General features: G+C 46.6%; 1 protein-coding gene across 3 annotated transcripts; it reads left to right on the forward strand.

The window, feature by feature from the left end:
- Window positions 1-18854: 18854 nt before the first annotated feature.
- Window positions 18855-106521, forward strand: Igsf3 (immunoglobulin superfamily member 3). Of its 3 annotated transcripts, none has more exons than XM_046458272.2 (12): window positions 18855-18989; window positions 19641-20296; window positions 66005-66382; window positions 68903-69313; window positions 74145-74534; window positions 75958-76017; window positions 78398-78799; window positions 81922-82326; window positions 92846-93256; window positions 96215-96622; window positions 101010-101507; window positions 103354-106521. In XM_046458272.2, exons 2-12 carry the CDS (start codon window positions 20254-20256, stop codon window positions 103602-103604), a joined length of 3657 nt encoding a protein of 1218 aa, XP_046314228.1. In that variant the 5' UTR covers window positions 18855-18989; window positions 19641-20253; the 3' UTR covers window positions 103605-106521. The 3 variants fall into 3 exon arrangements, with proteins under 3 accessions (XP_046314228.1, XP_046314229.1, XP_046314230.1); XM_046458273.2 differs by having other exon boundaries at window positions 75961-76017; XM_046458274.2 differs by lacking the exon at window positions 75958-76017.
- Window positions 106522-143515: the final 36994 nt, after the last annotated feature.

The raw sequence follows: 143515 nt of genomic DNA on the forward strand, positions 1-143515 counted from the left end.
CTTGGAGACGGGATCGGTATTTACGGGGAATTATTCATGGGCACTTTGTGGCCCTCAGACAGAATGCGCATCTGTTGGGTTGATTAGCTGTGCACACCTACTGTCTGTCCCTGGGAACAGCACTGAACTTAATGAAACTGCTCCGTGTCTTAAAAGGACTGTCACCAGCCATTTGGGGGAAGTGACCAGAACTCATACAATCAGAGTTTCACTGATAGCATCTCCCTTCTGTCTAGCCATCTCTGCTCTGCCTATTAAAGAGGAGAGGCAGGGAGTACGCTGGGTCTCCAGTTGTAGAGGTTCCCCTGTCTCTTTCTCTAGGAGACCAACCTGGGTTCAGAGAACAAGGAGGGCCTTGAGTCAAGCACTTGGTATCAAGAGCCACCTAGGACACTTACTAAACTGAGTGTCATGTGGCCAAATCATTTTGTTTCTGGGGTCTTAATTCTCTCACGTGTATTGTGAGGACATTGAGAGTATCATCTGGGATGCATTTGGCTGCAGGTAACAGAACCCAGCTCACAGTTCTATAAGAAGGAGGAAATAAATAGTCTTTCTCATGACAGTGAGTAGGGTGGCTGGAGGCTCATCTTCTGCTTCAGTGTGATTCTCTTCTCAGTTAGTTCCTTTTATCCCCATTCCCCCACACCAGGGCTTCCTTCTCCACTGCAGTGCCTACTGCACAACTTTGGAAGAGTTTTGCCTTGGTCTCCTCACCTGCATCTGGGCTCCTCACCTACGAAGACTCCTGCTTCTAGCCCAGTGGCTGGTATATGGTGGGTAAATGGGTGGGTGAGTGAGTGAATGATTCTAAGCAGGCTCCCTTCTTAGACAATGACAAGGAAATTGGGGGGGAAACAGAAGCTAAGGTAATATGTGTGAAAATGCTGTGTAAGCTGTAAGATATAATTACTTTTACTATTACAAATCTTCATGCCACAGAAGGAGCCTCTTGTTTGTTTGTTTGCTTTGGTACTAGGGATTGAACCCAGATCTCTGTGCATGCTAGTTTGAGACAGGGTCTTTCTTTGTTTCTTTTTTTAATTGTCAATGGATCTTTATTTTATTTATGTATATGTGGTGCTGAGAATCAAACCCAGGGCCTCACACATACTAGGTAAGCACTCTATCACTGAGCCACAACCCAGCCCAAGACAGGGTCTTGTTAAGTTACCCAGGTTGGCCTCAAACTTGCAACCTCCTACCTCAACCTACTGAGTAACTGAGATTACAGGTGAGGGCCACTGTACCCAGCTCAAGAGCAGCCTCTGCATCCTGGGTGAACTCTAAAGCACACCACCTTGGAAGTGGGATTTTTTTTTTTAAAGAAAATGGAAGAAAGAGAATTTCCCAAGGAAAAGTAAATGACTTTTGCCCCTTAAAAAAAATTAATACCCACAATGTAGTTATTAAATTACAAAAATCAAAACATATCTTTACAAAGGAGAAACATCACACACACACACACACTCCTTAACCAAAACATTGAGCCTAGCATCATAAGCATGAGGGAAAGAACTTACTGGGCCTTCTGATATGGTTAGCCTCACTACACAGTATCACCTGTTTTGTTTTTTGATCCTCCTGCCTCAGCCTCCTGGGTAGCTGGGACTTTGGCTGTGTGCTACCAATCCCCTGTTTTGTATTTTATGGTGTTTTATTTGTGTGTTTTGGTGCTGGGGATGGAAGGCAGGGCACCACGCCGGTTAAGCATGCTCTCTACCACTGAGCCCCACCCCCAGCCCACCTGTGTAGTATTCACCCCTCAAACATTTAGCTGTACTTAATCACAAGGAAGCAATAGGCAAAATGAAGTTGTAGGACACTCAACAAGGCGGCTAGTAAATTCTTAAAAATGCCAGTGTTATTAGCGCGAGATAAATAAAGGGGCAGGACAACTCTTCTGGATTAAAAGAGACTAAGAAGATACAGCAAAAAAAAAAAAAAAAAATCATAGTGAGCCGGGCGTGGTGGCGCAGGCCTGTAATCCCAGTGGCTCAGAAGGCTGAGACAGGAGGATGGCGAGTTCAAAGCCAGCCTCAACAAAAGCGAGGCACTAAGCAATGCAGTGAGACCCTGTCTCTAAATAAGTACAAAGTATGGCTGGGGATGTGGCTCAGCTGTCTTTAGGCTTCTACCTGGGCTAACCAGGGGGACAAGGGCACTGTCCCAGAGTTCCCATATTTATAAGGACGCATCATTCTTTCAAAAGATTCACTGGGGCTCCTGTTGTCCTATTCAGTTTCCTTCCTTCCCCCTCCACTCCTCCATCCTCCTCCGTTTCTCCCTCTTTTCCTCCTTCGGCTCCTTCTCCTCTCTTCCCTCTTTCCTGCCCTCTCCTATCTTCCTACCAGTGATCGCAAATGCCCTGAGCATTTGCCCTGAAGCTCTGCATACCCTGGTTAAGACCTCCTTTGAGCAAAAGCAGAGAGGCCACTTCCTGGCCCTCATCTCTAGTAACCTACACACCACAAACACACCTGAAGCATGAATGAGAAAGGACAGACTAAAACGCATCCTTAGTTGATCAAGTCCACATTCCAGGCAGCATTTGGGGTAAGGTCTTGATGCGGGTGGGGGGGGGGCTCTGTCATGGAAGGCTTGGTCTGGCCCTGTCTCATAAACTGCAGATCAGGCCAAGTCCAGAATGCTGGACCATCTGGCAGAATTTCCAGACGGCAAGTCCTTCCGGCTTTCAGTCCCTGAGGCCCAAAGCGGGCAGCCATTGGCAAGGGGCCCTTTGCCCTGTGGAGCGCCAGTCCTGGCTATGCTCATCTCCGGATTCTCAGGCCTCTGTGGTATTTGGCCATCTTTGTGAAGTCATTCCTCAGCTTTCTAACTCGCTCCTTGCACCCCACACAGGGCCAGACGGCTCTGTAGGCCAAATGGGTAACAAGGTCATGGTACACAGAAACCTTCTGGCACCTCACCCCACCCCACCGGCTGCTGTCTGAAATCTAGAACGGTTAGGCCTGACATCCGTTAGGCACAGCAGGCAAAGAGCCACAGGCCCACCACACTTTGCACCACACAAATGTTTTCACTTCTAATGTCAGAAGGAAAATAATGGTCTTTTAATGTTGAAGATCACGTTCTCCCTTACAACCAATCATAAAGTATGATTTTTAATATTTTTAATGGACAAAGCCCAGGTCATCCCACTCCGTGCCCTCAAACACACACAAAGTGTCTAGCGTGGGAGGTCATCGAGCAGCCCTGGGGACAGTATGCTGGCTTCACTCCCCAGCCCTCCTTCCCAAACCGAGAGTACTAGAAGGGTAGTCCAAGAAACAAAGGCAGCCCTCAGGACCTTCGTGCATGTCCCCTTGGTTTGACTGTGACACCTTCCTCAGTTTCTCTCCCTGCCACAGCTCTATGGCTCATGTTTTCAAGAATCTGCGGCAAAAATGAGAGAAATGAGGTCTGTGTGATGTGTTTTTCATAAAGCTACATGCAGACCAATTATTTTTCCTGAAATTATGTCCACCTTATTTTTTAAATTTTTTTCTCCCTTTTTTGGCATTGTTAAAATAAAAATCACAGGGGCTGGGGTTGTGGCTCAGTGATAGAGCACTCGCTTAGCACGTGAAAGGCCCTGGGTTCGATTCTCAGCACCACATAAAAAACAAATAAATAAAATAAAGGTATTGTGTTTATCTACGACTAAAAACATTTAAAAAACAAATGAATAAAAATCACAGGAAGACATTGTTTTTGCAGTAAGCTTTTGCACCAGGCCCCAACAGACCAGGCTAAAGATAAAAATGGAGTTACTTATACTACAGTTTTACTTCACCAAACCCAAACTAAGCCATTTATCTGAACTTCTCAGAAATCAGGAGAGATGATAGCCAAATTTCCTACATGGGCCAGTTCACTCAGCATGATAATGAAGTTTTCTCTACTTTAATCCTTACCAGAAAAAAGAAACCTGAAGTTAACCAATCAGTAATTTTACTATGGTTCTGTCTCCCTGGCCCTGCCTTACAAGGAGAATAACTTTGAAATGACCAATCTGCTTTTTTCCTTTGTTTTTGCTTTCATGGGTCTTTCTCTATAAAACCAACCTCCTGCACTCTTCCTGCTATTGGAGCACACTCTGTATTATGTGAAGGGTCACCTGATTCTAGAATCACCAATAAAATCAATTATGGTTTTTAAATGTCTTGTAATTTTGTCTTTTGATCATTCTAAAATGTCATTTTTTTTCTATAAAATCATGATAACAGCAGATGACCATCATCTGAATAAATGTTATTTCAGAAAATATAAAAGTTGATAACTCTTTGTTGGTCCTGATACCTACCCTACCTTCCACCCACCCCCAATTCCAAAGTCAGCTTCCTGGTCTATGAAGTCCCACACTCTGAGAAGTGCTGGCTTAGGCAACCTGAGTTCTTCTTCAAGATTTAACCTCTCACCAGATTGTAATCCCCGTGACTTGGAGGCCAAGGAAGGAGGATCAAAAGTTGAAGACCAGCCTCAGCAACTCAGCAAGACCCTGTCTCAAAATTAAAAATAAAAAGGGCTAGGAATATGACTCAGTGGTTAATTGCTCCTGGGTTTAGTTCCCAGTACAAAAAAAAAAAAAAAAAAGACTTCTCCTGACTCATCTGCACCGAGGCTCTCTAACCCCGGCTCTAAGTTCTTCAGGCCCCTTTCTCTTTTCACCATTTTGCAGCACCCACTTCCTATGGTCCTGTGACCCTCCTCTCCCCTAGACATCTTCTGGAAGTCAGTACTGAGTCTTATTTCTTTGTGTCTCCTCTGTTTGGCATAGTGCCTGGCACCCAGTAACTGCTCAATCAATCTCTGTTGAATGAATAAATATATTAATTCCCAGAAAAAATTAAGTTAATGGATAGAATTTCTCAGCTTTTACTTTTTTTTCCTCTCTACATTTTTATTAAATCTTTGGCACCTGTTATTGCTTGTCCACTGCCCAGTGCTAGCAGATGACAGAAAGAATTAGCAAGTAGCAAATGAATATTAATGGAACCAGACATAGCCGACGGTGCTTAGTTTGACAGATTGTTTTTTCTATGGACAGGTGTTTGGGCTTATGGTTGTGGTTTTATACTGTGTGTTAGTGTCTGTAAATTTAATTAAATTTAACATTTTTAAGCAACTTAAGCTTAAAGGCGCTAAATATGTAATTTTGTGCTAATTCATAGGCTGTATTTTAGACTTAAATCTATCAATATTTCATGGTGTTCTGCAAAGGCTACCATGACTGATTGGAGGAGGCCCGGGGTATGAAATGTTTGAGCCCAGAGAATAAAGAACCGCTGCCCTAGTGCACATTTAGGCTCCTGGGAGAGATTTTAATTGGAATAGGGGGCTCTCTGCCTAAAAGGGGAAGCCCAAAAGAAGCCAGTGGAATGCAGAGAAAAGGCTTGGAGAAGTTTGTGCAATGCCATGCATACCCACCCCCCATCTTTTCCTCTCTTGTTGATGCTTTCCATTGTTTGGGTCCAAGAATCTTCTTCTCTCTGGTTCATTTTGTACTGAGGATTGAACTCAGGGGCACTTGACCACTGAGCCACACCCCAGCCCTATTTTGTATTTTATTTAGAGACAGGGTCTCACTGAGTTGTTCAGCACCTCGCTTTTGCTGAGGCTGCCTTTGAACTCACCATCCTCCTGCCTCAGCTTTCTGAGCCTCTGGGATTACAGGCGTGTGCCACTGGCCTGGCTCTCTTGTTCATTCTTACTGAGGCTTTAAGTGTATCTTTATTAGATATCTGTGTACAGTGAGGGTGTGGTAAATGTCAAAAACAATTAGTTATTATTGGATAAAAGAGAAATGCTTTCCGTTTCCCTGCTAAACATGAGTCTTCCCACACTCAGCTTACTTTTATTACCTGCCTATTAAAACAATCTCCAGGGGTCACCACTTCCCATGAAGCAACCCCTGATTTCTTGAGCTAGTCTCCATCCTGACCCAATGTCCCTCTCCAGCAGTGTTTCTACTGCTCGTCTGCACACCGGCTGTGAGCCTGCCAAATTGAACTGACCACCTGATCTTCCAAACCAGTCCCCTTTCCCAGTCTCTAAGGTTCTTATTAATATTCCCTGTTTTCTGGATCTTGCTTCTTTGATAGAGATTGTCCAATTTCCCCAAATGGATGTCATCACTATTTTCTTTGACCTCCTATATTGCTTTCAAGGCACTTAACAAATTCTGCTTTCTAGAATAGCTATTTCTGTATTTTATTATCCCCAGTCCACAATACAGGCACACATACATTTGTTGTAAGATGCTCGCTGTAAGGGAGTTTTATTCATCTGTGTCTAATACTGTGTCTGGCATGTTGTTCTCATTTTATCTATATTGCACTGAACAGAATTTGTGTCCTCAATAATGCTAAGCTGAATTCTGTATTTATTTTGCTGATGTTTTGTGTGTCATAATTCTTCCAATTGCAAATCTCAGAAGAATCAACACAAAAGAGCATAGTCAGTGAGGAAAAGATACGACGATATGTCATCTACTGAGAAGTCTGAGGGTAGAGAGGCTTCCAGGGTTCAATATGCGGTAAGTAAGGTCATTTAAAATCTGCCTTCTTCAGCTTGTAGGTCAGCCATGGTCCCGGTCATACTGTGGGTACTACAGCCCAGTTTCTGTGTACTCATAAATATTGGGGATCAAAGAAAAGAAGCCAGTTCCTTTGTGATTCTCTTTTTATCATAAAAGAAAATCTTTACTAAGAGGCTACCAGTGGATCTCCTCTCATGCATCATTAGTTAGAATTGCAGCACATACCTGCGCCTAAAATGATCACCGGCAAAGGAAATTGAACTCTTTTGGCTGGTGCATATATTCAAGATTGGCCCCCTGGATCAGAGAAAAGACTTAAATTCCCTAAGGGCTTGATCATCACATATCTAAACCACATGGGGTTCTGTGTCCAAAAGGAAGTAAGAAGTGGCTTTGTTTAGACATGATAGTACCAGTCACAATCAATCTATATTATGGATGTCATCACTCTCTTCTTTGACCTCCTATATTGCTTTCAAGGTCTTGAGCTCTTGGACACTAATGATTGGGATGGGAAACTTTGCCTCTTACAGAGATGTAATATCAATGGATACTATTCATTTCTCAGCCAGAATTTCTCTTCTCCTCAGCTTCCCAATATACCTTCACGCATCCTCAAGCTTAGCCAGTGACCTTGCTGAGAAAATACAAGCAAAGTAATTCCATATTTCTCTACCTACGTCTACCTGTTAACGTAGGTCGGCAGGCATATGGCACCTTTCCTTCCACGTCCCATGTGATATACGGGAAGTCCCATCCCACCCATCTCCTCAAGCACCTCATCCAACAGATCTCCTGTCTCCTGATTCTACTTTCTCCTGTTGTACTCTTTGGTCCTTTTATCATGCTTGCAGATTCTTCCTTCTTTTCAAATGTTATGACACCCCTGAACTCCACCTTTATACCTCTCTACTTCTGCTCACTCCCTTGGTGTTTTTTTTTTTTTAATCAACCTCATGCTTTAATCATCCTCTATATGCTGATGACTCCCAACATGTGTCTTTTGAGCCCAGACATCGTCCTTTGATTGGAAACTCAGACATCCAACCGCCTGCTTGACATGCTAATTTGAATGCCCTCAAAGGCATCTCAAACTGAGCATGATCGTACCAGTTACCTATTGCCACAAAATGAAGCTTAGTGGTAATTTAGGCTGGGTTCAGTTGGATGGATCTTTTGCCTTTGCTTGGGGCCACCAATTCATCTGAAGTCCTCCAAAGCTTTACTAGGACTCAATGGTTTAAGACACTCTCACCTACATGTCTGGTCATTAGCTGAGGCTATTGACCAGGTCACTTTGGTTGTTCTCCATATGGCATTCCAGCAGGGTCACTTGGGTCTCTTTAATAACTAAGGGGGCATTCTAAGAAAGCAAGCCTCACTGTATAAGCCCCAGTCAGGATTCATTGGGGGATTTAAGGTAATAATCTCTCAAAATGTCCAAAATAGAATTACACTGTCTCATAACATCTACCAACCTTCACCCTACCCCCAAATCTGCTCCACCCACAGTCTTTCTCACCTCAGTATATTTTCAGCCTAAAACCTCCAAGACATTCTCGAACTCCCCTCTTGTTTCCACTCTTCCTATTAAATCCATCATCAAACTCTGTCAGCTCTTCCTTAAAAAAACATATCCTGAATCCAATATGTCTCACCACCTCCTTTTCTACCACTTGGTCCAGCCACCACCATCTTTCACCGAGATGATTGCATCGAACTTTAACTGGTTTCCCTTTTTCCACTTAGGACCCCCACACTCTACATCAACACAGCAGCCCGAACCAGCATTAAAACATTAGTCAGAGTCTATCACTCTTCTCCTTAAAACTCGCCCAAGTTTTTAATGGCCAACAGGTTCCCACATGACTGCACTCCTGCTACCACCCTCCCCTCTAGCACGCAGATTAGCTTTTTGACCTCATTTCCTACTGTTCTCTCTCTCTCACTGAGCTCCGGCCATACCTGGGCTGAGCTTCTGGATATTTCTTAGTTATAACTGGTACACTCTTGGCTCAGGAGGCACTTCTGAGCAATGTCTGCTTGCTTGGCTCCCTCACCTCCTTCAGGTCTACAGAAAAAGGTCACATTCACAGGGAGTCTCTGTGGCTCTTCTTTTAAGAAAATCTGACATTAAAGAAATTATAGCCTTGCCAGAAAAAAAAAAAAAAGTCCCTCTTTCCTGGGCTCATCCTTATTCCCTTCTTGACTTTATTTATTTTTCATAACATTTTTCACTGTCTGATGTACTATATACATTGTATTTTCTTTGCTATATATTTTTACTTCTTTGTTTATTTTCTTTTTCCTCACCCCTCTAACATGTTAACTTCATGAAAGCAAGATTCTTTTTGCCTCCTTTTCACACTCAGCACCTAGGACAGAGCATGGCACTTAGTAGGTGTCTAATCATATTTTTAAATGATAAAATTCTCCGAACACTTACTACATGCTATGTATTTCACCCAGTGTATTATCCCTGTAGCCACCTGGCGAACCTTTTGCAAAAAGCACTACAATATCTGAAGCAGATGCTATGGTTTCCACTTACAGATGAGGAAACATTTACAGATGAGATTGACAAAATGATCTGAGGTTGCATAACCAGTATTGGGAAAAGAAAATGATACTTCAAAGACTGACCTTTTAACGGGTCAAAAGGCCTTAGATCTGCCTCAGAATTTAGGTTCTTCTAATCTTGTTTTGTTCCCTCCTTTCCCCCCAAGGCAGGGACTCTCTTTGAAACTCTCTTGTATGACTGGGGAAAGCTGTTTCCAAACAGGAGAGATTAAAAACCCAGAGAACACCTGGTATGGTGGCTCTCACCTGTAATCCCAATGACTCTGGAGGCTGAGGCAGGAGAATCAAGAGTTCAAAGCCAGCCTCAGCAACTAAGTGAGACCCTGTCTCTAAATTATACATAAATATATATGTATAAATATAAATATATATGTAAACGAGGGACAGTGGATACAGCTCCATTGTTAAATGCCCCTGGGTTTGATCTCCAGTACCAAATAAATAAATACAATAAAAATTAAAACACAGAGAAAGAAGAGACTAAAAGTCTCCCACCCAGACACCTGCCTGGACAGACTTTTCATCTATTCTTCTGAGGGCAGCTGAGAGAGATTACTTAAGAGACTTTATCTATCTAATAAGGCAACCTCTCCTCTGCATTCTCTGAAGTTACTTAAGCCTCAACCATCTGGCTCTCAGGGAGACACCTACTTGGTGTAGTGACTCTCAAAAATACTTGGTATGCTTTTTTTTTTTTTGCACATGGTATTAAATTTGTATATATTTTTCTCCTATTAATCTGCCAATTGTTGATCAATTTCAGCAAAACTTTAAAGGCCAAAAAGCAGTCTTCTTTTGCCCCTTCGCCAGTGAAAGAGGAAGTATGATATTTGAGTTTTGAACCACAGAGCCAAATTTTTCATTTGCCTTCTTTATGTTCTTTTGCGTTCCAGTGGTGAGGCTGGAACTCACAGCCAAGCTCATGGCCCTCCAATAAGCCTACTGTAGGGTGTGACTTCTCACCACCCTGCTGTGGCTCTTTTACTGATGCCAATCAGTAGTTATGGAAGAACAGGAGGAGAAAGAGAAAAAGACTTGGAAGAAAAAAGATGGAGCAGGTGCTAGAAGCGAGGGTGTCAGGAACCACCCAGGTTCTGGTCTACAGTGGCCGACAGCACCACACACCAGCCAGCGCCCAGGGAAGGAGGGCTGTGTGCTCGGCCCCATGTCCCCCAGCCTACAGTGCTCCTCTCACACCCTGGTATTATGTCTACTCCCTTTTTCTCTCATGGTAAAGACCAGACTCCCGAGCTAAAAAGAGGCCTGTTAATAAGCAGCAGTTGTTGAACTTTGGGAACAATCTACCCAGTCCCGCTCCACTCCCAGGGGGCTTTGCTTGTATCCTTCCCCACAACTGGCCTCAGGCAAGATCAGGCTTCACTCAGACCTGGGGTGGGGCTCAGAAACAGCTGTGAACCATCCCCCACCACTCCACAGGCTAAATGGCTCTGTGGTGGGTGAGAATGAAAGGGGAGACATCTGGAGGCCAGGCGCAGGCTGGGGGAGAACCATCCCACTGCACAAGTCGGCCATTGTTGCCACGGAGGTTACTCTGGTCCTCTCACTGATACACACATACACACTTAAAGGAAAAAAAAAACCAAACACACACACAAACAGTTTTTGAACAGGTTTCGACCATCTAGGCAGATGGCTGTGGTCTGGAGACAAACACCAACTTCTGCATTTGGGTTTTCACATGACAAAGAAGCTCACAAAAGAAAGGAGCTTTGTTCTATCCCTGGATTCTCTGGGCAATTAAATGCTTAATATCTGCCAGGAGGTTCCTGCTGTTTAAGTAGAAATACTTCATATACATTTCATAGACACGTGTGGTTACCTAAGGTTCTCCTTCTTTCTTGGGTATGTCTGACTGTATGCTGGCGATTTGACTTTGAAATCATTCAAGGCTCAGGCTCACCTGAAAGGATGGCCATTTACTTCTGCCAGGTATCTGGCTCTTCTCCCAACATGGAACGACTTTGACCCCAGGTCTAGGTTCAAGATCTCTATCCGGGTGGCTGAGTCAGGTGGCAAGTCTGAGGAAGGATTGACTTACTTCCGATTCTCACTTATCCTAAGGACAGAGCTCCTGGGCGTCACCTTCTTCCTGAGCTTCCACGTTTGTCACCTTTGCCTTATGAGGACAACAAAAATTTGCAAATTTCCTCAATTTGCAGATTTTTGTTCTACATGCACCAATGAAGGCCACAGTGGCTTTGAGTCAGGGTCCTCTTCTTCTCCTATTAGCTTTTGCCTGCTAATTTCTTATCGCTTTAGTAATTTCTTTTTCATTTTACTACTTTATAAACAACATTTAAGTCTTGTCCAAGTATTTGAGTTGAGCTCAGAAGGAACATCAACCCAATCTCCTGGTGTGATATTATCAAAGCTGGGACTCTTTCTTCCTCTAGATCTTCCATGACTTTACCCTCCATTCATCTCTCTATGCGAATATCATTCCTTTTTCTTTTCTTTTGCACTGTTAGGAATTGAACCCAGGGATTTACATAGGCGCTAGGCAAGTACTCTAATACTGAGATACATTTCCAGATTCAAATATACTATTTTCAAGCCTTTCTTGACCAGCCCATTGAAAATAACCACCTCCATCTCTGAATCCTCTGATTCTTCATAGCACTGAGCACTTCCTGATATTTAATCATATGTTTATTTGATTACTTGTGTGTTGTCTGTGTCCCCACCAAGATTCTATTTATCATTCATTCAACAAATATTTATTGAGTATGTGCTATATGCTAGGCATTAATCTAGGCATTGAGCACACACGGAAAAACCAGATTCCAGATCACTGTGTGCTTACACACTCCTGCAGAAGTCAGAAAATAAACTGAAAACCAAATATAGAATGTAATCCCATAAGGACAGAAAACTTGCCTGCATTCTTTACCACCCCAGGGCATGTAAGAGCACCTTAAGGTAACTGAATATTTGTTTGTTTTTTTTAAAAAAAAGGACAAAATTTTTGTTCCACTGTTATTTTTCAGTATTATTGAATCCCTGGTATTTCAACGATATTGTTGGCTTACTGCTTTTTTCCTCTTAAATAGATAGCATTTCAGGTGCATTAAGGGTTAAACACACTTGCATGTCAGTCTGGAAATACAATCAGCATTTATTATACTACTGTTATGGGAAAATATGTTCTGAGTTCCAAATAATTAACTTCCAAGTGAACTTTTAGAAACCATCAGCCAGGCTCGTATGTATTTGGGTGAGATTTGCCAATGTCTTTGCACTCTTTTATGGGAGAGGCAACATGCCAGGTAGATCAGGCCAGACAGCCCTGGTGATCAGTGGGGTAACAGATGTCTTAGAAAAAGCACCTCATCCAGAGGGCTCTGTTCTGCTTTAAGCTCATGTTTTTGGGGAATCTTAGAATCTCAGATCCACAGTGACACACCTCTCCCTGTGTAAGGACAGACACTCTGTGATTAAACCAACATTTTTTTTTCCCCCCAGCAGAGGGCCCAAGACAAATTCTTAAAGAGTCCTCCACCTGGACCCCAGCATGGTTGAAAGTGGCAGCCAGCCTGGGCACACAGCCCAGATGCCCTGGCACATTGAGAGGGAGAAAAATTGGGGGTCAGCCAATTTAACACAGAGAAGTCACTCCAATGTGACAAGCATCATGGCATCCAGCCTCCCCACAAGAATTTTTTCAATTCTTTAGCAAAGGGAGGAATCCCGTAGAAGGAAGAACTCAGGCCATGAGCCAGAGCTGGGTATAAGAAGAAGCAGACCAAGTCTGTTCAATTAAAAACAAAACAAAAAAAAATGTTCTAAGATTTTTGGAAAAGAGAATTGGAGAGCAAATATTCAAGGTTTGGAACGGGGGAAGAATGGGGAGCCTCTTGATTACTGCCTGGACTAATTTCAGAATGAATATTGATTTAATAAAAAGGTGAACTTTTTGGATTCTTTTGATCCCATTATGTAGTTGAGGACTTCTCGATCAAAATCAGAAATGGACTGGAACAAAGGGGATGTGATCCTGAACTTGTGAAGATCTTTTCTTGGTCAGTTTTTTTGTTGCTATAACATAATATACAAGTCTGGGTGATTTACACAGAAAAGAGTTCTATTTAGCTCACAGTTCTAGAGGTTTAAGAACACGGTGCTGGTATCTGCTCAGCTTCAGGGCAGGGACTCATGGCTGTTATCAACTCATGATGGAAAGGTGGAAGGGAAGCAAAGGTATATGGAAGAGCATGTGAGGGTGAGAAAGAGCCAGAACAGGAAGCTGAACTCACTTTTTAAAAGTCTGCTGTCACCCTAACTAACCTACTCTTTTAAGATCTACATTGACTTCTTCATGACGGTTGAGGCCTCATGACTTAATAACCTATTATAGGTTCTACCACCTCTCAACACTGTTACCTTGAAAAACCAAATTTCAACATAAGTTTTGGTGGGGACAAACCATAGCAGATACGTCATAAAATTTAAGAATCCTTGAAAGTCATCTGGCTCCAGTTTTCAAACAAACTGTTCAGTAACAAAATCTGGGCAGGCCTGGGAATCTGAATTTTAGAGTGCTTCTGCTATAACTCATGCAGAGCAAGAGGAGGATCTTGTGACGAGTTAAAGAACCTCATTTTACAGAAGAAACGTGCATCAAGAGAAGTCAAAACACAGCATAAGCAGTGAAGCCTGGATTGGAAGCTGAAACTTCTGGTTACTGGTTCCTTGCTCCCTGTACCATGTGAAGTACACAGTACACAAGTAGTGAAGAGAATAACTAATGAGTACTGAGAACTACGTACCAGGCATTTTGCTACATGCTTTCCATATATAAAACCATTTAATCCCTGTGAATTTCGGGTTTTTCTTGTCTTTGTTGGTGTTATTGTTGTTGCTGCTGCTGTGACTAAAATACATGACAAGAACAACGTAGAGGAGGAAAAGTTTATTTTGGCTCAGGATTTCAGAGGTTCAGCCCATGGTGAGCTGACTCCATTGCTTTGGGTCCCAGGTGAGGTAGAACATCATGGAGGAAGGACCCGACTGAGGTGTGATGCTCTGCTCCGGGCAGCAAGGAAACAGAGGGGGTGGGTGGGGAGGAGACAGGGTGACAAAACATCACCCCCAGGGGCAAACTTTCAGTGAATTGTCTCCTCTAGCCACACCCCACTTCCTAAGGTTACCTCTTAGTAGATTATCCATTCAAATCATTAATCCATCAAGTGGATTAATCCACCGATTAGGTTACAGCTATCATAATCTAATAATTTCACCCCTGAACATCCCCACAACACAGGAGTTTTGGGGGGACAACTCATATCTAAACCATAACAATCTCTTTGAGGCCAGGAGCTACTGTCACCCCCTTTTACAAATGAGGAACAAGATCTGAGCTGGGCAGCTTGGGTGGGGGGGGCGTTGCTGAGGCAGGAAGATTGAGAATTCAAAGGCAGACTCGTAATTTAGCGACCCAGTGAGACCTTGTCCCTAAATAAAATACAGACAGAGCTGGGGATGTGGCTCAGTGTTTAAGTGCCCCTAGGTTCAATCCCCAGTACCCACCCCCCTAAAAAAAAGTACATATCTGGGACACAAACCCAGGTATTCTCCTTCAGACCCATTGTCCTCTGTTGGTCAAGAAAAGAATGAGCAGAGCTGTGGGGTTCTGTGGAGAAAGGAGAACCTTAGCTGAATAGAATCTTATTTTCCCCTCTGGATAAACCAGTCATCAGCACTCCACCAGGGTAAATCCAGGCCCTTCTCTGACACTAGATGGCACATCTCAAGTTCTGAGCACCCACGTCCGGGAAAGCCTTTAGGGGCTACCCATGCACCACTTTGGTCTTGAGATGTAATAGTCTTCTTTCTCTATTTCTAAAGCCCCGTGGTATCCTGTAGAAGCTCTTCCTAGTCTTTGGCTCTGGGGATTCTCCCCTGGAGGAGGGTAAGCAGCAGGAAGGAGGCTGGCGATGAGGACTGATGAGTGGCTCACTTTAGCTCTGCCTTGGCTGTTCTGTGGTGGGCAGGGGGAGGATCTGCTGCTCTTCACTTGGCATTTTCAGAGTGCATTAAGGGCAATTAACATAATTAACACTGGTTGCTTGTGAGCACAGAGCTAGTGCCTGGCTACCTTTAGACAAAATTTCTTGCCCCCGACTTGACTTTGGGTGACGTAAGACAACTTGGCTAACACCCTTTTTTTCCTTCCAAATATAACTTTAGGTTGTTTTGGTTTATAGATAAACCTTTTGATGAAAGCATCCATGGGTCTAGAGATTTGAAACTGATGGTACCATTTGTCCCTCTCTTAGTCAAAAAGCAAATTTTGTGTTGGGACTTAAACCCTATTTTCTAAAATTAGGAAACCTTAAAGGAAGTCTGGATTTCTCAATTTTCTCGAAAAGTAGGGAAATCAGGCACCAGGGACTTTTCCTCCCAGCAGCGGTGCTGGTCTGGAGCCGGCAGCCTTCCTCGAGCTGTGCTCTCAGTCCACAGGACCCCACTGCTTCCTGTCACTGTGCCTCAGCCTGGATTCTGCAGGCTTCTGGGTTTGACTCTAGTGCAGAAGATCAAGAAGTCTTCTTCAATGTCTAAAAGATCCACTTGATTCCAGGCCAATTCAGGAGAGGTTTCAAAATTCAAATGTAAAATGTTCCAAAGCAAACTGCTCATGTTCAGCTGGGGCCCCAGACAGATTTGCTGACTGGGGACTTGTGTGCCCTCCTCTCCTTTGATGTCTCTCCTTCCCTTAGGATTCTTTCCAATTTGATTCTCTGCTTGCTGATGATTCCTGAAGGGGCCAGCATCATGCCCCTGTTTATCCCTCCTTCCCCGAATTGCTTCTATGTCTGGAGGGCAGAGGCATTCTTTTAATTGGACTTTTCTCTCCCTATCCAGCAGTTAGCACTGTTCTTTGCATCTTGTCAATGCTCCATAAACGTGGAAATTAGAAAGAATGCTACAGTGCGAACCAACCAGAACATATCTGCTGGGGTCATGGGAACCAAGGATTTGAAAGACCATTCAGAAGGATTCAAGGCTTCTAGGAGGAGAGTAGAAAGGAAATAATTAAGAACTGAGAAAGGTTTATTGAGTGCAGGGGTTCAAGAATGGAGCCTCAGGCAGAGGCCCCAGGAAGCATAGTCTTGGAGAACGGTTTGGGCAGCTTTGAGGGTCAGAGAGCTCCCGAGTAGATTGAACTGGGCCTTCTAGAAGATTCTTTGAATCCTATCTTTCTCCATATTTAATTCTTCAGAGAATTTCATTGGATTGACTTTGGAAATGCTTCCAGACTCTACCCACGTTTCATCACTAGCACCTCCAGTGCTCTTGACCAAGTCATGATTGCCTCTCACCTGTGTGCCTGCCAGAGGCTGGGACTCAGCATCCCTCCTCCACACCCACTCCTGACTCTCCACTCTTGTCCAGCAGCCGGGATGAACCAAAACTCTCCTTAGACTTTAAGGCCCTACATGATTTGGCCTCTGTGGTCACAACTCCTCTTGTTTTTCATGCTATTTCAGACCTAGTAGCATAACTATTATTTTCAGAATACTTGCATTTGCTGTTTGCTAAACTTGGGATACCCTTCCTTCAGAAATTTCCAAGGCTTCCTCTTCCTTCTAATCAGGGCTTTGCTCAAATGTCACCCTTTCTGAGAGGTCTTCCCAGAACACCCACCTGAAGCAGAATCTCTCTCCTTATCCCCCTCTCCCCCCCCCCCACTATTCTCTTACTTGACTTTTCTTTAGGACATATGTCGAATTGTGTTATACATTTGTTTCATTGTCTGTTTCACACTACAGTATAAACTGCATGAAGGCAGAGACTTTTCTTGATACACAGTAGATGCTCAATAAGTAAATAAAGGCGTCTAGCAAAAAACGAGAACAGAGAGATGCCAGAGTCACAGTTTTCTTGGGGAAAAGAGATAATATTAACACAAGAGGAGATTTTTAATACTTTACATATGTGGTAAATATTCAATTCAATTCAATTGAAGTGTTTATAATGCAATTACACACACAGATCAAATATCAAGAGTTATTTGGGATAAATGATAATTAAAGGGCAGATCCTGCCTGCAAGGAATTTACAGCCAAGGGAGAGAAGAGAGAACATAGGACTCTCCAGTTATCTTTGAATTCCCCATAGCATGGTCTTCATTGTCCTGCATACTGGGGGTATCACACTATTTTTTTTTGGTATAAATGAATTATCAGTATATCCTTCCATTAAATTCTTTTACTGTCATATAGTCTGGTAGGATGAAACTCACTTTACAAATCCATAACCGTTTTTGAGTTTTTAACTTCACCCACTACCCACCACTGATTACTTCTTTGGCACTGTCACCTGGCTGCTTCTTGGGCATTTCACATACAATATATCCAACCTTTTCCTCTGTCTCCTGATCTCCACTGAAGCTGGAATAGTTGTTTCTGCCCATTCCTCACATTCTCTTGCATGCTATGGGGCCTACCTCCTGGCACCAGGGGACCTACCGATTCCTCTTTTTCTGTTGCTGCTTCTGTGATCTTGGTCATCATCATGTTTTTCTAGATTTTCAGCAATGCCACCCCACCCCTGTGCCAACCTCTGGTAAAACTCCTTTTCCATCCACTCTCCAAGGTGAGGACAGATGGTCTTTCTAAAATTTTAATCTGATAACCACACTCCCTACTTAAGAACTCCAGGGTCTTCCTGATGGCCCCAGGCTAAGGGCCAGACCCCTTAACACATCATACAAAGCCCCCTAGCTTCTGGCATCTAAGAATTGGTTCTTCCAATTGTTTCTCACAGTCTAGTCTGGGCCCCACAGAGACTTCTGGTTCTCTAATGTGGCTACTCTCACCTTCCTCCTTTCTCTTCTTCTGGACCCTCCTTCTTCAGTTTCTACCTAGTTTTCCTATGACCAGTACTTGGCTCCTTATCCCCCATAATGGGTTGTGGGGGATGTGCTTCCTGGACACTGTTCTTGTCATGCCTGTTTTATTGCCTGTAGCCCCACTAGACGGCAAGCTCCAAGAGGAACCTTGTCCTGTTCTTCCGTAATGTTGAATGAATGAAAAAGCACTTGCTTGGATAAGGTGATCAGCCATCAAAGATTAATAGTTTATATTTACTGAGTGGCTATGATGTATGGGACACTGTTCTAAGTGCTTTCTAAGTATGACCTAGCCATCTCACATAACTAAATGGGTTTCTCTCCCCATATAACAGAGGGGGAAACTGAGGCACAGAGAGATTTTTTTTTTAGATGACCTGGTTAAGGTCCCCAATTAGGTAGTGGAGAAACCAGGCTGTTTTCGGAGTCCAGATGGCATCAGAGAGTGAAGCCACAGTATGGGGGTACCTTACATGAACAGATTCAAGTCCCCCAGGAAGGGCTTTGTTTTTGTTTCCCAGGGAGGGGACGCGCTCTGGTGCCGCCCTCTTCACGCCCCTGAGTCCTTCGCTGGGCTTTGGGAAGGGCCTGTGCATCTCGCCAGCGGGCAGGGGTCTGCGTGGGAACCGCTGATGAACTTTCGGGGCCGCTCGGTCCACTCGCAGCTCTCCCCAGGTCCTCCGGTGCCTCCCCCCACCACCTCGCGCCGGGCGAGTCCCCCAGGCCCCAGCCGCCCGCGGGTCTCCGGGCGGGGAAGGGGCGGGTCCGGGGCGGGGCCGCTCACCGAGGCCGCCGCCCTCGCCCGGCGCGGCCACTCCGGGTGCCGCGGGCCGGGCTGGAGCGGGAGGGCGGGGCCTCGGGAGGGGCCGGAGCGCGGCGGCTGGTGCGGTGGCAGGCGGAGAGGAGGAAGCGGCGCGTCCCCCGAGGCGTGCGCCGGCCGACCCACCGACAGACGACAGACAGACCGACGCGTGGAGGGAGAGGCCGGGCGGCCAGGTCAGGCTCCGGCGGGGTGGCGGGCGGCGCCGGGGCGGGGGCGGGGAGGGGGCGCCCGGAGCCGGGCGGAGGGAGGCGCGGAGGCTGGCGGCGCGCTCGGGGTCGGCCCGGGCCCGAGCCCCTTCCCCGGGCTGGCTGGCCGCGCAGGGAGCGCGCTTCGGCCGCGGAAAGTGGAGCCGCCGGCTCCCTTCTTCCCCGGTCTCTTTTCTTTCCCAATCAGCGAAAAATAACCCCCCGCCAAGGTACAACAATAGCGGGGCCACCTGGGACGGTCGGTCGGTCGGGGCGGGGGCCGGCGTGGAGCCCGGGAGCCGTGGTCCCTCCTCGGAGCCCCGGACCGATTTGCCCCGGTGGTGGGTGGGGCTACCCGCGGCGCCGGACTCGGTAGGAGGCGACGGGAAACCTCAGGAGTGAAGCCCGGGGTGAAAGTGTTTCAGGAACAGTCAATCGGGCTTTCTACCCTGGCTCTGTCTTGGGGAGGGAAACTGAGGCGGAGGGAAAGGTAGCGACAGGCCCAAGGTCAGAAATGCAAAGATGGGTCGTCCTCGACGAGGGACGGGACCCAGGTGTCCGGAGCAGCCCAGCGCTTGGCCCCTGTGGGTTTTGCAGCGGTTGCATTTGCTTTTAATGAATCTGTTCTGTTTGTTCTAGAGATCTGGTCTTGTGGGACCGCTTCGGGGCTTCCGGATGCCCTCTTGCTTCGTGTGCCCTGGGCAGGTGTGGGGCAGGTGACGGCTCCGTCACCACCATGGATGGAGAGGGACTTTTTGATGAGGAAATCCAAACTGTCGATACAAGCCAGGCTGATATGGCTGTCCAAGGTCTCCCTTTTGGGGAATCCGAATGAGGGAGATCACAGACACCTTCACTGCGAAGCCAAGGACATTCCTGTATAATCAGTGGATGAAAGGATTTTCTCAGACTCTCCTTCTCGCTTTTTATTGAGGATTAATCCACCACCATCTACGGTTCCAGTGGAAATGACGTGGCACACAATGTGGCAGAAGCCTAGAGCTCCCTCCGTATTGCTCTGGACCCTTCCTTTAGCATAAGGGAGTTTTCACACTTGCCACTCCCCCCACCCCTCACCCCCCAGCGCCCTTCTTCTGATTGCCATCCTCAACCGGCGGTCATTCTCCGAGTTAAGTTCTATTTCCAAAACTGTTCTCTGGAGCTATAAGTGGATTGCCAGAAATGAGAGATTAGGTGCTGGGAGAAGAGGAAGCGCCCTGTGTTGTGACCTCTCACTGCTGCGGCTGCCGACATGAAGTGCTTTCTCCCGGTGCTGAGCTGTCTGGCTATGCTGGGTAAGTGGCTGTGCTTATCAGTGCAATCGATGTGAAAGTTTAACCTGCTCTTGATTCCTGTAATTCCTGTGTTTCTTTCCCATCCACTCTCGACTTCAGGCTACACCAGGAAGGAGTTGGTGTGTCACAGATTGAAGGAGAGACCTAGAGGCCCATTTCTGATCCTGGAGGAGTGGTGGCATATTGTGTTTGTGTTTAAGCAGGAACATTTTTGCTGATCTTCAAGTGTCTGTCCTGGGCCTTGGGGTGAGGTCTCTCATCTGCACATCCATGGTGTAGGGCTGCATGTGGATTGTGACTAGCTTCCTGGAGTAGGACGGTCATGGATGCTGCGGTGTGTTTTCACGTTTGTGTTGGTCTGCATTCGTTCCTAATTGGAAGTGGCAATGTAATTTCTACTCTGTCGGGAAAGTCTATTTGGTGATAATGATTTTTTTTATTTTTTTTTTGGAGGGGAAGTGAGTGGGATGGGGTTGAAAGGATGTTTTTCCTACCTAAGTGGTCTGTAGGCTAAGTGTTTGAGGATGTTAGTCCTGTGTCTCCTCACCAAGGAATCTCAGCATGGGCTCCGAAGAAGAGGAGAGATTGGAGAAGTGGAAACTGCCTGGTAAGGGGTGTGCTAGGTTTAGTTTTTGTTCCCTCAGAGAAGGTCTGAATGTTTCGAGTGGGAGGAATACACTGTGGTCCCAAGTGGTGAGCCTCTGATCCACCCCCAGGGAGAGCACACCCCCACCAACACTTGTTCATGCTTTTCATGCTACCCTGCAAGACTTAAGTTTGGTGTCTTACAACGTATGTTGGGTTTAGAGTGAACTCACTAGCCAGGAGCTGGTGCATTCTCTCCCTATCTCCTCAAACCTCAACCTTGGACACACCCCTTGCCCTTTATGTATGGTTCTCTTCTCTGCATTTAAAGGGTATCTATCACTGCTGCCTGTGGTGTTTGCCTTTCTAAATCTAGGTATTTTGCACTTACGTAATTTATTCGCAATCTTTTGGCACTGGAATTTGCTTTCCTGCATTGCCCACACCTTTCTGAGAGTTAACAGGTGTGTGGAAGGAGAATGGACTTTGGAATTAGAGCACCTCAGCTCCAGGCACAGTCTCACCGTGATTGACATCTGAGTCTCAATAAAACATCCTAGGGCTGCCGTGGCAAGTCAAGAACATGAGATAGTCTAAACATCTTGACTGCCTTGAGTAGTCTGAAAACTCCTAACGATAAACATGTTCCATCGGTGACTCTCAAAGTTGGGTCCATGTTGATATCATTGAGGGAACTTTAAAAAAATCTTGAGGCAACCGCTCCAGACCCTGGAAGCAGATTCTGTGGGTTGGGGGCCAGGCATTAGTCTTTGGGCTCTCCCAGCTAGTCCCACGCGTGGCTCAGTGAGGGAGCCAGTGTGCGAGTTCAGTAGAGCCAGCCCGACTGCTCGGTGCACACGCGTATCCCAGCCTGGCAGCTCATGCAGTCCTTGGCTGCCCATCTGTGAGTCAGGATGCCGTCTCTGCGCCTCCTCTCTGCAAGGAGAGGCAAGGAGGCAGGTAGCCCTCCATTTGCCAGCCTCTGAGTGCCGCGTTTGTGTGTGTTCTCCTGTATGTGTCATTCACTTAGTATCTGGATCTGAATCAGCAGTTAGTGATTCATGTGGATTCGAAAGGACACAAACAAGGAAAGCCCTTTGAGAGTTCTTGGGTGTGGAGTGGGGTGTGTGGCTGGAGTGGGAAAGAGGACTAAGTGGAAGGGTGGGACCCCAGGGCAGGAGAAGGAACCACCAATGGGAACAAGGAAATGTGACATTTGTGCCTTTTGTTTCTTTTGGCTGCTCAAGAAAATGTAAGGCAGCCTGCTGCTCTCCCTGCTGTTCGCTCTCTGGGCCGCTGTGCAGTGGAGCTGGGTCCTTGGCACTGGGTGGGTGCAGTCATTTCCCCTCCACCCCCGCCCTCCTGTGCCAAGAGGTGCCGTGGAGGAAAATGAGCATCAAGGTTTTAACGGGGAACAATGACAGAAGGCCAGACGTGGGTGAGAGGGGGGGACGTTTGGAACTGTGGACACACTTGGTAATCTCTGCTTGATTTTGAGCCTTACCCGTGGCACCTGTCACTCCTTAATACCCGATAACCGTCGGCAAGGCAGGGGAGAAGGCCTGGCTCCGACTTCACCTGGGAGAAGGGGAAGGTGTTTGGGGAGGGAACACAAAGCCTTCTTGGGCTTTTATTTCCTGCTTGCAGTCTGGAGCAGTTTGATTCATGCGTCAGCATTCTTGCCGTGTAATGTGAATTAACACGTAACGTGAACTAATGTATGGTGTGAATTTAAAACAGCCAAGAATCCCAAGGTGCTGAGCCCATGTGGAATCAAATTTTGTTCGCAAAAAGTTGGGTAAGGCCGAGTGCTCTTCAGTGTGAGACGTATGGGTGCCAGTCTCCAGGAAACAGCAATTTGAGTTTAGGAATCCTGTGATCCTATGTGTAGGGGTACACAGGGTAAAATCTCCTGAGATGTTTGTGACTCTCGCTCGGCATCAGTAGCCCTGTGCTTTTCTGCTCTTTTCTTTTGCCAGTATCGAGGATTTGGGTCAGGCTCATCTTCTACTGCCTGTTGGGATACTGGTCCTGTTCATGTCTTTGTCCCATTGAAGCTACTTGGCTGAGGCTTGTCCTCTGAATGCTGTATCTTGTTGCCTGCCGTTGCAGCCCTGGGTGACCCACCTACCTTGGAATCATTGGCTGCTGCCACAATCCTTGTTTCAGTTCCAAAACCACCTTCAACCTGGGCAAGCCAGGGGGACAGTAACATCTCCACTACTGAAAGGAGGTGGAGCCAGAGGGGCAGAAGACGGGAGTGGTAGTAAGGGCTGGTTTGAGTACGAAGAAGAGGGAATGAGGAGGGAGGAAGAGGGTGATTGGTGCTCTATCAGTGCCTGGGAGCAGCCTACGTGGGTGACAGTGACAGGGAAAAATGACAACAGTGTGGGAGAAGAGAATAGGATTTGTATCTGCACGAACAGGAAGAGAATAATCAGGAGAGATGAATGTAAGCTTTAGACACAGAAATTTTGATTTTGCGTACCATGAAGAGTCCCACCTCCCAGACCAGTGCTGATGGAGTTGCAAACAAGTTGAAATGACTTTGAAAGTGTTAGCCACGACAAATGAAGGGGATGGGCTGTCTTTGGATCAACACAGGAGAACCTGTAGATGACGAGTGATCACTTACATTTTCCTCCAGGAGAAACAAGTTCTTCTGCAGAGTTTGGGAAGCCTCTTGTTTCAAAAGGATGGGAGTAAGAGATCACTTACTTCCCAGTTAGTTAGGGGGAAGGCCAGAGGGTGCTTCCAAAACAGACTGAAAGAAACTTTGATCTACTGATGGGTCTGGGCTGAGAGGCAGGACTGTGGAGATCAAAATAGAAGAGGAGGAGGAGGCAGAGGAGAGAAGGGAGGTAGTTTGGGCATTCAAGGAGAGGTTCTCAAGGAAGGGATGAGGATGGTGATTTGTGGGCAAACAAACACCACTGTCCTAACACTGTCCCGGAGGTAGTACACTTTGCCTTTCTAAGGATCATCTGATGAAATGCCAAAGAAGGGAATTCTTGTCAGGAGGACTCAACTGGCTAGGGTGCTTTTTGTGTTAGTCAGCTTTCTGTTACTAGAACCGAATACCTGCCACAATTAACTTATAGAAGAAAGGTTTACTTGGCTTACAGTTTTTGAGGTTCTACTCCGTGACTGATTGGCCATGTTGCTTTTGAGCTTGTGACAAGACAGCACATCATGGCAGAAGGGTGAGGTAGAAAAAAAAAAAATACATGCACTTCAGTTCCAGAAAATGGAGGAAGAGGAAGGGGACTGGTTCCACTATCTCTTCTTTCCTTCTAGTTCCACCTCTTAAAAGTTCCGTCACCTCTCAATACCACCACCTGGAGACAAAGCCTATAACACATGGGTTTTGGAAGACATCTAAGATCCAAACTGTAGCATCTTTTCGGCTGTGAGCATCATGGAATCACCTGTAGGCACTCAGGACTGTTAAGATGCTCCATTTTTCATTGCAGCAAGATGACTGTTGCAGCAATGCTGCTAACAGCAGTAAACCAGCTCTCTTCACTCTGGCCTATACTGTGAACCAAGCCCTCAAAACAACCCTGCAAGATAGATACCTTGTATTATCATTTTTTTTTTTCATAGGTGGGCATATTGAAGTCCAGGGGGATTCAGTTACTTGCCTAAGATGTATTACTGATCAGGTTGATGTAGGGCTTCATAGTGTTAGGGACCCAGACTCTTCTGACTCGCCCCCTGTGCATGCCCCCTACTCTCACGATCACCTCAGAGTCCAAGATGGCCATTCAAGCCCCAGCCATCAGGAATGAGGAAAGGGTTGGTGAAGGGCAAGTGCTGTTGAGTTAAGGACACTTCCTGGAAGTTCTGCACACCACTTTTGCTTATGTTCCTCTTGGCTAGAATCTGGTCATGTGGTCAGACTTAGCTGTAAGGGAGTGTGGAAAGTATTGTCCTAAGTGGGATCTGTCAAAAACTCGAGGACCTGTTGCTTTAAGGAAAGGAGAAAATAGATTTGGGGGTCAATTACTAATCTCTGCCACAGCCACAACCTTAGAAGTGATAGAGTGGAATTTTGAAGCCAGGACTGTTTGGTGTCAAATCCTTTGTTCTGTCATTTAACAAGCAGCCTCATCTTTGAGAACAAGGTCTGGCCTCAGCCTCTAAGAAACCCAGTGGGAGAAACATAAGCTCAGTTGACCACGAGTTGTTACCTAAAAGCAACATAAATAGGCATATATTAAACACTACCTGTGCAATGTTAGCAGTGAGTACTATAATGTTATGGGATGCTTGTGTGTTGGCCACTGTGCTGTTTTACATAGTATGGCTTTCTGTATGACAGCTCACGGACCATCTCTGTCATGTTTAGTTCATCACTGTAGCCTTAGAAACTTGGCCTTGGGGCTGGGATTGTGGCTTAGTGGTAGAGTGCTCGCCTAGCATATGCATGGCCCTGGGTTCAATCCTCAGCACCACATAAAGAAATTAAATAAAGATTGTGTCCAACTATAACTAAAAAACAAAACAACAACAACAACAAAAAACTTGGCCTTGCGCCAGGCAAAAAGTAAGTAGGTGCTCAGTTAAATTTTTTAAACGAGTGAATAGTTTTACAAGACAAATGCATCTTTCTCTTTTGCTTTGTGGTGCTGGGATGGAACCAGGGTTTCCTGCATATGAGTCAACTGCTTGACCAATGAATTATACCTCCAGCCTTCAGAAGATAAATGCTGTCTTTATGTTGGCTCTGTTGATCATGATGAGGACTTTCAAGGCTAAGGAGTCTAAGTAATTTTGTTCAAAGGAAAAAGCTAGAAATTGGCAGAGCCTGAATTTGAATCCAACTTTTTTCTGATTACAAAGTTTATTCCATCGAGTTAGGGGTTTTTCACATTTTTGTGCCATGAATTCTTTTGGCAGTCTGGTGAAGCTTATGGACCTTGTCTGACATAACATTTAAAAATGAATAAACTTAAAGATGCATGGGATAACAAAGCAAATAAATTTTATTGAAATATAGCTATCAAAATGACAAAAATTTAACTTATGATATAGCAATATACCTCTTTAAGAACTCATTAAATTAAATAACTTCTACCAGCAGGCCTAACCCTTGTTATGATTCTGGTGTTGTGATAAGTATAAAATTGTATTTGGGGGTATATATATCCACTGTGATATGAAAGGATGTGATTTCTATTGTGACAAATCACAGGCGCTGGAGATGTTACGATGTTGGTCGTTCCCATTCATAATCAAAGGAATTGTGAAGTTCACTTGGAGGCCAGCAAAAATAGAGAGATAATTTTTCCTCCATTTAAGTTCGCATACCTCTTGAATTCTCACCATAGACTCCCGCAGAGTTCAAAGTACAGTTCAGTGTAGGTGGTGGTGGTTCAGGAAGACAGTGTATTAGCAGACACAGGATGAATGTTCAGAAATGGGTAGGATTTGGACAGGAAGTGCATGCAATTTCCAATCAAATCCTTTGGGTATTAGTTTTTGTCTTTGCTTGGTGAGCAGTCATGGTGGTGGTTGGAATGGCCTTTTGGGGACTGAAGAAATGACTCAGTGGCCATAAGGACCAGTTCAGATTGGATGATGCTGGATAGGAAAATTGATTTAGATTATAGTGAGTTTGGGGTTGGGGTTTGGAATGGGTCCCTCGTGCTCAGACCCCTTCCACGGAGCCCAGGCCTGGGAGCTGAAGGAAGGGGTTCCAGTTGCTGGATTGTCTTGGGGACCCTGTGCCTGCTTGAATTGTGGCTCCTTGATTAATAGTTGTAGGTTCCTCTAGGAGTTTCTAACCTGCCATGAGCAGACACCTGTTTCTTTGCTGATTCAAAGTAAGCACAGCTATTCCTTGTAAAAGGTTGGCTTTTAATTTACAGAAATTCAGGACACCTGTGTGTGAATGCCCCTGATTTCTCAAAGAAAGGAGTGGTTGCGTCAAAATCAAGCTTATAGTTGTAGAAAATCACATGCTGCCGAATTCCCTCATCAAGAACCCTTTATTAAGTGACTAATTGTGAGCCACAGTGGTAGGCACTGCACAAAGACCTTGGCCCTGGAGCTCCCTCAACCCAAATCCTCAGTTAAGTGGGATTTTGTTTTGATTTTTTTAAACTTCACATTCAGAAAGGTTAAAAAAAAAAATCACAAGATGCAGTAGGAAGGATTTATTCTACAAATTAGCTTCCAAGCAATCATCGGCCCAGCCCCTACATCTTCCGCATCTATAATTATAGTAGCAGAAGGGAATGATGGGCCCGGGGCCTTGCAAGGTTTTAAATCAAAGGTTAAATTATATTAACTCTACCCAGGCTGGAAAGTGGTCAGATACATTTTAAAAACCTTTATAATAGGCTTTATACTAATGAGCGTTCAAGCCAAGTTTCTGCCTAAACCTCTATTAGCCCTCTAATTAAATTTACCAGAACACCCTCTCTTCCCCTCATTGAGTTGACTGTGGCCTAGCTGCTCACCACTCTGCCCCTGCCCTCTAGGAGCTGGTCATCCAGGGCCACCAGAGACACAAACGGAAAATGGCTTTGCCGATGGATGGGAAGACACTGACGGTCTGTGCTCTCTGAGATCGGTGTCTACTGGGGAGAGGCAAGTTTGGTCTTGTTTTCCTGTTTATTAGGGGGAGTGGAGAGAGTTTTCTGTGGAGGAGAGAGATGAAGCTGGAGGAGTCAGCGAGTGGTCAATTTGGAGAGGCTCTCTGGTAGAGCTGGGATTTGGGGCTATTTTTTAAGTACTAGGAGAGTAATGTCCTGGTAGGATTATGGGGTAGTGGACCATCTGGGCACACTTTGAGAAGACTTGTAGAAGGGTGAAGACGCATAAAAGTCTGAAGATGCTGGGGACGGGAGAGGCAGTGCTTGGTAAGATCAGAGCAGTCAGTTGGCCTGAGGACTGGGTTTGGAGGTAGGTGGAAAATAACAGAAAGCTCTAAGTGGGTATCCTGGAGGGACTCTGGGAGAAGTGGCCAGGGTCCCCTGGGCATTACTGGAAGTGGGAATGAAGGTTGGCCTGTCCCTCTATGCACCAGAGATAATAAGATCGAAGACATTCTAACAAAACTGAACTCAGAGAAATCAGTGTCCAGTCTCCTAGGGGTGCCCAGCTTCCCGTCAGGTCCTTATCCTCCCCTTTGATAAAACAGAAACAAAGAAAAAATCTGATAATGGTTGTGTGTTTTTTCTGACAACAATTCTTTGATGCCTTGAAGTCTGCCCAGGCCTGTCCTAAGTCGTTGTTAATCTTTGTGCATTGATTCTTGTCTTGCTTGGGACCCGCAGTCCAATACTCCAGAGTGCAGCCTGCTACCGCCTCTGGCGTGACAACCTCTGAGACCGGCTCTGTGCCCAGTCTGGCCCTGGTACACCTGTGGCAGCACTGCTGGCCAGGTTGTGGTGTTAGGCAGGCTTCCAATTCCTACTTCTCAAGGACCCATTTCATTACTCCCCTGCCCCCAGGACCTCACATTTTGAAATCTGTTTCCCAGACAGCATTTACCAAGAAGTAATTAATCATGTGATAACTAGTATGCTCGCTCACGCTTGAGATAATCCAGCTGTGAAGCAAAAACCTAGGTTTGCACTCTGGGTTGCTGATGACCAAAGAACACATGCGCCTGGCCCTTTAGCTACTGAGTTCTGCATCTGCCATCTGGGAAAGTGGTGTTACTGCTTGGTGTTTTTGAAAATCTCCAGTGTGGCCAGCTTCTGGACTCCAAGTGCTGCTTTGGGCCTTAGGGACCTTGGACCACCTAGGTGGTGTTTGCAAGTGAATTGTTTGCATTAGTGACCTTGATTGACTTTGCCAGAAAGCACTTTCAGGAGGGAGAGGGAGGGGACCTGGAGTTGAGCAACTTTCTGTGTTGCATTCAGAACACACCCACCTTGTCCTGGCCTGGGCCAGGGACAATCAACTCCTTTTTATTTTGTTTTATTTTTTTAAAGACTTCCAGAGAATGTACACATTGTGTAATTGAAACAGCACATTGTAAATCACAAACATAGACAACTATTATGTATCGGTTCTCAAAAAGGGGAAAAAGGAGAGAATGAAGTTTTGTAGCCTCTTAGGTATAACTCCCCATCAGGAAATCTAGATTTTTACTGAATATTTGATTTGAATTAAGTCATAATTTACGACAGCTAACAAAATGCTTTAGGGCAAAATGCTTTATAAAAGTAAGATGATGTGACACTGGTTTTAACTTTGTGTGGTAGGTTGTATTTTATATATATATATATTTTTTAACATTTTAACAGAGGTAACAGTGAATAAAAGTCTGTGGTAAGAACTATAGAAAGTAAAATGTGAAAGTTCTCCTTTTTGTCCCATGACCCTTATTGCATTTGATACATATTCATGATGATTTAACATATATTCTTCAAGATCCTTTGCTATGCATGTATTCAAACAGATACAGATTTTTTTTAACACAAATGGAATTATATAGAATATATTGTTCAACAACATGATTCTTAAGGGGTGATTTACTTCACTGTTTTTTCAGGCTTAATTTTATGGCCACATCAGAACTGATTTGGTTATTTTATAGCTAGTTGAAGCTGTAATTTGTGAAATCATTGGGGAGTAGTGAACCTCATTCAGTAGCTCTATAACAATAATTTTGTCTTTCTGTATGAGGAGCACAAGAGTCATAATAAAAATCCCACCCTTAAATTTTGATGTATCTAATGAGAATAATTGGCTCATTTATTCCTAATATTTTCTGTAAAAAATGTATAAATTCAACAAATTAAGCACATTTATATTTTATTGACCATTTTGTCATAATGTTGAAATTGTGTTAAATTAAAACGATGCCTGTAACATAAAACTTGTTAAGAAGACAACCAAATACACTGCACTGTGTGTCTGATCCAATCAACTGTTTGTTCATAGACTAGAATATAATGAGACGCCGTCTACATTTTCAATTCTCAGATGCTTCCTCCATTTAGAATGAAGGGACTAGAATAACCTCTTAGGTCTCTGGCTACCAGCTCAACAGTAAGACTTTAACCCAAAGAAAGAGAACTTTCCCCTCCAGCCTTGCAGAGCAGCTACTGCTGGGAAGAGATTATCCTCTCAAGGTGATGGGTTACTTTTTAAATTCACTAGTATGACTTTCCCTAAGACTCTGAGAGAAGGAGGAGGCTCCTTGGTTGGTTCACCTTTAGACCTGAGTTTTTGAATAGTTGCTATTTTTGGAAGTTGTTGGATTCACACATCCTAGTCAGTGCTGGTAGACATCAGAGATTGACCTGCTACTGCCCTTCCAGGGATCACTGAAGACAGCCCCTCTTCTGCTAGAATCTACTTATTAGATTTTTCCTTAAAAAGACTTTTTTATGCATTCATTCGATAAATATTTGAGTGCCTGTGACAAGCGCTCATTGTTATCTATGATCTCAAAAACCACAGAATTAAGTTAAAATCATGATGCACATTTTTAAATAGTCACCTGATATGTATTTTTAAATCTTTAATAAATAGAACGATTAATTAAAAATACTCTGACACTAGGGAACTCTTTTTTTTTTTTTTTAAATCCCTAAGTCTTTCTTCTTGCTGTCACTTCAATATCCTTTTTTTCTTAGCTCTTCTTGAGCAGCCATGAATTACCAATACCCTGGGCATCCCAGAGAAAGGGACCTCTAGGAGTGAGAAGATGAATTCCAATGATGCAGGCGGGTTAAGATGTGTGGGGAGTAAAGGGAAAATTCTTTCTCCAGAAAACACACAAACATCCCAAGTCCTAAATATATGGAATGTCCTTATTAACGGCTGGGGATGTTGTCTGTCTGGGGGAATTTGGGAATTTCATACTTAGCTCTGAATTTCTAGGAAGCCAGAACAAAAGAGAAATAGAAATAGAAAAATTGCATACTTCCCATGGATAGGGTAGTTAGCAGCCGCACCAGGGGGTTTAGTCAGCTTTTTTTTGCTGCTGTGACCAAAGGATCTGACAAGAGCCATTTTAGAGAAGGAAAAGTTTTTTGGAGCCTGTGGTTTCAGAGGTCTCAGTCCGCAGATGGCCATCTCCATTGTTCTGTGCTGAAGGAGGTGAGGCAGGTACAACATGTCTACCCCAAAGACACGCCCTCGGCGACCTCCTCCTGCCACACCCTGCCTGCCAGTTAATCCATTCAAGTGGATCAGCACACTGATTAGCTTAAGGCTCTCAAGCCCAATCATTTCCCCTCTAACATTCTTGTGTCGTCTCACACAGGAGCTTTGCGGGGACACTTCACATCTAAACCAGAACACCAGGCTTTCTCCCGAGGACCTCTCATTGGGACTGGGATGGTTGGGTTGATCCATCCTCCCCACCTTAGACTCTGCCCCCTGCCTCCCTCTGTGTGACTCCTCGTGGAGCCGTGGGACATGGCCGCGACCTCACTGCTGCTGGCCTTGTTCTCCAGAGCTGCTGGGCCAGCTCAGTGCAGTCGGGCTCTTGCCCGGTGCCGTCCTGGACGCAGGCTCAACCCTAAAGAGGCACGAATCGGTGCTTTTCTCCCATGTCCTTGTTGACCTCCGAGGTAGCCAGGTGTGTTCCTCCCTTCTCCCCAAGTCCCCTAAGTCTTCAGGTCCCAGCGGGGTGTAACTCTGCCTGGTGGAAATCACCATGATCCCTAGCAGCCGGCCGCTGCCCTGGAGGCCTGGGTAGGATCCTCCTCCTGTAAGCTGTCCTTCTCCAGGCCTTTCTGGTTCTCCTCATCAGTTTGATGGGGCAGCGGTTTCCTGCTGGTCTGGAGAGGGGAGGTCAGATGGGAATTCTGCCTCACAGGTGGAGACTTTATTAGAGGGCTGGTTGCGCTGAGAGTTGGCTCATCCCCAAACTGGACAACCCTTGACGATACTCTTGAGAGGTGATTTGCTGAACAGTTTTGTAATGTCTTTGGGTGTCTCAGGACCAAAGAGAGCTTGCTCAACAGCTCTGTGGTCTCTCTTCTGGCGTTTCATTACTTAAAAAAGATAAATAAATAAAAAAGCAAGGTCCCATTCTGAGCACTCTGACCAGCTCTTTCTGCTTCCGTCTGACGGGATGGGTGATGGCCTTGAACGGGGAGTCTTTCGGTAGATCGGGAACTAAGGTGTCCCCAGACTTGAATTTATTTTGGAAGACTCTTTACAGGTCTCCCCTTCAATCCTTTCATTTTAAAGGCGATTCCTTCTAGAGGTGAGGGAAAGACTCTGGTGGCCGGCGGCCAAGGGGACCGAGGAGTGGGAGGAGGACTGGGAAATGCCCCTAACGGAGACTCTGCTGCACGTGGCCTTTGTTTTAATTAAAACATTACACAATCTGAATGTTGCCTTTCCACCCTTACCCCCACAACCACCACAGAGGAGCTGTAATTTCCCATATTTGGAATTTGGGGAGAGCTGGGCCTCCTCTGAGGATTAAGGCCAGATTGGATCTCTGCTTTGGGGGGAAGAAGTGACTATGGGAGCCTGGAGGGCTGCGGCATTTCTGGAGAAGATGTGATGAGGAAATGCGCCTCCTAGTCTTCATTATGCAGCAGCCCCTCCTGTCCTGGAGCTGGGGCTCTGCCCGTCAGTAAGCCGACTCTTGTTTTCTTGTGCATATTTTCCCTTCTGCACATGTATCGGCATTCAGCTTTAATCAAGGAGGCTTTTACTCTGTGATCTGTAGCAGGGATGACTGAAGTCATGTGGAGGATTTTAAGTAACTAATCTCTTAAGACATTCAGAGCATAATCTCTCCTCGCCCGTGATCATCCTGCCTGCATCTGGGAGATTTGGGAGGTTCTGCAAAGAAGGCAGGATGGGGACTGGCATCCTTCAGAGAGACCAGGGGTCCTCCTGCTTGCTTTTGGCATGAGGACAAGGCCTGCTGTTCACTTGCCGTGTCAAGAGAGTTCAAGATGCCCGGTGAATGTGACCAGTGTGTTACCCAGTCTCCAAGCTGGTGCGAGAACAGCGACAGGCCAGAATCACATGGAGATCGCATCCAAGCTCCTCCTTGTCTCTCCGGTGCTTGTCCCAGGGCTGTGGAACAGATTCAGAGGCCTGGCACTCGCTGGCCTTCATTCATATTTTTCATTAAACTCCATCAGGTTAATCAAAAGATCAGGGGTGCAGGATCTGAAGTTTTTCTATACTTTACTTATGATTTAAACGCGACTTCATAGGTATGTGGTCTGTTGGACTAAATTAGATTATAGTTGCTCTTTGAGTGGTCACTTCCTTTTCCATTTCCACCCACCTTCTGATGTTCGCTCAGGTTCCCGCTACCAGAGGTGTTCTTCGAATGAATCTGGTGAATATTACTTAAAGTGCTGCCTTTGGTACTTCTCTCTTAATAGAATGATAAAATCCCTAACAATGTAGACTAATGAGGAAGATTAGTTTGAATTAGGAAAATGCCTGAATTACCAAATATTTTTCAAGAACTTCACTGTTATTACTTTTAAGTAAATACTGTAACTCAAACTACACTAATAGAGTGCCTAATAAAGATCCTTGGGGGATCCTGCTTTAGGAGAGAAATAAGAATGATTTGCAATTAGCCTACCGATTGTTTATGTAAATGGAGTTTCTGAAATACTAGGCTGTGCTTGAAAATCGTTTGTTCTCTTAAGTATTTTAAATAGTCCCTATGAAACCCTGAGCACGCTGGAAGTTTATATGTTGTATAAAGACCTGTTTTGTGAGGACCAACTCAATCACGTCAGTAATATCAGAAATTCCAAATTATTGATGCCCCTGGTTCTTTCCTCCCAAGATTAGGTTTGCTCCCTTTGCCAGATGCTGCCACAGTACTTGGCATTTGTCTGATGTAACACAGATCAATAAATTTAGCAAATACATAATGTGTTCTCCCGTGTGCTTGGCAGTATGTGAGATGGAGGAGACAAAACTGTCTTTGCTAGCCTGGAGACGGCAGACATCCTGAGGTGTCCTCAAGGAGGTAGTTTATAGGCTAACAGTGAAGTCAAGCAATAAACGAATAAGTGCACATATAGTTGATTACAGCAGTGAAGCTAGACTGTGCATTACTTGAGTAATTAACAGTTTAATACAGTGGACTGTATGTCCCATCAGAACAGGGATTGTGTCTTTGTTGTTTGTCATGATGTCCCAAGCCTCTCTAGCCTTTGCCTGGCATTGAGTCAATCCTAGATTGAGGTGTATGACATCACCCAAAAGGGTCAACTATCAGCAGTGCCATAGGGTTCAACCTAATCGTTGCTCGGTCAATATGCGTTGAATATTGAATGTGTGTTGTAATCAATGAGATCTTACAGGAGGCTGCGGTTAATGCACATTTCTCTAGCCAAGGAAATGCCAGCTAGGGTATTTGAAAAGAAATTCCAAAATGTCAAATAGCTAGGACTTGTGGTCCTCTGATGCAGACATGGGGTGTCAGTGGGGCTGGGGAGCCTTGTGTCCAGGGTATTTCCTTAGTACATTTTCCAGCCCCAGGTGGAGGCATGTGTGTCTGGGCCTGGAGTGCTGTCAGCAGCCCCGGGAACCTGAGGGATGACAGGCAGGGATGGGAGCTGGTTGGCCGCTAGAGGAAAGAGGGAGGAGGAGAGGATTGGCACAGCTGGAGGAGCTGTGTCCGAGAACACTTTTCCAGACAGCGCATGCCTCCGTGTGTTTCCTTGATGGATCTGTGTGTGCCCACAGTGGTGGAGTCTGGATCTTAATGTCTCCAAAGGCTCATTAGCTATAGGCGCAGTTACCAGCCCGTGGTGCCATTGGGGCTGGTGGAAGCTTGAGATCAAATAGAAAGAAATGAGGTCATTGGGAGAGTACCCTTAAAGGAGTGTCGGGACCCTGGCCTCTTCCTGTTTCCCGGCTACCACGGGATGAGCAGCTTTGCTCTACCACACACTCCTTGCCATGATGTGCTGCCTCACCACAGGCCTAAAGGTGACAGAGCCAAGTGACCTTTGCTGAAACCTCTGAAACCATGAACCATAATTAAACCTTTCCTTCTTTAAGTTGATCATCTCGGGTATTTTGTTACAGTAATGGAAAGGTGACTGACAAACACAGTGTGCTCGGTTACTTGCTAAGCACTAACATTCCTCATGGTGAGCCTCTTTGGGCCTGGAATTTCTGCATGATGAATTGTGGGCTGGACTGTAGACCACTGGCCCATCAGAGCCAAGAGTTGAACTAAGGAGAAGGCCCCAGCTGGGCTTCCTGGGAGAAGCCCAGTACTCTGGCCTGGGGCCTGCTCCCTATCTATGGAACTGGGAGTTGGGCCCAGGCTAGGGCTTGGATCAGAGCTACCCGGACCTTCTGTATAAGAACTTTTTTTTTTTTTTTTGCATCTGTTTAGATTTCATGGCTCTCTCTCCAATTTCTGTGCACAAATGTCCAATTGTGCTACCATATTATAATGCTCGGTATTTTCTCACACCCACAGGATAATTTCTAGTTCAGCTCAAATCCACAGCTATTTGTCGAGCATACTTATGTGCCAGCCAGAATGGGGGTGGCAAGTGGGAGAAGCACACATACGGGACCCTGGCCCCTGCCTGTGGCAGACACAATTAATAGCCCATGCAACAGCCATTTTTTCTCTTCCTGCTGATAGAGCCCAATTTTGTTTGGGTGCTACACCTTCCACACACCATTCCTGGAAAGGTGACCCTGCTTCTAACTCTAGGGTAAATGCTGATGGATAAGCCAGAGATGCAATCCATAGTTCAGATGCAGGCGTGTGGTACAGAGTTGAGAGGTCTACTGGAGGATTCTGGGAAAGACAGCTTCTCTCCTAAAAAGAAGCACTTTTTTTTTTTCTTTTACTAGATTCATGGAAATGAGGCAGGCGTATTGTCACCTTGAGAAAAGCAAGTTTGTTGAGGCTGTCGGAGGGAAAATATAGGAAGAACCAGGGTCCTAGTTGATTGAGCTCCTGGAGATCGAGAAGTCCAGCCTTCGTACTTTCTGTCCTGTTTAAGTCATTTGTGTTGGTATTTTTATAGCTGAAGGCAACCCATATCAGACACTCCCTCAAAAGAGCATGGAACAGGGTTTCTTCCTATAAAACACTATGATTCAGATTATCATCAGAAACTGTCCAGTTCAGAGCCAGTGTTTCGCCGTGGGGTAAGCCAGAGAGGAGAGAGGGAAATATGTTGGCGAGAAGGGCTTATAGGAGGAGATTGTGTTTGGAGTGGATCCCGAAACAGGATTAGGCTTCCAGGAGGAAGAGCAGAAGGGAATTCTGGGGAGGGGATGGCATGAGCCGACCCGTAGAGACAGGATGAACGCGGCACTGTCCGAGAGAACAGTGGGGTTGTTTCCTGGTTCTCCAAGCAGATGCTACCAGAGCCCCTCAAAGGGCAGGTGTCGAAGTTGAAACCTGATTTTTGCAGTGGGGGAAGTGCTGTGTGTGGGCAGGGAAGAAACTTAGCAAAGGATCCTGGTGGAGGAGGACTGAGGAACCGTGTACCAGATTGATGGAGAAGGGGAAGAAAGTAAAAACCGAGTGACCCGTTGAAGCTTCTGGAATAATTTAGTTGTAGGTGGTGAGACTTCGGTTGGCAGCAGTAGGAAATGGGGGTGGAGGTGAAGATATCAAAGGAACATGGTGACGGAATAAATAACTGATGAAAGGAGGGTTGGTTGAAGGTGGAGGGAGGGCAGAGTCTGAAGGTGACTCCAAGAAGGTGAGCATGAAGACGGTGGGAATTTAAGAAAGGGGTGGATTTTTGCCACTGGGATTTTGAAGTAGTGGTAGAAGATCTAAGTACTGAGACCTTGAATTCAATGAAGATATGAGCTAGACTTTGGGAATGAGAGCTCAGACCTTAGGATGATGTTGCACAGACCATGGCGTAATAGACATGCCCATGGGGTGGTGGGTGGGGCCCCGTCTGTCGGCTGGGGGTGGGGTGGGGAGAGGTGGGGGGGGGTCTACGGGCTGTCCTTGTCCTCCTGGCTTGGTCTGCAGGGAGGGGCTAGAGCTCGCTGCCCAACTTCACTTGTCTCTAGGACTGTCTTCTTGGAAGGCAGGTTTACACCCTGGCTCCCCAGGCCCCTCCAGCTCTCCACGGAATGGGATCCCTGTTCATGAGTGAGATGCTGCTCTCTCCGTGGGTCACCAGATGGTTAAGCAGCTTGCAGAGGAGAGTGTTTGGAGCTTGGTGTCCGTCAGTGAACCAGGTGGAGCATCTCAATTATCTGGTTAAATGTGGAGCTTCAGGAAAAGTCTCAAGACGCCCAGACTAGACTCGAAATGAGGTGCAGAGCCCATCTTTTCATCTTTTCCTACTCTTAAAAGATTTAAAATGTGCCTTAAAGGCTCAGGGTCCAGAGCTGAGCACTGGCCTGCATACTCTTTGTTAAGGCGCTGTAGTCATTCGGTCTGGCTGATTCACATTATTTTCCTAAGGGCAGAGGGCCCTGGTGTGTGCCGGGAGGCATTTGGCATCTGGTTTTCGTCAGGCAGCGAGGAAAAGTGCAGACGCGGAATCTGATCTTGCTATAAACAAAGCCGAGGTAGACGGGAGGGAAAGGCGTCTGTGAGCCCCTCTCTGGCTCTGTGTGTGATCTCCCGAGCCACCGATGTCTCCTCTAGCTAAACACCTTGACTCCATAAACACCCAGAGGAAAACGCTTCAGGCTTGGGAGACAGCAGGCGCTGCCCACTGTGGGGCTTTTCTTTCTGTTTTTGGAGATTCGGACAGCAACGGCACCGTTTCTCTGTCTGATGGAGAGCTCAGATTCTTATTTTTCCTTCACTTTAGCATAGCTCTGGGGTGTTGTGAGTATTCGTTGATGACATTCAATTGTGCACGCTGCCTTGTCTTTTCTGACCAATGAGCCCTAAGAAGGTCCAGGTTTAATCCCAGGAAGCAGATGTCACTGGAGCCATCTGACAGCCTGGCCTTTTCCTTGGATGGCCTTTCCAGTCAGGCATCCATCTGTCCGTGCAGCCAGCGTTCCTCAGCATTTGCTATGGAACCAGCAGGATGGTTTTGGGCAAGTTATTCAACCTTTCTAGGCTTTCCATTTCCCCATCCGTAAAATAATAAGAGCTATTTAGTGGAGTGATCGTGAGGTTAAGTGGGTTCACAGGGGAAGTACCCAGGAGTGTAGATGGTAGCTGCCTTTACTGTTGGCAGGGTTGCCAGCTTGGTCAGCTGACTGGCCACAGGTTGCCTTAGGTATGGTGTGGCCATTTGGAGATTGGATTCATGCCTCCGTATCTAGTTTGCAAGCCATAAAGGCCTGACCTTTGGACAACATTGTTACCTCCCTTGGGATTGCTTCTTGTTCTTATTTCAGTGTTTTTTTTTAATTTTAATTTTAATTTTTTATTGTTATTGTTTGTTTTATTTTCAGTGCTGGGATTGAACCCAGGGCCTTGTGCAATTGGAGCACTGTACCCCTGCGCTATATCCCCAGCCCTTCCTGTTTCAGTCTCCATGAGGCCATTGTAACTGAACTCCCCAAATCCCTGAGCCACTGGCCCAGAGTGTGCACTAGCCTGGACATTGTCGATTGCAGCGGGCACTTTGGAGTGATTCCTCAGCCTCATTGTTTGGATGTTGCTGCCCGAGCCTCCTCTGCCCTTCCTCGTCACTTTTTTTTTTTTTTTTTTTTTGCCATCTGCTATATTGTTGTCTCTCAATGTCCCCCCAATATTTAAAATTTTCTGCTTCTACCTTTCTCCATCTGCTCAAGCTTCTATTTCTGTCAGTGCATCTCTTCTGTGGCCTGCTCTTTAGGGTTTCCTTTGTTTGGCTTCTTCCCTGTGTTTTCTGAGAGTGGTGTTGATGTCATCTGGTGTCCCATGCTGTGTCTAAGGGAGGAACCTGCATGAGCCCTTTGAGTGTAAGGTAATGGCAGAGTATCTAATGACAGGACTCCTGGGGGAGGGGGGTGCTTTGTCACTGGGTGGTGGGTCTAGGGAGGGTTTGGGGAGAGGGCTGCATTACCTGATTTGGTACCTCCTAGCACATGGGCATCGAACAGGCACAATCACGCTGGCCAGCCAGCATGCTGTCTAGGTGGTGGTGGTGGCCTAGGACCCAAGGGATGCAGGGTCCTTCCCTCAGCCGCCGTTGTTACCTTCGCTTAGCTCTCTGCTTCTTCTGCGTCCTGTCACCACTGACAGCTTACTTGCTCCAGCCTGTGGTTACCTGGATGCTCGTCCGTGCACCTTCTGCCTGGCTCCCGCTCTCCTCCAGTGAATGGAGGAAATTCTGTCCTTAGCCGTTTGTGAGCCAAAAGAACTCGCCCTGTCTTGGCCGGGAAGGCATATTTACTTTTGAAGTAAAATTAGACATGATCAAGAACCGGCACCGTGAACTGCCAGCCTTTCCAAGTTCCTAGAAGTGTTTTGAATCCATCCTCTTTTCGCTCACCCCCCAACCCCCCGCAGAAGTCTCCCTTCTTCCTAAAAATAATGATGTTAGTGTTTCACCCGGCGAAGGAATGTCGTGTCGGTCCTGGGGGAAGTGGCAGAGAGGCCTGTGTTCCATGTCACAGAGCCTGAGGGTTCAAAGTCACAGTGAGTCATAAAGGAGACTTTGTCCTTGTGGGCTCAGCCCTGGGTTTGAGCCCACGTGTGCCGGAGGCGCTGCGGTTGTGGAAAGACACCTCCATGACCCCTCGTGATGGTGGAGAAAGGAGAGGCCTGCAGCCACGCTGGGACTGGCCCTGAGCAGAACGGCCAGGACACGGCAATCCTGCAGCCTCCACCCTTTGTGCCTCTCCAGTCTCCCGGGCCTCCCCGCCAGCAGCCACGTCCTCCACTGCCCCCCCACGGCCCCGCCCAGCTACCCTTCAGGTCTGGCTCTTCTCAGCCACTGTCCCTTGTTCTCTCTCCTTAGTGTTTCAGTCCCTCATCGAGCCCTAGCTCTTCCCTGGCCCCGCTGGTTGGAAGGTTTATGGGTCATTAGGAGGAGGAGCAGAGGTGGGCCACTATAAACCCCCACATTGTTTCTGGCTCTCTGCATGTGGCCCTGGCCGGGGGGATGTTACGCAGCCCCCTGGGTACATGAGGCGGTGGAGGCCTAGCAAGGTTGTACGATTTCACCAAGTCGCAGCTCAGCGCGACGTGTCTGTGTCTTTGAACTACAGCTAAGGAAAAGGAAACCAGTGTTTTTAAATACGGTTTATTGTGATACAATTTGCATACAACAGAACTCACCAATTTTAAGTGTATATAGTTCTTTGTTGATAAATGTGAATAGTTGTGCAAATACCATCAGAATGGAATATGGAGTACTCTAGTCACCCCAAAAAAGTTCCCTTGTGCCTCATGAGGTCAACCCCCTTTCCCACTGCCAGGCCCACAGCAGCAAGGGATCTTAATCCTCTCCTCTGTCCTGTCCAGACTGGGATGCACATGGAATCCTGCAGCACAGCCCTCTGACTCTGGCTTCTTTCATTCAGCACGATGCTCCTGAGAGTCCTTCGTGTTGCCGTGTGTAGTTTGTGCTTTTTGTGGCTGAGCGGTGTTGCATTGTGTGGATACACCACTGAGGTGTTTTTGGTTTGTGGCTCTTAGGATAAAGCTGCGATGACACGTGTACATTTGTGTTGACTGGGTTGTCGTCTCTCTGCGTTAATACCTAGAAGTGGGATTGCTGGGTCATCTGCCAACTTTATGTTTAACCTTTTGAAAAACTTCCAAACTTTTTTTAAGCAGTTGCATCGTGCGACATGCCTGCTGGTCGTGTATGAAGGGGACCTGGTACTCATGACTCATGACCTAGAACCCTTCTGTTGAATTACAGTCACTAGCTGTTGAGGTGTTAGTGTGCCCTGAGCCTGCCCTTTAGTGAAATATCTGGGAGAGTTTGACACCGTAGACTCAGTTGATGGTGGAGAGGTTCCTTGGGGAGGTCCCTTGACCCCCAGGGCTGCCTTCTTTGATGGCCGCCACCATCCACACATCCCCCCTCTGCCGCCTCCCATTGACTTGGTTCACAAGTAAAACTCACCTGTGGAGCTCCCACTGCTGTAACTGAGACCCACTTACAGTCTGTGTACACTGGAACAACCCACTTGGATGCAGCTCACTTTCCCAGCTTCCACAAGCTCCTATTATGCTGGCTCGCGGCCAGAGCTGGAGTCAGAAATGCACTCTCTCAGATGAACCTGAGTGCAGAAGCCGCAGGGGTGTGGGGACGCTGCCCCAGTGCTGATGCGGTTGCCAAGCTGGTGGACTGATTTGCTGGTGTGGGGGGCTGCACATGGTGGTCCCAGCTCTGTCTTGGTCTGGAGCTCCCTGCCCAGGGCTGTCCTTAGCAGGGGACCAGATGGAGGACTGTAGTTTCCTGCATTGCTTTCCCGTTAGGTCTCTGGTGTTTAGAAAGAGCCCAAACCAGACAGGGGTGCTATCAGGTTACAGTTCTGCCCAGAGTGGTGCCTGTGACTGGAGCGAAGGATGTCAGGAACATGTGGTCGCATTTCCTTGATTTGCGACGGCATTTCCTGAGTGGGGACCACTGATTATTAGGTATTCTTTGGACCAGGGACCTGTAGGAAGGAAAAGTACAGGTGCCCTTTTCTGAAGGATTGTTGTCACAGCCAGAGTGCTGAGTGTGGAAGTTGGTCCCGCAGCATACGTGCTGGGTGAGCTGCCTCACTAAACTTGTGCTCATGACTTAGAATGGCATAGAGGGCCCGGGGAACTCCCCTGGTGACTGGAGAGTCCTGGCCTTGGAATTGGAAGCTCTGTTTCTTGTCCTCCCCCTGATCCTGATAACTTTATGACCTTGGATTAATCACCTGGCCTTTCAGGACTTCATCTTCCTCCCTGCAGGGTACAGACAACATCCCTGTTTCACGGGGGCTGGAAGATGTGCTGCACACAGAAGCCCTTTTACATACGTGACAATATGAGACCTGGACATGGCCACTGCCCTGTGTGTGTGCTGTGGTTGGGGAGGCAAAGCTAGCACCCAGGCAGCTACTTGCCATTCCTCTCCTTACCCTGGTAGTCACTATGCCTGCGTCCTCAGGAGGATGTGCACGGCTTGGAGCCAGGGACAGGCTGGCCCCTGCCGGCCCCTGAGCATCAGCCTGGAACCTTCTTGCTGGCTCCTCAGGCTGACAGTAATAAATGCACAGAGCTGCTGAGGAGCGGCTGGGAGTCAGGACACAAAGAACTGTTGGGGGCGGGTGGTGTCAGAGCTCCTGAAGGTCACTCAAAAGGGAATACTCAGTGATCCAAGGTGAATGAAAAAGTAGCGGGCAATTCAGTACCCAGGAGTGAGGTGGGATGGGAGGGACAGGAGTATGGATTTGAGAATTCGGAAACCCATGTTCTTCAAGCCACTGTCAGGAATTAGCCGTGAGCCTTTGGGGAGGCTGACCTCAGTGTCCTTTTCAGTAAGATGAGGGTGCAGGACCAGATGACTAATTAGAGCTTCCACCTTGCACTGGGGAGTGAGGCTCATAAGGAGCCTATTCGCTGTGCTTTTTGGGTGAGATGTGCAGGCACAGATGAGCCTTGCAGCCCCTTTGTTGGTAAATCCCTGTGGTTAATGGATAATTGCTTCAGGGGCAGAGGTGGGCGAGTGAGGACTGCAAGTGAAAACCTCTGTGGGGACAGATAGGCTGCAGGCAACACTGTGCAGAGCCACCTGAGAATGACCTCACTAAGCAGTTTTGCCCAGGGCTTGCTGGCAGGTGGCCCTGGTGGCCCCTGCTGACATCTGCCACTGGAGCTCCCAAGGCCCAGCATGGGACAGTGATGGATGACACTGTGACAGAACCACCACCCGAGAGCAGCTCTGCCCCTGCTGCCCACCACGCCCCTGGGTTCAGGACGCCAGCTGACAGCCTCAAGTTCCCAGTTCCAAACCATTGATTTAAATTCTTGTTGAGGCTTTTCCTTTTTCACATTTTCTTGTGCTTTGGAGTCAGTGTGTTTTCCTCCTACTGGTGAGACAGGAGATTTGACTCCCTTCCAGGTTAACGTTCGCTGGGTCCGCATCCCATGCTGAGTGTGTTTCTTCCTTCTGGAGGCCCTGACCCACACCCGTCACCTGGGCCCCTTTCCCTTAAGCCAGGGCTCCATCTCAGTTCCCTGCTGCGGCTGCCTGGAGTATCCAGAATTCTCATGTTGTTGATCATAATTGCACTTCACTTGGAAGCATACAGTCTGACCTCTTCTCCTAAGTCATCCCAGACTTAAATTCCCAGTGAACCCCAAGGACCAGTTTTTTTTTTTAAAGTAAAACATTTTTGTGTTTTTAAAAATAATAAGTAATTCATGTACATGTTAAGAAAACAAAAGTGAGGTGTTATGAAAACATGAAATGTTCTGGACGTCAGAGTAAAATTTTAGGAATAAAAGCTTGAGTGTTTTTTTTTTTTAAATGGTGCTCAACATGCAAATTTGATAAATAGTGTTCTTCTCACTTAAATCATAAAGAGGCTCGTAGCCTCCTTTCCTGGTTTTCTATTTGTCGTCCGTTCCTGCCCGCTCTACCTCTGCTCCTGGAACAACCCCCCTCTGCAGTTTCCTCTGCTTTGCTTTGAACAGTCCTTGCTCGGATGCTTCACAGCTTTTGCTCCTTTTAATTTTCTACTGTGAAAATTTTCAAATAAATACAAAGGGGGAAGGAATAAGGTCATGAACCCTCACGCACCCCACCACCCAGTTCCAACAATTAGCCGCTCATAGCCGATCTTGTTTTATCTGTATCTCCAACGTGCTTCCCTACCCTCCTGTATTATTTCCAAGAAAATCCAAGGGATGCTTATTGAATTCCTTCATGTTGTTGAAAACTCTTGTCTCCTAAGCTGCCTTTAATAGAAATTTATTTTCCCTTTTTTGGGGGTAGGGTGGGGGTAGGTTACCGGGGATTGAACTCAAGGGCACTCGACCACCGAGCCACATCCCCAGCCTGATTTTTTGTGTATATATATATATATGTATATATATTTCAGAGACAGGGTCTCACTGAGTTGCTTAGCACTTTGATTTTGCTGAGACTGGCTTTGAACTCGCGATCCTCCTGTCTTAGCCTCCTGAGCTGCTGGAATGATAGGTGTATGCTACCACGTCTGGCTTATTTTTCTCTTTTAAAATAATTTTTTTTAGAATAGCATGAAGGTAAAATTTTGCCCTCATCAGTTTGGAGAAAAGGTGGTGGTCAGACAATACCAGGAGCTGACCAAGACATGAAACAGCAGGAACACTGAATCACTGATCTGAGGAATATAAATTGGTGTGATGACATTGCAGAGCAATTTGGGCCTTGCCCAGTGTGGGTAAAGACACCCTGGATGAATGTTTACAAGGATGTTTTTTTTTTGCGGGGAAAAGTTAGAAACCACTTTAAAAGTTCATCAATAGGAAAGTAAGTGAATTGTGCCACATATGTTGCATATTTGTACAATGGGTTATGACATACAGCAGTTGAAATGAGCGCACTGGAGTGACATATGTCAACAAGGATTACCCTCAAACATGTTTTGTCAAGTCATAATAAGGATGCAAGAAGGTGCATACAGGGTGATGTCATTTTAAACAGTTCTAAAACATGCAAAATGATATTGTGTATGGCTACATCTGTATGTAGTAAAATATAAAAATGTGAGAGTGGGGAATACCATTTCTGGGGTGGGTGAGGCTGATGGGGTTGAGAAGCAGGTGGAATAGAGACTTGAGCAGAATCCATCATGCTCTTTTTTTTCTTGGAAAAAAAATCTAAAGCGAACGTGGTGAAATGTTAGGATTTGGCAGATCTTGGACACACAGGTATTTATCTTTTCTGTATGTTTTAAATACTTTTCTTATTTAAAAATTAGCTTACAAAATGGGTGTTGGTCCTTTCCCTTCTAATGAGCTCGACATGGTCCCTGTTGTCTCTCGATGTCGCTGTCTTGACTGACGCTCAGAAACTTGACGTTTCTGGTTATCTAATCCTGAAAAAAAAATGATATTTACTTTATCATCTAGTGACAGTAGCTCATGGATCCCCCAAACTTAATGGATTCCTAGAGGCTCATGACTAGGTGTTTTCCAGACACATATATTAATGGCTAGAAAAAGCAAAGTAACAAAGCGCTAATGATTTGACTTGACAAGTTTAAAGGGCAACATGGCACTATCATCTTTTTTCCTTTGGGAGGAGGGAAGAACAGTGGGAAGGGAGAAGGCAGAGTGGGGGGAGCGAGCTTTCTTTGCCTCTGTGTGGACCGCTCCAAGATGCAGCCTCCCTTCTGTCATCTGCAGTTGGTTCACACCTGTCACCACACCTGTGGTTTGCACAAAGTAGGGAGGATGGGTGCAGAGGAGACAGGACTGGGCCATGCAAAGGAACTGCAGGATTTAGAGGAGATGAGTGGCTGAATAGATGGCACAGGATGAAGGGCCCCCAAGACACATACCCTTTATGTCCCCACCTCTGGTGCTCCCCACCCTGTTCACCGTCCCCTTCCAATAGACCCACACCAGCCCCCACAGTGGGTGCCCCGTTGCCCTTTAGCAACGGGGTTTTGCATGTGCCCTAATCTCTCCGGTGGAATGGAAGGGTGCCTTCCCCTTACCTGTCCTGGGCTGCCTGCCAGACTCTGGCTCACTTCCCAGACTCTGGTCAAGGTGATGTCCAGGTGAGCGCCCCCCACTGCCACTGGACTCCCTGGGCTGACTCCACCCTCCCGCTGTGGATAAGACCCTCACGTTATGTGCTTCCATCCTTAATTCCACGCTGGTCTTCCTACCTAGGACTTCCCTCTGCTCAGGGATGCCGGTGGAATGATTCAGGATGCAGATTTGGTGCACGACCATGGGCAGAGAGCCACCTGCCGATGAGACTGAGAGTGGTGCCTGCTTCAGATGGTCACTGGGGGGCTTGAGTGTTGTCACATGGGTAAAGGACTTAGTGGAGGGCTTGGCAAGACTCAGCTGTCATCTGCTGCACCTGTTGCCGTCTACCCCATTTCTTCCTTCCTCTCTCCTGTCCCAGTTTCCTACTCACTTTCTTCTTCCCTTGTTCTTCACTTTTCTTGTTCTCTCACCAACACAGAATGGATGGCTGTCAGTGTAAGGGGGTGAATGACAATGGTGGACTTGGGGGCAATGGCACCAACCTGTCACACCACAGGGATGTGTTTGGAAGGGACCTGGGGAGAGTGAGGCTGGAGAAGTGGGCTGGGTCCAGAAGACAGAAGCCTTGGGTGCTGAGGGGAGGAGTTTGGACCCCACGTGATTGGTGTTGGGGAGTCACCAGGCCATTGTTCACATGCTGACAGACTTTGTGGGGAGACTTCCTAGCAGTGGCTTGTTAATTTACAAATATGCTAACGACCTTGAAGATTGAAGAGCAGAACTCTTGGTTAGGTTGGTGAGAGTGGCACTGAGCAGGACAGCTGTGGGTGAGAAAGGAGCAGGCTCACTGGCTAGAGGAAGGGACATAAGGGAGGTGTCATCTTGGCTCTGAGATTTCTAGCCATCTAGATTGCAGGAAACCACAGGAAGAGTAAGGGCCGTATGGGTAACATTGTTATTTTTTATTTTTTTTTATATGTATGGGATAGCTTAGGATTTGGCGTCCATTGGCATATTTATCGAGTATACCTACTGGGGATGCCAGCAGGAGGGTCTGCAACGTGATATGCTTATAGGCAGAACAAGAGCAGAAGGGAAATAATGTGCCTGAGCTTTGTCTGCACAGTTTTCTGGTGGTGTTGCAGGATTCTGTCCTTGACCTTTCTTGAGTTTTCCTAGTGAGTATAAGTAAGTTTTCATACTCATCTAAGTCATTTAAAACCATCTGTGATTTTATGATTTTTTAAAACGAGAAGGGACGGCAAGTGTGTGGTTTGGCAACTAACCTGTTAGGATAGAACCAGGGGTAAATGCAAAGTTCTGAACCCAGTGCATGAAGAGTAGGAGGAGAGGCTATGGCAGGAAGGTGGTTTTAGTTGGCAGACATCAACCATGTGATGTGGCTGCCAAACAAAGCTGTCCTTCTGTCCAGGAGGAGGGTGGTCTGCTTGCCCTGTCCTGGTTAGCCCATACAAGGGGAGCAGTGTACATTTCTGGGCAATACACAGGGATGGAGACACACTAGAGGCCTTTGTAAGAAATGGGGACAGGAATTAATGCATAGAACACAAGCTCCCTGAGGGTTCAGATTGTTCCCATGCACCTATATGAAGCTTTATGGCCAGCTTCAGTGTCCTATTCCTAGTGTGTGCTCAGCTACTATCCATTGAATAGATAAATAAGGTTGGGCTTGTCCTGTATCCAAGATTGCTGAGCCCAGTTTCACTTCCAAGTCAAGGAGGACTTTCTAATTGAGCTTCGTCACATGGGCTGCCCTCTGCAGAGATGTGCACCTGCACGCAAGGTGTCCACAGGTCCAGCGGAGCGACGTGCGTGGTTCGTTGTGTGAGCCCCCAAGATTCCACTGTTCTCCAGATGATCAGGACTTTTTGGTTGGGGAGAGGAAGGGAGAGTGGGAACCAATCTGTGATCAGTGAGGGCAGCCAGGAGCGAGTAGATTTGTAGATGAATCGGCTGGCAAACTTACAAGCACACCCCCTGCCACCAAACAATGCTTTTTGTAATTTCTGGATAAAATGCCCTAATTTGAAACAGCATCGAATGGAATTTAAGTTAATGGTGTGAATTGCAGTCCCATCTGCTCGGCTCCATGGCCCAGTAGATCTGTGGAGCCATTTGTCACAATTTGTTTTAAAGCCTGGAAGAAAAATACTCCTGGATGCTGTCCAGAGCCTCTCGTGGAGATGCTGTCTTTGGAATGTGGAAGGAGTGGGCGGTGAGAAAGCTGGGGCTGGACAGAGGCGGGCATGTGCTGTGAGGGAGAAGATGGCTCCAGTCTGCCCTCCAGGGTGTGCCAGTGACTTTGGGTGAGTTCTGCAGCCATTTAGGGCTTGGGGCCCAGTGTATAGAGAGAGGGTAGACACCCCACAGTCTCTCCAGGGTGGGGGTGGGCCAGGTGACTGTTTATTCTTTCATTATTCAAAAAATTAACTTTTTTTGGGGGGGGGGGTGCCAAAGCTCAACCCAGAGATGCTTAACTGCTGAGCTACATCCCCAGCCGTTTTTTTTGTTTTTTATTTTGAGAAAGGGTCTCACTAAGTTGATTAGGGTCTTGCTAAGTTGCTGAGGCTGGCCTCAAACCCGGGAGCCTGCTGTCTCAGCCTCCCAAGTTGCTGGATTATAGGCGTGAGCCACATTGCCTGGCTCAGTTAACTTTTTTGAGCTCCTATTATGTGTCACACTTCATCCTAGGACCTGGGGATTTAGCAATGCTAGTATTTTTTTCCGGGTTTAAGATCTAGAGTACTAAGACTATCACTGTCCATTGCATTGTTATTGGAGGGCAGCATTTCTTCAGGCTTAAGGACCATATATGCATGGAAACTGTCCTGAACTCAGGATAAGTTGTCACTAGCCTTCCTCTTGACATGCTTGGGGCCTCAGCAGGATAAGAGGGCCATCTTGCAGGGCAAGGAAGCAAGCCATGAGGGTGAGAGCAGCTGAGCAGATGTGTACAAGGCACCTTTGGTCACCAAGGGAAGGGTGAAGCTGGTGGAGGATTCTTCCCAGGAAAGCTGATTGTGGAGTGGGACTCTCAGGGGAGAGGAGGCTTGATGGATGAAGGCCTGGGGTGATGCGAGGCACCTGTGGAAGGAGGGAGCGTTAGGTTTTGGAGTGGAGGTACACTGGGAATGGGGTTGCAGGAGAATGTCCAGTTGATTCAGCCCTAGGCATCTGTTGGGCACCTCCTGTAATGAAGCAGAGGCACACACGAAGATGGGTTAAGACGAGGCTCTGGCTGAAGGTGCCCCGAGTCTCAGGAGGCAGGCAGGTCTGGAGATCAGTTTCAGGGGGGGTGCAGGCACAGAAGGAGAGCATGACCACCTGCTTAAGGCAGTTAGGAAGGTTTCCTATCAGAGATGCTAGGTGTGGCGTGGAGAAGGGGCCTTTCCAGGCAGAGGGCTTTGGAAGGCCCTTGTGAGTTTGCCTTCCTGTTGTGCATGGAGGCCAGAGACTCCAGAACCAGCTGTTCATTTGATTCTTGGGATGATGACAGCTATATTTCAGTGCCTCCCAAAAGGAGGTGGTCACTGTAATGGAGGATGAGAATTTTTTTGTGCTTGAGTTGCCTTAAGTCTTTTCTGGAACATTGTGGGTGTGAAAAAAAAAATAGTCCTTGCAGTTGTGTGTGGGGAGTTGGGAAGGGTGGTGCATTGGGAGCTATGGGGAGGCGATGATGCAGCCCTGGGTGCAGAGGCCTGGCGATGTGTGCAGGCTGTGCCGGTAGGAGGGCGTTTGGTATTGGGGGGTCACCCCTTAGGTAATCTTCCGGTTTCCCCTCTAGGGCCAAATTCCCCACAGCCGCCAGCTGGGGCTAACAGGTGTTGGGAATAAGCAGAAGATGAGGGTAACTCTGTGAGTGAGGGTCAAGTTAGGAAAGGAGGGAAGGGGAACAGACTCCTGTATTCCAGGAAGAGAAAGCCCAAGGCCTGCAACAGCAGGATCGTTGGGAGGGACAGGCAGTCTGGACAGACTCAGGGAATTTATTTAAATAGATATCTGGAATTGGTGGCTCACGGGCTTGGTCAAGCTTAGAGCCTTCAAACCAGTTAAGAGGGCAGCATTTCTTTTAGGCTGAAGGACCCCATGCATGAAAACTGACCTGAACTGGACAACACACAGGGATGGAGACACACAAGAGACCCTTTGTCAGAAAGGATTCTGTCCTTGACCTTTTTTGAGTTTTCCTAGTGAGTTTAAGGAAAGTAGAGTTCATCCGCATCTAAGTGGCCGGGTATAGTGGCACACACCTGTGATCCTAGCCCCTGGGGAGGCTGAGGCAGGAGGATTGTAAGTTTAAAGTCAGCCTCAGCAATTTAGTGAGGCCCTCAGCAACTTAGAGAGACTCTGTCTCAAAATTAAAAATATAAATGAAAAGGGCTGAGGATGTGTCTCAGGGGATAAGAACCCCTGGGTTCAATCCCTGGTACCACTCCCCCCCACCAAAAGGGATGAAGTAAAGTGAGTCAGTAAAGTTCTGCTGTTCAGAGGCATGTGTTCCGGTCGTCTCTAGCTGTGTGTCAAATCGTCCTAACTCTTAGTAGATTAAAACAGAAGTCATTTAACCTCTTTCATGCATCCTGTGAGTTGGGACTTCAGGAAGGACTTGGCTGGTGGCTCTGGCTCAGGTTCCAGCCAGCAGCAGTCAGATGGTGGCCGGAGTCGGGGCACAGGGAGCTGGAATATGGAGGGTGGGCATCTTGTTCTGTTCACGGGGTCTGTCATGAAGGTTGGCGTGGGCTTCCTCTTTGTGTGTGGCCTCAGAGCCGCGAAAGGGCTTTCAGGGTGACTCAGGGCTCCCAGGGAGTGTCCCAGAGAGATGGCTGTGGGGTTTTGATGTCCCAGGAAGGTCAAAGTCACTTGTCAAGCAGAGCAGGCTGGGAGGGGCCGTCGCCGCCAGCTTTTGGAAATCCACCTGTGCTGGTGGGACAGTGGCAGATGAGGTGCCTCTGTGGGTGACTGTGGGTGGGGGAGGGCGGCGGCCACCACGTGGGGTTGGGTGGGCAACCCAAGCACCAGGCACAAGCCTGGAGAGCAGGCAGCAAATGACTGAGGATCGGTGCTCAGGGAGGAGAAGGGAAACGGGAGGTGCGCTGGGCGCCTCACCAGCGTTGCCGTGGGTGCTCGCGGGCAGATGTGAGCGAGTGAGGACAGGAACGGGCTGGGTTTGGCCAGGACCATGTGTTCTTGTTTTCTAGCTGTCTTCACTCACTCGAACCCCCCCCCCCGCCCCCGGTTCGTTCCCTGAGCTTTTTAGACAACATTTTATTAGGAAATTTAAAATTATCTTCGTCTTTTTTGCTGTCTCCCTGTTTTCCTTCAGCTCGTATTTTTGTTCGTGCATCTTTGAGTAGGCAGGGCTCGCGCGTGTGTTGGGTGAGAAGGGAGAGCCGTGGAGACGGTGCGCATAAGTCTGTTCCTCACCCTGTCCCCCAGAGCCCACCACTGTTCTGGTTCGTGTGTGTCCTTCAGAATCTGTTCTCCACCAACTTTGCCTGTTTGGAGGGGACTGCATGTAGCAGGGCTGGTGTCCCGATCCCTGGCCTCTGGTTTCAGCCTCTGTAGAGCGAAGGCCCTTCCAGGGCCCTGAGAAGGAGGGCCTGCCCACTCAGCGCTGCCTCGGCCTGGACTTGGCTCCAGCCTTTTCTGAACCCATAATTTTCAGTTCTGCTTCTGATTCACGTCAGAGTCATTCATGTTGGTTCTTCATTTTGTTTTCTGTGGTTTCTGAGTGTTTCTTTTTAAACCTAAGATCATGATTCTGATTTTTTTTTTGTGTGTGTGTGTACGTGGGCATATCTTTCTCTTGAACAGGGTATGATATAGAATTGCGGGGTCTAGATGTTCTGGATATCGGGATCACAGAATGACCCAGTGATGGAGCTGAAAGGGACTTTTTAAGAATTACCTTTTTCCCTATCTTTTTACAAAAACTTAAGATTTTTTTTTTCCATATAGGGATTTTAGTCCTTGAGAGGAAATTAGGGCTATCTCATGTCTCCCCACCACAAATGCAAAACACTGGGAAAAATCCAAACTTTCCCGAACTTTCTGGGGTGGATGGTGACCTGCATCCACCTTTGGCTCCCTGAAGTAGGAGCTGAGAAGCACTTGACCCAGCAGTGACAGGATTTGAACCCACATCCCAAGTGCAAGGAGTGTGGGGCGGTAGTGCCACGCCCACGCCCGGGGGCTGGCTTTCAAAGAGACCCATGCAGCTGAACTCCCAGTCCTCCCGGATGCAGCCCCATAGAAGCCGGAGGCTGTTTCTGCAGTGCGCAGCATCATCATCGATCCATAGCATTTGAGGCTATTTTTCTCTGTGAGTGTCCACAAAATTCATTACTTTACAAGGAGCCTGGGAGGGATAGCTGTGGTGGAGAGACTCTGCTCAGATCCCAGGGTCTCTTACTTCTGGGATTTTGCCTGAGCAAGTGAATCAAATGCTCAGTAAATACACTCACGTCGTCGCCCCCTATCCATGGGATTTGGAACTTTCCCGAAGCTGCAGTCTGTCTTTTGACTTATCTGTTCCTCATTGCAGCCTTTTGTTGTCCTGGAGCAGGCCAGCGTCTATCCTGCTCACACTGGGGCCGGGCGCTGTAGGGCCGCACACGTGTGGCCCGTTCATCCTGCCAGGCAAGGTCGGCTCTGAGTTCATAAGCACCATCTCTCTTTTTCCCTCCCTAGAATACGAATCCCGTTAATGTCCTTCCTGTGTTTGGGGAGATAGCAATACATGGCTGGAAAAGGATTGCGGGGAAGAGTTAAAACCGAATCCTTCAGCCTCCGCTTGCCCGTTTGCTGTCTGGCAGGGTTGCTTTCTTACCCGCCTCTGAGGGCGCCTCATTCCGTATGCTGGGCCATCATCATCCTGCAGTTATCTCAGAGGTGGTGTCTGAGTTGCAGTGTAAATCCTAGAGAACATGTCACCATGTGATGGCAGTCCGCCGCTGAGCCGGGCTGGCACCCCCCACCCCACACAGATTGGTATCTCAACTGGCTGGACGGAAAAAGGCCACCGATAAGTCCGGTTGTCAGCACTCGATAGACGGGTGGACCTCTGGGATGGTCAGCCTTCTCCGCGTTCGATGACCACGTAGGTATTTTAAACGTGAAGCTCTAGCAAAGTGACAGCCTTCCCTGCTCTGCCACCAGAGCCCTCATTAATGGGATCATTTTCTTCTTCTTCTTCTTCTTCTTTTTTTTTTTTTGGTGTGTGTGACGGTAGGGATTGAACTCAGGGCCTTGTGGATGCTAAGCATGTGCTTCACCCCCAGCCCAGTGGGGTTATTTTCTAATAGGACATCTTGTTTGTCCTTCTTTCTTTTTTTTCTCAGTAAGCTCAGCAGAGTCTCCCCGAGCCCTTTCTTGGTTGAGCTGTGTAAGTTTGTAGCATCTTGTTTTCCAGGAATGGGCTCTGCCCTCAGTGACTTTTGCTCTGTCTGAACCTTTGTGGTGAGCACAGCTCATTTGGGAGTTAATGGGGTCCGCAGCCGATGGAGACTTTGAGGAGGACCGACTGCCAGGTCTTTTAAAGTGGCCCTCAATTAACCATCTTCTGGCATCTCTCTCACATCGATTGATGGGTTATCACGGCCCGTGGAGGAAAATCCTGTCTGGATGCTTGCCATCTGTCAGCCATGGGAAGGCTGGTCTCTGCTCCCTCGGTCCTGCTGAGGGTGGGCTGCAGGAGATGGGTTTTTAGGGTACATGACAGAGTGGTTTAGAGAGTCGCTGGGCCTGGAGAGTAGATTTTCTGTCCGGTGGAGACCCCACCATCTTCTCCCCAGCAGTTGTCCAAGGCCTGGGATTGGCTTTGCACTGCCCCCTGGGTGCCCCCCGTTCTTGTCTCTTGATCGCATTTCTTTGGATGGGTCCTTCCAGACTCCCCCCTCTGCCCACATTATTTGCTCTATGGGGGGGGGGGGCCTCAGTGGCTCTCACGTATGTCACTTCAGGAGTTTTCTGCTAGGACTCCTTTTGCCATCTCTCCTGCTAGAACCATCTCCCCGAGACACGATTCAGAATGTTTGCTTTCTTCTTTATGCTCTTCAGGGGCTGTACCCTGCCCAGGGGCGGAAGCCCAAGCTCTTCAGCATGGCACCTGAGCCTGGCCCTGGCCTGGCCACTTTCTGCTGCATTGTCTTGGTCGTCCCTTACCCCTCTGCACCACCATCCACCCACTGTCGTGAAGCTCCTGCATTTCTCTGGACTCCAGCTCCCTGGGTCACTCTTCATGTCCTCAAGCTGCCCTGTGTTGACACCCTGCATTACACCCGAACCTCCATCCAGAAGGACCCACTCCTCCTGTTGAACACCTGGCACAGGAGACCTCTCTTCTGTGGGTCCTTCCTGACCCGTCCCCCATAGTTAGAAGGGACCCTTGGCTCCATTCTCCATGTCCTTCACAGCACCATTCATATATCTGTCTCCCCCTCCTCCACTGTGAGGATGTGGGTCTTGTCACCTGGCCCTTTGACACTGTGACCATCAAAGAAGAGGCACCATAAATATTTGTGAATGAATTCGTGAAAGGAGCCTGGAGTCAGAGGTGGTGGGTGATGCTTGTTCTGCATCTCTCTCTGGCAGTTTCTTGGACCCTCAGTTTGCGCGTATCTGTGAAGAGGAGACAACATGGTGTGGTGCTCCTTCTTCCCTGCACTTCTCCTGTGGGGGCTGCTGCAGGTTCATCCCGGCCCCAAGGGTTCTGCTTCCTGTGTTTGTGATGCTGTGCCCTGCTCAGGACCCACTACCTGTCCATTGTCATGCTTAAAGCACGTAACCTTGAATTCACAAAGGTGCAACCCCACGGCTGCCCACAGATGAGGGCAAAGGGCAAGAGCCCAGAGCACCAACAATGAAAGTCAAAGTCAAGGAGGAAGGAATGGCCATGGGTCATTTATGACAGTGACAGGTACTGGGAAAAACCCCCAGTTGAGTATAGACAGTGCTCTGTGAGGGTGCTCTCTGTATTTCCAAGGTCCCTGGCTGCCCACACTCACTGCAGGGGGAGGTGGTTGTATGCTGAGTGATGGAATACAGATGCTCAAATGGGCACAGCTGGCTACACCTGGCTAGAGTGAAATGTATATCATTAAAGGCCCTCAAATCTACAGTTTTGGAAAGCTGGTTAACAGAAAAAGTTCCTTGGCCATTGCAATTGCTGTCTGGGGAATTTGCACTCGAGCCGGGTGAGTCCGGCAGGGCAATAGACATGTGTGGGCTGAATGTTTGGAGCCCAGGTCTGTGGCCAGGAGAATAAAGGGGATCCCTGGAGAGCAGAGGGACAAGGGGACTGTCCTGAGGAGCATGGTTGGAATTAACAAGGCTTTCCAGTTCTGGTCTTCTGAGACTTCACGGTGCCCTGAGCTGTACCCTTGGGCTGCTTTGAAGTCTCATGCGCTTTTTGAACCCTCTTTGCCCTCTCTGCCTCCTCTACTCTGTGATTATCCAGATGACATCCAAGAGGACATGCTGTGGGCTCATTGCTAGTGATTCCACCACTAAAGGGTCACCACAGTTCCTCCAGGAGACCAAGGAATGTCACTGAGAAGGCTCTGGCCGGTGGGATCCCACTTGGTTTGGGGAGAAATGCATATTATTAATGGCCCTCAAATCTACAATTGAGCATTGGTGGTGTGTACAGGGGTGCTTTCAGGGGTGGGTGCTGGAGGGCTGCTCCTAGAGCAGGCTCCTCTGAAGACCCCCAACTCAGAAGTCTACAGGTTCCTTGACAGCTCAACAGCCCTGTTTTCTATGTCCATGGGGTGGTGGGAGACGGAAGGAAGGGACATTGTGTTGAGGGATGTGCTGTGCTGACTTCTCGCGGCCTCAGGGAGCCGTGGGCACATCTTCATATCCAGGTCTGTTCCCCAAGCCACTTGAGAAGGTCCTCACAGCCCTCTGCCTTGTTTACCCCTTGCCCACGAACGCTGTCCATGTCTGTAGTCACCGAGGTGAGTGACATCCTGATGCTGCTGAAAGAAACCCTCTGCCGTGTTTTCAGAAAGGGCAGGCTTAGCAGTCCTCTTCCTGGGGCCCCATGAGCATCCAGGGATGCAGGGGTGGAGGGAGGGAGCACACAGAGATGGAGCTTGACAGGCGCAGAGGAGGAGTTATTCCAGGCCTCAAGCTAGCAGGGCGGCAGGGGGGGCCAGTCTAGCAGCCACCTTTCTACCAGACTGAAAATCTGGAGAAACTTAGGGTATCCTAGGTCCAGAAATGAAGCCTACAATTGTAGCAGCAGCTGTGAAGGGGAGCGAGCCACCGTCCCTGCTGTGAGGGGGCGTGAGCCCCCGTCCCTTCCTGGAACTCACTGTGAGCTTGAGGTTCTGCAGCCCACTGGGCTTGGCAGAGCAGGCGGGGCCCCAAGGCTGTCCTCCTCAAAGGAGGAGCCCATTTCCGCTATCTTCGAAACCAGATGGAAAGGAAAAGTGGTCAGGGTAATTACAGGGGGAGCATTTACAGGCAAGTAATCGGATCCCGTCTTTTAATTTTTTTTTTTCTCCTCCAGAAAATAGAAGGCAGATACTGGCACTCGTAGTCAACTAGAAGGGTTTGGATTGGGTACTGGTTGAGTCCAGGTGGAGACGAGGAAAAGGCCTACCCTGTGGCCGTGGGCCTATCCTGCTGCCTCTCTTTCCAGATGCTTCTTCCATGCTACCCTTAAGAAGGCCATGAGGGGGCATGCAGAAGATGAATAGAAGTGGAGGGCAGGACTCTGGGGCATGGTCCCCACCTTCTCTGGAGAGGAGTTGGGAGTCATGGCAAGAGGCGAGTGATAGGAGAGAGGGGGCAGAGTTAGAAGAGCAGGAGGTATATGGTCGGTGGGGACATCCTAGTGCCACATATGTTATGGGATGGAAGAGTTAGGGGCTTCCAAGTGATGGCCCTTGTACTAGGACTCACACTAAGCTTATGTGCATGGAGATATTTTTATATCTCTTCCCCACGGTTTAAATGATTATGGTGGGTATGCAAAGAGAGAAGGGCTCACTGATATAGGAAAAAAAAAAAAGAGAGAGAGTGAGAGAGAAAAGAAAGAATAACCTAAATATTCACCAATGTGGTATAATCCTATGATAGAATACTATATAGCTATCCAAAAGGAAAGAACTCGAATTTTATTTGATTTAAAAAAAATTTGAGGAGGAAAACCAAGAAGTGTTAAAACAGTATAAGGGATGATGATATTCATGTAAAAATGCTGGACGATACTATCTGTTATCAATGGCTAAAAGTTATTTTTTTTTAAATTCTGGGTTCAGGAGTGTAGCTCAGCGGTAGATGGCTTGCTTAGCATATATGCAAGGCCCTGAGTTCTATCTCTAGCACCAAGAGAATTCTGGAGAGCTATATCCCTAGGTTACAGTTGTGGTATTCGAAGAAAACGAAGAGGAAGCTAGATGACCAGTGGTGGTAGTCTAAAGAGATCGAAGGCTTGTTATAGTCTAATAGCTAAACATTTCTAAGTCAATATGTCTAACCTAAGTAAATGTTAGATTATGTAAGAATTTTCTGGAGTCATAGCTTAGCAATCCACTCAAGAGGCAGCTTCTGCATTTAGTAATGAGACCATTAGGCAACGGCGGAGCAGCAGCTCCGGGCTCACTAGCTGAATGCCTTGATCGAGGACAATCTGGCAGCCTGGTGACTCAGCAGTGTAGATGTCAGGGAGATGGGAGCCTGTTGGGGTGAAGTGAATCCTTGGTAGTCAGACCTGAGAAGTGGCATCAATAATTTAACATTGATTAATCATTGTCTTTACACCAGCTCTATTTTAGGCACCAGTGGAGATTCAGATAAAAGAAGAAAGAGATGAATGAACAGTATTTTTGCCCTTGGACATCACACCCGGCCAGGCCCCATCTTGTGTCCCTTGACTGTTAATTGGGTCTCCTGCTCCCATTCTTGCCGTCTCTCCACCCATCCTCCAGTTCCACCAGAGCTGTGATTCAGAGACCCGAACCTGAGCTGTCTCTGTGTGGACCTCTGGTAGTCTCTTTCACAGCATCCCTGGCCCCAAAGGAGCTGCTTCACTTTATTGATGTGCCTTTCAGTGCCCTCTTCCTTCTGTGCTGATGCGCCCTCCAGTCGCTTGGCAGACCCGGGCCAACCTCTGCTAATCTGGGGACGTTCTCCATTGTTCACATGTGGCCTGGGCTTCCCTGGCCTCACAGATCCTCTGCTTTCGTGAAGGCTTTTGGACCTACTTTCTCCCTCTCAGAGGCTCAGCCTTGCCCTTTGCACCTGCTTCACTGTTGGCATATTCTGTTGTACAGTAATAGTTATGCCTATTTTTTTGTGGGGGAAGGGGAGGATTATCACCCCTGATTAAAACTCTACCTCATTCATCTCTGCCTTCCACTTTCATTCTAGGTATCCATTGAAAAATAGGTTCTGAAAAAAATCTTGATTGAAAATGTAGTGTATGTATCAGTTATTTTTGCTGTGTAACAAACCATTCCAAAACTCAGTAGCCTAAAACAATTATTTTGTTATGCTCACAGAATCTGAGGGTCAGGGAGTTGGGTGGGGCACAGGAGGTAAGACTGGAGCTTTAGCCAGGGAGATTGCAGGGCTGGGAGGTAGAGGGGTGTATACTCATGTGGCTGGCAGGCACTGTTGGCAGGTGCTTGGAAGCTCTGCTAGGGTTCTGGACCGTGGCTTCTTGAGGAACCTCAAGACCACGTGACTAGCCAAGTGGAAGTTGTGTTGCTGTTCATGGCCCAGCCTTGGAAGTCACACAGTCACAAGCCTGCCCAGATCCAAAGAAAAGCGAATTAAGTTCTACTACTAATTACTACTATTACTACTACTACTTCTTCTTTTCTTCCTTTTTCTCCTCCTCCTCCTCTTCCTCCCCTCCCCCGCCCAGTTCTGGGGATGTAGTTCTGGGCCTCATGCATACTAGGCAAGTACCATACCATTAAGCTGTATCCCTGGCCCCAAACTCTACCTCTTGATGGGAGTGTGGATGGTGACATTGCAGAAGAGACCATGGGACAGGAGATACTTTTATTTTCATGTTTGGAAACTGCAACCTATCATGATGATTGAGAGAATCAGTCCACATCTAGAGTTAATCAATCTCTCTCTCTCTCTCTCTCTCTCTCTCTCTCTCTCTTTTTGGGTGGGGGGAGACCGGGGATTGAACCCAAGGATGCTTAAACACTGAGCCACATCCCCAACCCTTTTTTTAGGTGGTGCTGGAGATTGAACCCAGGGCCTTGTGCATGCAAGGCAAGCACTCTACCAACTGAGCTATATATTCCCACCCCTCCCAATCCTTTTTAATATTTTATTAAGACAGGGCCTAATTGAGTTGATAAGTTTTTTGCTAATCTGCTGAGGCTGGCTTTGCACTCATGATCCTCCTGCCTCAGTATCCCCACGTTGCTGGGATTACAGGCATGCACCACTGTGCCTGGCTGGAGCTAATATACTACAACTGCTGCTGCTAAAGTTAGTGGCTTAACATTTGTTGAGCATATATTATATTCCAGGAATTAAGTTTTAAATATAGCAAGGGCTATGAAGATTACACCATTTTACAGATGGAGAAACTGAGTCTCTGGGAGGCTATGTAATCAGCTCAAGATCTCACAGCTATTGCCTGTGATGTGGGAAGTCAGCAAGGGGGGAGGATTAGGAATTGGCTCCACCCTTCAGGTTTGCTGTTGGGTTGTTTAGAACTGCACTTACTATATGGGAGTTGGTGGCTATTTCAAGGAACATTGGATTTGAGATGGGACACTGGGTTGCCCAATCTGGTCTCGAACTCCTGGGCTCAAGGGATCCTCTTGCCTCAGCCTCCCGAGTAGCTGGGACCACAGGGGTACACCATTGCACCCAGCTCAAGAGACAGCTTTGATGAGAGTAAGAACCCAGAGGCAGGTCCCTGTGCCTGTGGTCTTGTGAAGCTGAGCCTCCAGTTGTCTTGGTTTTGTGGCTCCCCCTGTGCCCTTGAACTTTGACTATACTGTCCCTAGAGGTGGTGACATTAACCTGGCCCTGGCCTTCTTTGTTAATGTGCTTTTCATAATGCAGGTATATTTAGCCCTATTTTATTCACTCCCCAACTTCTTGTCTCAGGTTCAGTATCTGTGCAGGGAAGTCACTGAGAGTGTCTGTCTCATGGGGTCTCTGTGAGGGTTAAAATTAGTTAATGCATAGTTGACACATGCACAGAACTTGGAATAGTGCCAGATACCTGGCGGGGACTCCGTAAGTGCTGGCTCTGGTTCTTGGTAAGGCCCAAGCTTTATGTTTGTCTGTTCCCTAATCTGGAATGGGGTCAAACAGAGGATCTTTTAGCTTATGTTACTTCTTGTCCTCCTTTAGCTGAGGCTGAAAAACAGGAATCCTCAGAAGTTGACTCTGATGTTCTGGCTGACGCTGCTTTCCGGAGCTCCTCTCTTTGAAGCCTTTTAGTTATGTGAAGCACTTATTGGCCTGGTCTCCACCTATCCAGCATGCTGCACGTAGCTGGTCCCAATTTTAACTTGAGGTTACAAGGTTCCCCACTGTGTCCTCTAAGACCAGGTGGGCAAGAAGAGGCAGTTGGCGTTCTATCACTTATCACTGGTGCTCTCAGAGCATGTTCAGTACGAGCCATGGACTACGAGAACCATTAGTCATGTTCTGTGTCATGGAGAAAGTTATTTAACCTTGAAGACCGTTTCCTCCTCTGGTAAATGTGGCTGTAATGAAATCGACCTCGTTCAGTTGCCGTGAGGATTCAATGAGATGATGTATGCAGAGCAGTAAGGACGGTGTCTGGCTCACTGAAGTGTTGATCATTATAGCCATTTATCTTCATCGTAAGAGTACCATGTACTTGCTTATTTAAAAAATGGAGCCAGGCGCAGTGGTGCATGCCTGTAATCCCAGGGATTTCAGAGACTGAGACAGGAGGATCACAAGTTCAAAGCCAGCCTCAGCAATTTAAAGCCACCCTAAGCAACTAAGTGAGACCCTTTCTCAAAAAAAAGGGAGGAGTGCTGGGGATATAGCTCAGTGGCTAAGCACCCCTGGGTTTAATCCCAGTACCAAAATAAATTAATTAATTAAAAAACAAACAGAGAAATAAATATTAAAAAAATGGGATTGAGTGTGGTGCATACCTGTAATCCCAGCTGCTCAGGGGGCTGATCACATGTTTGAGGCCAGCCTCAGCAGCTTAGTGAGACCTTGTCTCCAAATAAAAATAAAAAGGGCTGGGGATGTCACTCAATGATAAAGCACGTCTAAGTTTAGTCCTTAGTACCAAACATAAATAAGCAGGAAAATTGGGGGAAAATAGAGAATAGGAGACATTGATATTCCTGCAAAGGGTGAGGGGGAAATCACTCATATTCACATCTCTGTCATTCAGCCCAATATAGTGTTTTGTATGATCATTTTCTAGGTATAGGTTTTTTTTTTTTTTAATTTATTGCAAATGTAATTTTAACTCAAAGTTAAACAGTAATGTTCTTTTTAATACTCTTATGTTTATAAAAGTTTTTTTTTCCTATTTTTAGATTGATATTGGTAGAAATGAGGCAAAATTTTTAAATATTCATTTGCTGACCTACACAGTATTATTTGATCTGTTGGGTTCCCTGTGAGATTGCTACATTATCTATTACATTGTTTCCATATTACAGACAAAGAAATATACTAGTGGGACTGAGTCACATGCAGAATTTGGGACAAGGGGGTGGTGACAAGGGGGTGGTGGATGAACTTTGGTGATAAGGTAGGCCTCCACTGGAAGAGTAGACGTGAGATGGCAAGGTGAGTCCTCCTGACGCTTTGACGTGCTCCGTCATGCATCTTGATCCTATAAATTGGATCCTGTGCTTAGAGATGTAGGTCCCTGAGCCAAGAACGGGTTCAAAAAAAAAAAAAATGCATGAGAAGCACAGTGTCCTCTCACTGCTGAATCAAAATGCCCCTAGCCAGGATCATCTAGGACTTGGCCACAAAGCAAAAGTTGGAGCATCCTTGGGTAAGCAATATCTTGAGAAACTGTTTAAGTGATAGCATGTGTTTGCCAGGGACTGTCAAACTCCATCTGAAAAGAACATGGCCTTGTGCACTCATCATGATTCTTAATCTTTTTGGGGGGTTGTAAATCCCTTTTGGGGGGTGTTTCGAAATTTGTGGACTCTTTTTCCAAAAGAACTCACATGCACATGCATCATTGTTTTTCATTTGTTGTAACTAATGAAAATGCTCAAGGTATATTTTGGTGCAAAATGAATTACCCCCAAAGGCTTAAAACCACAGTGAACATTTATTATCTCAGACTTCGTGACTCAGGAATTCAGTAGCCTCTGAACTGGGCAATTCTGAGCAGTCTCCCTGGAGGTCCTCTGGGCCCACTATCATCTGAAGGCTTGCCTGGTGCTGGAGAATCCACTCCCAGGTTTCTCAGACTCATAGTTGGGTAGGTTGGTGCTGGCTGTTGGCAAAAGTCCTCATGTGGTCCTCCCTATCAGGTTGCTTTGATGTCCCACTACATGGCATTTGGTTCTTCTTCAGAGTATGTGATCTGAGAGAGCAAGGAGAAACCCCAGTGTCGTCTTATCACCCATGAAGTCACGAGCCATCCATTCATTGTTCATTTCCTGTTGGATACACGGGTAGCCCCATTCAGTGCATAGAGCAGGGTTTGGGGGTGGAGGGTGATGGAGCTTCAGTGCCTCTTCAGCTGGACCACTTTCCCAGCACCTCAGGGTGCTCACTAACCTGTACATGAGGGTCTAGGGTTTCATCACTTGAGCATGATTGGTTAAATCATTGGCTTGGTGACTGGACTCCATCCCCAGCCCCACTTCTCTCCCTGAGGTCTGGCGGTGGTGGTGGTGGTGGTGGTGGGGTGAGGGGAGGTGTTGAAATTTCCAACCCTGTAAGCATGACCAGCTCCTCTCTGGGAACTCTCTAAGGGCCCACCTGGCATTGCTTCATTAGCATAAACTCTTGTATGGCCCAAATCAGCTCATCATGAATATGGAGAGACTCCTATGATTCCGCCAGTTCCAAAGGGTCAAGGAGTTGAGGGCCAGGAACTGGGGCCAAAGACCAAATACTCCCCCCACACCACACCACCACCATTGCACACATTTTACTGCAATAGTGAATACAGAAAAATATTTAGGCAGCAATCATGCATCATTTTTATTTTTTATTAAAAAGTCTTCCTAGTTATAAAACTAGTTCACGCTCATTGCAGAGGATTCGGGGAGGAAGTAAAAAAAAATAAAGAAAAAAACCCTTTGCCACCCTCTAACCCAGTATTTTCTCTCTAGTCCTCTTTATATAGTTATGTATAACACTTTGATCTTTCCTTTTGCTTTACAAAAGTGATATTTGCTTATTGCAAAGGAATCCAAAGAGTACAGAATGTCTGAGGTTTAAGTTTTTTCAAAAAGCAATTCTTGCCTGGGAGGAGCCTTCTGTTGTCGACTGAAGATGGAAGGGGCCCCAGGGATGGAGGATGTAGGGCAGGGCAAGAGACTAGGGTCTGCATGAGGGCGGCAGGGACCACAGCAGGGACAGTAGCAGAAGGGCATTGTGAGGGTGCAGTGTGGAAGGGGAACTAAACTCTCCAGAAGAAAGAGTTAATTTTTATTTCTATGCTAAAATCCACTTCCTAAGTACAGCAGTGTTTTCCGGGATCAAAGGCCCTTCATGGGGTGGGAGGGAAATTAAGGAGACATTTAATAAATGGGTACAGCTGAGTATGTGTGGTTGCAGTACAATCCCAGATTTATTGGTCAGATTGTTTATATATCTTTTCCGGACTGGACAAGTTGTTTTGACCCTGCTGCCCTGGCTCATTCAACGGCCACTTAACACTATTTACCTTGTGTGCAGCAGGTGTGTGTGATCCGCTTACCCTGGTACGGTCTGTGAGTAGAATGCACTCTGGCTAAACTCCTCGTTGCAACATCATGGGCCGGGTCTGGTAGGTCTCAGCTGCATTCTTTGGACAGGGAAAGACAAGAGGAGAATGAAACTTTCTTGAATCAACTCACCGTACGATCTCTAGAAGGAAGGAACTTAAAACCACGGAGAGCCTTAACTTAGGATAGGTTCATGTGAGCATCTGGCCAGCACCATCTTGAGAGAGACATTTTAAAGCAACCTTTCTTGACCCTGGGGGAGCTTTAAGATATCCTATTGCCCAGGCCGCGTTCCAAATCGGTCACGTTGGACAGGTAGAGCTCGCCCTGTGCCCTGTGATTCCCTTGTGGATCCAGGGTTGAGGAGTAGTCCTTAGAGGAAGGTGCCGCGGCCCTGACCTACCTGCAGTCTTCTTTGCAACGTGTGGGGCCTGATTCTTGCTGCTCTGTCATGGAAGGCTGAAATGAAGGAGACCCAAGTGTTATGATTGTCATTAAGTTGTTTTCAAAGTGTCAGCATTTCAGAATGACTACAAACATTTGATTCAACTGTCACAATGTGTGTGTGGGTGGGTGTGTATTTAAAATTGTCATTAAGAGAGTACATATAACCAATGTTATGTGCCAGATTTTAACATTCTGAAAATTACTGACGAGTTCTCTTCTCCATGGTTTTAAATATAGTCATGAATGTCATCAGCCAGAATGTATCACAGTCACATAGCACTTTGCTCCTGTATTCCCCTCCTCTCGCTCCACCCCTCTTTTCCATTTTTTTCTTACTTCTCCTAGAGCCAAGATGGGGTTCTGTGTAAGACTTGGGGAGAAACGGTTCTGTGTGAATTGGATTAGAAGCCACAGACCTTTCCTTGTATAGCCAGCGGTTTTGAGGTCTCTCATCTTGCAGATGTCAGCTTGCTTTGAGGCACAGCCAGCTGGGCTGGCCTGAGAGCTGCCTTCCACTAGGCTTTGAGCATCCCCCCAGTCCCCCCACCAGCTGGGTCCACTTTTGATAGGTTTATGCTGGGGCAGCTGCCCTTCCTATTTGGGGATAGAAGGGAAACTGCCATGGGAGTGATCTGTAGCTAGGAGTGAAGGTAGGCACTGAAGTGTTCTTGAGCAATCGTTGGCCAGAGCCTGTCATCTGTGGATCCAGAGCCACAGAACGTCCAGTCAATTTGGGTCCTAGTAGCAGCTCTTTATTGAGAACTCATTGTGTGCCAGGCACTGTGCTAGGGACTTTATTGATATAGCCAGTTCTGATCCACAGCTACTTCTATGAATAGAACTTGTGTGCTTTTTCTACTATGCTGCTGTGCCTGGCTACTGCTGAGTGGGGTACAAAGGGGAATGCCTCCTCCCACCTTTCGAGTAGCTCAGATACAGTGTGCTGTGTTGGTGTATTAGTCCGTTTTCTATTACTATAACAAAAAGCCTGAGACCGAGCACTGTGTTTTGAAGAAGGTTTATTTAGCTCACGGTTTTAAAAGCTGCAACTCTAAGACTATTGTCCCCATGAGTTCTGCCTCTATGATATTGCTCCATTACAACATGGTGGATGGCATCATGGCAAAAGCCTGTGCAAGAGGTCACATGACGAGACAGGAGCCCAGAGACAAGGGAGAGGCTGGTCTTGCTCTTTTTATAAGGATCCACTCTTGTGGAACCAGTACTCACTCTTCTTGGGCCTTATCTCACACTAGGCCCTGTCTCTTAACGGTATCACCACCCCTCACATCACCACACTGAGGACCAAGCTTCTAGCACATGGACCCTGGCGGGGCTGCCGAGGGACGGGACCCACAGTCAAACCATATCCAGGCTAGAGCAGTTGGCATGTAGTGAGAAGTTCAATTCACCATATTTTATCTGTGTCCCTGTGAAGGGATGCCATGTGACAGAGAACACGCAGAAGGCAGGCAGAAGTGACCTTGGAGAGCCATATCTCCGCCAGAAGGCCGGCGTCCCGGGCGAGTCGGGGCTGAGCGCTGCGGGGCGGCCTGTGGCTGTCCTGTTACACGTTTCGCTGTGCACCGTCTGCTTCCCGCACTTGGCCAGTTGGTGGGAATCTGGGCGGCAGGGATCTGCCTCGGCGCTTCATGTTCAGCTGGCAGCAGCGTGTAGGAGCTCCGCTCCGCTTCCATTTATGGAGGGAAAGGGAAGGAAGGAATGCTCCTTGGGATGGTGGCGGGGAGTAGTTACGTTTGAAAATGTAGAGCGTAGCCCCCCAAAAAGGGCCTCTCTCCAGCCAGCCTTCTAATTAAGGAAGAAACGTTCAATTTCAGCTAGATGGTGTGAGAAGGTTGCTTTCGTTTGTTTTCATCTGAATTTGTGCCAAGGGTTCAACTTTTCCTGCTCGTTTTGTTTAAAACTTTGTAAACAGCCATTAATAATTAGATATAAAACTGCTGCCTAAATGACAGAGGGACTAAGTGAAATTCACAAGGGTCAGCTGCCGAATAAGTAACAGGAGCACGTCCTTGCACGATCAAGTTCCCACATATGCAAATTAGAGACAGTGCTTTAACCACAGAGTGTTTTAATTAATATTTATAAATCACACAGAGCCTCTGAAAGGGCCAATAAGCTATTTATATTATCATCATGTCACACAAATAACAAACCCTCTGGAGATGGCGGCCTGTGTTTGGTCTGAAAAGTAAGCGAGTGTGTTGTGTGTGTCTGCCTCTCCTACAGGTGTGGTGTCAGCACAGCGGCAGGTCACAGTCCAGGAAGGACCCTTGTACAGAACAGAGGGCTCCCACATCACCATCTGGTGCAACGTGAGTGGCTACCAGGGACCCTCCGAGCAGAACTTCCAGTGGTCCATTTACCTGCCGTCCGCCCCAGAGCGGGAGGTGCAGATCGTCAGCACCGTGGACTCTTCTTTCCCCTACGCCATCTATACCCAGCGTGTCCGAGGTGGAAAGATCTTCGTGGAAAGAGTCCAGGGGCACTCGGCTTTATTGCACATCACAGATCTCCAGGCCCGGGACGCCGGGGAGTATGAATGCCACACGCCCAACACCGACGAGCGCTACTTTGGGAGTTACAGTGCCAAGATGAACCTAGTGGGTAAGGAGATGCTGTTTTCATGTGCCAGAGTTAGGCCTGAGTCCCCGTGTCTCGTACCGCGTGTTTGACTTTATCAGGACTCCCCGGATATTTTAGAGGTCGACAGGTGGCATACGTGAACAAAATTTCTGTGCTCACTTGTAAATAATAGAATGCTGGTGTTAAAACTTAAAAGAGAGCTCATGCAAATGTTATGCACTTCAGAGGCTGACCAGACCTCCAGCTGGTGAAAGGGATTATGAAAAAATATAAGGCAAGGACTTTATAGGTGATGATGATATAGAAATGATATACAAGATAGAGACTATTACATCAGCCAGAAGGGAGGTAAAACCCCTGTAGGGACAAAGAGAAACTTCCTTTGCCCCTTCCAATAGGCAGATGAGTAGAATAGTTTTAGGAGGAGGTGTTCATGGGCATGAGGGTAAACTGGAGGAGAGTGACCACCCAGATAACCCAGGGAGGCCCAGATGCTTATAGGTCCCTCTTCACAGGGGAGAAGGGGATGGGGAATAAGGTAATTTTGAGGGGTAATAAGTGATTTTAGGTGAATGAACTGGCCAGTGTTCAGACAACAGTTTGTAAATTATTCTCCCTGGGAAGTGAGTGGGCCAAGAAGACGGACGGTAGCTTGTGACAGAATCTGCCCAGGTGTGGTTGCATTCTTCCGTCTTCCTCCCTGTGGATATGAGTTTAGTTAATGAAAACCCAGGGCAGGGACCAAAGGTAATTGCTTTCTTCTTTGGCAGGTCTGGTCTTTATGCAGATAAGGGAATATCAGAGTATAACCTCTTGCAGCAGATGCTGCTTTCCCAGGGCCTTTCACTGAAAATAATCAGCACATGAGGTTGCCCTATTTTGAGGGGGAATTCCCTGGACTCTTTCAACTGTCAGAAAGGATGGCCCATTTGGACAGGCTCTGAGATGCCCGGGTGCTGCTGAGTTAGGAAGAGAAAGCGGCTGCAGGTCCTTGCTCAGCCCTCTGGCTTCCCGAGTAAGGAGTTGTGAACCCGCCGTCTCCCTCCATGTGTGTTGAGTGACGGGGAGGAGGGGGGGGGGGGCGGCTTTCCACATTGATGGCCCTGGCCACGGTTTTACAAAGCTAGTGTGAAAGGTTAACAAGATCAAGGCTGTTATTTCTCTGCTCAGGTCTTTAAATCTCTGCTTTTTTATTATCACAATTAAGCAGGAGTGTTGATGGTTCTTTGATTAACAGCAACACGGAGTTTTGCTTATTTTTTTTTTTCCTTCCTCAAATAACAGGAGGACTTTAAGACCCAGTTCTGAGATATACACGGAGAAGATGCCACACTGGTTGTGACTGGGGTGCCCTCATCAGAGAGAAGGGTGGTATTTAATCTCCAGAAAGATGTAAGGATCAGGGTCAAATTCCCACCATGGGAACGCAGGGCAGTCTCCTCACTTGCCTGAGTCCTCCCACACTGTGGCTTCCTTCCAGTGTGGACCATTTTGGCTGAAAAATTATATGTGTTAAAAGTAGGGCCCGGGCGTGTCGGCACACGCCTGTAATCCCAGGGGCTTGGGAAGCTCAGGCAGGAGGATTGATAGTTCAAAGCCAGCCACAGCAAAAGCGAGGCGCTAAGCAACTCGGTGAGACCCTGTCTCTTTATAAAATACAAGACAGGGCTAGGGATGGGACTCAGTGGTTAAGTGTCCCAGAAATAGGGGATAGTGAGGATTTTCTCTGCAAAAATCAAAACAAAACCAAAGCTTTCCAAGGGCAATGCGTTGTTGATTAAGTTGTGGAATAGAGAGGACAGTGAGTTGAGGAATAGGGAAAATGAGGCCAGCCTTTGCAATTTCGCAAGGCCCTAGGCAATTTAGCAAGGCCCTGTCTCAAAATAAAAAGAGCGAGGGATGTGGCTCAGTGGTAAAACACTGCCAGGTTCAATCCCCAGTACTAATGAGTGAATGGATAAAGGAAGGATATCAAAGCAATACGGAAATCAACAAGAAGTCAGCGAGGTGTGGTGGTACACACCTGTAATCCCAGTGATTCAGGAGGCTGAGGCAGGAGGATTGCAAGTTCAAAGCCAGCCTCAGCCACTTCTTGAGGCCCTAAGCAACTTAGTAAGACTCCCTTTCAAAATAAAGTAAATAAAAGGGCTTGGGATGCAGCTCAGTGGTTGAGTGCCCCTGGGTTCAATTCCTAGAAACTCCCCCCGCCAAAAAAAAAAAAAAAAGCCTTATTAGACTTAAAAGAAAACTATTTTGACACATTATGTTTAGGAGAGTTAATTCATCACCGTTAATTAAACTGTTAAAGGTAAGTGTGATGTTTCCCTGCCCCCTGAGTGTGTTTCACAGCGAAGCAGAAAACTCTTCCTGTGTATCACCTTTCAGGGTTGTCTGTGGCCTTGGGACAACTGTCAGAGGCAGACTCTGTTGGGAACAGAGGAACAGTTGTGCCTGTGTACACAGAGCAGGGACCTTGCTTCCAGTGAGTCCCAGACGCTGTGGCTTTGTGTCGGCTCACTATTGGGACGTTTTGTGTTGCAGTGATCCCAGACTCCCTGCAGACCACTGCCGTGCCCCAGACCCTGCACAAAGTGGAGCAGGATCCGCTGGAGCTCAGTTGCGAGGTGGCCACAGAGACGGTCCACCACAGCCACCTGTCTGTGACCTGGCTCCGGCAGAAGGGTGGCGAGAAGCCGGTGGAGGTCATTTCCCTGAGCCGGGACTTCATACTGCACTCCAGCAGCGAATACGCCCAGAGGCAGAGCCTGGGGGAGGTGCGGCTGGACAAGCTGGGGAGGACCACCTTCCGCCTCACCATCTTCCACCTGCAGCCTTCTGACCAGGGCGAGTTCTACTGCGAGGCCGCTGAGTGGATCCAGGATCCCGATGGGTCATGGTATGCCATGACCCGGAAGCGCTCCGAGGGTGCCGTGGTCAACGTCCAGCCCACTGGTCAGTTTCTCTGAGCCTCTTGTCCCTGTTTGTCACCTGGTAGCGAGGGTGGTCAGACACTGGGAGGGTGCGGGGACATCTTTGGTTCTCATGTGAAGTTAGAGATGATCTTGCCCGCAGCTGGAAGACACAGGGACATAGGTCTCCTGAGACCTGGTTTTCCAACAAGTTCCAGACAGGTACTGCCCAGGCTGAATCTTGCCTGTTGTCCTGGTTTCTTTACCTACACGCTATTGTGCATTTTTAAAAAATATGAAATTCATTTTAAAATTTGAGAAATTTCACAGAAAGCAATTCTACGTCATGACTCTGGTTCCCATTCCTGTTTAGCCACATCCGATACCCCTTTGCTGGTATTGCCCTTCTTCAGGTACCAATTCATAGAAGACCTTGTGGTTATGAGCCTTTCATTGGAGGCCTAGAATTATGAACTATAGAAATTATTACTTTTTATATTAATATTTATTTAGTGGTGTTTTACAGTTCCCAAACTGCTTTGTCATTTGTTGTCACGATCCCTCAACAGTTTTGTCAGGTGATTAGGTAGGAGCATTTCCATTCCATAGGTGAGGATGTGGAGTACAGATTACTTTATGGAGGGACCTGAGGAAGAGGCCAGTCCAAAGAGCACCGTGTCCCACCATAGATGCTTTCTCAAGGAAGACCTGGGTGGGCCCCTCAGGAAGTTGGGTGATGTGTTGAAGACTGTGGCAAAGTGATAGTGGCCTGGTGAGCTGTATTGATCTCCGGCTTCTCTTGGTGTCTACCACTCTAGGCTCCTGAGCCTGCTAAGCTCCAGGTCAGAGCCAACAGCTCTTGCTATGCCTATTCGGGGCCGGGAGCCAGGATCTCCTATGGGCTACCAGCCCCTGGCTTTGGTTGGAGGATGATCATTAGGTATCCTGAAAGTGACAGTGGCCTGTGAGCCTTTCCTTGTGTTGACACTCACCACTGGTGAGGACTTTGGTGGTCCTGGTGAGGGAGTGGAGATTTGGGTTATAGATGGGCTTCTCTCATCAAGACCTTCTCTTGACCTCCTTTCCCATTTGTTATAGTCAGTTGTCTTGGTTCTGTGTGGTTCCTCTGACATTCAAGAGCAGTGCTTCAGACTCACCAAATTGGACCCTTTATGGGCCTCATCCCAGAGTCCTGAACCAGGGGACCCTTGGGAGGGACCTGGGAATCTGGGTTTCTGGTGCACTTCTCAGGTGATTCTTCGATTGTCTACAGTTTGTCAAGTACAGCTCTAGAGGGAATAGGGAGGAAGGGCTTCTCTGGACATTTATTTAGTGGAGGGACCCCAGGTTTGAAGACTTTTACCAAGGGGTTGGGTTCCTAGACATGGAACAGTGATCCGCTCTGTAGGACCCAGGGCTTTTAGCCTCTTCTGGATCTTCTGAAGTTAAGAAGTCTACCAAAGGGGCTTTATTTCCTATTTTGAATCTTAATGCTTTTAAATTAGGTTGCATCGGTTAATCTTCTTTATTTTAATCTTACCAATTTGGAATTAGGACTTTTTGAATTTGCCCTGCAAACGTATCTGGACTAAGCCAGCAAGGGGAAAATTAACATCACCAAAAGTCGATGACTTTGTGTTCCTGTTCAGGCTCAGTGGTTGCATGACTAACTTTGTCCTTTGCTTTGTTCATTTTAGTCAACACCAGTCAGTCTCTACGGCACTGAAGTCGTGGTGCAAGGCCATAGGGGATGCAGAGATGAGTAACACTTAGTCTCTGTACTTAAGAGTACTTGCAGACCTGGGAACCAGTGGCCAAGGAGAAGGTGCTGAGTGCTCGATAGCATTTGCAGAGTGTTCTGGAAACACAGTAAATGCAAAGATTTTTGCTGCTGTGATTTTTCCCTGGATGGAATATTGGTTAAGAAAAATCCAGGAAGGTTGGTGACTTGATCTGTCTCAAAGCTTGAGGAGATGGAAAGAGGAAGAATCTGAAGGCACAGAATGATTTGTTTGGCAAGTGGAGAAAAGTCATGCATGACTAGATGTTGAGTCGTAGGTATGGGTGGTGGGAGAAGAAAGGAAAGGTAACCTAGGGCCCTAGATCCTGTGGTGTGGAACTTGGACTTGACTCTGTGGACCAGGAGTTTCCAAGCCTGGTTCTTTCTTCTGGGAACTTCCGAGGGGAAGACACCGAGGAACCCCTGGGAGGTGCCTGAGAAGGTCCACCTAGTGCATACACATGTCCGTATGCATGTGTGTGCATCCTGGGGCTCAGGGGGAGGTGTGGGAGGGCCTGAGTCTTCCCCTCTTGCTTCAACCGTGTTGGGCAGCCAAAAGATTTTATATGAAGAAAGGAGTTCTCCTTCCCCACTGCCTCCTGATAAAATTTGAAAAGGGCAGGATAGAGATTTTTAAGCAGTTAGTGACTAATTAGGGGTTTGGAAGGAAGAACTTACGGGGGCCACCTGGAGGCTGCCCAGACAGGTTGGGTTTGAGGTCAAGAGACCTGGTAGAAAAGAGCTGTTACAGCTAGAGCAGTGGCAGTGGCCTGGAAGGGATGCCGTGACCAGAGGCCGAAGGATGGAGGACTTGATGGAGGGAGGAAGCCAGCTGGAGGGAGCCCTGGGGCTGGGCCTGGGGCTCCTGTGGTTCTGGGCACCGTGGGGAGGTTGGAGGTGGAAGCAAGGGTAATGAGACCTGCAGAGTCCTGCTTGAAAGTCAGTTGGGGTGACGCTGGCTGTTCTTTAGTCAAGGAGTCCATCCCTCAAACTCTTAGAGAGATGCTCAAAATGTAGAAGGAGGCCTGTGAGTGAGGAGGACCCAGGGAAAGCCCGTGTGGCCACAGGAGGAAGAGGCTCAGGAGACCTGTAGAGGGGGTCCCTGGGGGGTCAAGGCTCGTTCCAGTGAGAGACAAGACCAGAGTGTTCAGGCAAGCAGGAGGAGAAGCCGAGGGGGAGACGCCAAGGATCCCAAGGGACTTGGGGGGCTCCAGAGGCTGAAGCACACTTGAGAAGAGCCTTTGCTTATGGTGGGGTGGCATAGGGTGAGCCACGGGTGCCATTGGCTAGGTCAGTTACTTGTGGGAGAAGGGCCAGAAGCCAAATTTCAGTGACCGGGACTCGAAAAAGCCTAAATTAATTACTGTCCGTTTACTTGACTGGACATAACCGAAATCTAATTGCTCTTCCGAAAGGGGGCGGTGTTACATATCCTCAACCTGGGAGCATGAAGACTTCCCTGAGCCAGCGGGCATTCCCCTAGGATGCAAAGTCTTTGGCTGGCAAAAGAAGAAAGCCAGTTGCAGCCAGCCTGACCAGGGCAAATGGAAATTCCTGAGGTTCAGGGCACCCCTCATCATGTCCACACTGGCGTTTATGTGGAAGGAGTGCTTTTTTTAGCACTGATGTTGGGTTGTGAATCACTGTCCTTGGGCTGACCAGAGGGCTAATAACAGAGCAGATAGCATGGACGCAGTCCCACGTGGGTGTGCTCATGCGGGCAGACGGTGACGCATTGGCAGGCACTGATACATTGGAGTTGAGCCCTGGAGTTGTTGAGTATAGTTTGCTCTGTCAGGAGGTTTGAGTAAAGGCAGGAAGGAGTTAAGTCGCTGGAGAGAAGGGATGTGTGGGGCAAGACACTGTCCCACTCGGCAGGGGAGTGGGGATGGGGAACGGGTGGGTGCAGAGCTGAGCTGAAGGAACACACACGAAGTATTTGGGTCACGATTCGTGTGTTTTCTCAGGGAAATGGGATTCTCCTCTGCTGAGAGAGTGGGTGGGATCAGGGACGAGTGGGGCAAGGGTCCTAAAGGTAGATGGTGGTTCAGACTGAATGCCATAGAGGGAGGGCAGTTCATGTCGAGACTATAAAGTGTACAGGGAATTCAAACAGCGTTGCGATGGGATTTCCCTTTGATGTTCTCTTTTGGAGGAAGGAGGGGAATTTGGGAAGTGGTCACAGCCAGGGCTCTGTGACTCCATGTGACTCCATGTCCAAGGACAGAAGTCTCCTCCATCCCTCAACTCCTACGTCTTTCCCCTTACTTCTGTGTGGGTGCCTCTGAGATTGGATAACCGCCTCGTGAGTTAACAACTCACTGTGCACCATCATATAGAATGTGGTCCCCATGACGAGCCCTTCTTGCATCTCTCCCCCGTGCCTGGTTGGACACCCAGCTCTTTGGAGAGTGCTTGGGTTCCTTGGCTACTTCGAAGGTGGTCAGGCTGTCAGTGGAAATGGATGGGCACAGCCCACATTTAATCTGGCAGGTGATAGGCCAGCGAGAAGATGTTAGTTTTCATTTCCCCTGTGCCGTGCTGTTGGGGCTTGTCTTATCCACGTCTCACTTCCAGTATTCACATAGGGGTTGAGAGAGAATTTCAGAAGATTCATTTTTGAGTATTTATTGGGATTGGGGTCAGCACCTAGGCCACCATAATTTTTTTCTCACTGACGTGTGAGGTAAATCCTACAATATCTGCTGAAAATACTTGCAGTGGCATTGCTTCTGTGGATATTCAAGGCAAGACCTTTGCAATCTGCCATTTAAGTGATATCAGGAGCTCCTATTGGGTTCTGGGGAGTCTAATCTAGGGCAGTATAAGCTTTGAACAGAGCCTCATTGGTCTTAACTGAGATAACAAACTCCTTGGAGTGTCTGGGTCTAGGTGGGAATTTGTGATATTCATGGGTTTCTTTGGGCCTCAGGTAACCCGGGTCTGAATTGGATTTTCTCTCAAGTGCCGGGACCCTTCCCTGTGGTTAGCATTAAGAAGGGCCAAGGGAGTAGGGTTTTTCCAATGTAGTTTATCTGCAACCCTCATTCTCCTAGAACAATTCAGTCTTTTTTATTGTTATTTGTTTTCTCAGACAAAGAGTTCACCGTTCGGCTGGAAACGGACAAGCGTCTGCACACAGTGGGTGAGCCCGTGGAGTTCCGATGCATCCTGGAGGCCCAGAACATTCCCGACCGTTACTTTGCTGTCTCCTGGGCCTTCAACAGCTCCCTCATCGCCAGCATGGGGCCCAACGCCGTGCCCATCCTCAACAGTGAATTTGCCCACCGGGAAGCCAGGGGACAGCTTAAAGTGGCCAAAGAGAGTGACGGTGTCTTTGTGCTGAAGATCTACCACCTGCGCCAGGAAGACAGTGGGAAATACAACTGTCGTGTGACTGAGCGAGAGAAGACAGTCACTGGGGAATTCATTGACAAGGAGAGCAAGCGTCCCAAGAACATTCCCATCATAGTCCACCCCCTCAGTAAGTAGAGAGAGCTCTATGTGCTTGTTCCCGTTGGTCCCTGGTTCCGTGCCTAGAGCCACTTAGCAGGAGAGAGAATACAGCTGGGGTGGGGGAGTGCAGGGAGGGTGGACTGCAGCGTTAGAGCAGAGCAGAAGAGAGCCCCTCTGAGTCCCTCTGCCTCCTCTTGCCCACCTTCCACGCCCAGCAGGCCCCCGGGTTCACAGGCATCAGGCTTGTGTGTCTCAGCTGGAGATGGGCACCAGCAGACCCGAGCCGGAGCAGCTCAGTGTAAACACCAGCCGTGCCAGCTCTGCTTGGAGCAAGACCAGGATTCCTGGAGAGCTGATAGCTCCTGAGTGGGAATGGCGTCCCAGGAGAAGTGGGTTGAGGCCTGTCTTGAAATCTCACCGAAGGAGAGTTGGTCTTTTAGGGGAGGATTTTAAATGATGAAGTGCATTCTTAAGAAGGATTTGCTGTCTGGGTTTTTCTAAGTAGAAAGGTGGGCATTTCCCACTTGTTTCTTCCCTGGGTTGGAAATTGCTCTGATCAAAGTCAGCGGGTGGTAGAGGTGTCATTGCCAGCACAAAGGAAAGGAGCACGTCCTCCTGGAGCTGGCCTCAGAGGAAAGCTCAGCCTCCGTGAGGCTGCTGCAACAGGCCCCGCCTCCGTGAAAGCTGGCGTTGTCCGGGTGGGGTGCAGCCCTTGCTGGGGACTCCGGAGACCACCCAGTGTCTGGGCATGTTGTGTTCCAATGTCCATAGCGTCAGGTTGTTCTTATTAATCTCCTGTCTCTCGTAGTTCTGTGTAGTAGAAAGATAATAAACACTTAACAATGCTCTGATTGTAAACGAGAGGATGAAGTTTTAAAAACTAACCTTTAACCTTTCCTTAGCTGCTCAAACTGTTCTCTCAGTCTTCTAATGATTTCCTTTGCATTTTTATTTACACCTTTTCATATTTAAAATATTTCTCTCCAAGTGGAAAGTCAAAAATAGACTTGGGATTTGTGATTTTTTTTTTCTTCTCCTCAACAGGGTTATTTTCTTTCATGCTTGTTGTGTTTTTAAAAACCACACAGGTACACACACACACACACACAGACACACACCTAATTACCTTGAAATTTCTTCTGTTTCTTTGACCTTTTCCCCTGTAATGCCTAGCATGGTGCTTTGCATAGAGTAGGTGCTTGCCAAATATGTGTATGGTTGAAACTGTGGAATTGAATGCCCACTCTTCTTTACCATTTTCCTGTCTGTCTGTGCTTGCCTTAACCACGGACTCTCTACTTTAAAATCTACGACTAATTCCTCCCTTATTAAGGATCCAGCGAAGGGCAGCCACACTGTTTACTTCCTGTATCTTTTGTACTGAAAGATTTCCCCCCACCCTTTCCAAGAACCTGTTTGATGATCTGTGGCCTGCTATATTGCTTTTCCAGCAGATAACTGGGTAGTTAAAGTCCCCCAGCACCACCAGATCCTGCCCCAAGGCCACTTGGGTAAGTCTACCAAAGAACAACAACAATCACATCGGTAATGGTGATGATACCTTGGATTTGAATGGCGCTTTTTCTCCCAAGAGTCCAATGTGATTCTGCTTAAATTATCTCCCTCTTTGCTCCCACCTCTTAAATCCCTGTGGAGGTCGATATTATATCTATCCTGGGATACAAAGAAGTCAGAGCAGCACAACAGAGAAGTGACTGAGCCCATTGACCACTCAGGGGTTAAGCTTGCATTGCGTTAGAGACGTTCGCTTCTAACTCCAGATCCACCGCTCTGCGCTTGGCCTGTGCTACACCATCAGCCTCCTGTTTTGAAGTTTCATTTTTGAACCTGCACTCAGATCCTCATTAGTTCTGTCCTAGTTTTCACTTAATCCAGAGAGTTTTAACTTGTTGGTTGCCTTTTTATAGGCCTTGGAGTCCTTGTAAACAGTCAGAATGGGCATCACGGCAACAGGTCTGTGCTCACCTTTGCCTCGCCTGCCAGAGTGGTTTTCCTCCCAAACCGTGTGGTTTTTCCAACCTTGCTCCACACAATAGCCAGAACTTATACCAAAGTCCACTGGGGTGACAGTAGGGTTAAGAGTGACATCCTGCAAACCATTCTTCTGCATGAGACAGACAAAAGGATGTTCTCCCTCGATGCCGAAGATGACCTTTCATCCCTTACTTTGAATCAACAACAGTGGGGATGAGCTTTGAACCTAAAAAGGAATATTGATATCATTAATGATGATGAAAAATAAGTATCTCTTCTCCCTCTCAGCATCTTGACCCCAAGAAGTAGGCACGATCAGCATCTTCACTGTGTACATGAGAAATCAGAGTTTGAGTGGGTTATGAAATGACACCGGACTTACAGAGTCAGGAAGTCGTGAGCTTAGCCAGATCCATGCTTTTAACCACCAGTGCTGTGGCTCTTCAGGAGCCTCCTCATATCCTTGAATTGTCTCTGCAAGACCCTCGAGAGAAGTTGTCCTCCGGGGAGGTTGCTATATTCCCCACCTGTCCAGCACCCCTCACCACACCCCCCTCCCATGTAAAACAAGCAAATCCAGAATAGGTAGCAAGCACACACACTGTAAGAGGAGCACAATGCTGAGCCTCAGTGCTCGTCTTTGTCTTTTTCTGCCTATGGGAGACATAAAGAGGAGAAAAGATTGATTCAAATGCATTGTTATGTGTACGTGTGTGTTTCCCTCAGTAATTGGGTGCGCTTCTTAATCGGGGATTTGATTGGTTTAAAATCACTGAACATGTTTTTGTGTGAGTGGTCTCCAGAAAACTGGAGCCAAATTAGTTATGGCGCTGCACTTTGTGTTCCTTAATGCTTACAGGCCTTTTGAACTCACTGTAGATAATCGTATAAAATAGCGTATGCACCATTCACATAGATGAAAATGTACTTGCTGTTTACGAAAACAAGGAGTTTTTGCAAGGAGTAAAATTAATCATGATCATGGTGGGCACTTTTGAAAAGCTGCTCTGTTAGGTGATCCATAGGCATTGTCTCATTTACTTTTTACTATTGAAAAGTTCTACAATTACAGTAGCATTCTACCTGTCTTACCAAAGAAGTGATGGAGGCATGTAGAGTTTAAGTTATTCAGCTGAGTGAGATTGGCTGGCTAAGTGAGTAGCTAGACTGAGGTGAGAAGGGAACGGGATTGTCTTCCCAACTTTGATTGGCGGAGTCTTTCGAGGTAGGGAGCAGAGGAACCCAGGGCTGAATGAGGACAGGGAAGAGAACAGTAGATGACAGGCCCCTGGCTTTGGTTTATTCCTCTGTGTTGATGAAAGTATGAAAGCTCACCCCCGTGCACTCTGTTAAACTAGACCATCTGTGCTCCGTTATTATCCACCCTCAAGCACATGCCATCTTCCAGATACTTCCTGACATTTTTTTTCCACTAATATTATCCTGAAGGACTCAAATGGCACATTATGGATATTTAACTTTGATTTGACTGCTGTAGCACAGGATGGTGGGAAGACCGAAGTGCAGCAGGATTTGGGACTTCCTCATCTTGCTAAAAATTCAAGTTAAAAGTCCTAAACTCCAGCTGAAGAGGTTACCCCCATACATTGTTTTATGCCTTAAATGTCATGTCCTTGTACTGCGATTCGGTCTCAGGTCCCAGAACCCCATTATCCCAGTTCTCTGTATGTAGCAAAGAGCATCCTGGGTCATCAGATCTAGAGTCACAGGAGCAGTACCCAGAAAGAGCCAGGTCATGTAGCAGCGAGTATCACAGTATTTTTATTCTCCATCAACAAACATGATTGCCTTTGCACCTCTCCTCCGGTGGCATCTGTGGGGAGGGTACCATGGAGACCATAAAGCCCCCAGTGTGGCACTCTCTCCTCTCCACAGAGAGCAGCATCTCCGTGGAGGTGGCCAGCAACGCCAGCATCGTCCTTGAGGGCGAGGACCTGCACTTCTCCTGCAGTGTCCGCACAGCCGGCAAGCTGCAGGGCCGCTTCTCTGTCATCTGGCAGCTCGTGGACAGGCAGAACCGCCGCAGCAACATCATGTGGCTAGACCGCGATGGCACCGTGCAGCCGGGCTCATCCTACTGGGAGCGCAGCAGCTTTGGGGGCATCCAGATGGAGCAGGTGCAGCCCAACTCCTTCAGCCTGGGCATCTTCAACAGCAGGAAGGAGGACGAGGGCCAGTATGAATGCCACGTGACCGAATGGGTGCGGGCGGTGGACGGCGAGTGGCAGATCGTGGGGGAGCGCCGAGCCAGCACCCTGGTCTCCATCACTGCTCTCGGTAAGCAAGTTCCGGGCGGTTATGGAGGCTGCTCTGGTGTTGCAGCACTCCACCTAGACTTTTATCGGTCTGGAGTTCTCATAGGGAGGCAATGGCACTTCAAAAGTCCTTGATTGAAGGGAGTCTTCGGGGTGGTAGTGGCAAGGTTGAGAGAACCAGCAATGGATGGGGGAGCTCCTGGGGCCCACAGTTGCTGGGAGCAGTTACTCATCCTGGGACTGGCTGGTACGAAGGGGTGTTATCAGTATTCTAGCCAGGTTAGTGTCACCACCCAAGAGGAACATGGCCACTGCCTAAACTGGCCTTGCAGAGAAGGAGAGGAGCCCTCAAAGTGGTAGCGCTGGGTAGAAAACCCCACGTCGCCATTTATTTGGCATTTTGCTCTGTGTGTGGCTGAGTCTAGGCATTTGAGCTTAATTGTCCCCTTGAATCCTCACCTAGCCAAAGGGGGACATGTTCATTTTACAAGGAAATGGAGATGAAGACAAGCTCGTTTGCCCAAGGTGGTGGCTTTTCAATGACCAACCCACAGTCTGAACTCAGGAAACAAACAATTCTGTCTTAATATTTTTCAAGGTCTGTTTTTTTTTTTTTAATTATCTATTCCTCTATAAGGCCCCTACTTAAGAAAGCCATTTCCTCATTGCACGAAAAGATATCTTGAGATTTGCTAAAACCAAAGAATATTAGATTTGCTTCTCATGGGGTGGTTAAAGAGGCTTCTGTCAACTTTTATCTGTCAAAGCCAATCAGCATATTAAATTTTAAAAGACCAGCCTGCTCCTTTGCTGGGAAGATAACGTGGCGTGGCACATCTTCTGTTTACCAGGAAGCTGGCCTCAGTTATCCTCAGCAAAACTTTACGTGTCATTTCTGGGGACCATGTCACTGCGTTCCCACAGGGAGGGCTGGTGGCACTGTCGGAACACCCAGTAAAGAGCAGCCCCAATGGATTAGCCTGATACCAAGTCCTCCACTTTCTCATCCCTCTGAGATTAGGATTACATTTGTTTTTATAAGCTTAATTCCAAAGGTGGACCTGCTGTCTGTAACAGTCAAACAGCTCGGATTTCTGCCTCCCAGAACTCCTCTAGTGACCGAGTTTCCTAATCATTGCTGCCCCATGCTCAGCACTAGTGCGGACCTTTGGAGACAGAACTTTGGGTAAAGCTCCAGGCATCAGTACTGATGTTTCTCCCCACCCACGGTCCTGTGAGGTTAAGATGTCTGAGGAGTGGTTGGAGTTTGGACTGTTTCTCTAGAGGTAATTTCACGGTATCGGGTCATGCCCAGAGTGATTTCAAACTCACCACGTGTCTGGCCAGTCCCACAGCCAGGTCATACTGAGCAGCCTGCCCTGGGCTCTGGTGCCTCAAGATGCCTCTGGCTAAAGCCACATCAGTGCAGACCAAAGAGGTGGATTAGAAAAGTGCAGGAGGGCCCCCTGGACTAAGGTTGTCTCTTTAGTCTAAAATAAACAATGACCCCCACACAGATTTTCACATTGGTACAACTAGGGTATGGATCTGCTCAGCCGGGAGGTGGCAGCCTCAAGGTTGTGGATGAGGTTGTAAGCGGGGCATCTTCCCCACACCTGCGGGCCTCAAGACTGCTCAGGTAGGGCGGCTTGGATGCTGTGGCACTGTGACCGTGGTGCGCCAAGCAGATCTTGTCCCCCAAGGCCCTGTTCTACATCACTCTTGTGATAACATGCAACACACAGGTTATAGCCATTTAGTGTTTAAGGATGGGCCTCTGAGTCTGAACTCTTTCTTTTAAGAATATATAGTAGGAAATCCAAATTGAAGATCCAGAGTTCTCAGCAAACTTTGCCTCGTTATTCACTGACAATCTTCCATAGAAAGCCCAAAGGTTCATTCTGTATGTCCACTTTCACCTATGGATTTTAAAGTACTTGACTTGGTATCTGTTTTGTTTCCTGAACAAAACACATATTTAACAAAATATGTAACCTGTGTCAGGAACTGTCCAAGTATTTTACAAATACTTCTTTGTTTAACTTTCACAAACCCATTTTACGTATGAGGAAACAAAAGCAGAGAGAAGCTAAGTAACTTGTTGTCACACAACAGGGAGGTCTCACAGTCAGAAGGCTGGCTCCAGAGTCTGTGCGTTTAACTACTGTGTTACGCTTCCCATGGGTAAAGCAACCTCAAAAAGCCCCTGGAATCAGTACAGTCAGGTCTGCAGCCTGATGGTGCTATTTACTAGCATTTTAACTTTGGGCAGTTTAATTTCACTGTGCCCTGCAAACAGGAACAGTAAGCTTACCTGTCCTGCAAGGTTGATTCAGTGAAATATGTGAGCAAAGCATTGGGCACTATGCCTGTCATGTAGATGGTGCTCGATACATACTGGCGGCTCTTAGATCCATGATTACAATGGTACCCTAACATGAACTAGCTTGATTGAGGTGTGACCATTAGGGATTAGTCATGCTCCTTCATTCTGTAGGGAGTGTCCAGACTCACCAGCTTACTGAGATTGCAAGCCCTGAATTCAGGACCATTGTCACCACCTGCTGAACATCATTCCCTCCTGCTGGGCATCCCTTACTGCCTCCCTGCTCCTGGACTTTGTGGGGGAAGTGGAGCAGGAGCTGGGGGCCTCTGTCTGCCTCCCTTCCAGGGCACCCATGCACTAGGGGGCTAGGGAAAGATGTCCAGGTGGGTGGGTGTGCACTTCTTGCTAGCAATGAAGAAAATTGGCTTTGGAGCTTTTTTTTTCTCCTATTTTTTGCACAGAATTCTGGGATTTCAAGGAATGGCCCTGGCTACATGGAATCAGCCCCCCTCCCCCCCCCAGCGAATGATAGCATCCAACTCTAGAGGAAGGTCTAATGCAAATCCATGTGACAGTCTCCTGAAAGGGTCTGGGCTCTAGAGTTTCTCCAGGAATTGCCTAGACCTCTTTCTGTGAGGTCTTGTAAATTGTCAGTTTGTGCCTCCGTATGACATAGAGTTTTATAAACCCTCACGTGAAAAGAATCTTCCAAAGAGAGCTGGTGAGCCTTGTCTTTGCCAGGAGCGCCACTGCTGAGGTCACACTGCCCCAGGAATGCCAGGTGCCTCCTCTGGCTGATTCTCTGCTCTCTTCTCCAGAAACGGGCTTTGCGGTCACAGCCATCTCCCGGACGCCAGGGGTGACCTACAGCGACTCCTTTGACTTGCAGTGCATCATCAAACCTCACTACCCGTCCCGGGTCCCCGTGTCAGTGACGTGGCGGTTCCAGCCCGTGGGCACTGTTGAGTTCCATGACCTGGTGACCTTCACACGGGATGGAGGGGTCCAGTGGGGGGACAGGTCTTCCAGCTTCCGAACCCGGACCGCCATCGAGAAGGCCGAGTCCAGCAACAACGTCCGCCTGAGCATCAGCCGGGCCAGTGACACAGAGGCGGGCAAGTACCAGTGCGTGGCTGAACTGTGGAGGAGGAACTACAACAACACGTGGACGCGGCTGGCGGAGAGGACCTCCAACCTGCTGGAGATCCGCGTGCTGCAGCCAGGTGGGTGCTGCCGGCCCAGGGCATCCCTGTTATAGGACCTGTGGGATGTGCACTTGCACTGCGTGTGAGACTTTTGTTCTTGGAAAACAAATTGTTACTTTTTGATTTGTTCTTTTTAGATATTCATGGCAGTGGGGTGTATTTTGACATACATACTTGGGACTATCCCTTCCCGTTCTCATAGTTATGCATGATGTGGAATTACACTGGTCGTCTGTTCACACATGAACATAGGAAAGCTAACAACGTGAGATTTGAGGACATGAGCTTGCATGACACAGGAGACCCATGAGGAGGGACAGTACGTGTGGGTTGAGCCCTGCCATAGCTTCAGTTTCCCAACTCAGAGAAATTTCAAGTCAATAAGAAGTTGCAAGAATTGTACAATGAACCCTGATCTTCTCTTTCCTTGATGGCCAGTTCTTGATGTCCCACCACACTTGTGTTGTCCCTCTTAGTATATTTTGGTTGTTTCTGAAGCATTTGAGGGTAAGTAGTAGACATCAGGACACATCCCCCTGAATACTCAGGCATGTAACTCTAAGAACAAGACGTCGTCCTACCCAACCACAACACCACTGCCACACGTGGGTATTGAGTGTTAGTGAGTGGTCCCTTTCTTACCTTTCTCCAGTTGTCCCAATATATATTGCCATTTGGGATATGTGTGTGTGTGTGTGTGTGTGTGTGTCCTGTGTGTTTTCTTGCCAACAAAGGATTCAGAGAGCGTGCATCACATTTAGTTGACCTGTCTCTTTAGACTCTTAATCTAGACCAATTCCCCTTCTTGTGTGTTTGTGTGTGTGTGTGTGTGTGTGTGTGTGTGTGTGTGTGTGAGAGAGAGAGAGAGAGAGAGAGAGAGAGAGAGAGAGAGAGAGAGAGAGATGATATTGACCTTTGTGGAGTCTGCAGGCCAGTTGTTTTCTGGAAATCTCCATCTCTTTACTCAACCTTATCTCCTATAGTCTTTGCAACAATTGTGTAAATAAGATATCATTGTCCCCCTTTGTAGACAAGGAACTCAGAGGGGAGGGGAAAGGAAAGGGGATGGGCTCTTTTTGAGCATCTGCTTCATGCTAGGTGCTAATCATCAGTTACTTTCTGAGAATTTTACAACCTTGGGAAGGATGCATTAGCCTAAGGTCTCCTAGCTGGTCAGTGGTGGAGGTGGGATTGAACTCCTGTGGTCTTTTGTCTGTAATGTTTCCTTAACCCAGGTTCTCTCCATGAGTTCCTTATTCCATGGAGTGTGAGACCTCTCAAAGTAGAGATAAGTAGAGTTTGGGGGTTTCTGCCATCTCCCACCTCAGGGCCTTCCATGAACATGGAGTGGTAGCTCAGTAATGTCCTGCTCTGTGGGCTTTCCCTGTCTCTCCTGGTGGCCTGCCAGGTTAGAGGCTGGTGGAGGGGGAGCCCAGGCTGCAGGCTCCTGCATGCCTCCCGTTGTCCAGCCCGTACACAGGGTAGAGCAGTCACCCACACACTGAAAGGTGAGAGTGGACCTTTGCAAAGACTTTTTTTGTGACTTTCTGCCCCGACCATTTTGCAAAGATGATTTAAATGCCTTGGAAAAAAAGGATTTTTATTTTTTTCTGCCCACTAAGAGCTGCGATTAGTGCCCTACCTGATCTGCTGGCTGACTTTATATAGCCACAGGGTTGTTTTCAGCCGTGTGAGGTTAAATAATGGTAATGTTTGCGTTTTTCCTTCCCTGTCTTCTGTCGCCATAACAGAGGCCTGTTCTGTACTGGTCTTGTAACAAGTGAGTTGTATAGATGATGAGATGTTCCCGGGTCAATTAGAGCCTGAGGCTGGGCTGAGAAGGGCCGGGGAGAGGATGTTCTTAAGTGGCGTTGCAGGTTAATGGCAGGTTAAGCGGGACACATTTGATGTGCGCCCTTGTTGAGGAAGCTCTGAGGCCCCCACTTGCCTGCCCTATCGAAGAGAACATTGGGATCATAATTGTGCCTTTTGTTGTCTCCCCTGTCACTCAAGGTCTGTGTTCTGAGCAGCAGTGGCTGTCACATGGGTTCTGTGGCTGTGGAAGGTAGAGCTGAGGCTCCCAAGACCTTGCCTGTCATTGCCTCTCTGAATAGGCCCCTGATATTTGCTCCTTTCTGTTGCGACTTGGACTCTTGGGTCTGAGTGCCTCAGGGATAAATATAGAGTTGGGTCATTGAAGGCTCTCAATATTTGGATTCTGATTAATTCACAGTAGCGCTAAAAATAGAAAGGGACAGAAATGAATGAAGTTCCACCTGGGCGCTAGGCTCTGTGCTAAATACTTACACTTTCTTTTTAAACTCATCCCACAGGCTGATCATGTGGATGTCTAGGTCCCCATTTTGCTAGAGAGGAAACCCAGTGGTTCGGAGCCCTGATGGAGCCACCACCTCCTTAAATGGCAGAACCGAGAGGCTTGAACTGAGACTGGAGCCCGGTTCCCACTGACTTGTGCACATTTGCATTTTCCATCATAACCGTTCCATCGCCTCCTAACAGAAAAGTAGCTGGAGAGTGCAGGGACCCCGCCTCTGCTCTCAGGACTGTCCTTGAGCCTTGTGTATGTCGGGTGGCTTCTGTTTGTGTTTTCACTGTACAGTGAGGACCAGCAGTGGTTGGCCCAGGGGACTTTCGAGCATCCCTGGGCTCATAATGTTGCGAGCCCTCTGCTCTTCTAAAAGTGCGCCGTATAGTTCACTTTCCTGACCCTCTGGAGGCTGGGAAAAGCAAAGGTAGGAGCTCGAGGCCCCTCTTGACTCCCAGCGTGGCTGAGGCACCAGGGAGAGTGCATGCCCTTAAGTGTTGCTGTCTCTCCTTATTAAATATTTATACAGTTAGCACTTAATATTTTCCAAAGAGCTTCATGTCCATTTCTCCTCTTTTTCCTAAATATGTTGGTTGGTACTGGTGTTTTTATGTTTTGGGGACATAAAAGTGGAAAAGTACGTGAAGGCTGACTGTGTGTCGGAGACAGTACTGAACACTTGGTGTGTATTATCTCACTGAATCTTCACCGCAAGCGTGAAGATCCTGTTTGAATAATGAAGTAGCAGAGGCTCAGAGAGATTCTAATTTTCCTAAGTCAGATAAGCAGTAAGTGGGGAGGCTAGGGTTTGAATGTAGGTGTGTCTTATTAAGAGCACTCAGGGTGGGAAGAGTTGGACACCTCCTGAAGCCTTATAATCACAAGTTATGTCTTTTGCATTCAGCTGATGGCACTCTTTATAGAAGAGGCTTCCCCTTGTAGGTCGCTAGTGCAGAAGAGTCTTGTCACTGGTGAGGCTAGCAGTCACAACAGCAGTGGCACCAACAGCAAATGGTGACTTTCACCATTTCTTGTGTGGCCATCACCATCCTGAGTGCTTTGCATGCAGTATCTTACTTAATTCTTTCTTACTCTGTGCACTGCCGCCGGGGATACTGCCTCACCCATTTTACAGAAGAGGACAGTGCAATAGGGGTTAAATAAATAGCCCAGTGATTCATAATAATGGGCAGAGCCAGGATTCAAATCTGGACAGGCAGTCTGGAATCCAAGTGCTTCATTTTATTATTTTATGTACTTTCTAGACAAAGTACCATTTATTTATTTAATTATTTTAGGAATCCTTTGGCACCACGTACTCTGTGTGTGTGTGTGTGTGTGTGTGTCTGAGAGCACACATGCTGGGGAGGACACCCAGGGCTGTGTGCGTGCTAGGCATGCCCCCCACCTCTGAGCTACACCCTAGCACCATGTATTTCTATTTACCATTTCCTCTCTCTGTTTTACCATCTTGATTTCCCCACCCTTAAATTTGTTTTGTAGAAGTCGGGGTCACACAGCACTCAGAGAGCTTCCTCAGGAAACAGGTTGCTAATGGCAGAGAAGTTTCATCTGTGCCCCTTCAAGCTCCTTTGTTTCTTCTAACTTCTGCCACAAGGTGGCTCTAAGGCTTGGCAATATCAGAGCCCCCAAACAGTGCCAGCCTCCCTTCCCTCCACCGTCCCTGCATACCTTGCTCCCCAAAACATGAATTCTTGGCCCTGCTCTGACATCTTCTATAGAAATGTCTCCTGTCCTTTGCCCCCCACCTTTAAAAGAATACTCTGTCGAATACTTTTATTCTGAGAGAATCGGTAGAAACCCAGGGGCTGGTGAGTGACTCAGGTTGGTCCAATTGTCATTGGCTTTGCTGCTGTGATGTCATTGCCCCCAGCAAGCCTCTGTGTGGCCTGTGCCCCACTGGTCCCTGCCAGGGCCACCTGCTGATCCTGACCACATCGCGGGTATTTGATTCTTCAGAACCTGGGGTGGGTCGACTTCCTGTGGCTCTTCTACGGCCTGCCCCTTGGCATTGCTGATCCCTGGACACATCCTCAGAGACGTCTTCAGGGAGTGAAGGCCTCCCTTTCTCTTTTTGTTGCCGATTAAGCTGAGGCTTACTTCCTTGATCTGCATAGTGTGACCCCCACGGGGCATTCAGGCAAGACGGTTAGCATGCTCTATTCTTAATTCTTAATCAGTTCTTTTCTCTTTTAATTGTAAAGCATCACCTTGCTTCCTTCTGATTTTCTTTCGTTCCAAAAACACCCTCCAATTACACATTGCTAAATACAGAAGCAATAAGGGAAATGTCAGCCCTCATTTTTCCAAATGTTTACGACCATATCTTGGCCTGGCTATTAAACATTGCACATTAAAATCGACAAAGCAATAAACAGGCTTCCAGGAGGACAGCCTCCGGTGGTAGAAAGCCGACTCGTCGGTGGGTATATTCTGCTGGGATTTTACTGATGGGTAGTCAGGATGAATATTTAATACCCTCTGGATGTTGCCAAATCCTTTTCCTTCTATTTCTTATTGCTGACCTGGCAGATTAGGTTAGCTGAGGGCTTTTTCTTTGACTTCCAGGAGTCCAGGCCACTTGAACATTGGCTCTCGTTATCACAGTGCAGTAGGGGCTGGCTGCCCCGTCCCTCCCCAGAGTGGCCCCAGCTGTCTTTTAGGGAAGCCTGGGGTTCTCCTTCAGTTCCCTGTGGCTTGTGCCTGTCGTCTGCATAGAGACAGAGTGAGCATGAGGACAGGAGCCCTAAGAGGAGCCCTGGCCCTCTCCCCGTGCCTCACGGCTTGTTATCATATTGACACCAGGTCCTCTTGCTTTTGGTGTCAACCAGGAAGGATCACTGGTCCCCTCTGCAGACAGGTAAGGCAAGGAAGGGTGTGTCTGGATTTCTCCTAATGAACTCTTACTCCCTCCTTGCTACTTTACCTTTATTCAGCTCTGCCTCCTACTCGCCAAGCATCTGTGCAGCTTCCCTGCTGGGTGCTAAGGCTGCAAAGACCCATGAGCTGCTGCTCTTCAGGCTTCCTGGAGGAGGCAGCAGGCGGGGAACGCAGGAGTGCAGTGAGGCTCACGGGTGTGGTGGCAGAGCCAGCGCAGGGAACACTGGAGCATGGAGGTCACATGTGTAATAGTTAAAAGCAAATTTGAACCAGGTGGCCTGGGCTGGAGTTGCAGTTTGGCCACATAACTGGCTGTGTGACCTTGGGCAAATGTCTCTGTAAGAGGATAATAATATGTATTTCATAGGACTGGAAAATACGTTCTATTTGTAACATGCTTAAAATACTGCTGAGCACAAAGTAAGAGGGGATTATATGAAAGTATGTTAAATAAACAAGAACACACTGAACTGAGGGATTAGGACTTTAGATCTTATGCAGATCATATACTCCTTTTCAACAGCAATTTGTGATATTCTCTTTCCTGCCCTGGAGTGAAACTCATAGACAATATAACATTCCTAATCACATAACCTTTAGAAATTGTTATATTACCCTAATAGTGGGATAAAGGAAAAAAAAATTTTTTTTAAGAAGCTCATAGTGAAACAATGTGCTTCACTATGTAACTGCTCAGGGACAGTGACACTAGGAGACACACTAACCCTCACTGCTACATCTGGCAGAGGCGCTGTGAATGTCGCCCTTAAATGCACAGTGACAGTCACTACCACAGATCTTCGCCCCAGGCAGCACTGCCCACTGGGACCAACTTTCTGAATCCCCAACCAATTCTGAATGAAACAGGAAAAAAACTCTCATTTATTGAAACCATGAAAAACAACAACAACAAAAAAATATTGTGCTTATGATAAAATCAAAGTTAGGTTCTAGGCTTAGGGACACACTTTTCACCCCTATGTCATTTGAAAGTCATATCGGACACAAGGCAGAGCTTTATCGTGTAGTTTTCCCCAAACATCTATTATTGGCTTCTGACCATCAAATATTTCCAAATCAATTTGACAACCAAAGACAGGCCTCCAGATTTTCATGATGTTTGGGGGCTTTGGCCACCCTGTTGAGAACTGCCTGGCTGTGGGTGGTGAGTTGAGGCAGGCTCTTTGCTGGGGAGTGACTGTTCCCCCTTGCCATTTAGGAAGACCTCCCTGGCTGTAGCTAAGGCTGGGGGACCACAGGTTGCTGGGCCCCATCCTGAGTTTCTTTCTGACCCAGTAGGCTCTAACAAGTTCCAGATAATACGTGCTAATCTGTGTTGATCTGTGCCACAGGGATCTTGGCCCGGGAGCCACAGGTAATCAGGATCAAGTACCAGCTCTGGGTCCCTCACAGCCTGGCTGAAGCTCACCCTTCTGACTGACTCACCGTGCCTGAGCACTTGCCCTTCCCTGATAACAGTGCACAGAGGGGTTATCTTCTTCTCAGGTGCCCTTTCACTTCCTTCTCCACTTGTTGAACACCTGCTCATCCGTTTCTCAGAACCAAAGTAGCCGAGGTCACAGCTTTTTGAAAGGCTCTCTGCCTCCCATCACAGTCAGCATTCATAATCCTTCTTTAAAAGATTAATCCCATTTCCATTCAATCATCCGTTTGTTAATTTGTTTAGCAATGACTGAGTTATGTAGTCCTTGCCCTTTGGTCCTAGAGAAGAGAAGACCTTTAAAAAAATTACCTTCAGAGCAAGGCATCATGGAACAGAAGTGGAGTGGGGTTTATGGGACTCCTTTATTTTGGTGGAACGAGTGAATCGTCTGTGGGGAGAGCACACACAGAACAGAAGTGGGTGGGGAAGCTGGCCGGAAGGCAGCTGCTGTTTCTTGCTGCCTGTTTCTCCTCTCTCCTGTCTGTCCCCTTGATACCACCCATCCTGGCTCATCACACATGTCTCCATGCTCTGATCCCAAGCCTGGGAAGGAAATGTCCAGCTTCAGAAAGCAAGGGCCATTCCTGCAAATGATGGGAGCTGTTCAACTCCTGGAGGGAGCTGGAGCGTTCTCTCGTGGATGGGGCATCGCTGCAAGCCACCTTGGCCCTTCTTCCTGCCTCTTGTTGGGTTCTTTTTTTTCCTCCTACTTATTCACTATTGGGGATTAACCAAGTTTCAGTCCTGGGCATCTTTCACCTCTGCATTTATTGCTTCGCTAAAGCCAAACACTGACACAGCCAAGTCCGGGGTTTCTCAGGCTTTCACACCTGTCTGAATCACTGGGGCATCTTGTTAAAAATGCAGACTCTGACTTAGCGGGCTTACGAGTCTGCCTTTGTGACAAGCTCCTACTTGATGTCATGCTGCTGCTCTGTGGCAGCACTTTCAGAGGCACAGGTGCCACTGAGGTTTGACAGTTTCCATCTAGTGTGGAGCTTTGGACTTGGCACCAGGCACAGAAACCAAAGGGAATGAGAATATCTAAAAATTCACTGTTTTTGTACACCAGGACTTATGCTAAACTCTTTCTGTGGACTTATTGCTTTGAATCTGTACAGTACTCCTAATGAGCCAGACTGCTGGTATCGCTCTTGTTTTGCAGAAGGAAACACCTTCAGGCCTTCAGGGGGCTGGGCTCTCCTAACTGTGGAGGGAGGTGAGGCACAGACGCTCACTGCCCAGGGCAGTGCTGTGACAGGGCACATGAGTGTTTGCTAATTAGCTGTGGAGCCTCCAGTCTCCCCTGGGCCTTAGGAAAAGTCCTCCCTGCCCTTGAGAAGTGGGCGGAAATTCCGAAGTGTAGGATAAGAGCTGCCCCCTTGCCCACCTGTCAGGCACGCACCCAATTTCAAAAGTGCCTCTCTTTTTCAAGCCTCTCAACACTTCACAATATTTTGACATGGGAAGGGGAAAAAAATGGAAATGCTTTGAAACACTTCTCTTCCTTGGATTCTCGATCTCAGGCCATGTGACCAAATTGAAGTTTAGTCATAGGATTCCAGTTTAACATATGCAGTTACTATGGCAATGAAGGTTTCCTTAGTAACAGTTGCAAAAAATAATCTGGCCCCAATTAATAATACATTTTAAAGCTCTTTCTACTCTACCCTGAAGAACCCACCTTTTTTTTTTTTTTTTTTGGCCAAGAACCAGATAATTCAGGTGGTGTCATTTGCATGGATAGAGATATCTTTCGCGTGCGGTGAATTGGGTTGGAAAGGAAAGAAAAGGGAGCCGGTTGCATCAAGCACTATGGGAATCCCCTCTGAAAAGTCGACTGGTGAGCCAGTGCGAGAGTCCAGTGTCCAAGGCTGGGGAGCTTGGTGGTAAACCCTTCCCTGAATGCCTAGCATGCGCTTAGGGGACTTAGGAAGAAGGGAGAAGGCCGAAGACTGGACTTGTCAGCAAAAATGATGAAACCAGAAGGTGGGGCCCCGGGTCGAGGGATTTCTCTCAAGTTGCTGTGTTCTGGGTGTGAATCCCACCTCTTGGCATAAAGAGAAAGTCTGACTTAGCACCAGGAGTCGTGTCCTCAGAGATGCTGTTGTAGTGATGGTGCTGGGGTTGGGGTACTGCCACACCTTGGCTTGTTAACTTTCCACCCATTCAGGACCTTGCCTGTGTGGTACCAGGGGACCAAGTGGCCACCTGAGGCCTTTGATTCCTTTACACAAGGCACTCAATCCTTGCCACTGTCTTTGCATACTTAGAGCTGACTGGGGCTGGCAGAGGACCCCGGGGTCCCGCCCGCTCAGTCCCGTGTCTGGTTGTGCTTGCTGCTCCTGCAGCGGGACTCTGGCCTTAAGAAACAAGAGGCTGCCCAGCAAAGTACTGGAGACCGGCCAGGGCAGATGTGCCCTGCTCCTTCCCTCCCGGCTAAGCAGCCCAGTTGGAGGAAGCCCTAGCTACTTGCCCTGTGTGGGGTCTGTACCTTGCCCCGGGTTTTTCTCTCATCTGGCAAGTGGCCAAAACTCAAAGCAGAAAGAAGTGTAAAGAGAGGAGTGGGGTAGAATGCGGCTCTTACTCCCAGTTCCCTAAGACAGACTTAGGATTGTTTCTTCTCAGTAGGGAGGAGGAAGGTGGGTAGGAGGAATCAGAGCCAAGTGTAATCACGATGGAGTGGGCGAGAGCTCACATTACTTTCATAAGATATATTTGGTTAGACGTTGGCTTCGGGCCACCGAAAAGGTGAACATGGTCGTTCATTCGCAGCTGGGGTGGCACTCTGGAGTCTGGCCTTCCTGCTGTTTTTGGAACAGGGGAAGGGGACACCGGAGTCAGCTCTGCTCTCCCTTGCTGCTGTCATCTTCCCAGCCTTCTCCCGTCACCTCGCCCCACGAAGGTCCCTGCAGCACATTGGCATCGTGTGCTGCCTCGGTTCCCCAGAACGCGCTCGTTCTCTCTCCCACCTGAGTGGGCGAACACTCTGAGTGCTCTCTGAAGGCTGGACATTGTGCTAGGCCCTGGGCTGTGGCCATGAGGACGTCCACTAGCAGAACTCTATGGGGCTGGGACTCTGTCTTGTACTTCAGGGCGTCCCCAGGACTTGGCAGCCTGTGGGAAACGGTAGGTGCTCAGAAATATCGGCTGGTTGAGTGAAAAAAGACTCAGTCAGTCCCCTCAGATGCTCACAGTCTAGGATCAAAGAAAGACAAAAGGAAAAACAGCCTGGGGTCTTTATAGAGGGCTGAGCAAGGGCACCTGACCAGGTGGAGGGCCAGGAAGGAGGAAGGAGGGCCAGAAGATGAGTGGAGAAGGGTCAGGGTGGGGAGGTGGCTGAGGAGCTAGGCAGAGAGGACAGAGGCCAGAGCTCAGGGGGAAGCTGCATGGGACCCTGGAGGGTGTTTGGGGCCAAGTTGTGGAGATGAGTCAGGACAGCTGGACAGAGGCCAGGTCTCGAAGAGGCTTTGCGCTGGGAAAAGGAGTGGTTTTCTTTAGAGCCTCTAGGCAACTGGGAGCCTTTAAACTTCATCACGAGAGGCAGGATGGGGTCAGGTTTGTGTTTTAGCTACAGGGTCCTGGAGGGCAGGGGAGACAGCGGGGCCGGGAGAGGTGGTGAATGTCTAGTTCAGGGGACCTGCCTCTTGTTGGGTTCTTTTTTTTCCTCCTACTTATTAGGAGTGTGGCAAGGAGAAGTGGATGGCGGGGTGTCCTCATACTGAGCCACGTCTTGGAAGAAGCCTGTTCGTGTCTGCTAGGAGCAGTGCTGGACAGAGGCAGGCCCCGAGCCTGAGGTTTAGAGTGGGCCACGTTTCCAGGAGGGGGTGTGGCGGTTTTCCTGAACTGCTCCCTCTCCTTCACAGTGACAAAGCTGCAGGTGAGCAAATCCAAGAGAACCCTCACCCTGGTGGAGAACAGGCCCATTCAGCTGAACTGCTCAGTCAAGTCTCAGACCAGCCAGAACTCGCACTTCGCCGTGCTCTGGTACGTCCACAAGCCCTCCGACGCCGACGGCAAGCTCATCCTCAAGACCACCCACAGCTCCGCCTTTGAGTACGGCACCTATGCTGAGGAGGAGGGCCTGAGAGCCCGGCTGCAGTTCGAGAGGCACGTGTCTGGGGGCCTGTTCAGCCTCACTGTCCAGAGAGCGGAGGTCCGTGACAGCGGCAGCTACTATTGCCACGTCGAGGAGTGGCTGCTGAGCCCCAACTACGCCTGGTACAAGCTGGCCGAGGAGGTTTCGGGACGCACAGAAGTCACCGTGAAGCAGCCAGGTGAGGGCGGACGGTGTGACCTTCCTGGGCCTGTGGGTTTCCAGCACAGGCTGCCTGGGGCCAGCCAGGGCTCTGCGGGGCCCTGGGGAGAGGTTGTCCAGAGTGGGCACTGCTACACAGAGCATCATGCTGGTGCCCGGAAGTCCTTCTGCTCTGCTCAGTGGGTCCTGTTTTTGGTGCAGACCCACAGAGAATCCTCAGCTCTGCTCCTGCAGGTGCCATCTTCACCAGGGGTGCTGAGGGGTGGCTGGGTCCGTAGAACGCGGCTGCAGTTTCTAGGGCAGACTGCATTTGCCTTGGGCTAGCAAGGGCTCCACCCGCCCAGTTCCTGCCTTGAAGCGTTCCCTGGGCCTCCTCAGCTGCCTCCCCTTCTTCCTGACCTCCCATCTCAGCCCAGGCAGGACCTTGCCGTCTCAGCCCTCGTTCCCCTCTCAGCCCCAGGGTGGAGCCCTTAGCCTGCCCAGGAGAGGGGGCTGCCTGCCTTGGCAAGCCTGGGCTCCACTTTGGGGCAGCCTCGATGGTTAAAAAGACTGCGTCCCTGTCGTCTCCCTCTCAGGTTGTAGATCTGTCCCTGGAACAACCCAGGGTAAGCCAGGGTCATCTCCTTCTGCAGGAAGGCTGCACCTTGCTGTCTCCCTTCTCTTGGTTAAGGAGCCCCTTCAACTCCCTGCTCCTGGTGTGGCCCTGGTGCCCTCTCCATCCCTCCTTCCCACACATCCCACAGTCTGTTGTCACTCCGTGCCTTCTGAAGGGCCTTTGCTGAGGCCGTTCCCTCAGCACCTCCTCCACGAAGTCTACTCTGATTTCTCCTGTATTGCTAAGAGTGCCTTAACACATGGTATAATAATCATCTGCATTTCTTCTGTACTATAATATACATATTAAGGAAGGGCTCTTGTTATATCTTTAGCCACCAGCATGGCATCCTTAGTGAATACTGGTTGAATCAGGAACAAATGGTTGATTTAATCCTTGAACACCACAGGGCTTTGGATGTGCTGCTCTCAGCCTAGAAAGAAGTTGGCCATAGGTACTTGCTGTTCCACCCTTCCTCTGCAAGGTGTTGCTGGCTTATTTTAAGTTACAGAGCACCCTAGAAGTCTTTCCCATTCCCTTTATAGTACATATCAGCACCTGGCATTCCACTCGCTTACTTATTCTCAGGTAAGTAATTATGAAGCACTTACTCATGTTTGTGCTTATATTCACTCATTCCAGCTACTGTGTATTACTTAATCATTATTTACATATTCACAAACACACATATACATTTGTTGTGTGTATTCACATACACATATATATATATATATTTGTTGAAGCTCCCTGAATGAGCCCAGGGACTTGGTTTTCTTCACCTGGCTTGACTCCCAGGAGGCCTCAGTGCGTATTTGTGGAGTAAAAGCCAGGGGGCCCAGCTGCCCTGGTCCCCATGTGGCCCAGCCTGTGCTGAGTACAGTGGGACTGTTGCCCACCTTCCCCCTGGCCGTGGTGCGTCCTCTGCTAGCCTTGTGCTGATGCGCTACCTGGAAGCCCTGCTCTTCAGCGGCTCTGGTGACCTGCGTCCCGACTACAGGTTCTTGGGCCACCAATGCGCTCTGGGTTCCTATCCTCGCCACTCCCTTTCTCTGTACTTTCTCAGCTGGGAGAATGTCACCCCTGTCCCCTGCCCTTCCACTCCAGCCACCATGTCCTTTCCCTTATCCTCATTTATTCTGAAACCAAGAGACCCTTGGTGCCTCCGAGATTTATCAAGGGAATACCCCCAGCTGAGGCTGCCGTCAAGCTAAGCAGGGCAGTGCCAAAGGACAGCATGGATCCCTGTCCACACGTTTAGTGACATCTCTGTCACAGGGAGTTTCAAATCTGTAAGCAGAAATCTCACAGGACACACATTAAAGCAGCTTCCCCCCTTATATCAATTGAGATTTGGGGTTCATTTCTATTTCTTTTTTTTTTTTTTCCCTGTTTAGAAAGTACATACTTACAGAGCTTTTGGGAAATACAAAGTAAACAAACAAAATCCCACAATGAAAAAAATAATAATCTTGCAACCCAAAGATAACCAGAGGTAACTTCTTACATGTATGTTTTGGGAAGCTGGCTATTTCAAGTGTATGTTCGTTTTTTGTTTTTTTTAAACTTTTAAATTAAAACAGCAATCCTGAGCACTGTAAAACATTCAGGCCACACTGAAGTGTGACGTACTGAGTCCCAGGGCGAGGCCCCCTTCCCGTCCCCTCCCGTCACCCGGGGGTTGCTCCCCAGGTGCCTCTGTGTGTTTACAGTGCTGTAGCTTTTAGATCCCTCTGGTCCAGGGAGGCTCATTAGGGCCCTTTATGAAATTACAGGCCTGCTATCAGTGTGTGCCATTGTTAATGATACTTTTTCACCGGAGGAGCATCTCGTTAGTGAGCTTTCAAACCATCGGGTCCCATCACTATCAATCTTTTCTTTACTGATGTCAGATCCGTTCTCTTCCCACCTTGAGAGGGAGGCGATTATGAGGGAGCACGTGAGCTTATTATACTGGGTGTCCTCTGCAGTCTTTTATGATTGACACCAAGCCTTGTCTAGCCATCATCTGGTCAGTTTCCGAGGTTGACTCTTGTGCAAGAGGGGTTCTCCCCGTGCCCTTGCCTTCCCCTTCCCGGCCACCCCATCAGGCAGCTGCACCCTTTGTGATCTGTCGTCCTGTGGATGTGTAGTCTCCTGCACCTTGTGTTGCCCTCCTGCAAGCCTCTGAACCCACGAGGGTGATGTACTGGGGCAGTTGCTTCTAGAACACTGGGGAACTGGAAATTCAGGTCCTCTGTTCACATGATCCAGAAGCTCAGTGTTTGTCTGAGAACGGTGTCTGCCGAGTCAGCCTGAGCTGCTGTCCTGTACTTGGAGGGCACCCGTTCACCTCTCCTTGGAGAGGGTGCCTGTGTGGTGACATCTCTTTCCTCTCTGATCCAGACAGCCGCCTGAGGCTCAGCCAAGCCCACGGGAATCTGTCGGTTCTGGAGACCCGGCAGGTGCAGCTGGAGTGCGTAGTCCTGAACCGCACCAGCGTGACCTCGCAGCTGGTGGTGGAGTGGTTTGTGTGGAAGCCCAATCACCCGGAGCGGGAGACCGTGGCCCGCCTGAGCCGCGAGGCCACCTTCCACTATGGAGAGCAGGCAGCCAAAAACAACCTGCAGGGACGGCTGCACCTGGAGAGCCCTTCCCCTGGTGTGTACCGACTCTTCATCCAGAACGTGGCGGTGCAGGACAGCGGGACCTACAGCTGCCGCGTGGAGGAGTGGCTGCCCAGCCCCAGCGGCCTGTGGTACAAGAGGGCCGAGGACACTGCCGGACAGACTGCAGTTACGGTCATGAGACCAGGTGAGGGCGATGTCCCCAACCTCCACTCCCTTTGAAGTGTCCCCTTTAGGTATAATATTTCATACGATGAATAAGATTAGTTTATTATCAAATTACATCCAGTGAAGTATATGCACGTTTACATTATACGTTCGTTTTCAAAATTGTCTCAGGGTTTTGTTTCCTTGTGAGTGGAGAATTGCACATCGGCATTTGGCCTAAGGTGATTTGATTTCTTAATGAGAATGAAATGGCAATTCCTTATTGCAGGGTATGGAATCAAAAAAACGTGCATTCAGATCTGGACACGTGGTTGAGATCACGAAAGAATTTTGAAACGACAGCCGGGTGGTTCAAAAAGTTAAGCTGGTCGATTTTCAGTGGAAAGGAATCGATTCTTTAAATAGAAATCTCTGACCACCTGCAGCCTCCACTCTCGCATCCTAGTAATTCTGTTGGTTCTAATGACTAGTCCGTGTGACCTTTGGCTTTTCCTGCCTCTGTTGCTGTTTCTGAAACACCTGAATACTTATAATTATTGGGTGTGATAATTGTCACACACTTGATTGTCACACAATCAAAGCTGAGTTGTGCAGATTCCCTGTGTATTTCCCAACATTGCACCGTCATTCATCCGCATCAGGGCAAAAAGTCAGCGGTTCCCAGGAGGAAATGGAGCAGAAATTAACTCACCTCCGTCAGTGTGAGCAGCTTGTATCCTCTGGGCACTCTGCTGTTCACATTTGTGGTTTGGCCCCGTTGGAAGTCTTGGTCAGGTTTTCGTGTCCGTCGGAGCTGCTCTTTCCCTTGGTGGCACATAGGAGCCTCCCGAGTCCGCTGTGCCCCTTCATCATAGAACATGCTTCAGGGAGGCGAAGTGCCTTTGTTACAGGACAGGGACATTTTCTCACTTGCCTGTGTCTTCCCGAAGTTGGAGGGGAAATCACTTCTACTTGAGTTACATTTCCTTGGAGTTGTTTTGTTTTTTTAATGTAGTTTTCTGCATTCGACCTCATCTAGAGACTAGTCTTTCCTGACGGGAAGACTGTAGAGTGTGGCAGCGGAACGCCCTTCTCCCCCAGCTCCCACCCATTTTGCAGATCGCCATACTCACGCCCCTGCGTGGACTGGAGGAGACAGGCGTTCCTTGAGTACGATCTGCACCCTGCCACAGTCAGGAAGTTTGCCTTCAGTCCTCCTAACAACCCTGCCACGTAGATTTTACTGACCTGGCAGAAAGGAATTGCAGCACATCCAGGAAGAGCAGAAGGGGTGCCCACCTGCCTCCCTCCACCGCATTGTGTGCTACCAGCACAGCCCTTATGACCCTGTGACCTGTGACCCTGTGACCCTGCAAATGGCCTCGCCTCGACCCACCTTCCTTCCTTCCCCCTGGCTGTCCCTGATTGTGTAAGTCATGCTAATTGCAAAACACACTGAAAACAGAACAATGTTGAAAAGCCACTTGTAACCTCACTACCTGTGAATACCTCCTGTTAATAATTTGGCGTATTTTTGTTTTGGGGGGTTGGTGGGTGGGTTTTGGTCTTGTGTCTTCCTATCCTCACTGACTCTTGGCTCTGAAGGACATCAAGGTCCCACTGTCTTAAGAAGTGTTTTTCCCTACCCTCTCAACATTCTTGGGTGAGCATGTTCTAGAAAGCATTTCCTAGCCACTGGTTTTGCTGCTGTGCAGCGTTCATCGTGAGGATGTACTTTGAAGGCTTGTTTTGAGCTGTATGTTGAGCATCTGGAAGGCTCAAAATAAATAGCTCTCTGAGAGCTGTGCTCACAGTGGTTTTGGGGGGACTAGAGCCTGCCATCCTCCATGCATGGGATCTATGAGGTGATCTATGATCTATGATGGATCTATGATGGCTCCTGCCCTCAGCGAGGTGGTTGTTGGAGAGGGTCAGATGCTGTGCTTGACGTGCAGAACCAGGGAGGAGGGAAAACCACGTTCATCACACACACAGGCCAGAGGTGGAGGTCAAGGTGACAGCTGGGGAGCAGTGGGCTTGAGATGGAGGGGACAAGCTGAGATGAATTGCTCTCTTGGGTCTTATCCTTGGGAACGTGTGGAAGTCAGCATGAGGGGGGAAGGGTTGGCCTAATTCAGAAGGGGACAGACACAGGGATCCAAACCTATAAAGAAGCATGTTAAGGGGAAGGAGATTGTGGAAAAGTCAAAGTTAACTTCATTCCAGAAACTTGTGTGGAGTCATGAACGCACACAAGGTATTCAAAAGGATCACGCAGAAGAGAAGAGAGCAGAGGGAGGGTGAATGGGGAAGAGGACCCGAGGAAACGAAATGCCTGATGGTCTCTTTCCACCTGGCCACCTGGCCGTGCTGGACTCTATCACACGTCACCACTCCTTTGACACCATACAGTTGCCTGGAGCTTCGGAATGCCGTGTCGGATGCTGGAGGTTAAGAAGCTCCAGAGGTACCCTTGGTCTGGGGGGAGCTTTCTAATGGCTCCGAGATTACATTTTCACTGTCCTCTTTGGAAAGAGGCTGCTGAGTCGTGTGAGTTTGAGTCACCTGTGGACTGATATTCTCCACCCTGACGGTGTCTGTTCTTGAGCACATTCTCCTCCCTAAGATTGGGGCTGATGCGCTGTGCCCACCACCTGTAGCCATTTACGAAACCTTTGTGGGCTCACAGTGCACACTGAGATTCCAGATGGGCCCGGAAGATGTGGAGGGGCCTGGCAGAGCCCCACAGAAGCAGTCAGAAGCCCAGCTTCGTGTTCACCTGCAAGTGACATTGAGCCAATTCATTGACAGCCCAGGACAGTCTTTGGGAAGCACTCCTTTTGGTCTCTATCCGAGTACAACCTGATGTGGTGTGTCGACGTCTGCCGATGTTACGTCAACATTTTTCATGAACGTTTCATAAACAGAGCCAAAGGGAGGTCTTTTAGAAGCTGGGAAATGAATCATTTGTTCAGAACCTACCACAGCTAGTCAAAAGGAAAAAGTCAACAAAACACCCAGATGAGAGACTGACCAGTGGTGTCCAAGGCCTGGTTCACCAGCCTGGGCACCTCCGTGGTGATTCTGTGTCTCCACCTGACCTGGGAGGGCATTCCCCATGCATGTCCTCTGTGAGCCGGTGCCCAGGAGGAGGGGCCTTTGCAGGCCGGAGGTCTAGTATTGGGCTTCAGTCCTTGGGCAGGATGTTTATCTCCTTGGGGTCACTGTGGCTTTATCAGTAAGCTCCATGCACAATTTAAATTCAAGAGTTTCTAAGTGGATATATTAGTCTCCTAGGGTTTCTTTTGCATAAAACAAAAGAAATTTATTCTCTCACAGTTGTAGAAGCAGGGTCGTCCTCATAGCCATGCTCCCTGGTTTCTAGGGGAGAAGATGCCCTTGCCCCTTCTGGCTTCTGGTGGCCCCAGGCATTCCTGGGTCATAGCGTAGATGTGTGTCCCTCCAGTCTGTTCCTCCATGGTCTTACAGCCTTCGTCTCTGTGTCCTCTCCTGTTCTGTCTAGGACACCAGTTGGGGATCTTGCTCTGCTACATTGTCATAACATAATACCATAGACTGGTGGCTTAGACAACAGAAACGTATGTCTCGCGGTTCTGGAGGCTGGAGTCTGAGGTTGAGGTGCAGCCTGCTCGTATTCTGGTGAGGGCTCCCCTTCCTGGCTGGCAGATGATAGATGGCTGCCCTCTTACTGTGTGCTCATGGGGCCTCACATGCCTATACCTGGAAAGAGATCTCTTTCTCTTACTGTAAGATCTCTTTCTGTGATAAGGCCACCCATCTTATTAGAGCGCTACCCTTATGACCTCTTTTAACCGTAATTATCTCCTAAAAGCCCTGTCTCCCAATAGTCACGTTGAGGGTTAGAACTTCAACAGATGAATCTGGCAGGGAATGGGATCACAGTTGAGTCCATAAGACCAGTCCCCGGATTTTGTGCCCACCCTAGTCCAGCATGCCCTTACCTAGCTAATTACATCTGCAAAGACTCTCTTTTCAAGTAAGGTCACATTCTGAGATTCTAAGTGGACATGGATTCTGAGGAGACATTGTTCAATCACTACAAGGGGTCACAGTGAAAATAAGTGGCCCTTCCTCTCTGGATTCCCACAGACAGCCTCTTTACCAGCTTCTTAATTCTGCAAATATAAACAGAGGTGTATGTCAGAAGGGGATATTTTTCTGCCTATGATGATGTATAGAGCATACAGCGTCCTGTACTCCAGCCGTTTTCCTCGACTCTCCTTCCACATCTCTGTACATAGCTCTGCCAATATGTCCTTCTAATGGGTGCACAGTACTCGGTGTGGGTATTTCTACAGTATAATGTGGTTAGCAGTGGACATTTAATTTGTTTCCAGCAAATAAATCAGCCTCTTCTTCCTTCTTTGTCCCCTGTCCCTCCACAGATGCCGCCCTGCAGGTGGACACAGTGGTCCCCAACGCCACGGTGTCCGAGAAGGCGGCTTTTCAGCTGGACTGTAGCATCGTGTCTCGTTCGAGCCAGGACTCCCGCTTTGCTGTGGCCTGGTATTCCCTGAGGACTAAAGCAGGAGGGAAAAGGGGCAGCCCTGGTCTGGAAGAACTAGAGGAGAAAACAGAGGAGGAGGAGGAAGAGGAGGAGGAGGAGGAAGGGGAGGAGGAGGACGAACCAACAGAACGCAAGGTGCTGCTGCGGGTGGGCCCCGACGCTGTCTTTGGCCCAGAGGGCAGCCCTTGGGAGGGCCGGCTTCGCTTCCAGAGGCTCTCGCCCCTGCTTTACCGGCTCACGGTGCTGCAGGCCAGCCCCCACGACACGGGCAACTACTCCTGTCATGTGGAGGAGTGGCTGCCCAGCCCTCAGAAGGAGTGGTACCGGCTGACAGAGGAGGAGTCCGCCCCCATTGGCATTCGCGTTCTGGACACCAGTGAGTTTCCCCAGTTACAGAGGAAGGATGGGGGCTGTTGGTTCCAACTGTCTTGGAGATACATACAGAGCTCTATTATGGGTTAAGAAGCAGCTTTCCTAACTGTCGTGGGTAGGTATCAGGGTTGGAGATATGGCAGGATTGGACATGTAACTGTCCATGCAGTTGACCCTCGATTGCCCGTGCAAAAAAAAGTGGGGGGATCAGAATTAAAGTGATAATATGCCATCTAATCTTTATAGTAGACTTAATGCTCCACCAGAGTCTATTTTAGGAAGATTTCATTGGGCATGTATATTGCTAAGATATTACTTTGTTTCACTTTGGAATACTGAACCCAGTCTCTCTTTAGTGAAATAGCAAGTGTTTCAGGCTCATTAAGAGAAAGGGGAAAGAAGGAAGCCTGACTTCCTCACTGTCAATCATACTTTTTCTGGGTCAGTTTTATTTCAGAGGATGACTTGGAGGTTTAGGTGGATTTCTGCGTGGTTAGTAGGAAAGGAAAGCCTCCTAAGGCAGTGATGTTACAGGAGAGTCAGGAGAAGCAAAGCCGCAGCCTGTTGCTGCAGAATGTTCCAGAATGAAATTTTCCTCATGCAGAGGGACTTTCACTCTCAACAAAGATTTCGGAAAATTCTTGAGGGCCTGACTTATTTGTTCTAACAAGGCACCCTTTTGATTGGCCTTCTGTCAAAACGTGGAACGTATCAGACTGAAAATAGTGTTTGCTATTGTAGAATCAGCCTATCCTGCAGAAATAAAAAAAATTGGCTCGGATTTTCAACTTCTTTTCAATCAAAACATTTTACCCCATAATCTTGATTTGAGGTTTTGAGTTTTGTCAGCTCTTTCTTTGCCTCAGTCACCTCCTGTAAGCGCTGCATTAAATAGAACCGTATGAAATCGAGATTTTTTTTGTAGGTCAAAAGTGGTTGACGATCAGCAGTTTCATATACTTTGGAAATCCAATAAGTGTAAATATTTGTTAATGTTTCTTAATCATACTGATGAGCAGCAGCTGTGCAATGGAAGGAGAAACCGAAAAAACCTAAATCGGGCTTAGCCTGCTGAATGGTCCACCGAATCACCCAGTGTCCAGACGTAAAAGAGAAGATGTTTAGGCTACTTGTCATCTTCCCTTTGTGGACATCTATGATTATGAGGCTTCCTAGAGCAAAGGGATCTGGCACCCTGATTTTACAGAGAAAAAAACGTAGATTTTCTGAGGCCACCTCCCTCCAAGGTCCAATGCAATCCCTCCGCTGGGGCGCGGGTGTGCCTGGGCTCTCGCTGTTCCACGTCCAGCTGTAACTGTGTCTGTGCAGCCAGACACACTGGGCATTGTGAATGGTCCATAATGGCATTTTAATTGCTGACGTTAATCAAGCAGGCATCCTCTCTGGTACAACTCTTCTCAGAAGCGGGCCGGAAAGGATCCTGTTAAATTCTCTAAGAAGGAAGTTTAGCAGGACTGAGTGCAAGGGGGACATTTAAAATAGAACCCCACAGGAGTCAGCTTCTTTACCGACCTAGACGCCGTTGTTTGCAATCGATAAGCTCCATTTTATTATATGGCCTTCCAAGCCGAGGTAATGGATCTCAATGGAAAGTGGAAGCCTGGCGTTATCTGAAATTGCAGCTGTGGATTGGAAGAGGCGTGGTTATGAGGAAAAGGATACAAGGGCTCTCTCCTTTGGGAGCAGACCCGAGGGGTAGCAGGGGAAAGGCAGGCGGGTGTGGGAGCTGCCCAGTAGCTTCTGCTGGGTTGGGTGAGGTCTTCCGGAGCCAAGGGTGGACGCTCCAGGCTCTCAGTGCTCACAGTCTGTCTCCCTCGTGTCCTTTTCAGGTTCCACCCTCCAGTCGCTCATCTGCTCCAACGACGCGCTCTTCTACTTCGTCTTCTTCTACCCTTTCCCCATCTTTGGCATCCTGGTCATCACCATCCTGCTGGTACGCTTCAAAAGCCGGAACTCCAGCAAGAACTCGGAGGGGAAGAACGGGGTGCCTCTGTTGTGGATCAAAGAGCCACACCTCAACTACTCCCCCACCTGCCTGGAGCCCCCGGTGCTGAGCATCCACCCAGGAGCCATAGACTAAGGGGGATCCGCAGGGGACATTGGCCACAGAGGGGCTGAGGCCCGCCCTTCCTGCCTCTTGCTCTGTGATTGGACAGTCGACAGCACCCAAACGTGGGGGTGCCGGTGCAGAAAACTGTCAGCCTTGGAACGTGTTCAGAGCTCCGGGTCAGTCACCGAGACGGACTGCCCCAGGCGGTGGTCTTGGTTGGTTAGCTGTTTGCACCCAAATGTCGTGATCCTGCCGTTATAGGTTTCTAGTTTTCGGTTTTGGTAATGTAGTGAGTAGCTCCAGGTGCCACATCTACTCACCGATTTATCTAGTATTCCCAGATAGATGTTACGCGGGGAGTGGGGGGTTCTTATTCTTTGTACTGTACTATTTTAAAACCACTTTGATTTATCCCTTTTGGATTCCATAAGGTTGTGGACGAATTTCTCTTACATACAACCGATGGCAAGAGGAAAGGACCACTTTGTAGTAACAAGGAATCTCTTCCAAGACTTTTTGTTTTTTTGCACATTTGAAAATGCCACCCGTGGATCAAAATACAACCCAAACATTTTTTTACTTTCTTAACGAGACTCGAAAAATATGGGTAGCGTGGGCCCAATTTGTATCTTATCTTTTCCCTCATGTGGAGTTGTTGGGACCACTTTGTAGTCAAGATGAAAGCATTGAATTTTGCTTCAAAGAACTGCATATGTGCAAGAGAAATCCTGCACAACCCCATTAGGAGTAGATGGTGCCCGGCCAGCCTATCTGTCAGGGAGGCAAAAAGGCTTCATCCTATCCTTGCCAAAAAAAAAAAAAATAAGAACACTGTCTTGGAGAATGGGTCAGAAGTTCCAAGCAGCACATGGTTTCTGAGCTGAAGTGGAGCAGGGCGCTGCTTTTGGCAGCTACTGACTCTCCCCTTGATCAAAGCCAGTGATTAGAGAGAAGGAAGGAAAAAACAGCTGGTTGTTGGCTTGATCCATTCTGCATGGGCAGCTCCAGCTGATCATGGTGACAGGTGGCTTTTGTTGGCAGGTGCTTTGCCAAACTTGAGGGAAAGTTTCCAGTGATCCTAGAAGCAGGACCATCCTGAGGTCAGCACAGAGGCTGAAGCAGCGGCCATCTATACCCCATGGAGGGCCCTGGGCCTGCAAGCACAGTGAGGGAGGATGGGAGGGGGCTTCCAGGGCCTGATGCTGAAGGGCCTTGAGGAATATCTGCCTCCCTGGAGGTGTGAGGACTAGGGTTTTCTTGTTCTTCCAATGAAATATTGAAGTCTTCCTCATTCACCATTTCTGTCTCCCCATGTCACTTCTGGAAGACTGCCAGCCTTGGGGACATCCAGACATGGCCCTTTGTAACCCTTTCGTTCACCTAGTCTCAGCAGACAGTGAGCACATGTGTTGTCTTTGCCCTTCCCCCTCCCTTTTTTGGATTTTTATTTTTTATTTTTTGGTGGTTTTAGGTTATTTGGTTGGCATGGTGGTTTTTTATTTTAATGCTCCAAGGGCCAGTGTCACTATATGTTGGGCCAGTTGCCTAGGTCCACTGGAGCATCATCAGTTGCAGATACTTCCCTGTGCACACTCTGTGAAGATCTCTTTATACCCTGCTTCCCCATATTTTGCTGGCCAAGTGTGCCATGTCCTTTTCCCTAGGAACTTGTACCTTGAATTATGAAGGGAGTCCCATTTGGAAGAAGCCACCCCGGATTCCAGAACTAAGTCGAACAAAAGAGATTCCTGTGAAGCCCAGTCCTGAGAATGTACCCACTCCAGGGAAGGCTGTGGGATTCCCCAGGCTACACGGGCACGGATCCGGGTCAGGGGTCTGCAGGTGCCCAGGCAGGGTGGGCCGTTAAGTGGACGCTGGCTGGGAGCAAGATGACTGCTCCGCCATTTTCGGAGAAAGGCAGACCTGTCTTTTTTCTGCCCAATGCTCCAGCTCTGTCCTCTGAGACAGGGTGTAGGCACTGCCACCTTAATCCCACGGATGCCTACTATGCTGATTCCCACTTATTATGCTGCATCAACATGTTAGAGGTACCGAATTGGCTCAGTCATGAAGAAAGAATGTCTTTTGCCCTGTTTCTTCATTTCAGGGGGTGTGGGCTTTCCGTGGAAACTGCTGACTCCTGATGTTTAGGCTGAGTCAACAAGGGGAGATGACTGACTTTTCCTTTGTCTGAATGGAAAGATGCCAGAGGGCTGGCCAGGACTAAGATTTCAGTTTGAATTGGTTCATAGCAGTAGAAAAGTAGGTGCTGCACGTAATTAAATATGTGAAGCAAATGCAGGAAAATCGAAATGAAAAAAGTAACCGAAGCCAGTATTTTAATAATTGCTTTTTCTGTGTATTTTCTACTGGGCTAGGGGATTCCATCAAAGGTTGAGCTTTTTGAGCTTTGTATGAAAAAAACAAAAAAAACAAAACAAAAAAAAAAAACAACCCAGGACCTTCTTTCTTTGGCTATTTCTATGGGAATGTGGTATCAGATGAATGGTAATGGTGCCCTCTAGTGGCTGCAAGACTTCATTGCACATTGTCCACTGGAGCTCAAGTCTTCTGAGTTCAAGAGAGGAAACCTGCTGGACTCTCTCCACTTACCTACGTCTACAATGTTGCATTTATGGAAAACTACACTGTGCTAGGCGCATCCCAGGACCTGGATATAACCACACCCTCTTTCACCAGGGTGTTTCTGTAGCAAGTTTTCATATTCTTTTCAAACAATGGTTTCTCTGCGTTCATTGTTGAAGAAAAAGAAAAAAAAAAAAGAGATGGGGTAAGAAAACTACCCATGCATGATGTAGAGGGCTGTTGATTTTTTTGTTTTGTTTTGTTTTGTTTTTGTTTTTTTAAAGGAAAACTATTTGTAAGATGTTGCACTAAAACATTTTATATACACTTCAGAGACCTGTAGTAAATTATGTTGACCATATGGCTGTTTACATTTTCTGTAATCGGCTGTCTCCTTCCTTTCTCCCTTAACCAACCACTTTTTCCCATGGAACTGTGATGTGGGGACCCAGAGTTCTGCCCTTGGCATTGGCCTGCGAGGCTCAAGGTCCGTGAATCGAAGTCTTTGTGATCGTGCTACATCCCCACCTAAATGATGCTTTTGTACAAACAATTTAAAAAAAAAAAAAAGTCTCTCCCAGAAATTCCCTCAAAACACCCATTGTCATCTGCTGAAATGTATCATAAATATGCACGTCTGCCTTGACCATCAGTGCATGGTGCCCCTGGAGCTGTGAAGACCCTGCCAGGCAGGGGCAGGGTGTAGAACTTATGGGTGTTTTTTTTTTCTTCCCCTTAATCTTGGTGGGGAAGGTAGGGTGAGAGGGAGCTGATGAGAAGGAAAAGAGAAAAGTGGGACAACCCTCCTGGACCACCAGGGCCTCTGCAGCAGCAAGACCACACCCACCTCCTCAAAGTGTCTAGCGTACCATGGCCAGGGAATTGTCAGCAAGAATTTTCCAGGTGCAGGGAAGGGCAGGAGCTGGATGTTCCCTATTGAGCAAGACCACACAGCACACCAGTGTCTTTTCCCCACACAACTTCAATGCTGCTCGGAGCTCACCACCTGTGCAAATTGAGAAGCGGGTCGGGATGATTAAGACCAAGGAGTGATTTGTGGTTCGTTGGAGCCCACCATGATTCATTAAAATTCGTAGAACATGCAGAGGGTAAAGAGCAGCTTCTCTCGTCTTTTTCTAAGTCCATATTTGGCAAGGCTTTGCTGGATGCTTTGCCCTGCTCCCCAGCCCTGTCTGCTGGGTCCTTATCAACTTACAAGGCTGGCGTGGCCACAGGCTGAGAATAGGACTGTTCATTCCTTGGGTACCAGGGATGGCTTCCTTATCAGTCTTAGGTGTTATTTTTGCCTGATCCCTGCCCCACGCTCTCTTTGCATAGGAATTGAATAGGAAAGGGGGAAATCGAATATTATGGAACAAAATAACACCTTTATGCCCTTCCTGAAAATTCCCCGAGCATTTCTATAAATGCAGTAAACATATGCCTCCCAGTGAGGGGTATGATGAAGTAGCAGGTGAGGGGCAGCATCTTGCTCTCTCTGTTCTGGGATTCCTATGTTTTGTAGGAGTGGTTCCCAGAGTTTGGAAGAAACTAGATCCGGAGCATCAGAGTGGTGTGTGCGGAAGAGCCGTCTCCACCTCCTGAGCAGGCGGGATGGGCTGTCCCTTCCTTCTTGCCCACGATCATTAACAAGATGATAAAACTGGACCTCACAACACCACAGGATGCTTCCAATAGATCTAGAAACTCTTGTAATGCCAAACTTTCAGTGTGTAAAGGGGCTGTCTTTCTGGACCATGATTTATGAAGTCTGCTGGGCCAGGCGTACGAGCACTTCCAAAATGCCTGGAGACGCATAGCACTTCCTATAATGACAGCTGGCACTGCTTGTGGGTCAGAGTCTAACCCAGAGAGGCCTGTGAGTCATGCCTGGGGTACTCCCCAGCACCAAGTGACTGGGCAGTAAAGTGACTTTACTTTGAAGGGTTGACAGCTCTTTGTGGTGAGTCCAATATCCCCTTTATCACAGACCGCGCCTGTGGGAAGGGCAGGAGGAGAGGCTTTGGACTTGACCTGTGTTGGAGTCCCAGTTCTGCCTCCGACTGCGTTTCATTAGACATGTTATTTACCTTTCCCCAGGCACAGGTTCCTCAAGTACAGAAATAAAACAGTGGCGATATTAAAGCAATCCATGTAATGCACGTAATGCAGGGCCTGGCGCATAATGAGTGTTCAACAGATGTGTGCTGTTCTCTCATTTCTCACCTCAAAAACTTTCAATAGTTCCCCAGTACCTGAGGGACTGACCCACCCTTCCTACTTTCCAAGTTGGCCCGAGTTCCTCACAGTCCAGAGCAGAGGAGAAACTTGACTCCTCACTTTTTGTGTTGTATCCCGCACCTGCCTTGGTTCTCATTATCTATGGATGACAGGAAAAGTCTTAAGGTAGAAGGCTTCATGGGACAGTGTGTTAGTTCCAGAAATTTCACTAATAGAGAGAGGTTTTGTGGCAAATTTAAGAAATGGTTCGTGAATTGCTGCAGTATGGCTTAAGTATGTCAAGATTCTGAGGACAAGCCTTGTGTGGTGGCACACACCTGTCATCCCCAGCAACTTGGGAGGCTGAGGCAGGAGGATTGCAAGTTCAGCCTCAGCAGTTTAGCAAGACCTAAACAACTCACCAAGATCCTGTGTCAAAATATTTAAAAAGGGCTAGGGATGTGGCTCAGTGGTTAAGTGCCCCTGGGCTCAATCCCCAGAACAACAACAACAAAAAAGAATCTGAAGACAGCCAGGCACAGTGGTGTACACCTGTAATCCCAGCAGTCTGGGAGGCTGAAACAGGAGGATCACAAGTTCAAAGCCAGCCTCAGCAACCTGGTGAGGTCCTGAGCAACTTAGTGAGATAGGGTTTGCTCTCTCTTAGGGTGTCCGAGTCCTGTTGGAAGGAATAGAATCCTGCTCACATGATAATAAGAGTTCTCTTAACTTGGCTGTCTCAGTAGCACATATCTGTAATTTCAGCAATTCAGGAAGCTGAGGCAAGAGGGTCGCAAGTTCAGAGCCAGTCTCAGCAATTTAGAGAGGCCCCATCTCAACAAAATACAGAAAGGATGGGGAATGTGGCTCAGTGGTTAGGTGCCCCTGGGTTCAATCTGTGGCACCCCCCACTAAAAAAAGAGTTCTCTTAACTCCCTCAGGGAGGCAGAGCCAACCCTGTTGCTTGTCTCCAAGGACAAGAATAGGGGAGGAAGCTGATGTGAGGAGCTTCCCTTATCGATTTAGGGGAAGGGCAAGCCAGTCTCGAGGAGGCCAGTAGAGGGGGAGGTCTAAGTGCCTACTGCAGCTTGGGCTGGGTGGATTTGGGGAGGCCAAGTCCTAAGGGAAACAACCGTCTGCCTCAGTCTGAGGGAATGGCCAGGGTTGAGATGGAGGAAGAGAGGAGACCAAAGAGGGAAGAGAAGGGAGAAATCAAGACTGATAATCCCAGGCGCTAGTGTAGGGGAGCACCCGGTAACCCTACAGGTTCTGATAGTTGTCCCAAATGTCCCCTTCCTTTTTAATGTTTAAGGAAAGACCAGTTCAAAGAGGTTGTCTTCTCCAGGGTCCTTTAGCTGGGTAAGTGGCAGGAAAAGCTAGCACCAAGCTGCTCCTTCTGCTAGAAAGTGCTAGAGGGATGCAGGGCTTGGATCTACCTTGCTGTCACCCCAGGGTACCAGTGAGTGAGGCCCAGCTTTCTGGGAGCGACCGCCCCACCCCAGCCATCCAGCTTGAGTTGCCACCACCACGTCTCCACTGCTAAAGAGGAGCGCTGAAGATGTGGAAGGAGCCGTTAATCTGTTTGGGTAAAATGCTTGTGGATAGAGTGGCATCGGGAATGACCAAGCAAGAGAAAAGGAAGGAGTCGAGTGGTGCCACATGTGCAGGGAAAAAGAGGAATATGCATGGTGCTGGGCTAAGGGGGGTCAGACTGAGGAGTCCTCGTGACAAATCCTTATCACCACCAAGGCTGCGCCTACATTTAGGCCCTGGTGTCCAGGCTGGCTGGGAGCACTGGGCCACAGGCCATGTATTCTGGGGTCCTCAGCATGGTTTGTGGTTGCTGGGGGTTAGTGAGTGGAGGCCTTCCCTGGGGTCCCTGGACAGCACTGGTCTGTTGGTGGCCCCAGGACTCTGGCCAGGTGGGCAGGCTGCCTGAAGTCAGACTTTTAGGTGGAATCCAGGCTTCTAGGAGAACCTCCGCCTGTGAGATCTTTTCACAGAAGGTTGCTTTGCCACTGAGGTGCCCTCATGCTGTCAGGAAGAAACTTTGTTCTTGGGCATCTGGGTTTGCAACGGTGGCTGCTCTTTTGCAAGCTGCCCTTGGCAGATGACAACCCCCCCACCCTTTGCCCAAACTACCATTTAGATGGTTAAGATGTTAACTGCTAAATAATCTTTCTTTAGATTTGCAGAACTCAACATCCGGTTGATCTTCAGATTACATCAGAATATGTGACAGCTCTTAATTAGTTCTGTGCATCAACCAACACAAAGTATGTAAATTGCTGGGAGCTTTAGTTTGCAGAAAAGTAATAGGTCTGTCTAAAGAATTATAGGAGCAAGTCCCAAGAGGTCTAAGTTCCAGCTAGAGGTAGGGAGGGGGGGAAAATGTAAAAAGAGGAGACATAAGCCACAGGTGACCAAGACCGGCTTAACACAGTTTTTCCTGCCATTGCCCCTCTGCTCCTTCTGTCCCTACCTATAAAATCCTTTTATGCCTCTGAGTTTCCTAAGACAGAGCTTTGAGCACAATAGCCCCTCCATCTGCTTAGGGCCATCCCTTGAATAAAACTGATCGACCATTCTCTCAAGAATATTGGCTTTTGAGTGGTGAGCAGCTGGACCTGGGTCAAGTAACAGGTCCTGTTAAGGAGGAAAGGAACTGGGCTCCTGTGCTCTCTGGGATTTTTCCCTCTCTGGGGACCCTTCTCAGGCCATTGCTAGGTTCATCTCCTGAGTTCCTCCAGGAGGGTGTGACTTTTCACAAGTGACCAAGTTACTTCTCCTGCCTTCTGAGGTAGCCTCTCCAAGGACTTAGGTGGACCTTTCATCTGCTTCCCCAGCCTGTGAACTCACCCAGGCCCAGTCCAACCTGCCCAAAGTACCAACTTTGGCTCATTCTCTCGGCTACCCTCCCCTCCTGTCCTCTGGACAGCCACCCATGGCTTTTCTGAACTACGGCATAGAGACACCAGAGTGTCTGAGTGAGCCATGGCCTCACCTCAGGATTCCTAAGTAGTGTGGCTGTTGCTCTTTTCTCCTCCCCCTAAACATGGAAGAACCAGTGTCTAGAACTTTCCATACCTTCCATTGTCACAACAGCCCTCTGGAATAGGTATCTTTGTCTCAGTCTTTATGCAACTCACCCCCATCCACTTTATCCTTCAGGCAAGTCACCACCAAGCTGAGGAGCCTAACAGTAACCCCCTTGTTGGTCGCTCACCTCTCCTTGAGGGTTCCCCCCGGCAGGCCTTTGTTTATGACCATCAGATCAATTTTCTGTCTCCATTCATTTGTTGGATGTGCATTCCATGCCGGTGGGGTACATACGTTCTCAGAGGATAGCCTAGAGGGGAGGGGCTGAGATTCACTCAAAAGGACTTACAATATGGGGTCAAGAACATTGTGCCCTGGGAGTGCACAGGGAAGAAAGTGGCTCTTGCTCTTGTGAAATTGGGTACGTTGGTGAAGCAACAGCCTTTGAGGGCGAGTGGTATGTGGACATGGGACGATATGGAAAAAGATTTTGGTTTTAGTCAGAACAACTTAGAGGACAAAAAAAAATTATTTAGAGGTTCATGGTTTCAGAGGTCTCTGTCTATAGATGGGCCCACTCTGCTGCTCTGGGTCAGAGGTGAGGCCCCCATCTTGGGGAAATGGCCTAGCAGAGGAGAGCTGCTTGGCTCATGGTTGGGTCAGGAAGGAGAGAGGGAGAGAAAGAGGCAGGGACTGCAGGAAGGACAGTCTTTCCAGGTCACATCCCAGTGACCCACCTCTTCCAGCCGTGCCCCACCTGTCCACAGTCACTACCCAGTCCTTCATTTAAGTTAGGATGGACTGGTTAGGCTATGGCTTCCAGTGTGTAATGATTTTGCCTCTGAATATTCCTGTATGAACAGTAGCTTTGGGGACATGTCGTATCCAAAGCGACCCAGATTCCCAGAGAGGAGACCATGTAAGAAAGCCAGGTGTGCACAGCGAACTTGGGCCATGGAGAGTCATTCTGTGTACCCATGAGAGCTTGGTGCCCCATAGGGAGCCCGGAATGTTCCCTTTAAGCATTTGGATTTTCTTCTGCATGTAAAGGAGGGCTATTTATGGAGCTGATGGGACTCAGACACCTGCCTGGGAAGAATACTCAGGCAGTAATGAAAGATAGAACTGCAGGCAGGAGAAGTTGGAGGCAGGGAGGTCAGGACCCAAAGAACAGTGGTGATGTCATATAGAAAAGGAGGAAGAGGAAATGCAAAATCTGAACAGGCAGGAAACTTCTCCTCCAGGTGAGCTGGTCTCATTCCCTGGTACCTTGGTCAACACTGCCTCTACCTGTGTGCTCTCTTTCACTGCAAACCCACTTTACCCACCAACCCCCAACTCCTCCAGAAGATCCTTTGAATAACCCCTTCATGGTGGGCCCTCCCACTTAATTCATGTATTTATTCTGAGGTCATTTCATTCTGCAACCTGTATTTGTAATCTGCTCAGCATAGGCCTTAAAATAAGGACAAACCTGAGCGATATGGCCTTGTCAGAGGTGATCCCCTGGGCGGGGACCAAACCTGCGTCCCTAGGGAGCTTCCAAACACCAAGGTTGATGGAACCAACTCTGGATTCAGTCTCTGGCTTTGAACCCTGTCTTCACCATCACCTGGTATGAGCTTGAATAAGTCAGCTAACTGCAGTGTACCTCAGTAGCTTCACCTTTGAAATGTGCACCACTCACGTGAGAGGGAAGACAGTAATGTGGACAGATATTTATTGAGTATCAACTATGTGTCAGGCACTGCATGAGGAACTGGGGAACCTTCGCCCAGCACAGACTCTGTGAAGCTCACAACATGGCAAGGAAGAGAGACAATAAGTAAATCCACAAGTAAATACACAGATATTAGATGTTGGTAAATACAATGCAGAAATTGATAAAGCAAAGGAAAAAGGAGACCAAGTGGTTAATGTTTCTTTTTAGTTTTTAGAATTTTTGGAGCATTTCAAATCATAACAGTGCAATAAACATGTGTACACTTTTCTCCTTGAATCACATCACATTTCTTAACATTTATTGTTTTTCTTTTTATCTGCATGCACACTTTCTTTTAAAACCACCTGAGAGTTGCAGACCTTATGACCCCTTACCCCCAAATAATTCAACATGTACTCTTAAGAATAAAAGCATTGTCTAACAAGCTACAGAATTGTTACAACCAGGAAGAATAGTTGTCCCTTGGTATCTGTGGGAGATGAATTCTAGAATCTCCCCAGGAATAACAGAATCTGCAAGTCCCTTATATAAAATGGTGTCATGTTTGCATATAACCTACACTCATCCTCCCATTTAAATCATCTCTAGATTGTTTATAATACCTAACATAATGTAAATGCTGTGTAATTATTCTTCAGGTAATCATGACAAGGAAAAATGTCTCCACGTTCATACAGATGCAAGATTGTTTTTTTTTTTTCCTTCCTTGAATATTTTCGATTCATAGTTGGAAGCCAAAAGCAGAGGGGGTTGACTCTGTAGCATTGATACAATAATGTATTCTGTTAGAGTTCAGAAACCAATGCTGGTATTTGATAATCAAGCCTTTTTAATAATATAAAACTGCTGCAATTTTTTTCTTTCTCTTTTTTTGTACTTTATGACATCACCGTTCTTGAAGAGTCTGGGCCAGCTGATCTACAGAACGAGTCTGGATTTGACAAATCTGTTTCCTCGTGGTTAGATTCTAACTCTTCTGAGCAGCAATATTTCACGGGTATCTTGAGTCTTTCTCAGAGCATCACATCAGGCAGATGTGATCAGGATTCCATTATTTGAGTGGCCAACGTTGACAGTTGGGTTAAGGTGAAGTCCACCAGATTTCTCAGTTGTAGAGGCACCTTTTCTGCCTTGTAAATACCTGATCATGTGATGCTTTGAAGTTGAATGAGGATCCTGTTCCCCAACAATCTTTCATCCAATGGTTTTTATCATCCTATGGTAGTTCTTCCCAGAATCCGTTATCACTAACATATGAGTAAATGGCTCTTTTCTATCCCAGTTTTTCTACATACATTTAGTAGTTGGCCTTCTTCAGTAACGAATAGCCTTTACACACACCCATTTTATTCTATTTTTTGAGCATTCGTGCGAACAAAGGGATTTCTTTAAAAAGAATATTCCTGCCACCATTCATTTTCTTGCTCTGTGATCTCAAATTTGACAAACGGGAACCTCTTTAAGTGTCAGTGTCCCCTTTGCTACATTCCCATCAGTTTTTAAGCATTTTCTTACTTTCCTGGCCTAGAAAGATCTTCTGGGCTCATTTCGTGGTTTCCTTTAGAGAGTGATAATACTTGGAAATCAAGGTCTGGTTACTAGGTATCCTCAAGGCAACTGAGTCATTGCTTCTTGCTCCTGTCAGGTTTCAGAGCTAAGAAATGAGAGATTCCACAAAGGATGAGTTTGTCCTAATGATGCTAAGATAAATTTGACAAGCCACTTCTTCTGCCTCTTCTTCCACTCCATGTATCTCTCTCCTTTCCCTCAGGGAGAACTTCCTTAGTATCCTCAATATGCTTTTCCTAATTTATCTTAAACCAAAAGCCCGTTATGCCAATACCACTACCAGCCATAAATACACCAAATACAGTCAAAGATTTCTTAGCATTTTTTTGTACGCTTCAAGGTAGATCAGTGATGAGGTATAGAACACCATATTCAAAAGTTACTTTTTTCTTTACCTTTTGTGTGGTCATGTTACCAATTTAGCATTCGATTACGTTAATTTGGTTCCATTTCTTATCAACTTTTGGGGTTTTCCACTCGATTTAATTTTTATTATGTCAAGTTTGGTTCAAATCATATAAAAAGACATGCTCACAGAGATTCAAGATGGTGCATTAGAGGAAGGATGTGTTCCCAGTTGTCCTGTGGCTTGGAATTCAAACAGTGGGAACACTGCCTCTCAGTGAGAAACCCTGAGTCCTAAATTCCTATGTCATAAAGATCTGGAAGGACCTGTCAGAGGAGGTCTGTCACACCTTGCAACCCAGCATGTTGGTTTGCATAAAGTCTTCCAGAGGAGAAGTGCTGTCACTGGGCACTGAAAGTGTCACTGTCACTTTCAAGTGCTGCAGATGACCCGCTCAGCTCCCAGAGTGAAAGACCAACAGCCAGAGCCGGGCTTCCTGTGTGAAGCCAGCACCACAGGAGGACTGGACTGTGGTCCCCGCAAAGGACCTACAACTTCAATTCCCACAGTAACTGGTGTGGAGCTCAACTGAAAAGAGGGATTCTGGAAAATGTGTTCGTATTCTCCCAGGCTGCTTGGCCTCCCTGCTACGGCAGTGTCCTTCCAATTACTTCAAGGATCACATGTGGTTTGTTCCACTTCTCTTCCTCTCTGTACTCCCAGTGATGGTCCCCATAGCCTCCCATTTCCAATCAGCTCAAAATTGTGCTCCCAGGATGGACACGGTCTGGACTTATACGCGTAACACATTGATTTTGGCAGAGTACAAGTGAGACCATCTTCACTAGTGTTTTTTGACAACAGTAAAAATAATTAATGTGCATCTAGGTCCTCAGGTTCTAAATTTGACACAAAAATATATGTTTGGAAGGATGAGGCAGAAGAGGAAGTCATTTAATAATAGAAACTGCAAAAGATTAGGTCTGATGTCACTAGACCTCCTTTGGGATGCAAGTTCCCTCCGGTTCCCCTAGAGACGAATAAGTGAAGGGACATATGTCTGCTATTACGTAACCCCAAGGCAGTTATGATGCACTTTTCAATTCATCAGCTTGTGATATGGTGATTCTGGTAATTGCTCTGTTTGCTTTTTACTATGGACTTGCTGGATATTTGGGCAACTGCAAGTTGCTCAGAGAAAGGTGAGAAACTTTAATGGAAATAATTAGAAACAGACACAGGGAAGTGATTGTGAAGGCAGATGCCTGTTAAAAATAAGAGGCTTAGCCAGCATGGTGGCCGACACCTGGAATCCCAGCAGCTCAGGAGGCTGAGGCAGTAGGATCCCAAGTTCAAAGCCAGCCTCAGCAATTTAGTGAGTTGCTAAGCAACTCAGTGAGACTCTGTCTCTAAATAAATCATAAAAAGGGCCAGGGATATGGCTCAGTGGTTGAGTGCCCCTGGGTTCAATCCCTGGTATTAAAAAAACAAAAAAGGGTTTAACCTTTCTCTGTTGAAAATAATAAAGGAAAAGAAAGACTTCCCCTTTTTCCTTAAAAAAAAAAAAAAACATGTTCAGAGAAATCCTATTCCTACACTTGCCCCATAACAATATATGGTTTGTTTTATTTTTTCCTATTTCTTTTGCAGTTATAAATAGATAAGTACGTTTATTCCCAGCTCTCCTTCTTAAATGAGGCAATACTTATGTATTCTTCCGTACCTTAATTCTGTCACTTAATCATGGGTCTGTAAAATCAGTTCATAGGAATCATCTTTATTCTTTTTCAGAGGTATTTTTTTTTTTTGCATAATATTCCATGGGTTGTATAACTCATTCAGCAAGTATCTGGGGGTTAGTATTATATAGCGTGGTCAGGGAGGGTCTCTTCAATAGGTGGCAGTTGATAGTAGGCTTAAGGAATTGAGAGAGTAGCTCATGTAACCGTCCAGGGGAGTAGTATTGAGAGAGCATAGATGGGGCAAAGACCCTGAGATAAGTTTCAGGTATTTAAGAACTTTCAGAGAAACCACCATGGAGGAGAGAAGTAAGAAATAACGCTGTAAAAGCAGTCAGGATCAATCCTGTAGATAAAATGTTATGGGCCCTTTTAAAGACTTTGGTGTTTTTACTCCCAGTGAAATGGGAAGTTTTAAAGGGTTTTGAAGAGGAGTAAAACTATGATGACTTGGGTGTTTAAAGGAGTTATTCTGGATGTGCTGGGTGGGGGACAGTAGTGGGGACTGGTATGGGAGAGCAGGGGAGATTCAGGGACACTAGTTAGAAGGCTTCAGGAGCAAAGCAAGTAAGCTTTGCTTACTTTGCAGGCAGAGGAGGTGAGACAGGGTGGGGGCTTCTGGACATGTTCTAAAGGTGGAGCGGGAAGGATTTGCTGCTGGTTTAGGTAAGTGAGGAGACACCCAGAAAGGATGCAGGTTGCACTGTATAAGTAGCAAGAGCCCAAGAATGGGAACTATTTTATTATTTAGTTCTTAGCCTTATGCTGCTGTGGATCCTTTATCTTGCCAACTATCTCCCCAGCTGGGCTTACGTCCCTGGTGTGACTTTTAAAAAAATGTTTCCTTTCATTGATTGGGTTCAACTTTTTCTCTTTGATAGTACAGACTGTTAAATCTGGATGTTAGATGATAAGGTATTTATCAAGTATTTCTCCATTTGATGTTATCTCACATTATTATGCGAGACGTGTTCAGAGGGTTTGCTGCCATCAAGATGCAGGTAGTCTGTGTTTTCAATTAGAAAAGGTCATTCAAGTCAGAACGGTGGTGCGTGTTTCCATCAGAAAACAAGGCCCAGTGTTATAATGGGGTGTAAATAACATCAGTGTGAATCATGCACACCCTCCATATCAGGTGCTGAGCTTAGATTTTAGATTTTTGTTTTCATTTAATTGTCACACCAGTGCTATTAGCTAGGGACTATTAAAAAGAAAAACAAGGCTTAGGTAGGTTCAGGACCAAGTTCACACAGCAAATAAGTGACAGAGTAGCTTGAGCCCAGGTCTTTGTAAATCAAAATCCACACCCTCACCTGCTCTGTTGCATACCTAGCCCTAGATTTGCTGAGCAACTTTTTCAAAGATTGGTACAGTCATAATCGATCTCTTGTATATGGCCTGTAGACATTGTCCAATGTAATATTTTGCTATAACATGTGAAATTGTACAGAACAGCACAATTACCAATCACATAAAATTGTATTTCATATCATAATCTGTAATAGGTAATGTAGAATTCAGAATAGGAGTTTAAAATTTATATCTTTAGTTATTACCAGCATTTGCTGTATTGATATTCTCTGGGCAACCACACATCACTGCTAGACACTTGTGCATAATCCCAACAACATCATAATGTTTGCAAATTAATCCCATATACCTAACTTTTAAACTGATTCTGAGTTCCCCAATTATCATATGGATGTCTTTGTTTTTTAAAGAAAAAATAAGTATCTAACAAAGTTTCACTCATGGCATTTGTAAATGTTTTTTGGGTTAATTTTGATGGGCATCTTTCAGAAACTTTGAAAGACTTAGAAGCACTTTTTAAGAATTAGATCTAGGAGGCATTTACTTTACTGACCTCTGTCACACTGATGCTTCTTGAGTGACTCCAGGCTAGAGTTAGGTGTCAGCTTCTCTATTTCAAAGCAGAGTTTCTCTGCATGGTCAGCTCTTCTTTGCACAAGTTTTCTGCCTTTGGTTTTTCCCTGGGTTGTTTCTTCTCTATTGCAGGATGCTTCTGGAAGCTTGCACTTGAAGGCTACCCTGCAGATTCTGTAGTCACAGAACAAATCTTCCCTCTCAGGTCTGCAAGTGAAGCCAGGGTACAACCACTTCCTTTTTCCCAGACAAGCTTAGGTTTGACTATGAAGTATGACTATAAGACAATGAGATTGTCCCCAGAGAGCTGTGAGAAAACTCTTGTGCAGTTCCTCTTTGAGGTTGGCTTTCAGTGCCTGCCTACCCCCAGCCTGGGAGGAAAGTGCCACTCAGTTACCTTCTAGGCACAGAGTCTTCTTTGACCTTATTCTTTTTTTCTTTTTCTTTTTTTTTTTTTTGGTACTGGGGACTAAATCCAGGTATGCTTTACCACTGAACAACACCCCCAGCCCCTCCACTCCACTTTTTGAATTAAGGTCTTGCTAAGTTGCTGTGATCCTCCTGCCTCACCTCCCAAGTTGCTGGGATTATAGGCATGTGCCATCACATGCACCAGTGACCTAGTTTCTTTTAAAATTTCTTGCCTTTGGGTTCTGTGGCCTTCCTGTTTTCTGCAGTTGCTGGTGACTGTGCTGGTCACTTCGTTAGTCCTTGAGGTCAGGGGCTCAATGTGAAACCTGTAGAAGTAAGGGGACCTTTGCTTAGAGTCACTGAAATAAATTTGTGTTCCCTGTCCCCAGCCATTAGTTTAAAGTTTATTCTTTGTGATCTTGACCTCAAACCATGGGAGGGATCCAGATTCTTTTGATAAGGTTGTTCTCAGGAAAGTACCCATTTTGTATCCCATGATCTTCACATCTTTTAAAAAAATATTTATTTTTTATTCATAGGTGGACACAATCTTTATTTTATTATTATTTTTTTAACATGGTGCTGAGAATCCAACCCAGTGCTTCATGCATTCTAGGCGAGCGCTCTACCTCTGAGCCACCACCCCAGCCCCTTCACATCCTTTTTATAAGGTTCTGCAAAATGTTGATTGAAATTAGTGCTTGACTTTCTCCTGGGATCACAGTTCTGTAGTATCTTGACCATTTTCCCCTATGTAACGATTAAAACCTAGAAGCAAAAAAGAAGCTTAATACACACATTCAAAAAACAAGCAATTCAGGTTAATAAGAAACTAATGAGGCTGTGCCATCATCAATTAGCTGCAGTGAAGTTTCCCAACTACAAACAGAGTATCTGCAAAATAGCAGGGGTTTTAAAGGAATTTTAATGAAATGATCAATAGTGTATTGAATTACCTTGAATCAGACTTTGGAGGATAGATTTTCAAAGACTTAGAGAGTTTTAAATAGCTCTAGTAAGAACCTCATTCCCCAAGGCATACCATAGATCTCAGCTAGATCTAAGATGTGAGCAGTCCGAGGTAGTATGGCCTTGGAGGGCGATGGGATGTGGGTATGCTGAGTGCACAAACTGGATCAGCACTGGCTAATAGAAACATACTATGGAACAGGTGAAATTAATTTTTTTTTTGGTACCAGAGATTGAACCTAGATATGCTTAACACTGAGCCACATCCCCAGCCCTTTTTATATTTTATTTAGAGACAGAGACTCACTTAGTTGCTTAGGGCCTCACTAAGTTGCTGAGGCTGGCTTTGAACTCATGATCCTCCTGCCTCAGCCACCCAAGCTGCTGGAGTTAAAGGTGTGTGTCACCATGCCAGGCTGAAATTAAATTTAATCTACTGTACCCACAATATTTTCAATATTCAGGTAACATAAAAAGTTTTAAGATTTTTTTTTAATTCCACTTGTTCATATTAAGCCTTCAGAGTGGGCTGTGTATTTTCTGCACAGAGCGCATCTCACTTCACACTAACGGCATTTCACAGCTCACTCGACACACGTGGCCATGGCTCTGTACTGGACCACACAGATCTCGAGGAAAGCAGCCTGGGAAAGAAGGACTCAAAGTGCAAGAATGAGAGAGGAAAGGAAAAAAAGGAGATGATTTCAGACTGAGGAAGACAGCGCCAAAGGAAACTGACGTGGAGAACCAAGAGGTCACTTCTGGACGAGACATCCGAGAGGCAGATTGACAATGTGGAGGTTCCGGCGTTGGAGGCAGCTTCCAGAAGTTCTTGGATCTCTGGGACCAGGGTTCATTGCCTGTCAGGAGGCAGATGGCCACAGTTTCAGTCTGAAATGGACAGAGGCAGGGAAGCTGTGTAGTTGTGCCTGAAACCAGCAGATTTCTGCCTTGAGCCATCGTAGCAACAGAAGTCACTAGCTGGACTATGTTAGGGTGGAATTGACAAGGAAAGATGGCGGGTGGCCCCAGACAGTGGTTAGCTCTAACACCAACTGCCTGAGTCTGGATGCTGACTGGCTCTACTCCTGACTCCCTGAGTGACAGTTGTCTGTGGAACCTCTCTGAGCCCAGTATCCTCATCTGTAACCTGGTGGTTCTTACCCTTCAGTATTCTTCCCCAAAGAGTCTCAGATGCTGATTCAACAAACTCATCGTCCCCCCTGCTCGGCTTTGTTTTTCTCAGTAGCGCTCAACACCACCCACCACAGAAGATGTTTACTTTGGTGTTTATTGTGTTCTTCTCCACACTGCAGGACAGATTCCAAGAGGGCACGAGGACTCGTCTGTTTTGTTCACTTCTGTGCCTTCACTGATCATAACAGTGCCTGGAACACGAGAGGGACTCCACAAACGTTTGGCGAATGGTGAAAAACTAATAACTACTGCACAGAGTTGAGTTGAGGATTAAATGAGTTAACATGTATAAAGCTCTTGGAACAAGTGCTTGGCATGCAGTAAGCCCTCAGTAAATGTTTGTGCTGCTGCTGCTGTTGAATATTGTTATTGAGGCTGAACTGGCCTAGGATCATTGGATTAGACTGATAAAGAACTAGGTTAAAAGAATAAGCTGCACCATATTTGCTGAGTAGAAAAACTATGTTCTTCTTCTTCATTATCTATACACCTGGTGAGCTTATTTCCTGTCCTCAGAACTGGGAGTGACTAATCTGAGAATTTATGGACGTAATCAGGCAGATCATTTGATATCAATACTGGCCTAGAAATTTGAGATTGGCTGGTCCTCTGTTCTGCAAATGTGTGTGGGTGCATGGAGAGAGACTTAACTTCCCAGATTGCCACACCTTCTGATCCTCTGGGTGACCCTTGACTGGAAGTCTGTTGTGATGCCGAGATCCAAAAGAGTGAGAGGATCAAGGCTGTGATCCCAAGTCCACAGCTGGAGGAAAATCCCATCTGCTCATTTGAGAACCAAAATGGCCCTGGACCCTGCCATCCCCAGGACTGGAATAATACTTGAGCCCAATCAGCTCTGCGATGTCGCACATTCAAAAAGGAAATACCAAGATTTATGTATTTAGATACAAGAACATTTTAGGGGACTGTTTTATCAAATGAATTTTTTTTTTGACCTTTAACTGCTCAAATTGGCAGGAAATGTTGAAAATAAAGAAATGTTTTAAAATTACATTGCTCATTGCTAAGAAAAAACTCAAAGGAAACCTGTCATCCAAATTCTAAGAGAATGATTAGTTTGTCTCTATGTAAGCACCATACAAATGTGAGATTAAATAAAATGAAAAAGCTGTCATTCTAAACCTTAGAATCCATGTAAAAAATTGCAGAAGAATTGTGGCTGGGGGTGGGGGAGAGTTTCTTTCATCAAGCCTGAAGTTAAAAAAATATATATATGATCACATTTTCTAAATGAAAATCAGGACACCTCATCTGCAGAGATATTGAGTTCCATTTATGATTTCAAACCATAGAATAAGAACTATCAAAACCAGAGTACTGCTGTTTTGTAAAGCTATTGTAATCAAATATTTAAAACAAGAGTTGTGCCTGTACAACTCATTAGGTATTAGTTGTTTTAAGAAATAAAGATATGAGGATAACTAATAATAAGAATACTCAGGATTCTTTTTTCAGGGGAGGGGATTGCCAGCGTCTCATTAAGGGGTTCCTTTTCCTGCCCAGGATAATCCCAGCCACCCTAAAACTTACAATCTCAGATCATTAGCAAATAACAAAACACAAATACTCAGAAATATATTTATAGGAAATAAAGCCCCTGATAGATAGATCTAGTCCACATGGATTCAGGAACTAGACAAAAGGAAAATGGCTCTGGTAGTTTAATTAAGGGGGTACATCAAGGCAGGGATAATATTTCAGTGGTGGAGTACTGCTTTGTGAGGTCTTGCCGTCAGCAGATTGATTGACATCTTGGTAGGTCACACCCATCTCAGGTGCGTGTGGGCCATGACAAAGCAGGAAAGACATTCACATTGTCCCTGGGCGATTGACCAAAGGAAATGTCCACGGCCATTCCTAGACACCAGGTGTCTCTATCCATGAGGCTTCCATGGCCATGACCCACATGCAACCCACAGATAGCTTGTGACATTCTTCAAAACAAATAAGCCTCTAATAATTTTTTTTTTTAAAATCTAGTTAGCAGGAAAATCTGCTTAGATTATCCCAGGTAAAACTGTTTCCCTCCCTCTCTTCATCTCTCTTTAAACAGCAAAAACTCTCTCCAGGCCCAGTTCTCACCCAGTGAATTCAACACAGAGAACACCTGATGTCTGCCTGATTCATGAAAAAAAAAATAAAAAAACATGGAAAACCTATTTCATGTCAGGCAGTGTGCAGACTCTCAATAGTATTCAACTTCAAAGCAAGCTTTTGTGGCAGGCATTATAATGTCTATTTTATCACCATTAACGCCAGTGAGACCTGTGTATAGAGGCTTTGGGGGCTTCCCCCTGGGCCTGTCTGGCTTCACAATCTGGGTACTTCCTATTCTGCACAATGCATAATTAGGTAGTGACCCTGGGTCTCTTCTAACCACTCACTATTATCAGTAAAGCAACCAGCTCACTGCAGACTCCCTTCCATCCCTGCTGTTGGCTTGGGTTCATTCATTCATTCATTTAGGATTTGGGAGGCCTTTGAGAAAAAAAAAATCTTTCTTATATTCTTCTTTGTTCACTGGAAATTGTCTTACAGCAATTTATTTTAGAACCAGTCTTGGAAAGACAACAGAAGACTTTGCTGTCAGGAGGAAATGATGGACATAGCCATGCATATAAAAACAGAGGCCGATATTCGCTTTTAGAGATCATGCTCTTCTTGGTTGAATAATTCTATTTGTTTTTAAAGAATTGATATAGTTCTATATTATAATAGTAACATGAGATTTGTTTTTAAAAGTAACACATTCATCAGATGTGACATTTATGAAGTAGTTAGTGAGGTCAGAGGTGGAAATCTCAGCATCACCACAATCTCAGTCTTTAAAAGTAAACACTGTTAATAATTTAGAGTTTCTCTCCACAGTCTGAAAAAAAAAAAAAAACAGGCTTAGGAATTCATGGACACATGTACCCACAGATTTATAGTCTTTTTAAAGAGGGCTGTTCTGTACATATTGTTCTGTGACTTCTTTTAATGTTAACTCCTAAAAGTATAAGGATAGTCTATTAAAAAAAAAAAGAAAGAAAAAGTAGGTATAGGCTGAGAACAGTGGTGTGTGCTTGTAATTGTGGTTTGGGAGTTTGAAGTAGGAGGATTGCAAGTTCAAGGCCAGTCTCAGCACATTAGTGAGACCCTGTCTCAAAATTAAAAAAAAAAAAAAAAATAGAAAGGGCTGGGGATATACCTTGGGGATAAAGAACCCCTGGGTTAAAAAAAAAAGTAGCTACATAGTAATTTATAGCATAAAACTAAATTATTGAGCTATTCACTAGGTGCTTTTTTAATTACTACAGATAATTTAAAAATGAATATCACTGTGCAAGTACCTTATGTCGTTAGTACTATGGTTTTATTCTTTATGTCTGAAACAAATGCTACCCAGATGCTGCCATCCAATGAAACTATAGTTTATATTCTGGTGTATTTCTTTTCGGGCTTTCTGAGAAAATACATAAAACTCATTTTTATACATGCATGCATATGTGTTTAATCCTGCTTCCATCTAGATATCTTGCAATTCTTCCTTTTTATCTGATTCATACTGCTAGTGTGTTTTGTTCAGTCAAATCTCCGCCTGTTGTCTCTCTTCTTGGAGTTGTGATGTCATCCCCTCCTGGTCTTCCTCTTGCTTGCCAGGCCATTTTCTCTTTGCCCTGGTGTTCTTCTCCTTTAAAGAGAAGAACAGGCCTTGGTTTCTCACCTCGTATGCTCTCCCTAGGTGATGGTCCCCATGGCCTCCACAGTCACAACAAGCATGATGATTCCCAAATCCACATCCCCTGCTGTGAGCCCCAGAACTGTGCACCAGCAGCCCTGGACATTAAGAGTTGGACATCTCACAGCCTTCTCACGCTTAAGTAAGGTGTCCCAGGGTGTCCCAAATGGAGAGCATGGTCTTCTAGCCCAGACCTGTCCCCTGCTGGGTTCCCTTTCATGGGAAATAGACTCACCCAGCTAGGGGAAAGCCAGAGCTCTAAGCCCCCTCCCATCCTCACGTGCTGCCAGTCACCCAGTCCCACCAATTCTACCTCCCAGATGTCTCTTGAACCACCTTTGCCTGCACCGTGATGCCTCCTGTCCTGTCCACCATCACTCGCTGTCCAGGACGCCGGAGTTGCCTCTTCATCTTACCCCACCCATAGGTCTTCCATGTCACAGCCAGAAGAAAGAGACATTTTCATCATGTAAAAATGTAGAACCTTTGTACGGAAGATAAATATTAAATGAAGTCAGTAGTCAAAGGCAAATTTGGAAAAAAAAATTATAATACTGATAACAAAAAAAAATTCATACCATATAAGGAGCTTTTAAACTTTGACAAGAAAAAGACAAGTAACCTGATTAGGCGGGAAAAAGTGGCAAAGACTATGAAAAGACAGTACTCAGAAAAGGAAATCCAAATCTTCCACCAACAGAAAAATCTGCTTCAATTTATAAAGGTCAGGAAGATGCAAATTCAAATAACAATGAAATGTCACTTTATATCCAATAGTTCAATATGAAAAAAAATTACCTAATGCTGATAGGAGTACAAAGAAAATGTGACTCGGGCATTACTAATGGAAATGGAAATTGCAAAAGTCTTTTTTTTTTTTTTGTAAGCGGTGTGGCAGTTTCTATTAAAATAAAAATCTGTTGGATGTTTGATTGAGCAACCCCAAGCCCCTTCCTGGGACCTTGTCCAATAAATATGAAACCGTAACTACATGAGGTCACATGCACAAGGATAGTTTTTGCATGCCACTGAAGCAGACAAAGCTAGGGACAAGAGGAGTGTTTGCCGGGGGTCCATGGCAGATTAACTGCGATCCATTCACACCCTGGAATATTGTGTAGCCATTAAAAGAATAAATTATAGCTAGACCAGTTGATGTGGGTAGGCAGGATGTAACACACTGCATAAAAACATTTTTATTAAATGTTGGCCAGTCCCTTACAAGGATATGCAAATGTGTGATATATGGTCTTTGTGACTATATAAGCAGGAAGGAAAATATTGAAGGAGGTATACTGAGTTGTTAATGTAGATTATAGAAGGAGAGATTGTCATGGCTATTAGGGGAAATCATGAGGCATCTACACCACCACCACCACCCCCCCCCAAAAAAAAAGAAAGAAAGAAAAAAAGAGCCTAGATAAGATTAGGCAAAAACACATATAATTATTCTGCATTGGGGTAAAATCATACATGTCTATGTATAATTTAAGTTTTTTAAATGCAGTTTTCAAAGGAAGAGTTATTTTGTCACTGTCCTGTTTAAAACTCTTTAGTGGCTTTCTTATCTCAAAAACTGCTCCTCTTTCTTCTGAACTCAGGGGCGCCTCCCCTCCTTGTTTTCTTAGGAATATACTCATATCTCCACCCAGTTCTTCTGCTTAGAGGCACTAAGCTGCCATTGGCATTTGGTAACTATCTGTGTAAAGGCCACCTCCCCATAGAGAAAGTAAGCTCTCAGCGGGCAGAGACTGTGTCTGTCCTGTGCTTGAGAATAGACGCCCACTGAATATTTCATGAATGAATGAGGGGACCTTGGTGTTCTGAAAAGGCACTGACCAAGGGGTTGGAAAATGTGCATTCTGATCCCTATGATGCAATAAACTTGCTGAGAGACGCTGAGCAAATTGATAAGCCTCCTAAAGCCTGTTTTCTCAGCATTTATTATTATTATTATTATTATTATTATTATTATTATTATTATTATTATTATTTTGGTCCTGGGGATTGAACCCAGGGGCACTTAACCACTGAGCCACATCCCTAGCCCTTTTTTTATATTTTATTTTGAGACAGGGTCTTGCTAAGTTGTTTAGGGCTCACTAAGTTACTGAGGCTGGCTTTGAACTTGTGATCCTCCTGCCTCAGCCTCCCTAGCTGCTGGGATTACACGCATGCACCACTGGTGGGGGCTCTTTTCTTGATGCCATGTCACTTTCCAATGAAATGGAGAGGGGGGTAATTTGGTTAAATAAATTTTAGAGTGTCTTCCATCTCAAGATTACTGTGGTATTTTTTTTTCTGAGTTCAGTCTCCCCTTTATCCTTTCTTCTCTAGGTCACTAGCTTCACTCCTGACTTCTCATTGTCTTCAAGCCCAGGAACCCTGGCTTCTCCCTGGGAATCACAGAAGCCATCTTTATGCGGTAGTTTATTTTTATGCATCTGACACCACCCACCTACTATTATTCACTCACTTATAAGGCATCTGTGAGCCTCCACTGTTGTGATGGAAGGACCCATCCCTCAAACTGTTTTTCATCTGCCTTTCCATGTGCTCTGTGGACATATGACTGGCGACACAACAAAAAGATGCAGGTGAATTATTTTAGGACAGCCCTCCTTCCTTGAGAGACACGGATTCTAAAAATCCTTGAAAATAGGCAAACAGGATATTTAGTTATTTGAAATTACTGAACACAGTTGCCTACAATTGGTCTATTTAACGTTCTCGTTTTTTTCTGGGTCTTTCAATTATCCTGATTGCTATTAGGAAAAAAAAATTCAATCAAGATTTAATTGATCGGGGCTGGGGTTGTGACTCCATGGTAAAGCACTTGCCTAGCATGTGTGAGGCACTGGGTTCAATTCTCAGCACCACATATAAATAAATAAAGTCCATTGACAATGAAAAAAATGTTAAAAAAAAAAAAAGATCATCAATGGTAACCCTAAATAGTTTCTCTTCTCTCTTAACAAGAAAGTCAAGTCTGGAACAAGACACAACTAAACCCATTTGGGGAATATCAACAGTATCCCAGTCCTGTGAGGATAGAGAGTGTTTAGCGTCCTGATCAGTGTGGAGGGGATGGGGCTCTGATCTGAGGCCCTGGTCTGTTTCTATGCTGCATGAACTCCCACAGTAGTGGGTCCCAAACTGTCAGCCAGACTGCACTGAACGCAGGCTCTTGCTATGTCTCTTAGGATCTAGTTAAGTTGCTAAGGCTGACCTCGAATTTGCAATTCTCCTACCTCACCTCCTGAGTCTCTGGGGTCTTGCTCTTATTTTACCGCTGACTTGCTTCTCCATCATTGTTTCTGATTTCAATGAGGGACATCTCTCAGTCAGGCAAGAAAGAAGCCTAGCAGTCACCATCATCTTCTCCCTGACTTCCAGTCACCAAGTTCCATTGATTTCATCTCTCAAATGTATTCTCAGTCTGTCCACTGGCCAGTCTCCTTCACCGACATCTGGCCTCATCTGTCCCATCCACAGCTCCCCGATTGCTGCAGCATTGACTTGGTTCTGGTTTCTCTGCCTCTGTGCTTGCTTCTGTCAATCACTCTCCACTCTGAAGACAGAGTCAGTTTGCTGAAGCTTGACTTATGTCAGGCTGGGGGTGCATCTCAGTGGCAGAGCTCTTGCTTCACGTAAGTGAGGCTCTGGGTTCCATCGCAGCGCGCACACACACACACACACACACAAAGTTTCCAGGCCCATCTTTGGTTAACAACCTCTCTGTGGCTTCTCCTTGCCCTTAGGGTAAGAGCAAACCCTTGGCATACCTTATGTGACACCCCCATGACACACACGACTATCTGGTTCCTGTCAGTCTTACTCCCACCAGACTCCCTGGCTCCCTTCACCCATTTGGAACTGCTTTTATATCCTGGATACACCCAGCTCTTCTCCATTCAGGGCCTTCCTCGGGAGGTGCTGCCTGCTTCGTCTGCCTGATTATCTCTCCTCCCCGTCTCCCTGCACTCACCCCGCCTGCAACTGGTGACCTCTGTCCTGTGACTGTGCATTCTGTGTCAATTTCAGCATGACTGAGGTCCTTGCTAGGTGGCTCCCCTTGCTGTGGCCCCTTGCATGGTACCTGCCCTGTGTCTTCTCCATGGGATGGGACCCCTGGTGGGCCTGCAGTGACCTGGGTTGTCGCTGTATTCCCGATGAGGGCCATGTGCCTGGCTTGCCTGGACTTGGTGTTGCATAAATGTTGAGTTAATTTCTTGGACTTAAGCAGGTGGTGATTTCCTATTAAAGAGCAAGCTCTACTGGGTCAATGTGTTCTTCACTTCCTGTACTTTCTGTCAACTGTTTATCAGTCTGGCACAAAAAATAACTGATGAATAATCTCTGCCATTACATTGGACTCTGGTTTTCTTCAAAGAACATCTTGGAAGATGCTTTTCTATTATCAATAAAGTGATTTTTTTTTTCCCCTAGCCAACTCTTCTTCATCATCTTCTAAGTTTCAGCGGCTGTTACAGTGATTTCCCATTGTTACTCGGGGCTGTGGACAAGAGAATGTTGCCTACTTCAATAGCCCTGTGACTTCTAAAGACATCATTTGAGAAGAACAAAAGGATAACGTGGTAGAATGGGAAGTAAACCGAGGTCAGAGCTTTCCCAAGTTTGAGTGTCAGGTGACCTTGGCGTCTTCAATTTGACATCATCTGATGAGGATGATCATGCAGTGGAAGCCCAGTGTCACAGATTCCACCCAGGTTCTCTTTCTTTGTGTGTGGTCAGTGAGTACTCCATGAGCAGATTTGCTTTAAATGGTAAATTTCCAACTATTTTCAAGGACTGTTGTAAGGCTCATGAGAAGTAAAAGAAACTGATGTCACATGTCACAGGGGTTCCCTCTCTTTCTAGTACACAGGAGCCAGATACAGTGGGCTCCCTCAAATTCTCTGGGTGGGAAAGAATTAGACTGAGGTGTCAGAGCAGCACCACTGTCTTGCTAGGAATGTTCTAGAAAGTGAAGTAGTGGTCACGGCTAGCTCAGAACTCTTTGCTTGGCTGATAGATGGTGCTCTGTCATTAGCAGGTCTGCTTCCTCATGTGGTGGAATATGGATTTTATTTCCAATTTTAAACCAAAACTGAAGAGAGGTTACAGTTTTCACCGTGCTCCTCACTGATACCTCCAGAATATTCTCCTTCACTCATCTCTAGCGCCCCCACCTTGTTTCAGTTATTCTGGGTCACACCCCTTTGCCTCTTGATTATTTCAGTGCCTGGCTCCGTGTTTCAGTGTTCTGACATTTTGGGTGTTGTACTAGCTAAAGAAGTTCTCTTTGTGCCTTCACACCTCAGCCGTTGACCTCCTTTCCTGCCGTGGACTCGTCCTCCCGTGCCATGGATGTTACCTAGAACTTGTCAATGCACCCTCTCCATTCTCCCTGCCATCCTTTCTTGGCCTAAATGCTACTGTCACTCAGTGCATTCAATCCCATTGCAGACACGCTTGGGGGTCCTCAATCCCTTTTGGGTGTTTTTTAACTCCCTTGGCCAAATGGCGACTGGGGTAAACGCAGGGCCGTGTCTGATCTGGGCTGGCACTCTTGTGGTTGCAGAAAAACACATCCCTCTGCAGGGTTCCGTACTTTCCATTTCTGATCACTGACCTCAGCTCAATCCAATATCCCCTACCCCGTTACTCATCCTCCCTCCTAGCACTCATTTCCCCTGTCCCCAGACCTGAAATGCCTCCTTCTCCAAGTGCTCTTCTCAGTCAAAGGCTTTGCTGCTTGTTTCGTTGAAGAAAAGAAGCAATGGAGAGGATGTCCCCAAGCTCTCCCACCCGCCCACCTGTCCGGCTGCACCTGACCTGCTCCTCTGCTCCTCTGAATGAAGGAATGAACCTGCTGAGTCCTCACCAAGGCCACCTTCCCTTTGGGCCCCCGGCTGCACGCAGTTGCACCTACTTAGGAATCTCACCCTTTCCCTACTGGAACCTCTCCCCCTGGGTTGATGGCTCATTCTCCGCAGCATGAAAATAAGCTGCTGTTTATCCTGTCATGACCCCTCGAGCCCTCCAGCAACCACCACCCGCTTTCTGTTTTCACTTTAAAGCTCCCAAATGCTGTCCGCACTCACTCTTTCTGAGCCCACTTCTCCTGTTCACGTTAACCCCCTCCAGATGGACTTCCATGCCCACCACTGTGTCCAAACACCTTCCAACCTCCTACTTAAGAGATCCCTGGTCCATTCTCAGCCCACATCTTCCTTGACCTCCCAGCAGCTTTTAGACACAGCCGATCACCACCTCCACCCTGACATGATGTCTTCACTTGGTGCTCAGGCACCACCCTGTGCTGGTTTCGTTCTAACTCACTACCTCTGCTTCTCACTTTCTTTTGCTGGTGCCCTCATCTCCCCAGCCTCTTAGCATCGGAGACTCCATGGCTTAGGCCTTGGGCCTCTTCCCTGGCCTATCTGTGCTGACACCCAGGTGGGTGAGCTCGTCCTATATGAAGGCTTTAAATTGCTTCTCAATGCTGATGATGCACAGAGTTAGATCAGACCCCCAGACCCAGTTGACCCCCCCAAACTGAGCTCTGGGTGTATGTGTGTATCAGACTATGTCTCCGCTCAGATATTTAATTGGTTTTTCAAAAGTCACATGTCCAAAATTCCCATTATTCTTTCCCTTAAAATCTCCCCTGCCCAAAATATTTCCCCCTTTGGTTAATGGCTGCTTCGTCCTTCCACTTACTCAGACCAAAACCTCCACATCATCCCTGCCCCCCTACATTCACGCACTAAGAGCTTTTGTTGGTTCGACCAGATGATCCTTTTAAAACAGAAGTCATAGCGTGTCACTCTTCTGCACAGAACTTTCTGGTGGTTCCTTCTCACTCTGAGTGAAAGCTGACGTCTTTACAGCAGCCTGCAAGGTGGTGTGAGATCTGGCCCCCTGAACTCCATTTTGACCTGTAAAGCTGGTTAAGATGCCAGGCGTTCTGTTAGGAAAGCCAGCTGATCCCCTACAGGAGTCAAATCTGAGAAACATGGGAGTCAGGGATTGGCAGTTTACAGGACAGGCAAACCAAACCTTGATTCAGAATTCAGATAACCAAACCAACCAGCGCATCTTCAGAACCCTGCTATAGAGTTTGTAAAAATGAGTTTGAAACATTTGAGTAATTTTCTTAATTGCAATGAAATGCTTTTAAATAATTTAGTCTTTAAAAATTCTATAGTAACTCAACAAAGGTTCATGAGTTTGATGGTCAGACCAGCGGGACAGACCACAGGAAGCTTCATGAAGATCCACGGAGGAGTACAGCAGAGGGCAGGTATATTCTGATCAGAACGTGACACCCACGGTATTGAGTGAGGGACTTTAAGTGCTGGTTTGAGAGTCTGACCATCAGCCTGTGGCAGTGGGAGGCTTTGCATTTGATCCCAGAGCAAGGAAGGTGACCCGAGGCACATATTTTGGGAAGATGGATCTAATGGTGGGTATTTACAATGGATTAGGGAGAGGAGATGCCACACCAGAAACCACTGTGATCACCCAGGCAGAGAAATTGGTAGCAGATGTTAGGAAAGGAAAGAATCAAAAGATACTACCAAGAAACAGTCAAAGAGATTGAAGTTTTGGTTGTGAAAAGACATGACTCAGGATGTCACGCAATACAGCAATAGGTCACGCTTCCTTGAAATTATGTTAGCACTTACTTTAGAGATTTAGTCATCATCTTCTGGACACTCCAGACCTAGTGGAAGACTTTCCGTAAGTGTTTTGCATAGAGGAATTTCCTGGCACCTCCTAAGTTTAGGGTGTTCACTTCCTTTTGTGATTAAGTTGAGATCTGGCTTTCCTCCCTACCCCAAACCCCTTAAAATTTTAACCATTAGTATTTACTAGTTATTTTCCTTCCCCTCACATACCTTTATCACACCAAAAATGATGATGTTCTCATAAATGAATTATCAACTGTCTGGATCAGTATGTGATCTTTATTAAAACTATTGGAACTATCCCATATGTTTAATAAAATGTCATCGGATATGTATATAAAGTCTCATTTCTTACATGGCACTGAGCTAAATCCACTCATTATAAATGGACTAATTATCTTACGGATGAAGTGGGAACACTTCTTGCCTGTTCAATGTTGTTTGCAGTACAGATGTAACTACTGATCGTTAGATCTGGCTGTAGTCAGTCCCACGGTCAGGGAGAAAATATCAAAGATGGAAAGAAGGATGAGCTCTGAGGTGTGCAAACTCGGATCCAGATGCTGCGGGAAGGAGGCACACTCTTGGGTGTTTGGGTTAGGCCCTCCTGGGCTTGCCAGAGGGCAACCGTGATGTAACCAGACAGCCTGGGACAGGGCCTGCGGAGTTGCAGGACTTCTGACCACATGGGAGACAGTCCTGGCGCTTCCAGATGTTTCCCCCAAATTACTTTCTTATTCCATTTGATCTTGACAATGACCCCAGAAAGCATTCCTTTTTACAGATGAAAATGAGGCACAGTCAAGAGTGAGTTTCTCCATCGATGGATCAAGGAGCCTGGACTGGATGATTTCTCACAAGTCTTCCAGCTCTTAAAAGATCTGAGGCCCAAGGTCCCACAGCAAAACAGGGCTAAGGCTCAACCTCGCAGCCCCTGGTCCGGGACTCTGCTGCAGTATCGCGTGCCTTCCCCCCTGCCATGGCTTCCTGGAGTTGATGAGGCTGCTATTCTATCACAGCTGGGTTTGGTTAAGCTTTCCTCTGCGCAGGCTCCACACGTGGGTCCGTGTATCGACGTTCCTATTGGTTGTTTAATCCTCATCTCCATCCAGTGGGAGAGGGACAGATGACTCCTCATTGCGGAGAGGTGGAAATCAAGGCTGGGGTGATTAGGTATCTTGCCCAAGGTCAAGTGCCTCTTAGTAATGGCGCTGTGATCTGAACCCGGGCATTCAGGCTCCTGAGTTTGTCCTCTTAGACTCCATATCCTTTCTTTTGGAGGTGAGCAGGATGGAGAATTTACATTTCTACAGTGGAGAAAGTAGACGGTCTCCCTGGGTTTATCCATGGGTCTTCCATCTCTCCCTCTGTCCAACACTACTTATTAAGCAGCCACCTGTGCGTCTTGTTATGTCAGGGGCTGTGAGTGAGAGGGGAATCATCCCTAGTTGTTGCCCCTTTTTGAGGGCAAAGCTACAGACTGAGGAGCTTGGAATGAACCTCTGTTCAGCTCAGGAAGTATTAGTGAAAGAGTAGATGGTGCCTGAATTAGATCAATGAACTGGAATCTGTAATAGAACACAAGAGAACAAGGGTCACCCTCACTGCAGTTGACAGGGCAGGAAAATTTTTTTTTTCAGTTCTGGGGATGGAACCCAGAATCTGGCATGTGCTAGGCAACCGCTCTGCCACTGAGCTACACCCCCAGCCTAGGGATATGAATTTTTAACAGGCACCCTGAGTGATTTTTAAGCACGTTACTGAGAGCAGGTGTTCCTGAACTGTTCTGGGGTCACGTGGAAGTTCTTTGGAAGTGTTCATGGGCTGCTGTGGGGGTGCTGTGGGCAAGATGGACGAGGGGAGGCTGGAGAATGCTTAAAGACTCTGCATCTTCCAGATGGGAGTCAACTAGAACAAGTCCTTTTTCATTTGATGTGAGGACTGTCACTTGTGAAGGGGTCCCAGGGATTAGAAAATGAATCAACATTCTTGCTGTTAAAATATTAAGGCAGTGAACATGGAGGTATGTGAGCCAGATAAAACCTGAAAATGAGACAGTCCTAGTTAGAAAAGGGGACATCAGTGTGAGACTGTGGTCTCTCACAAAGGCAGTCTGGCCACATTGTTTAACTGAGCAAGAACAAATTCAGAAGAAGATGGGGAAGGAGAGATTAGTTAACCCATTTTACCACTTTTGCTTTTTAGATTATTAATTGAATCTTAAGAATTCCTTTGTCTTGGAAAATATCGTTTTTGATGGCAGGATAGTATTCCACTATCTTAGAGAACCTTAATTTATTTTAATGTCTTTTTAGGAAATGTTTATAATGTCTTGAACCAGCTATGTAAACTTATAAATGTTTATAATGCACCCATATGCTACCATGGCCATATATATTGCGTATTTTTGCAAGCTTTCTCAAGTCTCTGATGATTAGTTGCTGGGGGAAAATTGAGGTGAAAGAAGACATAAGAAGCTGGGTGAGGTAGCAGGCGCTTGCTAATTCCAGAGACTTCAGGAGGCTGAGGCAGGAGGATTGAAAATTTGAAAACAGTATGAGCAACTTATGGAGACCCTGTCTCAAAACAAACAAACAAACAAAAAAATAATAATAAATAAATAAATAAAAAGAGCTTGGACGTAGCTCAAGGGTAGAGCTCCTTGGGTTCAATCCAAAGTACCCCCCACACACACACGCATGGAAGGCATGTGAATTAATAAATAAATGATGAATAAGATAAACTAATTATCACTGGGGGGCAGCACTGGCATAAGAAGATATTTGATTGTCTTAACTCATCCTTGTCTGGGCTTCCTGGGGGAAGGCTGGGGGGGAGGCCTAGAGATTGGCAGGGCTATGCTACAATCCACACTCTGTTCCACCTATTAACAGGTCAGTCCAGCCAGTGGGCAGGACCCTACCAGGCTCTGTACAGTTTTCACAAGACCCTTTGAGTGGAGATGTTTTAGAGTTTGCTTGTTCCTTTTTTTTTTTTTTTTTTTTACATTTTAGAAAGGTGATATAAACTCTTTCCTCTCGTGTCCTTCTTAGTTATGAGGAACACCCTACGGTGAAGCTCAGGACTATTTTTGTGGTGAAACCTAGTGAATGGTTGAAGTGAGAAAAATAAAACAATCAATCCTCATGTCAATTCAGATCAGCAGTTGAAGGTCAATGACTTTGCCAACTTGTGAAAAATCTTTTGACTTTCAGTGTTTTTTATTCCACAATTGAGGATCAGGAATTTGGGGCCTGAATCTATTCTATTGAATCTGAACAGGCAGGTCTGACCCAGCCAGCAGAAGGGAGAATCCTCTTTCCTAGTTGCTCCAGAAAGTTGTCTGCTCATTTTTTCTAGCTTATAAGGAAGTTAAAAAAAAAAAAAAAAAAAAAACCTTTCATAAATGTGAAGACAATGAGTTTAAATATTACTTTCTTCTACTAAATATGATGCTTTCCCTCCCCTTGAGCCCCTCCCATCTCCAACCCCAAATTGTACATTGGCAGAGGGTCCCATCATCATCCAGTACAGGATCCTGGAGCATGATAGCAGCCCCTGTACCTATGAAGTCCTCATGCACTTGGCCTTTAGAACAATGTAAAAACAGTACACATCCTGAACTGTGTCTTAAGAAGAAAAATGATTGTTTACAGAAAATCCAGTGTGCAAATTGGTGCAGCCATTATGGAAAGCAGTATGGAGATTCCTTGGAAATCTGGGAATGGAACCACCATTTGACCCAGCTATCCCTCTCTTCAGACTATACCCAAAGGACTTAAAAATAGCATACTACAGGGACACAGCCATATCAATGTTTATAGCAGCACAATTCACAATAGCTAGACTGTGGAGCTAACCTAGATGTCCTTCAGTGGGTGGATGGATAAAAAAATGTGGCACATATACACAATGGAATTTTACTCAGCATTAAAAAAGAACAAAATCATGGCATTTGCAGGTAAATGGATGGCGTTGGAGAAGATAATGCTAACTGAAGTTAGCCAATCTCCAAAAAACAAATACCGAATGTTTTCTCTGATATAAGGGGGGTGACTCATAGTGGGGTAGGGAGGGGAAGAATGGGAGGAGTAGATGAACTCTAGATAGGGAAGAGGGGTGGGATGGAAAGGGAGGAGGCAGGGGATTAGCAAGGATGGTGGAATGTGATGGACATCATTATCCAAAGTACATGTATGAAGACACGAATTGGGTGTCAACCTACTTTATATACAAATAGAGATATGAAAAATTATTATATATATGTGTAATAAGAATTGTAATGCAAAAAAAACCCAAGTACATGTATAAAGGCATGATTTGGCGTGAACATACTCTATATAAAAGATATGAAAAGTGTTTACTCTATATGTGTAATAAAAATTGTAATGCATTCTGCTGTCGTGTATTTAAAAAATAAAATTAATAAAACTAAAAAAAAAAAGAAAATCCAGTGCAAAGTTAGCAATCCAACATTTATGAGGATGTTATGAATCAGTTTTGACAACCTGGGACCCAGGAAGCAAGCAGACAACTAAAGTACCAAGGTGAAGATATTATTTGCAAGTGGGGTCCATGGACCAGTGGTAATTTGTGTTTTTCAAACCACAGCTGTGGTACCTAACGGGGTTCATGTATCTGAAATGTAAAATGAGTGATAATTTCCCCAGAAACCTCATTATGGATACAAAGTAACATTTTTTAGCACTTTGGGTGTTGAGTGCTGTTCTAATACAAGTGTTAATTCAGTCCTCACACAACCCTAGGAGTTAAGTACTAGTAATTATCCCTATTTTATGTGAGAAACCAAGACCTAAAGGGTTTAACTTCCTTGTCCAAGATCTTCAGCTAGTAAGCAGCAGAGCCTGGTTTTAAATTGAGGCTAAGCAGCCAGGCATAGTGGTGCACACCTTAATCCCAGCAATTTTGGAGGCTGAGGCAGGAGGATCACAAGTTCAAGGCCAGCCTCAGCAACTTAGCAAGGTCCTAAGCAATTTAGTGAGACTCTGTCTCAAAATAAAAACTAAAAAGGGTTGTAGATGTAGCTCAATGGTAAGGTGCCCCTGGGTTCAATCCACAGTCAAAAAAAAAAAAAAAAAATTTGAGGCCACTGGGCTTCAGAGCCAATATTCTTAACTATTGAAGAATTGCCTCATAGTACTCTTAGTCATTGTTGTCTTTAAAAGTTGTACATATGCTACATGAACATGCATAGCATGACAGCTTGTGGCTATGTTTTAAAATATTGTTTAAGTATTACTTATATTTGCAATTTTATCATCTTTTTTATGATCTATCCCCAGTTTGCAAACAAAAGGATTAGTGGACTTGCAAGTGGATTATTAAAATTCAAAAGAAGATTAAAAAAATAGTAAATACTAAGATTCAGAATAACAATTTTAACTAGTGAGCCGGAATTCCAAGGCAAATAGAGAATGTGCATCTCTTTGGGCTGAGACAGAGTGAGTCTTTCTTTCTTTCTTTCTTTCTTTCTTTCTTTCGTACTGGGGATTCAACTCAGGGGCACTTTACCACAGAGCGACATCCCCAGTTCTTCTTATTTTATTTTGAGACAGGGTCTTGCTAAATTGCTGAGGCTGGCTTTGAACTTAGGAACTGGCATTACAGGCATGCACCACTGTGCTTGATTGAATGAAAATTTTCCGAACAAATTTTCTGAAACAGAAAATAGAAATTAATACATATGATGAATATAAACACTTGTGTTTTAAGCTGGGTATGGTGTGCATGCCTACAATCCCAGCCACCTGGAAGGCTGAGTTTGTGGCCAGCCTGGGCAACACAGGGAGACCCTGTCTATAAATAAATAAATAAATAGTTGGATTTCAACTGATGAGTCACTTTCCCTAGGTCTCTCACTTATTGTCTTTTTGAAACTTTTCAAGTAATGACACCAAAACCATGGAAGTCATCATATTATTTTCAGGCCAATCGAATTGAATTCTCAAGAAAGCAAACAAAAATTTCCAGAAAACCTACAAAGTCAGCTTCAGCTTCTAACTGATGGATTTGATCCCTGAAGACAGAAAAGACCAAACCCAGGGAAGGATGGCTCAGAGTGCCACCATTTACCCAAGTCACACAATTACAAGAAATCTTTTAAAACTAGTTGCAAAGTTATAGTAGTTGTTATGCTTGGAGGAAAGATTCCTTTATTAATTCTTCCTTTCGGATGTCACCTGTGTTATACCCAAGGTACACAATGTGGAAGTATAATTTGTTGTGTTAAAAAATGGATAGAAAGACTTAAAAAGCAACTTAAGAAATATATCAACTAATTTCAATATGAGTATCTTATTTGATTCTGATTTTTTTAAAAAATAGGATAAATTTAAACAGTGATTACATATTGATTATATTAAATGCATGGTGATTTTGAAGGTATGATAATGGCATTTTATAAATAATCCTTATTCTTTGGATTATTTAAAATACATGTATTGAAGTATTTATGGCTTAAGTATTGTGCTCTCTGGGGTCAAACAGACAGGGATTCAGCTATCTACTTGCTTCAAGGCAAGTGGGGAGGGAGGACAGAAGGAGATTCTTCCCTTTAAGGGTTAAAACCAGGCTCTGCTGCTTACACATCCTTCCAATCACATCCCTGTGACCAGACTTGAGTTCATGGCCAAGTGTAGATGAAAGGTTGGAAAATGGAATACTTAGCTCCCTGGCCAAGTGCTCGTTAAAACACAGGACTTCTATTACCAAGGTAAAAGGAGAGACTGGGTCAGCTGGAAGGAAGTAGAGCCTGGGTCAGATGGAATCTTTGCTCCAAGCACAACAACTATAATAATTTTTCAGCTGGTTTTAAAAACTTCTTATGATTGTGTGTCGTGTGTAAATAGTGCCACTCTGAGCCATCCTTCCGTGGTTTTGGTCTTTTCTGTCTTCAGAGTTCAAATCCATCAGTTGCAAATTGAACTTGTTTGGCACTTTTTCTAAAATAGGCACTTCTACCACAGGATACCACTAAATGAACACATTCATATTATTTTAGAACATATACAAAACAGAACAAATTAAAGAATTATATAAGTACTAAATATAATTAGAGGTTCTGATTCTCTTTGCATCTAATCATTTTATGTACCCCTGGGGAAACTGCACCCCACTTGGAAACTCTTGATCTAAGCAAAAAGATATGGTATTATGAACCTGAGTGATGTCAGGAGAAGGTAAAAGAAGAGGTTCAATTTAGGCTGCATCTGGAAATTAGAGGCAAGAAGTTCTCCCGGTTAAAACACGGGACTTGTGGTAAGGAGAAGGGGCACCTCATAAGATGCACACAAATGACTCCTAGTTCTGGCCCAAGCAACTGCATGAATCACGTTACCATTTCACTGGGACTGCACAGACCCTGAGGAATAGCACATATGTGAAGGAAACAAAAAGTTTGTTTGGGGACATGTTACACATAAAGTTCTGTTAGATTTCAAATGATGTCAAGTGAGGCACTTGGAGTAGGAGTCCGAGTCTCTAATGAATATTAAGGCTGGAGGGGAAAAAAATGTCGGCATTTAAAGTGACGGACTGGACAAGGTCACTTAGAGCAGAAGTCAGGGAGAAGAGTCCTGGGATTGAGCTTCAGGGATGCCAGCATTTAGAGACTGATATGAGGAAGTGGATACATCCAAAGAGACTAAAAAAGGATCTCTAGGGAGGTGGGAAGGAAACTCTGAGAATGTGATTATCTCACGAGCCAAGTGAACAGGGAACACTCAGCTGGCACTGCAAAAGACAGGTCAGGAAGGAGAATCGGAGAATTAAGAACTTGTATTATGGTTGTCATCTCCCTAAATATCTGTCTCAAAGTGATGACAGCATCTGGCATCATCCCAGGGGAGAAGGGACAGTATCAATTAGAATGATTCACTCACACGGAAAAAAAAAAAAAAAACCCTTATAGCAGTGGCTTTAAAATGTAGATTACTTGTTTCACATTAAAAAAAACAAAAACAAAAAACAAAAAATAACCAAGCTTGGAGCTAGGCAGTTCTGAACATATTGCTACTTTATAAAGTTGTCAGAGACCCCAGATGCTGTCCAAGTCCTGCTGCCTCCCCAGCTGCGGCTGCTAGGGATTGGCCAACACGTGGGTTTCTGAAGCAGGAAGGAAAGGGGTGCATGGCTGTTAAGGAGACTTTTGAGAAATGCCGTACAACCCTACCGGCCTCTTGTTGCCCAAACATAGTTACATGTCAATCCTTCAGTTTGGTGGCAATGTTCCTTGAAGAAAATTCTGAATTCTGTTACTAAAGGGACGAGGTCCTCCCAAATTGAACCAGTAGATGGCGGTTTACTTGGTGATGAGAGGCAGGGGTATGTGATCACCAGCTTCTCCTCGCTAATTCATTCATTTCCTTTCTCCTTCCCTCTCTCCTCCCGTCCTTTAGCCATGTTTGTACTTGCTGTTAATGACCACCCTCTTTAACAGTGCATCGTCAACATTTTTTTTTTTACATCCTCAAGTATTCTGCTTTTGAGTTTTTAATTTTCAATAGCTGGATAGAGTCTGTCTCAGGGACATGCCATAGTTTTCTGGTAAGGACACCTTACCTTTTTGGTATTGTAAGTAAGTGGGGATGAGCCCATCACAATGTCCCCAGAATAATTTCCTAGAAATGGAATCACAGAGACAAAAGACAGTAATGGCATCTATGTGAGGTTACAAACAGCAGATAGCAGCCGTTCTTAAGTGTGCAAACTCAGTTAATGCTCACAACTACCCTATCAGACAGGCATGTTTATGAGTCCCATTTACAGTTACTCCATGGGAAAACTGAGGCTGGGGAGGTGAAGGTACTTGCTCAACATTGGATTAGTCAGTGAGACAGCAGGCAGTGTTTCATGCATGATGGACATTTTTAAAGTTCGTTATGCACAACAGCCAGAATGCCCCAGGAAACTCCCGATACCAAGCCCTGCTTCCACAGCAGCAAGAGGAGGACCAGGCACAAGCCAACCAGTGGGATTTTTGCTTCTTTTAAATAAATAACACAAGACTGAGATGCATCAACCCTACGCACATGAGTTCACTTCGAAATACAGCCAAATCTCCTCGTCCGCAGCAGTTGCATTCTATAAAGCCATTGCCAAGGCTGAGTTGGTGAGTGCTAGACCATCATTCCTAGGGTTAGTACAGGTGAGGTTCCTAGGAACCTGTGGTCAAAACGTTTTCATTAACCAGTCAATCCACAGGCTTGTTTTATGTGTGTTTCTGTTTAAAGACACCTTGATATAGATTGCTGATTCATTAGCATTGAACTCCCAGCCAACCACACTGTAACTCATGCCTAAATAAAGCTTGTCTCTCGCACATATTTTCTCTGTAAGGCACATCACAGCCTTCTTGCATTTTGGAACACTAGCCAGCCCTTCAACGCTATGACTGTGGGCTTTTAAACAGTGAAATCATCCAAAAAAATATGAAAATGCAAAAATATGGCACAAAATAGGCTATGCACAGGACACTATCAAAGAAAAAGTAGAGCTTGGCCAGGTTCCACCTCAGCTGGGAGCATGTGCTCTGGAGACTCAAAGGGTTTACCACTGTGCTAAGAATGACTCTAAGAATGTGTCTAAGAACGATTGCTGTGAATATTGATTTGAGGATTACAAACAAATTTTAGCACGTAGGCAAATTTCAATAAGGAGGATCAACGGTATCTGTATTTCCATCAGTATAACTAATTGTATTTCTTTTGTACAGGTTATTCAAGGCACTGGCTTGTGCTTACTGCAATACCATTAGTCGTCATTTTAACCTATTTTGCTGTTTTGAAAAGGTACATAAGCCTTTTTAAGAAAATTATTTTTCAAACTTAACTTGATTTTTCAAAGGCCAGAACATAAAGCCCTAAACGATTTAAAAAAAAAATGTTTGAAATTTCGGACTTTTTTTTTTCCTTTTGGAACTGGGATTGAACCCAGGAATACTTTACGACTGAGCGCCAACTCCAGTCCTTTTTATTTTTTATTTTGAGACAGGGTCTTGCTAAGTTACTGAGGGTCTTGCTGAGTGCCAGATGGGTCTTGAACTTTTGATCCTTCTGCCCTAGCCTCCTGAGTCACTGGTATTACAGATGTGCCCCACTGTGCCTGGCTAAAATTTTAGACATTTAAAACAAAAGTTTTTTGTTTTGCTTGTTGTCCGGGATTGTTGCACACGCCAGCTTCCCATGTAAGAGTCTGCATTACCTTGAGATAGAATGAATCCTTGGACCACTGAAAGATTAAGGCTGGGAACAGAACCCAATCTTCCTGGGTACTGTTCCAAAGCCTCCCTATTTATATCCTTGGTCTGCTTTGAGATGTAGTGACACTTCTGTTCCTAGTCCATTCCTTCCTGGTTATAAGGAACCCTCCACCTCCAAGTCCCTTAGGACAGTGACCCGCCTATAAATGTGAGGAGCAGAAACTCCTGATCCCCCAACAGTTTTCATATCAGCCTTCACCAAAAGGATATTGCAAGGTTAATCTGTCACCCCCACAGGAAACACCAAAGAGCAAATTTTCTACAAGGTGATGGCATCTAGGATCCAAGTCATTTTACACCTGTGCCTTGAGTCAATCGTGAAAACTAGATTTCAGTTTCCCTAGATCTGCATAGTTCAAGGTAATAGTCATGAGGTGATTTAAAGAAAAAAAAATCAATTACTAAAATTAAATTTAGATTGCAGTCCTCAGTCACATTTAGCCACAATTTGGTGCTCAGTAGCTACATCTGGCAAGTGACTAACATTCGGGATAGTGCAAGTGTAGCCCAGTTCCTCCAATGGAGGAATTTCCACTGGTC

Source organism: Marmota monax, unplaced genomic scaffold (genome assembly GCF_021218885.2).
Source record: "Marmota monax isolate L192 unplaced genomic scaffold, Marmota_monax_Labrador192_F-V1.1 WCK01_AAM20220418_F8-fsc00087, whole genome shotgun sequence".
Classification (NCBI taxonomy): Eukaryota; Metazoa; Chordata; class Mammalia; order Rodentia; family Sciuridae; genus Marmota; species Marmota monax.

Excerpts from the sequence above, each read along its gene's own strand:
- Igsf3 (XM_046458272.2), top strand. The coding sequence starts at position 20,254 with ATGAAGTGCTTTCTCCCGGTGCTGAGCTGTCTGGCTATGCTGG. Across the intron at positions 20,297-66,004 it reads GAGCTGTCTGGCTATGCTGG|GTGTGGTGTCAGCACAGCGG; the intron begins GTAAGTGGCTGT and ends CCTCTCCTACAG. Across the intron at positions 66,383-68,902 it reads TGCCAAGATGAACCTAGTGG|TGATCCCAGACTCCCTGCAG; the intron begins GTAAGGAGATGC and ends TTTGTGTTGCAG.